The 140,257-nt window shown below is 40.4% G+C and overlaps 11 protein-coding genes and 4 non-coding genes across 16 annotated transcripts in view; 11 read left to right on the forward strand and 4 right to left on the reverse strand.

Moving 5' to 3' along the window:
* Window positions 1–4,024: 4,024 nt before the first annotated feature.
* Window positions 4,025–8,329, forward strand: homezb (homeobox and leucine zipper encoding b). The gene is made up of 3 exons (XM_072687501.1): window positions 4,025–4,078; window positions 4,641–4,979; window positions 5,503–8,329. The coding sequence occupies exons 2-3, from the start codon at window positions 4,647–4,649 to the stop codon at window positions 7,459–7,461; spliced, it is 2,292 nt and encodes a 763-aa protein (XP_072543602.1). The 5' UTR covers window positions 4,025–4,078; window positions 4,641–4,646; the 3' UTR covers window positions 7,462–8,329.
* Window positions 8,082–13,901, reverse strand: cideb (cell death inducing DFFA like effector b). Its single transcript, XM_072687503.1, has 5 exons — window positions 13,599–13,901; window positions 12,596–12,710; window positions 11,996–12,145; window positions 11,341–11,534; window positions 8,082–8,766 (listed from the first exon to the last, which is right to left on the reverse strand). The coding sequence occupies exons 1-5, from the start codon at window positions 13,622–13,624 to the stop codon at window positions 8,616–8,618; spliced, it is 636 nt and encodes a 211-aa protein (XP_072543604.1). The 5' UTR covers window positions 13,625–13,901; the 3' UTR covers window positions 8,082–8,615.
* A 325-nt stretch (window positions 13,902–14,226) lies between these two features.
* tinf2 (TERF1 (TRF1)-interacting nuclear factor 2) lies at window positions 14,227–20,127 on the forward strand. Its single transcript, XM_072688799.1, has 10 exons — window positions 14,227–14,510; window positions 15,169–15,371; window positions 15,657–15,755; window positions 15,859–15,954; window positions 16,051–16,161; window positions 16,894–17,017; window positions 17,195–18,074; window positions 18,303–18,361; window positions 19,181–19,263; window positions 19,611–20,127. The coding sequence occupies exons 1-10, from the start codon at window positions 14,477–14,479 to the stop codon at window positions 19,728–19,730; spliced, it is 1,809 nt and encodes a 602-aa protein (XP_072544900.1). The 5' UTR covers window positions 14,227–14,476; the 3' UTR covers window positions 19,731–20,127.
* A 71-nt stretch (window positions 20,128–20,198) lies between these two features.
* On the reverse strand, window positions 20,199–24,739 carry dhrs4 (dehydrogenase/reductase (SDR family) member 4). Its single transcript, XM_072687504.1, has 9 exons — window positions 24,647–24,739; window positions 23,161–23,276; window positions 22,763–22,940; window positions 22,568–22,669; window positions 21,900–21,970; window positions 21,754–21,805; window positions 21,463–21,597; window positions 20,645–20,700; window positions 20,199–20,483 (listed from the first exon to the last, which is right to left on the reverse strand). The coding sequence occupies exons 2-9, from the start codon at window positions 23,271–23,273 to the stop codon at window positions 20,369–20,371; spliced, it is 822 nt and encodes a 273-aa protein (XP_072543605.1). The 5' UTR covers window positions 23,274–23,276; window positions 24,647–24,739; the 3' UTR covers window positions 20,199–20,368.
* Window positions 24,740–31,325: 6,586 nt separating this feature from the next.
* Window positions 31,326–47,631, forward strand: efs (embryonal Fyn-associated substrate). 2 transcript variants are annotated; one of them, XM_072687490.1, is made up of 8 exons: window positions 31,326–31,495; window positions 32,734–33,002; window positions 36,484–37,872; window positions 39,739–39,861; window positions 40,795–41,706; window positions 43,062–43,136; window positions 43,282–43,539; window positions 44,550–47,631. In XM_072687490.1, exons 2-8 carry the CDS (start codon window positions 32,991–32,993, stop codon window positions 44,730–44,732), a joined length of 2,952 nt encoding a protein of 983 aa, XP_072543591.1. In that variant the 5' UTR covers window positions 31,326–31,495; window positions 32,734–32,990; the 3' UTR covers window positions 44,733–47,631. The 2 variants fall into 2 exon arrangements, with proteins under 2 accessions (XP_072543591.1, XP_072543593.1); XM_072687492.1 differs by lacking the exons at window positions 31,326–31,495; window positions 32,734–33,002 and adding an exon at window positions 35,233–35,259.
* A 1,558-nt stretch (window positions 47,632–49,189) lies between these two features.
* acin1b (apoptotic chromatin condensation inducer 1b) lies at window positions 49,190–73,421 on the forward strand. The gene is made up of 17 exons (XM_072687493.1): window positions 49,190–49,340; window positions 51,803–51,868; window positions 52,342–52,453; window positions 52,998–53,074; window positions 53,946–55,730; window positions 56,091–56,152; window positions 64,036–64,174; window positions 67,711–67,756; window positions 68,508–68,641; window positions 68,905–69,051; window positions 69,191–69,365; window positions 69,689–69,828; window positions 70,009–70,116; window positions 70,275–70,382; window positions 70,719–71,064; window positions 71,481–71,578; window positions 71,953–73,421. The coding sequence occupies exons 1-17, from the start codon at window positions 49,203–49,205 to the stop codon at window positions 72,301–72,303; spliced, it is 4,032 nt and encodes a 1,343-aa protein (XP_072543594.1). The 5' UTR covers window positions 49,190–49,202; the 3' UTR covers window positions 72,304–73,421.
* Window positions 51,565–51,677, forward strand: LOC140563264 (small nucleolar RNA U6-53/MBII-28). Its single transcript, XR_011980483.1, has one exon. It is a non-coding gene; the product is annotated as a small nucleolar RNA U6-53/MBII-28 (small nucleolar RNA).
* Window positions 52,705–52,816, forward strand: LOC140563263 (small nucleolar RNA U6-53/MBII-28). Its single transcript, XR_011980482.1, has one exon. It is a non-coding gene; the product is annotated as a small nucleolar RNA U6-53/MBII-28 (small nucleolar RNA).
* LOC140563260 (small nucleolar RNA U6-53/MBII-28) lies at window positions 53,635–53,745 on the forward strand. The gene has a single exon (XR_011980479.1). It is a non-coding gene; the product is annotated as a small nucleolar RNA U6-53/MBII-28 (small nucleolar RNA).
* On the forward strand, window positions 55,818–55,928 carry LOC140563261 (small nucleolar RNA U6-53/MBII-28). The gene has a single exon (XR_011980480.1). It is a non-coding gene; the product is annotated as a small nucleolar RNA U6-53/MBII-28 (small nucleolar RNA).
* An 841-nt stretch (window positions 73,422–74,262) lies between the features above and the next one.
* On the reverse strand, window positions 74,263–83,223 carry ajuba (ajuba LIM protein). Its single transcript, XM_072687494.1, has 8 exons — window positions 80,546–83,223; window positions 79,106–79,207; window positions 78,248–78,315; window positions 77,982–78,044; window positions 77,588–77,718; window positions 76,365–76,416; window positions 75,646–75,714; window positions 74,263–74,974 (listed from the first exon to the last, which is right to left on the reverse strand). Exons 1-8 carry the CDS (start codon window positions 81,999–82,001, stop codon window positions 74,843–74,845), a joined length of 2,073 nt encoding a protein of 690 aa, XP_072543595.1. The 5' UTR covers window positions 82,002–83,223; the 3' UTR covers window positions 74,263–74,842.
* Window positions 83,224–83,699: 476 nt separating this feature from the next.
* mrpl52 (mitochondrial ribosomal protein L52) lies at window positions 83,700–91,305 on the forward strand. Its single transcript, XM_072688800.1, has 6 exons — window positions 83,700–83,718; window positions 88,086–88,129; window positions 88,408–88,480; window positions 88,903–88,970; window positions 90,789–90,853; window positions 91,118–91,305. The coding sequence occupies exons 2-6, from the start codon at window positions 88,096–88,098 to the stop codon at window positions 91,259–91,261; spliced, it is 384 nt and encodes a 127-aa protein (XP_072544901.1). The 5' UTR covers window positions 83,700–83,718; window positions 88,086–88,095; the 3' UTR covers window positions 91,262–91,305.
* Window positions 91,306–100,932: 9,627 nt separating this feature from the next.
* mmp14a (matrix metallopeptidase 14a (membrane-inserted)) lies at window positions 100,933–120,221 on the reverse strand. The gene is made up of 10 exons (XM_072687495.1): window positions 119,656–120,221; window positions 109,344–109,492; window positions 108,716–108,838; window positions 108,313–108,620; window positions 107,746–107,907; window positions 107,235–107,374; window positions 105,682–105,820; window positions 105,176–105,326; window positions 104,836–104,951; window positions 100,933–103,569 (listed from the first exon to the last, which is right to left on the reverse strand). The coding sequence occupies exons 1-10, from the start codon at window positions 119,740–119,742 to the stop codon at window positions 103,238–103,240; spliced, it is 1,707 nt and encodes a 568-aa protein (XP_072543596.1). The 5' UTR covers window positions 119,743–120,221; the 3' UTR covers window positions 100,933–103,237.
* Window positions 120,222–123,214: 2,993 nt separating this feature from the next.
* Window positions 123,215–132,908, forward strand: lrp10 (low density lipoprotein receptor-related protein 10). The gene is made up of 10 exons (XM_072687496.1): window positions 123,215–123,293; window positions 124,268–124,414; window positions 124,914–124,943; window positions 125,439–125,574; window positions 126,170–126,360; window positions 126,477–126,931; window positions 127,836–128,260; window positions 129,551–129,745; window positions 129,867–129,996; window positions 130,524–132,908. Exons 2-10 carry the CDS (start codon window positions 124,366–124,368, stop codon window positions 131,139–131,141), a joined length of 2,229 nt encoding a protein of 742 aa, XP_072543597.1. The 5' UTR covers window positions 123,215–123,293; window positions 124,268–124,365; the 3' UTR covers window positions 131,142–132,908.
* Window positions 132,909–134,708: 1,800 nt separating this feature from the next.
* LOC140562096 (ciliated left-right organizer metallopeptidase) overlaps window positions 134,709–140,257 on the forward strand; it is a 6,594-nt gene continuing 1,045 nt past the window's right edge. Inside the window, exons 1-12 of the mRNA XM_072687498.1 lie at window positions 134,709–135,151; window positions 135,469–135,562; window positions 135,753–135,804; window positions 136,139–136,288; window positions 136,916–137,041; window positions 137,126–137,216; window positions 137,379–137,524; window positions 137,602–137,785; window positions 138,650–138,716; window positions 138,823–138,919; window positions 139,003–139,110; window positions 139,507–139,635. Of these exons, the coding sequence (XP_072543599.1) occupies window positions 134,710–135,151; window positions 135,469–135,562; window positions 135,753–135,804; window positions 136,139–136,288; window positions 136,916–137,041; window positions 137,126–137,216; window positions 137,379–137,524; window positions 137,602–137,785; window positions 138,650–138,716; window positions 138,823–138,919; window positions 139,003–139,110; window positions 139,507–139,635 (1,686 nt within the window). The 5' untranslated portion in view covers window position 134,709. The remainder of the gene's footprint in view (window positions 135,152–135,468; window positions 135,563–135,752; window positions 135,805–136,138; window positions 136,289–136,915; window positions 137,042–137,125; window positions 137,217–137,378; window positions 137,525–137,601; window positions 137,786–138,649; window positions 138,717–138,822; window positions 138,920–139,002; window positions 139,111–139,506; window positions 139,636–140,257) is intronic.

Here is a 140,257-nt window from a genome sequence, read left to right on the forward strand (position 1 = left end):
TTGCACCATGATAATACACTGGATTTAACAGGCATTTGAAGCTTGTGACTGTTATTTTATGTAAAAAAAAATTTCCCTGGCTAAAAACATTATATTTTTCTGAGGCTCTGAGCTCTTGCTCAGCGTTCTAATGCGCTACCACTACGGTCCAGGGGTATTGAATTTGAATATTAAGGTGAGAGAGCACAATTGGTCGTGCTCTATCCTCTCATCAAACGGAAGCAGTGTTGGCCTGTCAGCTGCCCAGCAATGTGTGTGGGCCGATTAGCAGCTCAAAAAATTCCTGTGATAAAGTGGATGATTCCATATTAGTTTTGAAAATTCACTCTTTCTGTTATCTTCAAAAATCCTGTTTTCCCTTAATATGATTGTATTTGTCTCCACAGAGCTGAGGAGGATAAGGCAGTATAAAGGTACAGTGAAAAATGCCATTGCAAAATATGAGTACTTGGAAGCATCCTTTCAACAATGTCAGTGAAATTATTTGCTAAACTTTTTCATTTTCTTGAACTTCCTGATTCCTAAAGCATATATGACTCTTTCTCAGTGGACGTGACTCTGGATCCTGATACTGCCCATGCCAGTCTGATCCTGTCTGATGATGGAAAACAAGTGAGAAAAGGAATCCGACGGCTACGTCTGATTAGAAGCCAGGATGAATTTCATCCATGTAAAAATGTCTTAGGAAAGCAAGGCTTTTCATCAGGCAGATTTTACTATGAGGTGCAGGTCAAGGGGAAAACCTCATGGGGGTTAGGTGTGGCCAGAGGGCCCATTAACAGTAATGCGAAGATTTCACTGTGCCCTGCAGCCGGATTCTGGACTCTGGCTCAAAGAGAAAATACGTACAAGGCCTATAATAAAGTCCCTGTTGATCTCTCCCTGAGGGAGAAGCTCCAGAAGGTGGGGGTGTTTGTGGATTATGAGGAGGGTGTGGTCTCCTTCTATGATGTGGAGGCCAGGTCTCATATCTACTCTTTCACTGGTGAGTCTTTCACTGGTGTACTTTACCCATATTTCAACCCTGGCCCTAAAGAAGGAGGTAAAAACTCAGCCCCACTCACAGTCACACCCATCAGTGAAAGAATCTAGATTCAGCACAGAAAAGGTGCCTTTTTCTCAGACACTGGTTAATAATATTTTTCAGGTGCATCAGAAGTGCATTAACTAATATATATAATATATAGAATATATAAAATTATATATTCTAAAATATATGGCATACGGTGCTTAAGTGGCACTACATTAAATAACATTACGCAGTTAATTCTTACAGTATTCTAACAGTATGTGTGATTTTAATATAATTTGTCTCAAGTTCTGTACATTTAGATTATTTTGATAAACTGTAATGCACAATAATCCACTACTATGATCCACAAAGTAGCTTTATATCAGCATTATCACTCTGGCTGAGAGAATGATGGGCTACCCCTCTTCAGAAGAGAGTATCTCAAGACATGCCCTTGAGTTTTAATCTTCTTCTGCCATGTCAGATTACTGAAATAACGTATAGTGCATTTTGCCTATAGTGCAAGGTATTCTCCAAAACTATGCCAAGTATAAATACAGACCTTTCTGACTCTCCTGACTATTGCTTTACTACTAATGTCTTCAATGATGTAAAAAAAAAAAAAACACAACCAGCAAACTAAGCGACAGCTAAAGGCGAAAACGGGTAAAACACGATAAGGCAACAACAGTGGCCGCACTCGGTACTAAACTGGACAACAACAGACACACAGGTAACATAAACACACAGACACACACAGGTGAAGTCGATCAGTACTCAGGTGACGAGATCTGGACACTGCGTGGTGATTGGTGGATTCAGTAGCGAGGCATTCTGGATAATGTAGTCCAGACAGGTTACAAAGTTCGTATGAACACAGGCAGGACCGGGAAGCCTGACAGTGCATCCCAGAGAGCCCAGAAGAGTCCCAGAAAGCAGATGAGACCGCAAGGCTGGACCTGCAGTGCACTGGACGTTTGTTTCTTTTCATAAATGATGAGGAGAAAGTGGAAGTGTGAAAAGGGAGAGAAGCCCGAACTGAAATTCAACGAAGTAAACTTTTAACTATTCAATCATTTATTCCCCCCTTTATAAATTAATGTATTTTTTATGTATTAATTAATTAATTAAAATTAATGTAATTTTAATGGGTTCTATCACTACTAGTACTACTACTACTACTACACCTATTATTATTATTATTATTATTATTGATAATAATAATAATAATAATAATAATACATTAGTAATTCAAAATGTACTCTGAAAACATTGAACAATGTTAATTTCAGGCTGTTTAATTGATATGAACATTTAATCAGTATAGTGCAATATATTGTAAAATATATTTAATGTTCAGTCCATAAAAAATAAATGGGTTGTTCCAGAGACTGTGCTTTTGTGCTTTTTGAGAAACACACTTTAGACATTACACAGTGAAGTTGCATTTAACCAATCCATGGCAGTGAACACATAATCACACACACACACACACACACACACACACACACACACACACACACACAGTGAATTGTGACTAGTGAATTACAGAAATCCATATCTGAAACACAGGTAATCTGCTTGTGATGAAAAAAGGAGTGGACCTTTATAAGCTCTTATTAACCTGTTTTGGAGGTGAATGACTCCTCAGTGATGGTAATGCAGATCATTCTGAGTCAAAATCCTAAATGAGATCCAAACTGTAACACCAGGCAGCTCTCCCCCTGGTGTGCTCCAGCCCCTTCCTGCTCTGCAGAGAAAAACACTCCTTCTCTTTCTCCGAAATGATCAGAGCTAAAACTGGTTCCCTGGTATGTGAACATGTTAGTCACTGTTAAAGATGATTTGATAAAAAAGTCTTTTAAGAGAGATTTTAGACACATTTACAACTCATGGCTGAGCTCTGCCAGCTTAATCTTTTATTTTAAATGAGACATAAACATCCATTTACCTGTTAGCTTTTTGGCTACTCAGTAATTAAAAATAAAGTTGCCTAATAATGATTATTACATTACAGCAACATATCAGACTTAAGATTTAAAAGAACAGGAGAACTGAAGTTTTAAATAAAACTGAACATAGACTATACACTATATATATAAACTATATATAACAAATGTTAGTAAATATTACTTAAAATATTAGCCTGAATTTTAGATATATATAGTATATATTAATCATTTTAATAGTTTACATACTTAAAAATAAATGTGTAGCCTTCACATTAAATCAATGTGTTAATTTACCTAGAAAAGGTGAAATAATCGGTTTAAAGCAAGCTCAGTATTTACAAATATTGAGGGTACACATGTATCTGTAGTATGTAAATAACAATAATAATAATAATAATAATAATAATAATAATAATAATAATAATAACAATAATAATGATGATAATAACAATCAACAATAATAACAATAATAATAATAATAATAATAATAATGATGATGATGATAACAATCAATAATAATAATAATAATAATAACAATAATAATGATGATAATAACAATCAATAATAATAATAATAATAATAATAATAATAATGATGATGATGATAACAATCAATAATAATAATAATAATAATAATAATAATAATGATAACAATCAATAATAATAATAATAATAATAATAATAATAATAATAATGATGATGATGATGATAACAATCAATAATAATAATAATAATAATAATAATAATAATAATAATCATAATCATATGTCCACATATCTCATGTGGTTTTGCTGCACGTCAGTGGTAGGAGTAGGTAGGAATTCTGTGGTTCTACAGAGCCCCTAAAGTAACAGTGTAGAAAATGTATATTTAGAGGCTTAAAACATTTTCTAGATTTAAAACTTAAATCTTAAGCTAATTATTATATTCCTACCTTTATGCTTTAGGGGCTCAGGGCGGTTTCAGCACTTCGGACAAGTCAGTTTATTCACGGGAAACAGTGGGCCGTGGTCGGGGACTTTTATTTTGGAGATCATAAACGTTAACCGTTTCTGTTTTCACGGATCGAAGATGCGACAAACCAAACTGTGACAGATTGACAACAGCTATCCGAGGCGAGTGCACCTACCTTGCCAGGGCTGGTTATGGCCTCATTGCCGCCCTCCTTTATCCCGGGGCTGGGACGTGTTCGGCGCTGTGTTAGGCGTGTGAAGGTGTATGTAGCTGTAGGTGACTGGCGACGCTGTTTGATGGCGAGCTCCAGCGGTAAAGCCTTTGTTCCGACTAGCGAGCGGGTCGATAGCTAATGTTGGAGAGAGCCGATTCAACAGAGAAAATCCCGCTCAGGGAGTTTTTAATGAGGTGTTGAGACATCGGCAGCGTCGCCGGCAGTGTCAGCAGGTTTGAGTGGATGGGTAACGTTAGCTGGCCACCATACTTACCACAACACGACGGCCGGGTCGGTGTTAGCTAGCATAGCTGCTGCGTTACCTCGGCTGGGCTGTGGCTGTGGCTGTGGCTGTGGCTGTGGCTGTGGCTCTGGCTCTGGCTCTGGCTGTGGCTCTGGCTCTGGCTGTGGCTCTGGCTCTGGCTCTGGCTGTGGCTCTGGCTCTGGCTGTGGCTCTGGCGAGTGTGATCTTGTTGCTCAGCTAGTTAACTTTGTCTTCATCCCTGTAGGTTGCAATGGAGCAGTGCGAGCCACCACGACTTGCCGAGTCGAAGCGCGGCCCCGTGGAGAGGCGTGAGGATGGAAACAGGAATGGAGTCGGGGGTAAGAGTTTAACGACTCCCGATGGCTACGACTGTCGTATATGTGGCTATAAAGCAGCAGACGTCGGCTCGCTTAGCCAGCATCTCCGCTCTGTCCACCCTGTTACCTCCCTTCCTGGCCCGAGCTCGCTAAGAGGGGAGAAAGGTGGGGGAAAGGAGGAGGAGGATAAGGATGGAGATGTTAAGGCTGCTGGTGGGGATGGTGTGCAATGCCCAGAAAGGAGAAAAAGCCCCCCTGTGGAAAACGTAAGTGTTATTTGTTAGTTTGTGAGTCACTGTAAAAGGTCAGGGTGGTCTCTTGCCCCTTGCTGGTTTCTGGGTTTACTGGTCTACCAGTCAGACGCAGTCTGTCCTTTTTTAAGTTGGACATAAGCATGATTTGTTTAATATGTGAGTTTTTGTTTGATTATAGGTTTTCTAGGATTGCATGCAGTGTATGTAGCAAGTACATTTGTTAATTGTGTGACTCTTCTCCTTTTCGCCGTTCGCCATTTATTTGACCCATAGATATTCCAGTGTCTGTTATGTTGGCTTATGTAGCAGTAGCTTTTGGATTGGATTTCAATCCCTGAAATAACATGGATTAATAAAATCTATACAATTTGGCTAATGCAACCCACAAGCCAAAATACAACTGGGTTACGTTCAGATAAGTGGTATCAGAAGATGGTGGAGGTGGGCATCGAGAGTGTAGCAAGTACTTTCTGCAGTGCATACTCAGTTCCTCATCTGACAGACATTCATATCTCCTTTCCACTGCTCCCCACAGCCTGAGCTTTCTGAGGGGTCCACGTCTTCCTTAGCCAAGGACTCAGCAGAGCAAAGCAGCAGAAGTACATGCACTGTGGAGAACCAGGTACCAGAGGTTGCGCAAACAGAGACTGCGAAAAATGCACCAGCCGACAAGTCCAGCCAAAGCCCGTTTCTCGCCTCCGTTTTGCCTCGGAGGAAAGCCTCATGCTCTTCAGGGTCTAACAAAGGAAACCAAAGTGAGGGCACTGCATCTTCCGGCACGTCCAGCCTCAACCGGACGCACTTGGTGTGTCTGCCTCTGGTGTCTGAGGGGCTGAAGCTGGTGTGGGTGCGCTCTGAGCAGACTCATGAGTTGGATGCAGTTTCTGAGCTTGTGGAGGCTTTTAATGCATTTCCGTATCCCACAGAGCAGGAGGCTAACGCTTTGGCGCGCCGCTGCTCCCTGCCTGCTGAACGGGTCAAAGTCTGGTTCATGATGCAGCGCGTTCGCTATGGAATCAGCTGGGGAGATGACGACATCCGTGAGACGCGGCGCAAGCTGTGGCGGCAACACAAAATGCACCTCGGGGAGGAGTGTGTGGAAGACAAGGAAGATGCATCATCTGATGACTTAGCTCTTGAGAGGAAGACGGCCGAAGGGCAAATGCAAAGTTTTAAACAAGCGTCTGCAGGGAACACCTATGTGGCACAGATGCATCACACACCCAACCACGGTACCGTTTTATCACAGCATAATTCCATCGATTACAACGGCAGTGCTGTCACAAGTTGTAGTGCCATTCCTCAGTACACCAACGGTTTAGAACAGTTTGCTCCACAAGCAGTTGAAGCCCAATCTGCTTTTGAACATACATCCCCGCACAAAGTTAATTCTCAGTCCCACATAAATATAAACGACATACCTCCTCTCGAACATGAGCCCGAAAGTCCAAGTGATTTCAGTTATCCAGCACAACTAGACGGCAGTATCCAACATGGTAGCACAGTGCAGTACCAGTCCCCAACAGATGCACATATACCAGGCAAACCGGAGCCCCGCGCTCCCACTGGACAGCTGCGGAAGAAATCCAAAGCTCAGCTGATGGTGCTCCGCCGCAGTTTCGTTCATAGGAACTGGCCCTCCGAGGCTGAGGTTCAGCGTCTTCAGCGTGTCACCGGACTCGGGCGCCATGAAATTCGAAAGTGGTTTGCAGATAGCCGCTATCAGCTTCGCAGGAGCGGTCGGTCTTGGCTGTCTGAGGACGGCAGGCGCTCACGTCGGGGATCGGGTAGGAATCGAAGAAAATTTGACTCTGATGTGTACCCTAGTGGTGGCTTGTTCGATGGCAGCGAGGCAGTTGGCTCCGAGGGGTTGGATGTCGAGCTGGATGTGGACATGGAAGATGAGCAGGACCCTCTGATGGAGGGAGTTAGTGGGTCAGAAGCGAGAAAAGAGGAAGCGACAGTAGACCCAGAGCCTGAGACTTCTATTAAACAAGAACGTAAGGAGATTGCCATAGCCCCTTCTCCATCTACTTCCTCCTCTTCTCCCTCTCCGTCCTTTATCCAAGGCCGTGTTCTGAGCCTCGGCCCCGAGCCCAACCTCCGGAAGAAGACGCAGCAGCAGCTGGACGTGTTAAGGCAGAGCTTTCTGTGTTGCCAGTGGCCCACCAGTGACGACTACACCATCTTGCAGCGGAAGACAGGTCTGACACGGACAGAGATTGTCCAGTGGTTTGGAGACACACGTTACCATGTCAAACACAACAACATGCGCTGGATGACCCCAGAGGACAGGGAGCGCATCATTGCAGGCATTACCAAGCAGCAGAGGAGAGGTGGGAGGGCCTCGAGGAACAAGTCCTGGTTAGAGGGAGCAGACTCTGGCTTAGGCCTAGAGGAACCTAAACCCAGTAACGGGACAGGAGGGGGTCAAGTGATATGGAATAACGTATATAATGAAAGTCCTTCAGCACTGCCAGGGGGTGAGCTTTGACTCTGGGGTAATTGTAAAGTTACTTGTAATGTTAGAGAGCATTTAGAATAGAAGAAAAGTAGAGTCTGGACTCTACATGGCTGCCAAGTACTGTATATCATAAAGGGTTGCTTTTTTGTTTGTTTTTTGTTTTTTTTAAAGGTTTTTCTGATTTCTCTGTCTCATGTCCATTGTTCATCACCACTGATGCATTGATATAATCCAGTGCCTCGTCAGAATTTTTAATACATGATTTATTTATTTAATTTTGCCAATCCAAGCGATTTCTGCCTACGTTGAAATTATTTATGATAACACTAAATAAGCAGAGAGAGAAGCTGAGAGTAATTTGCAGACCACAGGTTCTGGGTGAAACTACTGTCAGCTTTCATGTGTAGCATTTCGGTGTCTGTCTTCTGTGAGTTCTCATTCTCCTTGGAGTCATTCAGCAGGTTAATAAGTGTCCATAAAATTTGGTTTCATGTTTTTGTTTTATTTTTCATGTACTTCATATGTTTAACAAATGTTGAAATTGAGTTTAAGACCTTTCAGAGCATTGTTTTAAACAGTCAATCAGTGGAAAAAAATATTTATTTTAAAATGGTTTTAAAATAATTATTTAATGTGTTAAAAGATCAGACAATATACATCATGTGCTTACATTTTAATTATTGCTTATTTCAACGGAGTCAGTTTTTTTTAGACCATAGGACCATAATCGAAGAGAAAAGCTTGAATGATACATTTTATATTCTATGCATTTGATTGATATCATGGGGTTGACTAGAGAATTCCTTTTTCACTTGTGAAGATTTTTGTACCTATTTCTAGAAAATGTTTCCCCTTGGTTACAATGGCATTTTAACTCAATAAACTGGTCTTCAAAACATGCTTGTTTCCACTTCCACTCCACTGTATTTTCATTTACATACATAAAAACGGATCAAACAAACATTCAGTGTTTACACTGTGTGTATTTACATTTACATTGTCACATGGGAGAAATTTCCAAGATTGCATTTACAAAGCAAGAGCACTTAGGTTTTGTTTTCACAAACAGGGATTAAGCCTAGGCCTGGATTACACGGAGTCCCCATTAAAAGGACAATGTAGTCCAGGACTAGGCTTAATCCCTGTCTGGAAACTGAACCATAATGTTCTGAATAAAGCTGAAGTCAGTTCCAGTATTCGGTTTGAACGTCATGATTGCCATGCTGCACTTGCAGGAGGTCTGCCCCTTGAATGACTCGGCGAATCACAGTGGCTGATGTGAGCAACATGTGGCCTGCTGCTTGGAGTACAGTGGAGATGATTCTGAGGGCTTCTCTGTGATGGGAAAGTTAGAGAAGAACTGCAAATGTACTGCTTGTATACTTAACATTAGGACTGTCACAATTAGTACTAATTTTTCAAAAATAGTAATAATTTACATAAATGATTTTAAAATTATAAATCATGTTAAGACCATTTTATGCTGCTAATATAATAATAATGAAATAGTATAATGCTATTACACACTTTTTATGAGCATTATTAAGAATATTCAGATATCGGAATATTAGAAAAATGATTAAAAATATTTGAAATAAATAAAAGTTAACATACTGGCAAATTCCTGTCAACATTGAAGTCAGCAAAAATCATTGAGGTCATGTCCATATATTGCACGATACATCAGTAACAATTATTGTGACAGGCAGAATTACCTTCTTAAGGCTCAAATTTCTTAAGAATCATTATTGGGCTACGATGCGTTCAGGAAATTCAGCCCTGTTTGATAATGAAACACTAATCATTTGAATGAACCACATTAATATTTGATCTGTGTGATCTTTGATACCGAAGATAAGAGACACAGAAGTAAAGCCTCTCACTATTTTCCAAACTGACCTTTCGGTAAGGCGAATTGCACCTCATAGAAGGATTTGATTTAATTTGGGTTTTTTTTAAAAGTCAATGTTTGTGTCACCTTTTCTCCTGGATGGTGGATGTTTTAAAAACTGTAGTGGTGCCTTCAAACCACTCAATGCTTTTTTTGCAGCTAAATTGCCCCTACGTCGATTCCATACTGTTCAGTCTATATGCATCAATGCTGCAGGCCAACACTGAAAATTCATGCTGGATTATACTGAAATGGCTAACAGATTCTAGATATGGCATGGGTAATGTTAATGGTATGTGGTGCAAACTCTAAAATGTTGCGTAATTATCTGGACAATGTGTTACGTAAACAGGCAGAATATACACTCAGATTACACCAAAGGGCTTTACAGTTTCTAATAAGCTGGGCAAAAAGTTTGGCTAAAAATACCATAGTAGACCATCTATTACTGGACAATGATTTGAAATAACAAGGTGGTACACATACAAACAGTATTTTACTAAAATGCAAACAAGGCAGTACGAAGAATTCAAGAGTTCAAGAAACCATAAAAGTCTAATACTTGTTTGATGTTTTACAAATTAAGTTAAATCCTGGCTGTAGTAGAAACAACAATTTATACTACTAATTTTACTGGGTCCATGTAAATGTACTTATATTTCCTGTTCAAATTTGTGACATTACAGGGACATATAATGAATGTTTATTTGTACTGACTACTGTTTTACTACAAATAATGTTTGGCATTTCACTGTCAGTTTCATTGTATTGACCCATGGGCCCATGTCCTACGTTTCCAGTTTATATATTTTTACCACCCATTTGTGAGATTTTTTTTTACCAAAGAACAATTGTTATTAATTTTTACAACCTCTCATCCCAACCCTTTTTTCATCCATTCAATGAAAATGGGCTGTTTTTATTATGTCTTTAAGACTGATATATGTAAATGATTTGCCTTGTATTGTGAATAGTAAAAGGCTAAAAAAGCAGGCATACTGTATGTACATACTTGGGTTTTCACGACATCACAAAAACAATGAATTTAAAGCAGACATATTCGTTTCTATTTACGTGTTAGAACTTTAATATTTTAACAACATTAACATTGCAATATTTTAGCCACATTAATTTACACTTGGTAGTCAGTCTTTCAGTCTCTGGACTGTACTTAGTACTTAGTACTAAAGTACTAAGTACTCTGGAAAGTACTTAGTACTTTCTACTTTTTTTTAATTTATCCCCTACCCTATTTATTGTTTAGTGTCATTTTCCTTTAGTTTAAGACTGTGTTCTGTGTTTCTTTGTTACTTGTCATGCGTGTTGCTCTCACCAAGACAAATTCCTTGTATGGGTAACATACTTGGTGAAATAAAGAGATTCTGATTCTGATTCTGAAATCCGATCACTGTTAGGGATGGAATATGCTCATTTACTTGTTGCAGGGCAGGTTTTGCTGGTGTCTCGTTGTACTGGGAGGAGTTTTAGCTGTGGAATATGTCTTGGAGAGCTGGGGAGCGGTTACACTGCTATAATATGTGGCCCACATGCATCTCAGACCACCTTCTGAAGTGGTTTGAGTGATCAGGGATTGGTAATTGGTTTAAATGCACATTGGGTGCGTTTACACCTGCGGTTTTATGTGGCTTGGCCTTATTTTAACCCAATTTAATCCTGATATTTAAAAAGCATGAGGTGACCAGGTGCAAACAAGGTCACACTTTTGGGTCAAACCATTATACAAGCCTTTTAACATCATGTCACCAATCATTCATTCCACAGCACTTTGGAGTTTGTATGGCACACTAACCTAGTTATTAGCTCGAACCTGCTAAGCATCTTGGTGTACATTAGATAAGACTGACTGGAACATCTCATCATATTTGCTCAAAATGTAATTATCACACACCTAACTGGTTAATACCTAGCCCTTAATGGACTATAAATGAAAGTGCTAATATTCAATAATCAATCATATGTAAGTTATACAGGCAGTTATGGACTTCTTGTTCTCTCACCTGAGCACTTTTTTGGGTCCTAGGCATTTGAAGTCTGCGCTCACAGAGTACAGACCCTGGAACGTGGCCTTCACACTCAGAGAGCCAAACACGTCCTTCGGATTTAGGCGGTATAGGTCAAAGGTCACCCGAGCAATGTCACGTCCAGTGCGGGGTTTGCTGTCAGCTGGTTTGGAGCTGCTTCTCTTGGCTAACTGTCAATGATACGCTCGTTTAGGATGGAAAGGACAGGCAACTGATCATGTGATAACATTCAGATACTGGAAAAAATGCATTATTAATGTTTGCATTATTCATGCATTCATTACATCTAATCTAGATTATTGCATTCCAGGTCAAATATTCCAACACCTTCAATATGGTTCAAATGACCCTGCTTATGCTCTAGTTTCCTTCAAAACAAATCTGCATGCATTACCCCAGTTCTCACACAGTTGCATTAGCTCCCTATTTCATTTCCTTTTCAGCTCTGAGCTTTGGTAGACTGACAAATCTGTCTTAAAACCAGTTGTTTTGGTACTGCACTTATAATATTGTGCAAAATATTACATCTCCAAAAATGAGTTGTCCTATCATGTTTAGTGGGAAGTTGTGGAATGGCAGACTATTCAAAAGCAGCAGCAGCAGCAGATCTCATTCCTACACTCATACATACAGGATGGGGTCTCCAGGTCTGCTTTGGCTCCAGTGCCATGAAAACTGTATTGTCTGGCAGAGCCATGAGGAACTCGTCCGAGTCCACTTCAGTCCCATCCTCCTCACACACCAGAGACAGCAGGGTGGGAATCAGCAGAGCATGGGCTGCCTGACACACACACACACACACACACACACACACAAACAAAGCATAATAACATTATAAGAAAGACCTACAGTTCACTTAGGAAATGAGTCCAAAGCTCTGTTGTGTGTTCTGTGTGTCCTCATGTTCTTTAGTGTTTTGTACAGTTGTGTTGTCAGGCTGACCGAGCTGCTTTAAAGACCTTGGTATAAACCTTGGTTTACAGACGATGGTAAATCACTATTGAAAAAACAATTAAGTCCCAGACTAGTCTTAATCTATGTCCAGAAATTTGAGTCAGTAAGTTCGAAAAAATATAGGGTTTTTCAGTCTTTTACATATAAGGGCCTAAACCTAAAGCAGAAAACATCATAAGCTCATGAGAAGCTCAAAGCCTCGACCTTATAAAAGCTGTTCTTTTGATAGTATGTTCCACCTAAAACAGTTAAGTAGTGTTTTATCACTCTCTCTCACCTTCTGTTTCAGTTCCTTTAGAGTCGCTGCAGTGACTCCTTTCCGGCTCTCTCTGTTAAAGGAACACACTCTGAAAGGCCTCTGAGGGGGCGACCACACGCGCCGAGATACTGACCTAAAAGAGGGGTCAGCACACAAAGATGCCAAATCAGAAATATTTTGATAATGACTCTGAAAACATTAGTTCAGAGCTGGACAAAATCAGCGGACATTAAAACAGCATGTCGGCATATCAGCGTAGTAGAGGGGTGTACTAGAGGGGTGTACTAGTGTAAGACCGATCAAGCCTATTCACAAAGCCAAGATTAAGATGAAGTCTAGACTTTCGGTGATGATTTCCAGTGGTGGAATGCATTTGACATTACCATTTAGCCCAATACTAGACCTAATGTGTGTCCAGGAAACCAGATGATAAAGTCAAAACTTATACATTTTTAGTAATGTACAGTTAGATACATTAAATAGAAGGGCTGATAAGTATATATATATATAACCTTGTATGACCAAAACAGCAACTTTTTAGGATAAGAAATACCTTTTTAACTTTAAAGAAGTCAAGATCATATTATCAACAGGCCATATAGGAGAACTTTTATTCCATGCCCATTTGTCATGAAATTGTGACACATTTGCTGCTAGATTATATTAAAGAGCATATATGAAAGTATACAAATACTAAACATTACTACATTTAGTACATTAGTACACACACACACACACACACATATAGACATACATATACATATATATATATATATATATATATATATATATATATATACATACATATATATAATTTTAATGCATTACACATTAAACATTATGTCTCATTACATATTTCATATTATGTGAAAATGTCCATACATATTATTATTATTATTATAACACAGCTCAGACCACTGACGTACATAGAAAATCGGTAGACAACACAGTTCACTAACCGGTTCACTGTATGCTTTATACTAAAGCTCTATATTAACACTGATATTGGGGTCAAACTTACTTTATCAGTGAGGATGTGCTGTCCATCCTGGTGACCTCAGTGCTCCAGTACTAGTCTGCCTTTGCTTGTCTAAATTAATTCCCAGCTCTGCTCCTCTCTAAGTTGGAGGCTGTGTGCTGGATCTGTTGTGGCTGACTGCATGAATTTAGCTTTATCTGCTCTGATGTCTGTTCTGCTTTTCTGGACTTCGGTCTCAACATAATGATTCAGCCGGAGATGTCAAGGGGCAAGGTCCGGTACCTGATAGCGTGCCGAGGGTGTTGGCCTGGACGAGATAAGCTGCATACAAACATGCAGAAACTGCGCGTGGAATAAAATAGACTGAAATGCCCATTTTAGTGAGGACTTTAATTTTGAAAAACGCGAATGGCTCAGTTCCAAATCTAAAACATGTAAAATACAAATAACACCAAGGACCAGTAGATTGGAAAACTGCGCTTGACTTTATCCTTGTATATAAAACTCCACACTTGCATATTAAGAGCATATTTAGAGCCTGCTGGTATGGCAGGTTAATGTAAGCACATGCTAGAATCTATGAAATATCGGATTTCATGTGCGGGCTATGTGCACTCCAAGTGCGGAAGTACCCACAAAAGGTCCCCTGTACCGGAAAGAGACCAAGAAATTTGGCGCGGCGCGAAAAAGTGAACCATTATTGACAATATCCGAATTAATTTTTTAAACGTTGTCTCGATTTGTTTAAAGCTGGGGGTCCTGTGTTTATTAAACCCATAGCACTTATTATCACTGCAGTGTAGAACAGCTGTCATCGCTTTTTTAAGCTACTTTAGCCAGGGCTGTAATGTGACTTGGTGCTAGATCAGCTGAGCTCAGATAAACTTCACATTGCCAATAAATATTTAGCTACATGTTTGATGATGAGGACACCAGGAAAAGCTGGGGACAATGGTAAGGCAGCTCTAACTGTTTAGCAAATCATTTCCAACGTTGTATAAATGTATGAATAAATCTGTATATGTAGCTAAATGTGTGTATGTTTAGCTGTAGGCTGTGAATGCTATGATGCCTTAAGAGTATTTGGCTAACAAGGTTTTATCATCTGGGTTTATATAAAGACACCATATATATATATATATATATGTGTGTGTGTGTGTGTGTGTCTATATATATATATATTGTTCTTAAAGCACAGGTAGTTATCTTCCTGTGTGTGTGTGTGTGTGTGTGTGTATGTATATGACAACAAGATATAAGGCATATAAGGCAACAAGACCCAGATTATAACACCTTGTTAGCCAAGTACCCTGAAGGCATCATCAATTATATTTTTACAAGGAGGATTTTGTTTCTCAGTAAATCATAATAGCCATTGTTGGCAATGGCTACATCTTAAAAAAAATAGTTAGGATTTTCTTAGAAGAATATTTAAGAATATTTCTTTTGGATTTGGATTGTTTAATTTTTTTTTTAAACTTATGAAAGTTCTTGCTTGTCCATCTTTAAAATGTAAGTTATTACAACATACAGAAGTAATAACTGTATGTTGAACAGTTAATGTCTTGACTTGTCTGACTCCTATAATCTCTTTCTCTGTCCAATCAATCAGATGAGTCTTTACCAGTTGCTTCTCTTCGTCTTTTGGCTCCACCACTGAGACTGGTCTCGGCTGCAGTGTGGAAGGTGATGCAGCAGCGTGATGTGACTCATTATGGAAAGCTGGAGGAATTTGTGACCTCTGTCTCGGAAACTGTACCTGGACTGCTGAGTTATAGGCATCAAGCTAAGCTGTCTGTGGGTCTTCGTGCACAAGTGAGTTCTCATGCTGACAGTCGTGATATTTGATTTGTCCTGTGAAGGAATAAAAAAATCACCTTCCTGAAATGCTAAACTACATTCACTTTTATTTTTCTTTCTGCCTTATTTATGTACAGTAGTCAGACACCACCTTTTATTTATTTAATTTCCAGTCAAGTTATTAAGTACAAGTACATGTAGTGAAGTGTTTCGAGTTTTTTTATTATTAGTTGATCCTTTAGTTCTTTTATTAGGGGAAACAACTCTCATCTCAGATGTCCTTTTTTTTGTTTGTTTTAGCTGATTCTGCATCATCTCCGAATATCTCCGTCTTCTGACCCTGAACTCATTCTCCCTCTACTGGAGAAACTGCGTGCTCCCACGCTATCTAAAGGGAAAGTCAGTGGTCTTCTTACTTCCACATCGGCTTGGCTTTGAGTGTCTGTTACATAACCAGTAACATTTTGTTTTCTGAAGCTTCTGTGTGTTTCCACTCACTCAGAGAAAGGATCAGAAAGTGGAGGCCGCTGTGAAGAACTTCCACATCCTTGTGCACACACTGCTTAAGAACCCAGCAGGGAGGAGACAATTCTTCAAGGTGAGAAAATGTTAAGACTGTTTTTACTCCAAATGCACATCTGCTTTTCTCATATGCACATGTTTATGCACATGTTTATTCTTAATCTACTTTCAGGAGGAGTTTGACTCTCAGTATGGTCCACAGTATGACCAGGCTCTAGAGAAATTGCTGTGGGAGTTCCTGTCCAGACTGGACCAACTACTTCCTGTCCCAGACCTTGCTGAGGTCTCACCTTTTACATTTTCCTTTGCATTAAGGACGTTTTCACACTTGTTCCGAATACATGAGTCCACACCCAAGACTCTATTCTAGGCTTTGTTGGAAGAGGGGCTCATTGTTGCCGGATTGCGTGATTTCAGAAGGACCAGTGGTCGGTTCTCTGGGCCGCTTCTGCGCATCAAAAACAGCCTTCACACTTGATCAAACGTACCAAACCCTCAGAGCAAGCGTATCAAACCCCTACTGTGAATATCACCAGTGAATTAACATGAGTATAGCCATATCTTGGAAATGTGAATATTTGAAGTAAGGGAATATCATATAGCGTGTAAACATTGTTAACTCTTAAAAATGTACCATTTACTCTCCAGTATGTACAGTCTACATGGACTATGGACAATAATAAGCAATAGCAGTATGTTTTAAAGTCTGTGTTTCTCCTGTATCTTGAAAAATCGACACATTTACATATACATGTAAGACGCCTATGCTTCACACACATCACAGTTCTATCTGTAAAATGGTTTATCTACTTAAAAGGCTGCTGTTTTTTGGTTTGTTTGATTTGTGCGCTCTGATCGATATCCAAGTAGTTTGGTTTCTCCAATTCCAATAATACAAATGAGCAAGACTGCATAGCCAAAACTCAATACACACATAATGCGCCCTTTCTTTTTACTACTGTAGGTTTAGCATTGAGCTAGCTGGTGACGTCTTGTGTATGTGTGTATGTTTCAGACTGTGTCATGGCTTAGTTCTGCCCCAGCTGTGTTGGAGGAATGTGCACGCTCTGCGTCTCAGCCGCAGCTTCTCAGGACTCTGCTGCAGCACGAGAAATGTCTGGGACATCTTGGCTCTGCAGGTGAGCACGGTGATGAGGTGAATCATTTTGTAGATATTAGAAAGTAATTTATATATATATATATATATATATATATATATATATATATATATATATATATATATATATATATAATACTGATTCTGATTATATTTCTCAATGTTCTTTCTTTTTGCTTGATTTTTTTCCCTTCCCCAGCATCCATTCCTTCTTCCACTGGGGACTCTATCCTATCCTCTCTTTCCCTCCCTCCCTCTGGCAGAGTACGGCACACAGACCAATCAGGATCCACACCCACCCCAAATACTGTCCTGAGTACCGCTCTATCAGCTGCGGGGTCCCGGAGTACTAGGCAAACTAGGAGAACAGCGTCACAAATTGCTCCGGTGATCGGGACGATCTCCAGTAAAGACCTTCCACAGAGGACTTCAGCCAATCAGGATGTGGCATCCTTTATAGAAAGAGACAGTAAAGAAGACCTAGAGGCCTCCAATTACACAACGGTGAAATCGAGGCTTGGTCCGAAGAATGAGAGTTTGGAAAATGTTCCGGAGGAGGAACACAGTGTTGGGAATATACTGGTTACTGTAATCAGTCAAACATCTACAAGCAGTGAAATAGAAGATGATGAGGAAGATGACCTGCAACCAGTGAGAAGAAGCTCAGGGAGGAGGAGAAAGAGTAGTGTAACAGAGAAACGAGAGACGACGAGGAGGAGTACACGAGTTCTGGAGCAGGACAGGAAGCGGAAAAGAGTGGGGCTTAAAAACTCCAGCAAGAATTCACCCGGGACTGTGCCGGACATGACGTCCCAAGAAGACAAACCTCTTCCTGCTGTCCTCACCTCCAGTACGAAGCGTAATCCAAGAGTCATCATCCCAAAACTGGACATCAGTGATTTCACACAATCTGCATTGCTTAACACAACAGCCAGTGAGGAAAAGACTCCAAAATCTCCAAGACAGTCATCAACAGAGCGTGTGTGCAGAGTGAGAAATGGTGACTCTGGAGACCGAAAGAGGAAACTCAGCTGCACGTTGACCCCGGAAAAGAAGCAGACCAGTTCAATTGATACACAGTGAGAGGAACTCCTTAAATATCAATGCATGACTATAGATCTAAAGTATTGAGTTATCTATGCATACTATGAATACTGACTAATTTTCCTCACCTCTTATGGACAAGAATGAACATGTGGCTGATGACTGATTAACCAGTGTGTTCAGGATAGTTTTTAGTGTATCATGATTCTGAACAATCATAATGAGTTGAATTCCAGTAATAGCAATGTTCTCTTTCCATGCAGAATCTGTGCTGGCTCACCCTGCATACCCACCATCATGCCTCTACGGATGGATAGTCCAGGTAGCCATGACCAGTTAAAATCCACAGTTGGGGTTTTTGAGATCAGTAACAATGATTGGCCACCCTACATATGTATATTTCAAAACACTAATGTGCTAATATTGGCCTTCGATACTGCCCTTCAACCTTCCATCCCTGCAAGTCTGTTAATCATTTTCCATGCTCATAATTAATATAGCGTGCCAGTCATTTTCAAAGCAAACATGTTTTTAAAGAGGTAATCTGATCTACAAATGCCTTTAGCAGCCATGTTATTTGTTTAACACTGATTATCCCAGTAGTAAATGTGGGCCTGTGACACTGTAAAGACAGTATATAAACAAATAATCAAGTACTATAAATGTAAAAACGGATGTATTGGCGCATTAATATATTGGATAATAGAACACCAGTTTGGGTGCTGACTTCTTTGTGAACTCCAGACACTGTATGGATTAGTGTAGTTCTACCAGCAGCTCCCCTGATTAACTTTAATGAGGGACTGAATTGATAAACTAGATGTTGGATGGGAACGGTCAACACTAGCCTTCCTAAAGGAGAGCTTTGGAAAGGGTGAAGAGGTCACACACACACACACACGTATTTGTATCTAGATACATCTACTCAGATGTTTACATTATGTTCCGGCAACATTGAAAATCCTACTTTCATCACTTTCCTGCTGCCTTTATAGCTATTTTGTCAGCAAATTGACTACAGCTAATACTGTCAAGCTCAGACCTCTGCTATAGCCATTCACTGTCAGTTACACAAAAATGCAGTTATACATGCTTATTTTACTTTATGTGTACTCTCTGATGAAAGTCTTCCTTTCTTTAGGAAAGGCCTCTCCTGTAACTGAATCCGCTGATGAGGTTATAGTTGACTCTGAAGATGAAGCTACTGAAAAAGTGAAAGGCAGGGTAAGTGTAAACATTTCAAATATATAATAGTATATTATGGTCCAGCAGGCTAAGCCCATGCCACCATGACCCTAGGGTCGCTGGTTTGAATCCTGGCTCATGCTGCCTGCCATCTGCAGTCAGAGCCTGGTGACCTTGCTTTGGTGGTAGTTTGAAAATAGGCAGTGGCTGGTTGCGCATGTGTGGGCTAGGTAATTGAAGAAAAAAAAATGGGAAGAACAAAAATAATGGGAAAATTGCATGACAAAATGATTGTAATATTATATGGGTACATTTTCTAAATAAAATACAGGAATAGAATGGTAATAAAATCCTAAAGAAACTAACTGAGCTGTGTATTTGTGCAGCTGTTCACGTCTCGCTACTGCAAAACCAAGAACAACACTTATGTTCCCACTTTACATGAGTTCTGGACTCCTGCTTTCTTCCGCCGTGACCTTGTGTCTCCAGGAAATGGGTGTAGATGAGGTTTGCTCGGCTGCTGCCTTTGGATTTGAAGTCATAAACGGGTGCACAGACACAGCCTGTTTATTTTTTATTTGGTAAGAAGTAACTGTGTAGCGCTTAAACACGCCAGTAAAATATACTTGTTTTTAGGTTGTGGAGTCAGTTATAATGTCAGTATGTGTTTTTGGAGTATTGTAGATTTGTAGATATATTGTAGATCTGCATTTAGAGGGTTGGATGATTTTTTTTTTGTGAAGTACATGCAATGTATATTACAGCATACCTTTGGTGCATGTGTGTATTATTATGCATGCTGTTTAATATCGCTCACTGCATATTTTTTTAACTTATTTTAGTAAAGCTATTATGTCAAACTACCTATATAAAAGTTGTTTTAATAAATATGCCTTAATAAAATGTCTAAAAATTTCTAACCACAAAAATATTGCACATTCAGTTATTTGTGTAAAAAAAAAAAGGAGGCAGTGTAAAAGTTTATTATACATTTATTTGTCATTGTGTGAATATCAAATACGGCATCTCAATTTCTCATCTGTAGTACATAATGTATCATAATGTGGTGGTTCATTATAATTTTTTTTGGGGCGGGGGGGTTGCATGTTTTTCCTTATGATCAAACACACACACACACACACACCTACAGTCTGCAATTTATACCACCCGTGACAGTAATGGTCTCGCCAGTGATGTATGAAGCATCAGCGGAACACAGGAACGCAATCACTCCCCCAATGTCCTCTGGCACCCCCAGCCTACAATTAATCAGATATTACAAATCAATATTATTTCCGTTCTTTAAAATTTTGAATTTACAAGAAACATGAGTGTGATTACAGTGTCTGTCCAAATTTCACAATTTTGTTTTGAGATTTGCGGCCCATTGCAGTGCTCACAGAAAGTAAAGAACAGATACCTTTTAATGCTCAGCTGCTTCATAAATTCATTTGTCACTTCTTCACTCTGCCATAACTGCAACAGAACAGAGGGGGTTCTCATTAAAGGGTCTTATAATATAGTATAACATGACGTACAGTATTGTGCAATGTAAGAGACCACTCTTCATGCATTGAAATTCCAGTTTAAGCAGCCATGGTAAAGCAGCTTTATGGGGAATTTGTATTTCTTGCTTATGGGCTCCCCCTACAGTTGGAAAAGGCAATTCATGCTTTGAGCCACCACTAAATTACATGTTTATCTAGACAAGCTGAGATATAGAAGCATCACTGAAAGTAAAAGAAGCAGGTGTGCTGACGCAGTAGAGTAATATTACAGGATTTTACACAAATGACAAACAGTGAGTCAGGTGTGTTACACAATGTTCTAGTTCTCATGAGTGTTGTCCTGCCCGCTTCTCCAAAGTAACATAGTGCAGTTAGCAGCGGGCCGAGCCAGAAGTAACAACAACAGAGGACCCCATTTCCATATTACAATGATTTTAAAGCAGCTATTTTAAGTAAAATGCAACATTAGCATAGCTTTAAGAAGCCTTAAAACTAAATATAATTTGTGAGTCATCCTTATCTTCCTTACAGAAATTAAAAACAACAAAAAAAACTAAGACACTTTAGATGTTAGAGCATTTTCTGCTTCTCACTAGAGCAGGGCAATATGACAATATTTGTATTGTATTGTGCTAAATTTTGTTAGCGTGTTACACAATATGCTTTTCTAAGCATATCAAGGATATTGTTAGTTCATAGAATAGAGTTAGAATAATGGAATTATCCTCACAGCAGAACTGAACCGTGTCTTGATGATTCCTGGAGCCACACAGTTGACCCGGATATTACTGTGAGCTAGTTCAGGAGCGAGTGCTCGCGTTAGACCCAGAAGAGCCGTCTTACTCACACTGTATGGACCCAGACCCTAGGAACATAGGAAGACCCCCAGGTCAGCCACAATCATGGATTCAGACAACACAGTAAGCGTACTGTGCAAGAATTGCCTAAGAGTGGTAAATCATTTTGTCAATGTTGTAATATGGTCAGTTTATGATTTTTTACATGTTTAAGTTGCTCTAACCGGCATTGGCTGGTATCCTGCTACTGAGGACACAAACAAGACTGAGCCACCCCTGAAAAAGAGAACAGGTAATACTACGGTAAGAGAAGGATTTCAAAAACAATCTTGTACTCTTTCAGACCTTTTCCCCCTCGTTCTCTTCTTACCCTCTTTTCTCCATGTGAGGCACAACTTGTTTGGTAAGAAGAAACGAAGCTTTCACATTCACATCTAATATCTGTAGATCACAACCACAACAAGACTCAGACCAACATGGAAGTAAATGAGACAAGTGTGAAATACAATCATGAAAAGGTGGCAGGGACACCTAAGGTCTGGGGATAAAGTCTGCTTACCAGTTAAGCTACTACGATTTGGGCTACTATGAAATGGTTTTGCCATCTAAAATTTAATTAGAAGTTGAGTTATTTGTTCTTGTGTAATTACATGTTTAATTACATTGTAAGTGAATTACATTTGAATTACATTTTGTATCCATAGATTCAGCACTAGACATATATATTTCTATTTTTCCGTTGTTCACTTTGTTAAGGAATTCCATTGTACATAAATAATTCCAATCAAATTTATATCACAAAAATATCTCCTATCCTAGATAGATAGACAGATACAAATATGATATCAAAGATTCTGCTCTCTCCATTTACTCACTGAGGAATTAATAATATTGTATTGCATGCATGATAAATGTCTAGGAGACCAATGAATTATTCATTGAATTTCAATTAATGTACTGAATTTATTTATGTATTCTTAATGACTGAATTATGTGTACTGGTATGTATATTAAGTGTATTACAGCACTAAGGTATACCTTGCTCCACACTTCGTCTGTTGAGTCCAAGATGTTTCCAAAGAAAGGGTTTACGGCTGCGTTAGAGACCAGGATGTCAATTCCCCCACACTGCTCCAGTGTCTGGGGAAAGAAATTACGATCCAGATCCTCTAAAATACATGTGGTGGTGATGCATCTGTTTACCGATTCTGGACACAGAAACAGATCGCTCACCAAGTTGATCAGGTTTTTTCGGTCTTCTTCAATCCCCACATTACAGCTGGTGCCGGTCACCTGAATGTTTTCACTGCGCAACAGTGACACAGCCTTGTCCACGTTGGCTTGTCGGCGACTGCTCACGACAACATGAGCTCCTCTCTTACCTAATGCCTGTGCAGCAGCCAAGCCAATTCTGAAAATTGGGTTATCACACTGCTTTAACAACTTTGTCTGCTGTTGTTAGTGAATCATAAAAAGTTCATATCGCACATTTTTCTTGCCTCCCTCCAAACCTAAGGTTAATCATGATTAATCATATGTGTAAATTAAGTTTTCCATCATTTAACTCCAACAACTGCAATGGCCAAAAATCACAATGAGCTTCAAGGTGTCAATAGAAGGAGATCTGATACCCATCTGTGGATGCAGTAATTATGGCGACTTTTCCAGCAAGGCTACTGTGGGACATCATTCTTCCACCAGCGACAGGGTTGCTCCAAAGGCACTTGGTTACTGACCTCAACATTACCTTAAAATGATGGAAGAAAGAAGAACAATGTTAATTTAAATGCTGATGTCAGACTGACCAGTAATAACAACCATGACATATTTGTGGAGAGTAGTTTGAGAGCAGCATTATTAGCTTTATTATATTATTATTAGTAGTATTTTTATTATTTTTATTATTATTATTATTATTCTGCTAATAAAACCAACAATCCTGCCACATCTGAAGAGATCAAACATTTTTACACTAAGCTATGAGACATCTTGCTGTATGATTAGTGTGGAATGCAGTTACAGTGCTCAACAGCCCAGTGGGCTGGGGGCCTTTACAGCCGTATAGACGATGCAGGGCATTTTATGCCAGTGGTTCCGAACCTTGGTCCTGGAGAACCCCCTGCCTTACACGCTTTAGTGATTTCCTGGCTCCCAACACACCCTATCCAACAAACCTCTCCTGATATGAAGAACACTAAGATGTGCAGAAGAGGGGGTAACTGCGGGACCAGGTTTGGGAACTTTTTCTTAGTATGTCTCTTTTGGAGTGGCCCATCATATGGCAATGCTTTTCCTGCATGTGCGCAATTAAGGGCAGTGGTGGCTCAGCGGTTAGAGCGCCGGGATATCGATATTGTTGTGGGTTCGATTCCCGGGCTCGGCAAGCTGCCACTGTTGGGCCCTTGAGCAAGGCCCTTTACCCTCTCTGCTCCCCGGGTGCTGGAGTTGGCTGCCCACCGCTCTGGGTGTGTGTGTGTACTCACTGCCCCTAACACGTGTGTGTGTGTGTGTGTGTTCACTACCAGATGGGTTAAATGCGTAGGACACATTTCGCTGTACAGTGTACACTGTACAGTGACAAATACGTGCACCTTTACCTTTTAAGACACTTTTGTCAACAATGTGTGCATCTTAAAGTAGTCACACTGAATATACTCTTTGTAACGGGTGTCTACAAACATTTGGACATATAGTGTACACAGAACATCAATGGATTTGACGTTTAAGTCTAATTCCTATCATTTCCACGCTAGCTAGTTAAATTCAGTGATCCAGGCCGCTCAGTGGGTGGCAGGTTATCTGGGTCAAAGGTTGCATTAAGGTTTGTAGGAGTCTTTCAACGTCGCTGACATTGTTCTAACAACCTGCAGAAGCTACAACTGTATTTCACTGTATTTCTGCATTCACGCTGGATCAATACTAAGATTGGTTTTTACAGATTTGACCAAAATAAATCATTAAAAAGCATCAGCAGTTTTCTACAACCACAACCCTGTCGTTTATGTCTGACAGAACTTTATACTTACATAAAAGTTAAATGTAAAAGCAATTAACCAACGTAACATTACATATGTCGCTATTTCGCTGTGAAAGTCAAGAGAGAGCTGTAGATGTTACCTCTGTGGCAGCAGGGTCAATAGCTCTGGAGGAGGAGGCTGTTTTATTTAGGAGGGCGCCTTGTCTCAGGCAGCCATGATCGCGGATGTTGTCTTTAATGTCTGACAGCTGATTGGCTGCGCCTCGCTTTGCCCTTTTCTTAGTGTAACGTTCACTTGACTGAATTAAAAATGTTTTATGTTCATTATTATCATCATCATTGTTGTTATTATTATTAATAATAATATTAATATAATAATAATAATAATGATGATGATGATTCGTTATTTCTATATTTTTTCAGTTATGAGTGACGTGCTATCATAAAAAGAAACGAGACAGGACTGATATTTTTCAATTATTCATATTCATTAATTGTATGCTTGATAACTGCTGAAAATTAAAGTGTATATAATCTGTATCTTTAGTAAGTTATGTAGTAAATAGTTCTATTACAATTTAAGTTATATTTATATAAATTACTATATAAATATATTTTTTAAATATTATGATAATATTATTATTATTATATAAATTGTTATATATATTTTAAATAAAACTGATAGATCCTGTTTTAAAATAGGCTAAAATAGGATATGCTTGAACCACACAAGTAAAATAAATAAATAAGCTCTGAGATGCAGTGCATCTACTGTCCAGGTGGTGGCGATATATTACAATACAAAAACCACCACTGTTGTTGTTATTATTATTATTATTATTATTATTATTATTATTTATTACATGTTTTAATACCTTTAATAATAAACAAACAAATAAAAAAACATTTATTCCACTAGATTTAGTTCACTAGATTTTGGTTGCCACAGTAACTGTTAAGGCATCCTGTGAAAAGCACAATAGTTTAAATGGTGCATTAACACGTGGTTCAACTGCTGAACTGTGTGTACAGCGGCATCTCTTGAGGATTTATATCTTTATATGATCATAAGTAAAAGTAAAGTATAATTACACAGAGGAGATCATTGTTAGCACACCCCGCACAGGTTATTACGAGCTATATGTTTGTATATATTTGAAATTAGCATGTTTGGAGGCTAGCTACGTTAGCAAGCGAGGAATCTAGCTAGCTAGCTATAACGTTAGCTACAGAACCACGGCTCTTGTAGGTGCTACTAAACCTGACCAGCTAATAAGCGTCGAGTTTATTCTTAGATAGTTTTCTTTAGTGAAATGTAGAGATGGGATGCAAAACTATCTCAACTAGCTATTTTTAGTAGCTAGCTAGCTACAGCTTTAGCTAGATAAACTGTCGTTTTGCTAGCAGGTAAGCTATTCTTCAGTGTATTCAGGTGTGTGTACAATAATATCTAACACTATAACAGTGTAATGTATTTCAGATAGTATTGCTTTGCTGATTACTGATTTACATGAGCTGACTGTAAGGTATTATACATTATATCAGCTAATATGGAAGCTAGTTTACGTGTCTAGGCAATATAGCACTAGCTAGCTAGCTAACTTTTTATGTGTTCCTGTATCAACACAGCAGGTCAGAGATATTTAGAATAAAGTTTAATGAAGTAAGATATGTTAATCAGTCGTCAATGATCTGAGACGTATTTCTTAAGCCGGATATTGAGCTAAAAGTCCAATCCTTTCTGTGAAATGAAAGATAATTAGCTACATTTCTCTTGTACAATCTTAAACAGTTGGTTAGATAGTCCTGTTTGTACAGTAATAGTTATTTGTGGTAAATGGTTCAGTCATCAATGTGGCACTTTATGTGCAATATCATCACACCAAAGACACATTTAGCATATTTTGTTCTTCAGGCTTTAGTTCAGAGGAATATAGCTATCATAGTTAGCCAGATAACTTAAGCCCAAAGGTGAGGTGTGTCCAATAGGAATGTCTCAGGATTGGACAAGCTAGGCTGTGGGCTAAAGTTATCTGGCTAAAGTTAGAAAGCCTGTTTTGTGAAATACCTCCAGGTGTTTAATGGGGTTAGCCTTCATCTTCATCATGTGAGATTTAGTTTCTTTTGATATTTACAGTGTATATTTTTTTTCTTTAGGGATGCTAAGCAGCTCCAGCACTGTAGAGGAAGGTAAATTGTTATTTAGTAAAACATTCTTTAACATTAAAATATGTTTTAGAAACATGTGATACTCTACCGCAAACTATGAAGGCCTTCTTTCAGTATGTTCAGTGTGTTCAGAAATAGCTCAGTAGATAGGCTGGAGACATGTGGTGTGTGTTTTCTTGTACTGGAAGCCAATGCTGAAGACGATGCAGTCACCCTGGGAAGGAGTAGATTTCTGATTCTCGTCAGCGCTTTCGCTATTCTTGTTTTCCTTTGTGGAGTAGTCATTACAGGTAAGTTGTGTATTTGTGTTTTTGAGAGTATTAAAAGTTGAAAGCAAATGTGAAAATATGAACCATCAGTTTCATGTTGTTTAATTTCAGTTAATTTGTGTCATGCTTCATTTTTGTATTATTTTTGTTTCTGATTTTGACAGCTGCTAAGTTAATACAATCGAAAGATCTGCTTAATCTAGGTAAACATTGTTGTCCAACACCAATTTCTAACTAATAATATTATAATGTTAAAACAATGACAATATGTTGTTGATCGACTGCAAAACCTTATACTTTTATTATATATTTATCTCCCTATAGGTTTGACAGACGCTCAGAAGGGGTTTCCCAGTATGTCAAGTAAGTGATTGCATTGTAGCGATTGCATCTTTGTAGAAATCTTACTAATTCTAGTAGTTGATCATTTAATAATCATCTGTAAACCAACTTTTACTTTTTGTGCATTTATTTGTGTGTTTATTTATGTTATGAGTTTATTTATCTATATTATTTGTTCATACTGTACTGAATGATGTTGTTGACCTCAAATCTTATGTATTCATATACAGGAAAAGCCGGCGTGGTTCCAGATGAAGGTAATCCAGTGGACATTTTTTAGCATTTATTAGTATTTGCTTTGTTCATAGTGTCTCTGGCTTTCGCTTGATTTGTTTATTTGAACGTTATGTGGTGGCTCAAACTCTGAAAGGTATTAATATTAATAAACTTTAGGTTTATTTTTCTTATGTGGTCTCAAGCTGTTGTGCAGTAATTGTCTCTGTTTGTTTACAGTGTGGCATTGGATTGTGGATGCTAAAGGTGAAGCAAAATTCATGACTCACAAGACTCACAGACTTCCTTTAGGGTGTCAGCAAATGCCTTAACCTCTAATTTGAATTGAATCAAAACTCTTTCTAGATTTAGATTAGATGTTACCCTTCAGGATTCAACCGGATTCAACTTCCACATTTAATCCATCCATGGCAGTGTACACACTCACACACTTACAATAGTGAATAGGGCAGTTAGAACACACACCTGGAGTGGTGGGAAGTCACCTTAATCCCCAGGGAGCAATTGGGGTGAAGGCCATGGCCACCCCCTCAAGATGGACAGAGTACCATTAACTTGGAACATTTGACATATGACTGGTTGATTTTGAATGCCTGTTTCTGAATTTCTGCCTCTGTTTGTTTGTTTACACTTTATCAACAGCTGAACTGACTCTTAACCCTAAATCTGCTCACGCCCTCCTCAGAGTGAGCAATGATGGCAAGAGTCTCTATCAAGCCTCTCTCAGCAGTCCTCCTCGAGTCCCGACAGCTGAGACATATCTGAAGTGTATCTGTGTTTCATCAAAGACCCTGCTCAGCACTAGGCTCTATTTTGAACTTCAGGTAACACAGACTGTCCCCTGGACTCTGGGGTTGCGTACAGAATCTTTCGATGCAGATCACATGCATGATTTTTCTCCTGGCGCTGGCATCTGGACGATTGCCTCAGCAAATGGTAACATAGTAATCAATGATGGTAAGGCCACTCTTACACCTTACGCCACGCCGGCGCGGCTGGGACTGTACCTGGATTACGAACATAATCAGCTGTCCTTCTACGACGCTGGGGCTAAACTTCACCTCTATACGTATTTTGCCAGCTTCAAAGAAAAGCTTCTGTTTTATGCAGCTGTTGATGTTGGGGCAGAAGAGACCCACAGTGCATTTATTATCATTTTATAATTTGTTCTTACTCAAATGACAGGTTTAGTGTCAGAGGTTTAATGCTGAAGCTTTTTACTGAATAAAAGCTGTTTTTATTGCTTTCTGTAATATTTCTTTATTCGTTTTGAACGTTGAACGCTTTGGACAATTATTTCATTTTACATCATATGGAAACATCAGCTGCTTTGGACATTGTATAATATATATACAAATAATGCATTGTATTTAGTGATGAATTGAGCAAACTTGTAAAAGCTTTGCCCATTAACTTCCTTTAAAAATTCTGAATGTTTTATTTTCCGCTTCTATAAGGATACTTTAAAATATTGAAACTGTAATGTTTTTATCCAGACAACAAGAATATATTAGGGCATTTCCTAGACAGTGAAGGGCATTTTATTAAATTATCATTGATTTGACAGTGACAGTAACAGTCATCTACAGAAAGATTTCTGTAAATGAGCTAGAGTGCATCCTATAAGCTCATTTTTATATGTAATACCTGGCCAATTCATAAAATGGCAACCTAAACAAGATACCTAAAACAATTTATTAAAAATATTCTATACAGATAATTCATACAGAGACTATACCTAAACCAAGAATGAGCATTAAGGCCTGGAATACCTTAATCCGCTTAATCTGTGTCCTGGAAACTGAGCTATAGTGGCTGTGTGTGTACATCTCATGTACTCTCAATGTTTCTATGCATTCTTACTATTACAATAATAAAAAAATCATTCAGTGGTCCAGGCACATACACACACACACACACACACACAAAGCAGAGGTCCAGAATGAGTGACATGACCAGAAGGACCATGTCAATGATACAAAGGAGCCTCACAAAATGAACAGCAATGACAATCAGACATTTAAAGCTGAAGCAGATGGGAAAACACGCTCTGATTTTAACAGTTAATGTTTTATTAGATCTGAAAAATGTCAAGACCTGCAGAGAATGCCTATTAAATAAATATATAATAATATAATAATAAATCATAAATATAATGTAAAAAAGGCAGGAAGAAAATGCAAAACATTTTTTCTTATCAGTGGAAGTCGTGTCACAGGTAGTGGTGGCTTTCTAAACTGGCTAGTGTTTAATGACAGGATAAGTAATGGTGCAAGCAGTTCGAATGCTGCAGAAATCATCAGAAACCTCCCCATTAAAAACACAGCCTCTAGCCTCGTATTGGCAGTGCTTTACACAGAAAAGGAAATTGTCCAAAAGGCACTGGCAAGGTCGTCAAGGAGTGTTTCAGAGCTACAGAGTGGAAAGATTTAGACTGCCAAGGTCAATTTGACCAGTTTATTCAATTAAATTTCACATGGAGTCACAGAAATATTGTATCAGGTGTGTTAGATGAAGGGAACAGCATGCATAGTGTGGGTGTCCTCAGGGCAGGGATTGTGTACTCCTGTCCTAGCACCTGGCTTATCCACTCTTTTATATCCCAGGAAAGGCTTAATGCCACAAGGCAAGTCCTAAATGGCGGTGGCAGTAGTTTTGAAGCACATTTCACTTGTTTCTGACCCCAAAAATGTTTAATGTTTTTATTATATGTTTGTGTGCATGTCATTTATACCTACAACAATATTTATGAAGTAAGCAAACCCCAAGCCCTGTCCAACAGGAGAAAAGGCCTGGGGCATTCCTAAAGGAGAGTCCTCACTTTTGGACAAAGGGGGATTAGGAGATCCTAAGTGACACTCACCCACTGTGAATGCTTGATTCATCCAAAAAAAAAAAACCTCTTTCAGATGTACACAAGCACCTCTTAAACAAAACACTCTCAGAGCGCTGTGGGAGGAGCTAAACTGCTGCATGTGAAAAGGCTATACTGAGGATATACTGTATGTAAATACACGGTTTATTGTGACTATGAATACAATGACTGCAAAATGTGCTGTACAGCTTCATTTCGATATGGATGTGGGTGGATAGTATGAACTGGGGAGTGAGTGTTTATTTAGATGTTTGCAGTTAAAATTAAAAACCTTTTTCCCTTTTTTTATTAAACTGTACACATCTAGAGTTTCAATAAACACTGAATAATGATGGATTAAATTGAATAATATAAAAATAAAAAACATTTTTAATTTGTTATTGATTTTATTTTATTAAATTTAATTACATTTTATTTACAACAAATGTAGTCACAAAGCAGCTTTACAGAGATCCGGGTCCGAGCCTATTTTGAGTGAGATAGTGGCACCAGTGGCAAGGGAAAACTCCCTCGGATCGAGAGGAAGAAACCATGACAGGAACCAAGACTCATCCTCCTCTGGTCGACACCGGATTTTTATTTAATTAATTAATTTATTTATTTATTCATTTTTTTTTTTTTTTTTTTGTAAAGTAATATTTTAAGACATTATTCTTACAGTCTCGTGACTGACACGAGCGTGTAAAAAAAAGAAAAATAAGGAAAGACCCCTTGTGGCACAAGAAACAGCCCTGGGAATAAACTATCCTGACAAATGCCGGTTAGTTGAGTTCCTCCAGGTGCGCCAGACGTTGGGAAAATGGGGAAATGTGCAGCGCAGGTGGAAAAAGCCTTGGGCCAAAATGTTCAAATGGAAAGAAGCGGTCTTTGTTCTGAGAGATGTCCGCTAGGAGGCGCCCTTACTGTCTTAGTGGGGAAAGGAGGGGGGCATTAGCTGTGGTGAGTGTAATTCAAACCCAAATCCCCGTCCAGGCCCGGGGAGGGCGAAGCTAGAGAAGCTCGACAAACAGCAGCGGGCCCAGACTGTCCGTCTGCAGGAGTATGTGTTAAATGGCTCTGCTGGCGGCTCCTCTCAGTGCAGTGTGAACAGCAATGACACGGTAAGACGTCGTTTTTCTTGTATTTCGGTCTCCTCCTCGCCTCGGTGCTCGGGGCTGAGGATCCCTGGTGGCCTTTGTGTTGGAAATGAAACATATTTACAGCACGAAAAGCATTACCGGGGCCCAAAGCGAACTGAGGGGCTTTCTGATTTTCATTGTTCGAAATTTGAGCTGCAGTTGGGTCTGACCGCTGCGAGCGTGGAGGCTCACAGAGCTGGAATGGGTGCGATTCTGCGATGGAAAACGAAACGTGGCTGAAGCTTTGGCTTTCAGAAATCTGTCCTCAGAATAAGGAGCGTCCAAAGCCTGGGGAGATTCACTCAGTGAACAGACCTGCTAGGAAATAATCTGAGTGGATTCCTCGTTATTAGGAGGATCTCTTGGTCCATAAATAGAAAAGATCTGTGACTGACAAGAGCCCAGTAGCAGACAGAGCAGAAGCTCTGTAGATCTACAGAGGGGTTGTTTAGGAGGGAGCATTAAAAAAAAGCCTACTTTTTAATTAAAACGTGATTAAAATAAAGTCCCATCTGCAAGTGCAGTCACACTATTTATTATCATGTAATTGGTAGCTAATAGGAGACCATTAGAGGGTTTGGGGAGGTCAGGTGGGGGCTGGTAGCTAAATACTTTAATTATGACCAAATTTCTGGTCTGTGTCTGATTTAGTCTTCACTGTGTTCAGTTCATGCTTTTTTGTTCTATAAAGAACCATTTTTATTATAAAAATGTTCTTACATCTTTAAAAGGTTCCTCACACATGCACCTCTGTTACAAACATGGTACCTTATGGATCCAAAAATGGTTCTTCTACTGTAGAACTCTTAAGAACCCTTTGTAGCACCTTTATTTTTTAAGAGCTTACTCACAGTTTTAGTATAACTAATTCATCCAACAGTCCCATAATTACAGGATTTCCCTTAGTGAAGGTTACAGGCCAGCATTAAAACCAATGGAAACCCAAAACAGTGAAGATAAAGCAAGATCTAGACCACAGATCTGCTACAAGGGGTTCTTTGAGTGATGCCATAGCAGAACCAGTTTTGGATCCATAAAGAAACATGTGTGTAAAAGAGATGTGTATGTTTAAAGGTCTAGGTAAGTGAATGTAAAGGTTCCTCGCAGGTTCTCATAGTTCTTCTATGGTATTTCTTAAAGAACCCTTGTTGTAGTAGCTTAAGTGTTTCACAGAGTGTGCTGTGACAAAATAAAAAATACAGCCTGTTTTAATCCACCAGGTTTAAAGTGGGAGAAGACATCATGGAAGACCATATGATTCCCAAACAGATAAGGAGACTGACACTTATTTGGATGTAAAGAAAAGGAGATCTTTGAGGACTGGCCAGCTTACACCATTGGGAGATCCAGCCCAGCGCCTGGTTCTGGCCAACATGCACATGGGTCATACTGTCCACAAGTGACCAGGACAAAGGTTCGACCTGGACCCAGTACAGACCCAGCCTGAGCATTAAAACACGGACCACTGGCAGCAGCCATGTCTCTCTCTGTAAGTGTGTATGTGTGTGTGTGTTTGATTGAAGGACGTTAATGATGTGCCAATCGGACATGCAGGCTTTGGTATTTAACATTCACCACGGTTAAATCCACTGCTGTCCAAACCAATAATTTTAAATCCCTTTGGGAGCATGGAGGCGGAGCAATTGGGGCTCAGCCTGTCCCAGAGTAGTTAGTCCCCTAGGGAGAGAGAGAGGGATAGAGAGAAAATGAGAGAGGTGCAGGCTGAGCGGATGACAAAAGGGCCTAAAACTGAGGGACAGATGTGTAGCCCCTCCCCCGCTCATTTCTCTCATGATCATCTGTTCCCTTTCTCTCTCTGTGTCTCTCTTTTCTTTTGCTTATTTACTCTATTGTGCTATTCTAAAAGGCAGCCAGTAAAGTCCCACTCATTGTATATCCTTTGCTTATATATAGGTTAATAAGTCAACAGTTATCAGCCAGTAAAGAAAACACATCTCTTTCAGTGTTTGCTCGTCCAGTGCAATTAGCTTGTAAACACTTTTATATTTAGCGGTTCTGAACGGTTCTTTTAAAGGGCCCATATTGTGAAAAACACTTTTCCTACCTTTTCTGAAAAATAAATAATAGGGCTGCGCCGATCCAATACTCACAATATGAACAGATACAGTAGTGGCCAAACTCACTTTATTGGATATTAGAAGGAAAAAGTATAATATGATCCACTACCCTAAACTATCATGTACAAATGCATGGTTCAAGTCAACATATGCGATATTCAATATTCTGGGCCTCATAACTCAGAATCAGTGTTACATATAAACATAGTATACCAAGCAGATATACTTTCCCTGTCTAACCATGTTTTTATAGTCTTTACAAGCAGCAACTCTGGATGCAGTCATTAAGGAAATGTATGGTCAAAACCTGGTGAAATTTGTACATATATCTAAATTCTGTTCAATTCATATTTTATTCAGACATATTTAAGTAGTCTAGAATCTCCCAAAAATAACGTGACATGTTTGACTGTCTCGTAAAGTTATGTCAAACTATTAGAAATCACACAAAATTGTTCTAGGGCTCTAAGGGTTAAGAGAGAGAAAATATACTCAAGGTTGTAGTATTGGTATCAGTATTGGACGTAAAAAATAGTGGAATTGTGCCACCCCTAGTAATTACCATTTACTATATATAAACTATACGATTCACTATCTAGTCCATATATGTAAACTTAGCTGCCTTTTTGAATTCTTTTTTTTTGTAATGTCACAAAAAGCAACATACAGCCCCCATTCAGCCTGCAGACATTTAGCCCCACCAACTCAAGTTACAAAGCTAAACTATACAACCTGGGTGACTTTTTAGATAAGAAAAAGTACAGGACAGCCAATCTGAACATAGCTTGTATCAATATGCCAGTCTTAAACGCACAATAACAAGTGGATAAAAAATCAGGATGTACAATGAATTATGATAAATGTAATAAGTTGATGTCAGAGTCTTTCTGAACCGGCTAGACATAATGGAGTCTCACCTGAGCCACCGCCTGGATGATTCAACATCAGACAGTTAGTATCAGTTCACTGAGCGGACACAAGCTATGTGGTAGGAAGGCAGAGCGAGAGAGATTGTTAGTCGATTAGCTAGAGGTTCACTCCGGGCCAGGGTCAGTGGGAGCTACAGTGTTTAGCACGCCATCAGCTCTGTCCCAAAATACCCTGTTTTACAAACCAAAGAATTCGAACACCAGAATCATAGCTGATCTGAAAAACAGCACCGTAATCAGCATATCTTGTTGCTGTAAAGAGTTACCATGAAACTACGAGTTTTGTCTTCTGTCAAATGGCCATACATTATTATTATGCTTCTGTTTTTAATATTTGCTCCTGGCCTCAGTTAGTCTAGAGTTTGCCAAAGTCTCTGTCAGTTCTGTTTGTTAAGCAAACCAGACAACAAGGTCATTTTTTTATCTAGTGGATGCTTGTTTGCGCAATGTGCTGAACTACGGAGAAACTGAAATGGACTGTAATGTCAGTGTATCCTGTCCTGTCTGAATAACAGGTTTCATGATTGGCTGGCCCGTCTGTTTTCCTGTTCAGTTTACTGTCGTTCTAACAGTGGAGTATGTGGCCGTTTAGCTGAAGCAGCCTTTTGGCTCTGAGTTGAATTTCTATTTTGAGCTCTGAAAACACTGTCAGCTGGAAGCTTGACTAAATTGATTTAAGTAATTTAGATGCGAGTGCAATTGGATTTAAACTTCACCAAATGAAGTTATGAGTGGCAAAGTGAGTTTGGTGCTAGTTTCTCTTCTCTCCATGTTTATTCATGTCTGATTCGAAATCTGTACATTCATGCCTGTGTTTTGTTTTTTTATGTTTTCTTATTTTTGATAATACTTATCATCATTATTTAATTTACAGATTTAAGCTCTTAAACTGTAAGGATATGTATGTGGGTCCACACTTCAGTATCATTTATAACTAGTTGCTGAACAGGTTTTAGGATTAATTGTCTAATAACAAGCTCACAATTAGTGCTTATATCATATACACTGGAATACTGGCATTGGTGTGACACAGCAGTGATACTGATAGATGAAAACTAATTGTGCAATGTTTTGTACAAATCTAAATAAATAATGTATATATATAGGGTTCATTTTGATGTGTTTTCTTGTGGGAGGAAAATCAAATATGTTAAATCAATTTCAGGTGTTTAAGACATTCTTCAAGATTATTAAAATTAATATTATTCTAATATTAAGATTACTCTCCATTAATTGTACGAATGCTAACTGAAGTATAATCTGATGTTAGTAATGTATCAATATAAAATATTGTAGTGTGTCAAATAGGGATGTAACAGAACCAATTATGAAGTCACTGGCCCACACCATTATTTGAAAAGCAACAAAAATCCCCAAATTCATAAAGCTAACATTTAATATATATATATATATATTTATTTATTGTATAGTTTAACATAAAGTTCTCCCTGAGGTAACTGGTAGTGTGTAAACTTTAGCTTTTCCTTCATCTGTCGAAGTACGCCAACAGCATCTTCGTCCGATCCACCACTTGCTCTCAATTGCTAGGAACTACAGAATTTCCACAGCTGATTTGAAAAAAACAAAACAAAACAAAAAAAAACAAAAAAAGTGTCTGACTATGGTGAGTGTCCCTTGCACTCACCATAGTCAGACACCAATCAGTTTAGGCTAAGCATAGCATGCCATGTTGCTAACTTGCTAACAACTTACAATGTATGGTCTCCAAGTGGAACTTGCTCTTGTGAAATTCGGTTCTGCATGTTACTCAGGCTTCGTTCACAGGCTACTGTGTATTCTATTAACTGTACTGTAACTTGCAGTTAATCATTCGTTTACCTCTCCTCTCTTTCTGTGTCTTCCCCATGATGATATCTGACCTCTACTGCTGTAGCTGACTTTTACATTTGAAGCCAAAACTTTTCTTCTCTAACTCTGCCTGATTTCTTACTCTCACTTTCAGACAGTGCTAGCAAAAGCATTGTTCGACAATGCTGCAGAGAGTCCGGAGGAGCTGGCCTTTCGCAAGGGTGACATTCTGATGGTTCTGGAGCAGGAGCAGGACGGGGGTCCCGGCTGGTGGCTCTGCTCCCTCCATGGACGGCAGGGTATTGCCCCGGCCAACAGGTTACGCCTCCTACATACCGCCCCGGCTCCAGGTCCTGCCCCGACAGGCACTGACAACCGCCGGGCCCCCAGCGTAGACTCGGTTTATCTCTCACCCGGCCAGCAGACCCGTGCCAATGGCCTGTGCACGGAAGACGCAGATGGAGTGTATCTCTCGCCTCCAAGCCTGGGGGAAGGGGTCTATCAGAGTCCAGGAGGTGCCCCAGGATCGGTCAGGCAGGGTGAGCTTCGTCAGGCTGAAGGCAGGAGACCTCGCTCGCACTCCAGCTCAGGGCCGAGGCCACGGCCAGACTGGAGCGAGATGGGGGCAGAGGGTCGCCCTCGCTCGCCCTCTCTCAGAGGACGGGTTGGAGAGACTGGTTCACTTTACCAAACCCCTGCCTCGCCTGCACCTCTGGCAGCACAATATAGATCTCAGGGTGCCTTGGTGTCAGAGTCAGTGTACCTGACTCCCAGTGTTGTGGCTAGACCTGTTGGGGAAGCAGCCGGAGAGGTCGCCTATTTAACCCCAAGGGAGTCGGGGGCTGCAGGGCATTCGGATGGCTGCTATCTGGTCCCTCGGCCAGCTGTGGCAGCTTTACCCAATGAGGATTTGTATCAAACTCCGATGAGTGGTGCTCCAGTGGCAGGACAGTCTGTTTCAGTGCCTGTTGCTAGGCTTCAAGATGGAGCAACCAGCCAACCCAAAGCAGGTCAGGAAGCTCCAGGGATGTACCAAACCCCAACCCCGCCAGGGGCAGCCATGTCAAGGACTCCACAAACAGAGCGCAAACTACCTTCTGGGTCTACAGTGGTATCGCCCGCCTCAGGACAAAATCTTAAGCAGACACCCCCTACTCCCAGACCTCAGGGTCCGTCTGCCACCCCGCCTGTGGGTCGTGGGAAGCTGTCCCAGGCTGCCATGAGGGGTTCCCCTCTTCTAGTTCGGGCAGGAAAAGCTGGGGTGCCAGGATCTCCAAACTTCGGCAGGAAGCCCCCTCCACCAGCACCGCCAGTGAGAAGTGTAACCAGGAAGGATTTACCTCAATGTGCAACCGTGCCCACCGCCAGTGCTGCACCCCAGGCAAGCCCTGCACTCCTGCAGCCCAGTAAAGAGGAAGAACAAGGACAGATGAGTAGAGATGGAGGGAAACAGGAGAAAGAGAAGAAAAAGACCACACAGATCATGAAGAAAGGAGAAGACAAACAGGGTGGGGTTGCTGCTGATGAAAATCTTGGCGATCAGGTATAAACATAGATGGAACAAGGAAATACTGACACTAATAGCTGTGCTTCTGAGTTTTTACATTAAGTTGAAAAACCATTTCAGCCTGTGTGGGGGTACAGGGTTGTGTAGGGTAGCTGGTTATCTATTAGGCAGACTTGACTCAGCATTAAGCTATTTGGTTAACTAAAAAGTTTTTTTTTATTCAACTTGGCAACATGTATGTCATTTGGTTTTACTTAGTAACTGGGTTCATATTGAACCAAAAAGAGGCCCAGACAGCCCTGCTTCCTTTCAGGTCTCCATAATTCCATTTCAGTATGTTGAATCTCTGCTGAACATGTAGCCAGTTGAGCACGTTTTAATATGATCATAAGATCAAGCAACCAGGTTTGAGCCCATTTTAAATTCATTTCCACTAGGGATGTACCAATATGGGAATTAAGGGTGATGCTGTTGTCTGATATTTGTCATTTGCATATATGCTGATGCTATTACCAATGCTGATCATCTAACATCAGAAATATTGGCCAAATCTGTTGGATTCTGTTGGATCTGCTTGTGTTTTTAAGCAGTTATCTACCAGTACCATATTATGTCATTGTTCATCTCTACTGAAGAAAATGTAGCCGTTAATTGTGCTCATAAGATAAGAATGTGGTTCTTGAATTGAATTAATTTCTGTGTTTAAAGTAGGTGTAGTTGGTTTTCCTGGTGGTACTCAGTAATTACATGGAAAACAATACAAATAGGCTGTTAGGTTTAGGATTAAGGGACGGGCCTTTCGCTGTGACTTACATGATGAATCCTGAAAAGCCTGATTGCAATTATTTAAACTGATGATGTGATTATGTATAATCAGTGCATCAAGGCAAGTGAAAACACATTTGTTGTGAGTCTTAAGAAAATTCTTAAAAACCGTCTTTCTTTTAGGGGGCAGTGGTCAGTCATTTTTGTTTAGCTGCATTCTCTCAGATGGTTATTTAAGCCATACCACAGTGTACCAAAAGTGTGAGATTTGTAAATGTAAAGAACGTTTAAAGTTGTGTAATGTAAAGAACTTAAAGATAGTCCTAAACCAGTTAAGGTTAATTGTGGATTTAGTGGTTTGATTTTGGATCGCCACCTTATCAACAAACATTCAGAATCTGTCTGGACACAAACAAAGTGAGTAAGTTTCATCTTCGTTGCACACAAAGAAAGCCTAGGCTTTGTCTCACAAATTTTGCAACATGCTCGTCTAAACTGGTAAAGCTGCGTTTGGTTTGATGACCAGAGCACCTGCTGCTCCATCTTAACGGTTCGTTTGTTAATAGCGCAATATTGGGAAACTGCGGTTATCGCGACAGCCATATGTTCGAGAATACATTATCTTAAGAGTCTTGTTGTTTTTGTTGTGGTCTGAATGCGAGTGCAATTGCTGTATTCACACCTGGCCAAACAAATTGCACCAGGAGGGAAAACAAACTGGAGTCTGATTTAACCCGACTAAAACATGCAGGCGTGAAAACACGCTATGTGTCAGTTGTTGTCAGTGGAAACCACTATGTTTGAACAAAAAAAGAACACTTGCATAATAATAATAATAATAATAATAATAATAATAACAGCAATAGCAATTATTTATATGACTAGTTAAGTAAAGAGGGGCAATATGATACACAATAAACAAAAAGCATAATCAATGCAATGCAAAATCAGACACTGCTAGTTCATTATATCTGTGTGTCAGTGTGTCATGATACATTTTGTTATATTTTGAAACCCCCACCCCTACAGTCAATCATCATCAGCTACGATTTCATGATGGTGACGGGCCTAGCAGTGAACTGAGGCCTGGGCCTTCTGGACACCTAAAGAATTAAAGAGAATATGTCTTTTCTGCAGGTTTATGATACTCCCCCCACCAATAGATGGCAGCACCCAGTTCCTGCAGTATCTGTTGAAGAGGATGACAGCATCTACAACACCCCTCGCACAGTCCCCCTTCACACTGACCAGGGATCAGAAGTAAGAGAACAGCAACATGACACAGTTTCCCTGCAACTTCTTCCAAACTTATCATCTTTCCTCTTGTCTGTCTGTCTTTTCTTCTCTTCCGCATTCATCAGACCTCTGCTTACAATTCCGGGCCATTTTTTTTTAACCCTCTCACTCTGTATGTGTGTCTCTCTCGCTCTAACCCCCTCTAACGTAGTCCTTCTCTCATTCCTTCGTTCAAGGGCCACACCTGTTTTTGACTGCTGTGAGCTAATCCCATCTGTCTGTCGCCCTTCCCTCGTTCAGCTGGTCACACCCGTCTCTGGAGGACTGGGTGGCCTGACAGCCTCGCGCGTTCTCTCTCTCTCTCCATTTCTCCACCCACACAACCTCTCCTTCCTTTCCCTCTCATCTGTTTTCTGTTCATCATTACAGTTACAGTTGGGGTTACCCCTCCCTGGCCATCAACCTCAGAAGTGTAATTAAATCTATAAATATGTAATTACTGGTTGCAGAATGTTAATAACACATCCGTAGCATATAGTTAATACACAGTCTTTACTCTTTTTCTTTAATAACATGGTGGAAAGAACAGCCCGCTTGCCTGTGCTCTGGTTTTAGATTGCCATTAGGCCGCAAAGGCCCTCAACGAGGTCACTGGAAGCATGCATCATCTCATGGCATGCACACATACAGCTGTGAAAAGGGGCCAAAGCACTATATAGGCTCTCTGTTAAGGGACCACAATGGTAAAGAAATGGAGCACAGTTTAACATTTATGCACAGTCCTCCCACTGTAGAAAGACATTGTGAGTTGAGCTGTAACACAATGGCTTTTAGAGCAGGGCTATTGTTTCACTGAACTGTGGCTGAGAGCTGCATGGGTTGTTAAAAGAACAATTATCTGTTCCCCGTGAATAACACAGTCTCTCTTGCTTCCTCCTCCATGTCGTCTTGTGTTAGATTTACGACGTTCCCACCCTCGCCCTGAATCCAGCCTGCAGTGTCCCAGCATCTTCTGTGGTGTGCAGCGAAGTGGAAGACGATGTGTACAGTGTTCCTAGTCTTCCAGGTCTGCCCTTGGAGTCGATCGAAATACTTGGATCTGTATTGGCAGAAGCGGGAGGCAAATTGGAACTTTACTCTATCCCTAGTCCTGGAAAAACGGAAATAGCCTCCGAGGACATCTCAGAAACTGATGGCGGCATTTACGACATGCCTGCTCTTACGCTGGACATCCCAATCCGGCGACTTTCTGTATCCAGCACCGGCTCAGGCGACATCCAGTGGAAAAACTCCCTCTCTGCTCTCGTTCAATCAGCTTTAAATTCAACCTCGGTCATTACCACACCTTCTAAGGACCTGGCCACCACATTGGCTGAGATTTTGTCTGTGTGGAAGGCAGGTCAGGTCAGTGACATCCCACCTCCCCTTCAGCAGATCTGGTCCCGGCTTGCAGACCTTCTCCCCGCACTCTCTGTGTGTGGCTCTGCCCCTCCAGCAGACAGCTTGCTCGCAATGGTGCGCCGCGCTCTTGAGGACTCTGTCTCCTTCCTGCAGACTCAGACCAGACCCCGCCTTCCTTCCCAGGAGTCACTGTCGCGGAGGCCGCTTCCTGCCCTGCCGGTGGCCGAGGTCAAACCCATGGCGGGTGGTATGGGTTCACGTAAGGGTAGCTGGATCCAGGAACGCCCGCTACCTCCTCCACCACCTGCAGCATTCCCATTGCCCCCGACACCTGCCTCCTCTCTACCGCCTGCTGTAAGGACGAACGAGGATGAGGAACAAGGGAATGAGTATGCCGGGATCGGGCTAACCCCTGCACCCCTACCTTCATATCCTGCAGGCGATAGCGTGGGATATGTCAAACTGCAGGTGAGACACAGAATTATACTGGTTGCTGACACAGATGTGCAAATGCACTCACACAGCTTGTCTAGTCCCTGTAAAGAAGTATTGCCAATGAAACAGGACTTTCTGGAGCAGATAATAATGAACCTACTGGCACCATGCCTAATGCCAGGTGTGGGCTTGAGGGGTATAGAGCTCCCTTTCTGGAATGATGGATGGAGCTTTATCCAATACTTTTGGTTGAGTGGGGAGTTGAGGATGAGGTGGGGTGGTGATCATCAAACATCCTGACCTCACTAATGGTCTCGTTGCTGAATGCAATCAAATCCTCACAGCAATGTTCCAAAATAGTAGAAAATAGTTGAAAGCCTTCCTTGGACAGTAGAGACAGTTACTCCAACAAAAGCAGGATGAACTCTTGATTTCAGAAGAAACAATAAATGAGCAGGTGCACAACAGTAATCCGATCATAATCAGATTTGGGCACATATCTGATTGGTCAGGTGGTCATGTACATAGAATAACCAAATCAGATAAAGACTAGCGTCCCGAAAAACAATAAACATCAAACTTTTATTCTAAAGCTTCAGCTGTGATATAGTGACAATGGAGCCTGCATTTGTACAGATTATGACCAGATTAAAATTAATAAATACTCTGGTGAGTTGATACACAACACAGTTGTCCCAGGCACATATATTTGATATATTTTATTGGTTATTGGTAAGTTAATAAACAACAATAAATGTACACATCGTATACTTAGAATGAAATCTAATCATTGAGTTTCTTACTCGACTCATTTTTTAATGATGTCATTGTCAGTTTATTAAAGTGCTTGAAAAACATTTATCAGTATTTATCCGATTATTATTTTTATGTAAACAAACTAATGTTTGTAAGTGTATGTAAATACACTAAATGTGTGCTATATTTTACTGTAAAATATTTTTTGTTCTGGTCATGTGTTAAATACTTGGTTGTGTCTGTGTTCTTTTACATGGAAAATCTTAGCAAATGGTGCAAAGTGTTAAAAGATTGACTCTCTTAGTAAATCGCCCTGTTGTTTTCATGAAAACTAGATTTTTTAGGAAATATGGAAAATATAATCTATAATGCATTTTACTGAATGAAACTATAATATTAATAAGCTCATATTTGGCTAATGACTTATAGTTCATTATAATCATTCCTAATATTTCAGAAGCAATGCAGTTCATGTTATTTAGATTAATGCATCATTGTTTTTTTACACCAACAGACAGGATAGGGTTGTTAGGTCCATTGTAAAATGTCATTTGAAATTGTATTTTATCCTGTAATTGTCTAGTTTGGACTGCGTGTTCTGATTGAACTCTTTATTTTATGTTCTAATTCAGGGGAAGCCTGAACCAGCTCCGGAATCTCAGATAGATAATGGCACATCACAGGTCATCTCCACAAATGATGCCAGAGTAAGCAATAATACACACACAAAATCTGGTTCTTTACAATCACTGCATATGATCTGTACTGATCCAAAAGCCCAGAACGTAGTTCTTACTAGTTTGTGGTTCCTTCAGAGATTCATTATTATATCACTGTTTTTTTCCCCACCAGTTGAGTCCCTCACCTCCTCTCCAAGGCTCTCTGTCTCTGGAGGATTCCGAGCTTCTCTCCTTCTATTCATCCCAAAGCATGTCTCACCTCTCCTGCCTGGGTGACGCCATTGATGCGTTGTTTAACAGTGTTCAGGAGAACCAGCCGCCGCGGGTCTTTGTTTCCAAGGGAAAGAGTCTAATTGTGACTGCACACAAGCTGGTTTTTATAGGCGATACACTCGCCCGTCTTCTCAGCTCCTCGGACCTCAGGGCAAAGGTAGGAGTTCAACTCTAATCTTCAAACAATTTGGTTTGATTATGATTTAAGGCCAGATACATACTCAGTACATGTAAGCAAACGCCAACGCCTGGCCAACGCTCTGCAAGTGCACAGTCCTACTACACACTTTTTACTGTTATGGTGGCAGATTAAAACACTTAGTACTCAGGGGAGTGATAGAGAAAAAATTATAAATAAATAAATGCCATGACAGTTAAATGGAAAAGCATGTCACAGCTACAAGACACCTTGGCTGACGCTGTTGCTCCTCTTGTGGCAGTGCTCAGAATGCAGCTTGCGGTGCGTTATGAAATTAGTCGTGACACATTTTTTAATGCAACTACACACGAAACGCAGTCTGTGTAGCTCAAATTGCCTTGTGTGAAGTATGTTTCGGGCCTACCGCTGCGTAAGTCATATATGTGCACAATCCTGTAGTATTACAGTTCCACATTAGTCCTCATGATTTTTGTGTATGTGTATTGTGAGGGAGACTCAAAGCATGATATGTATTTACTGCAGTAAAGGTTAACGTAAATTACACTCCCCATCTGTAGGTAAATACATGCATTAAACAATAAACTAAGCACTTGCAAGGCTTTTGAAGTTGGAGTGTAGTCTAATAATTTCATATTGGCCAATAATGATCCTAATTAAAGTGACAAACAAAATGAGTGAACGGTTGATCCATCAGATTAGTAGAATGTGTATATGTCTAGTTGTTGTGGTACCAGAGACCTAAAGTGATAAGGGTCATCCGAATGCACCTCTTGTCTAAAATGTGCAGTTGCAGTGATCATGTTTTGTATTGTTTGAAAACACTTACTGCATAATGAACTAGGGTAAAGCATGACTGATTTCAGCAATCTGTGAATAAATTGTGTGTGTGTGTGTATGTATGTGTGTATGAGTGACTCACTAGAAATGGAGTAAGCCAGATAGTTCTGTTCTTACACCTGCCTGCTCATAACCTTGTCTCACCCACACAATCCTTTCTGCCTTTACAGGTCACCACTTCCAGCGGACGCCTCTGTCAGGCCCTGAAGGCTGTAGTTGTTGCAACCAAAGGTGCCGCTCAGAACTACCCCTCAGTCCCAGCCACGCAGGAAATGGTGGACCGTGTGGCTGACCTGTCCCAGCAAGCCGCCGGCTTCTCTGGGCTCCTTCAGCGGCTAGCAGAAATATCTTGATGTCTTCTTCTTCTTTTGGTTCTTTCGTTACAGAGTTTCATTACAGAATGCCTTATTTGTGGGTGTTTGTATTTTTATTACATTTACTTTGTTGATTGTATTCAGAGAGGTACTCTGATTGTATCACTGATTGATTATACCGGTACCACAGTGATTTGATGTGATGCGTGCTTCAAGATGGTGAGTTTGTGTGTGTGTGTGTGTGTATGCGTGTGTGTATGTGTGTATGGGTGCCAGTTTGTAAGTGTTTGGTTCATTGTTGAATTGTTTGTTTTCGGGGTGCCTAGCACACTTCTGTGCGTCCTAATAACTTATTGATGGAGGTTTGGTTTGGTGTGAGGAACGTGTTCTGCACATTGCAAAAAAGGATATCTTGGCAAGCGAAATCATCTCAAATCTAGCCTATATGTAATATTTCTCAGTTTTACAATGTTGTATGATTATGATAAGACTGTTTCACTGATTTTAGACATTTGTTTTTACTTTAAATTTCACTTCAGAAACGCTGAAACAGCTAAAACATTTAGAAATAATTGAAAAAAATATCCCAACAATTTGTCAGAAATATTAGTATATTGATAAGAAGAATTAAAAGGTTTATACCGTAATACTTGCTATACAAAGTATGTCAGTATGTAGAATATATTACACTCTAAGTTTAATCTAAGATAATCTGAACCTTTAAGTCTGTGTTGCTTGTGCCGAAGCTATTTCTGGGTGTTGTTTCAAGTAATTGCATTTGGTGCAATCAGTAAGTTTCTATCAATTACTGAAGATGCCCTCACTTCCCTGAGGTATCAAGAACAGTATCTAATTTTAACACATTTTACATTTTTGAATCAAAGTTTACAAACAAAACCACTCCTATTACTGAGATATAGGGTTAAATCATGTGCTTTGGTTTTTAAAGCAGTACTGTATGTATCAGCTAGATGTAAGACGATTTCGCTTAGCCAAGATTTCATTTTTGACGTTTTGTTGATTGCGTGCTGCACGTTTTTGCTTTCTTTTGTATTTAGTTGGGTTATTGCAAAGTTAGGTTGGGAAATGATGGTCACAAAATGGAATGGTAGTCTGTGGTAATGTCAGGGACAATTCATTTGTCTTTTACATGTACAAAGTCAGCAGGCAGGTTTTTTTTTTGTTTGTTTCTTTGGATTTGTGGGATTACGTTATATGGACAGTCTAAAATGACACAGCACACAACAGCTTGGGCTGCTGCAGTTTATGCCTTAAAATGAAATGGCACAAGCGCTTATTCATCCACAGAGCGCCGTCTTATCCGGTATTGGCTGGAATGCATATACTGATGGGGAGGCAGAAAGGAACTCATGCTTCATTTTAAAAAAACAAAGTTGGGAGGCCCATTTAGTGGAAGGATTTTTGGTGATCCGTTGGATTTTGTCCTTTCCCACGACGGTGACTGAATCAGAAACCTGTTCGGTGGGTCTCCTCCCTCCTCCTCTCTCGCTCTCTGCTCTGTTTTCCCAGCCTTTCTCTTTTTGTATCTTATCCTTGGTCCCTACTTTATTTTCATCCCTCTGTTTGCACGCATTTCCTCCCTTAGGCTCTGGTTCTGCATTTAAGGGCAAAAGCATGTCAGTTGTGAATGCAGTTCAGGGAAAAAGCTGTTCATTCTATTGACATGAAGTAAAGTTGAAACTGTTAGATAAACCACAAAAAAAGATAAGCAAATATAGGCTACTGTAACCTGTAATCTTTGCGCATAGATATACAGCATTTCTTGCCTTTTACTGGAACACAGCAATATGTATCAACCAATTTATATGTGTATAAAACCATATTCCGAGCAGCTTTGAAATTTCATACGCATGTCAGCAGGTTTAGGGATTACATATCTTACTGTGGTGCATCCACAGGTCCAGGCATGAACCTGTTACCTCTCTCTGTGTTGCAGTCAGGTTAGTAGAGCCCTCATGGTTGTACAGCTCTCCCCCATGGCCTACATTTAGAGACGAGGCTCAAGCACAATACCAGGAAACCTTAATTCCTCACTTTGTCTTCCATTTGTCTTCTTTTCAACCTCCTTATCTTTGTCGTCAGGATTTGCTCCTCTCAGCAGTGTGACAAAAGAACCATATGTATTGTAACCTGCTTCCCTGTAGTGTTATCTGTTATCTGTATGCTCATGCACTGACATGTTGGTTGGTCTGCTAAAGCTAACACAGATATCAAGGCTGACGTCTCCAGTCCTGAACACACATGTTGTGCATACAACTGTGGCAGACTGTTTTTCCCTCTGGCCGCCTTTTGTACTGACAGAAGACCGCCACCATGTGGACCGTATCAGTATTACTGCACATCCTGGCATTGCGGTGTGAAAGGATTATCATCCCAGAAGACTTTGTATTCTCTTATACTGCCTGAAACTGGCAATCTCATAAAATCTCCAGGTTTATGTATTGATAATGACCTGTATCATTCTCTCCTGAGTGACCTGCTTTTTCAAAGACTTCTTTGTGAATCTGAAAAACTCAAATACAATAGAAACCATTGTAATGCTTAGGTTAGTTGGCCTTATAGAAAGCATTGTAATCATATTTATTGTTGTTTGTTTGTTTTTGTTTGTTTTTTAATCAAACATATGCATGGCTTTAAGTTGCTCTTTAAAAATACGTATATATGCACATGTGACCAGGGATGTTTTCCTGCAACAATTTGTCATTAATAATTGCTTTTGAATGTGGAGATTTGTTTCCTTTTTGTACCAGAATGTATTTTTGACACTCATTTTTTTGTTTGTTTTACCTTAAATTTGAATGGGTTTCTTCTGACACCTTGTAATGGGTACTTATATGGACACTTCATCTGTTGCTAGGCCTCCTCCGGTACTTGTCATAAAACCAATTTTTCCAAAATACATTTTTGTTTCAATACAGTGGTCAAGAGTGTGTGTTTTTTTTTCGGCCCATGTGCTTTCATATTACCATGTTTACATGTTTAAAGCAGTGGTCCCCCGTCTTGGCCCTTGAAGCTCACCTTACTGAGTGGAAATGTGTGTGACAAAACGGGGGTCTCCAGGTCTAGCATTGGGGACCACTGGTTTAAAAGGCCAATATCCTACATTTGTTTTTATTTTGTATCTTTAAGTAACAATTTGTTTCAGCCAATTGCTTCCTAGCCTACTACTATGAAGGCAGAGTTTCAAAAGACAGCTTCAAGCCAAAAAGGTTGTATGTTTATTTTGGACTACTACCACTGTACCACAGGCACCAAAAAAGTACACTGCATACAGCAAAAATGACAACGAACCGCTACAAACGGAGGAGAGTGTTTATGTGGTGCATAAGCAAGAGAGCAATGTGAACTCAAGGTGGAGTAAATGTTAGCCAGCTAGTGCAACCAGAGACAAATAAGAATAAACTTAGAAGTCTTAAGAGTTTGTGTAGCCGAGAAAAGTAATGAAAAAGGTGGGGGAGTGAGCAATGTGTGAGCAATGGCTCATTGTCATTCAAAGGGACAGAACCAGCCGTTATGAACAGGGCGTGAGAATGGGTGCTGTTGCTGGATTGTTGTTAAGACCTCATGTTAACTGTGTAAATGGGTCACCTGTAAACGAGTATGGTTGACAGATTTGTAATAGAATATGTACTAAATATACAATCACTTTTACTGCAGAAAAAAATATTTTAGCAATGAGCATGTTCTTATTTTAACTTTCAGTCCCAACTTAAAAAGCCCAGCAGTCACATTCTGGCTTGAAAGTGTAACAGCTACACTCTGTTAGGTGTCAAATAAAATTCAACCGAGGAAAAAAGTATAAAAACCTAAGATTATCACTAGATAGGATTACTCGGTGTGTATGCTTCGGTTATATACGGCTGGGATTGTGCTGTACTGTAATTACAGTAGGCTGCCTTTTGTCAGTAATGGTGTCTATCAACTCTTAACGTTTTCGTTCAGGACCATTTGCAGCACATGATATACTTATATACTGTTTTTATACACATATAGTGTATAAAAGTGTATAAAAGCTATTTAGGTATGAGGTATTGTAATGCGGTAAGCTGGGTTGAACACGTTTAGCTTCAAGGTGTCAAGTTACCTCCGTCCTGGGAGTTATCTAGCTAGCTTTGACGGACAGTATTAATCGTGTGTTTTACCACCCTGAAACCGCAATGTGTAGCACAACAGAAAATAACTGTATATGTTAATAATATAGCTACATCTAATAAATGGTTAAAATTGCATTCCTGTCCCATTGATTTTTTTTTATTTTTTATTTTGATATCAAATCAACTCTCTCCAGTCTCCTTGATTGGATTTAGGCCCTGCTATGTTTATTGTAAACTTATTAGGTTTGTTTTTAATAAATTGACGCATGGATTAGACTCTCTGTTGTTGTTTTTGTTGTCGTCGCGCTCTTCGGCTCTTTCCGGAGAGCTCCGGTCCGTGACGTCAGCGCGTCGCAGGCCGAAGTTCGAGCGATCGAGCTGAGGGGGAGGCAAAATGGCGGAGCTCGAAGATGTTACGCTGGATGGGAAACCGCTTCATTCGCTCCGTGTGGCGGATCTAAAAGCTGCCCTGGAGCAGCGAGGCCTCGCTAAAAGTGGTCAGAAAAATGCGCTTATTAAGCGCCTGAAAGGGGTAAGTTTGCGTCAGCGGGTGAGCTCTAAAAAACCGGGGCACCTTTGCTAATCAAGTTCACTCGGAGCCGAGTGGCAGGCCGAAGTGTTGGTTGGCTTCGGGAGCGGGAATGCTGATTTAGTCCATGTGCGCTGTTTAAATTGCGCACTGCGTGCCCACACCGCCTAGTAGTCCCTCAGTTACCAGTACGGCTCAGCGTATGTCGTTTTTGCGCCGTGCGTGTGTTTTGTGCAGGGGGGTCGGTTGCTCGGCCGTGTGATCCTGAGGTTTGTGAGTTGACTTCGTGCCCGCGCCCTGTGTGTTTGTAGTCCGCGGGGGCGCGCCCGGCTCTGATAGCTCAGACTGACGGCTGACATTTGGGCTGGGAAACAGCCGTCAACTGAGCAGAAAGTCAGTAGCTGAAGTTTGCGATTTGCTTCGGGACAAATTGGCTGGGAAATGTAGATAATTAATTTGGAAGAGAGAAGTTGGCTTAATAGTCTTAAGTCCAGCTTATACTCGTGTTAAGCCACGCAGGCTTATGAGAGTAGTTATCTAGTGCTATCTGTCAGACTCTTTTACACGTAGCTAACTCGGGTTAATTAGTTTAGCTAAAACTCATTTAACTCAACTACTAAGTGTTTATAAATAAATGTGATATTCCTAACTTTAACACAACATTTTAACACATTTTAAAAATGATATGAACGTCGTAGGTTAAGTTTTTGCGCTAGCTAGCTAGTTAGCTAGCTAGCACTAGCATCTAGCTAGCTATTAGCATTGTGCACGTAGCGCCCACTTGTCGTCTTTGCATCTGTTTTGGCATGTAAATCACTATTCAGCGTGGAAAGCAGACATTTGAGCCTGTAATGGCTGGTGGGTTTCTACAATACACGTGTGAATTGTGCACTTTACGCCGATCGTGACTGGAGGGGAGTTTTGGGGGAGTGAAGCTGAACTAACGCGCCTCCCATCTGGAGTAAAACAGCCCTTATAAACAGACCCCATTCAGCAGCGATCTCACTGGATCCACCCAGGACTGAAGACCCCAGGCAGTACCCCGGAGAACTGGTACTTTTTCTCCAAGAAGGGACGAATTCCCAGCGACCGCGCCGTCTGTTTACTCAGTCTGTAGGTACCTGCTGCTCCTGCCGTGGGGACAGAGGTGAAATCATGCTCGGTACTTTGAACAGGCTGGTAGGGACGGTTTTACTCCAGATCAGAGGTGGGTAGAGACGAGCTTAATGATAAACACAAGTGCTGTGCTGTGTGTAGTAAAGTACCAGTGTTAAAGCAGCTGCTAAAACAACCTGGAGAGAAGGAAAAAAGAAAAGGGGCAAAGGATACCAAGTTGAATAAATGTGGTGTTCACAATTTGTAGTAAGTCAGTGTGATCTTGGCCAGTGAGCCAATAAGGGTTTTTTTTATTTACAAAAAAAGATAAGGTACATGTAACTTTTTTTTTACGAATTCAGGAAATATATATGATCACTTCTTAGTATATAAAAGGTGAGCAGTATGACTGTTATCATAGCATGGTGAATTTTGTTACGGTGATCCACAATATGCTTTCATGGATATCACTAGTGCCTGAAGAAATACTGACCATTACAAAGAGAAATAGTTAGTCCTGTTGAAATGGATGGACTGTAGCAAATTTTTAATGAAGTTATTGTAGCATGTGTGGGACAGTTTGGATAACAGTGTCAGAAATCTCCCTCTACTGGTGTGTTTTGTCTGTGTTAAAATATTGGGGTAAATATCAATTGGAAAAAAAAGAGCCCTGTTTATCCCTGTCACTGTACAATGAAAATATGCAAAGCGCAGATGTGTTTTTTTTTTTTACAGGAGAAGGCACAAACATCCTTAATTTAAAATGGAAGTTAATGTAATATAAGTAATGTAGATCACTTGCAGTGTATTGTACAAAACTGAACTGGGTTTAAACCATGGAAAAAACAGACAAAACTGGAGATACATGGTTTTCTTTGGACAGCAGTGATATTATATCAAGAACTGAGGTTTCTGCAGTGGGATTTCTTAATACAGCCATTAACCGTCCACTTTGAATAAGTGTTGAATTAACACTATTAAGTGTTAAAACTAAATGCAAAAGTGACGTGTGTAAAGAAAAAAAAAAAAACAGTAACGGAGGGGGGGTGGGTAGAAATCCTAAAACTTTAGAAATAAAATCTTAATGTTCTGCTCCAGTAAACCAGTTTTTATGAATACCTTTATCATGTGTTTCCTATGATGAGTTTGCCATGCTAATACTGACATGCCAGACGGACTGTGTCTCTCTGGGCGTAAATGAGTTGAAAACTCAAGTTCTCACACTGGCAGTGTGATCTGAGGAAAACACAGTATGTGCTCATAGTTAAGAGCATATGAATGGTTTCACTGAATGTTTACATGTACAATCTTACCTTACAGTATAAGGTAATGTTCTTTCTGCTGAAATGTCTCTTTCTGTTTATTTCCAGGCTCTCATGTTGGAGAACCTACAGAGGACGTCCACTCCCCACACTGGGCTCCAGCCCAACTCACAGGTCAGTAGGTGCAGGGTAGGATTAAGAATGCTTTTAATGATAGGTTTGAATATTTTCTGAATCAACAGTGCAGAGTATGTGGTCAGTGCTGTGGCTGAAAAATCGATTGGGCTAGGTGTCAAATTTTTAATGGCACTCTACAAAACTAAATGTAGCATGAGTTGCTAGGAAACATCGGCACATAAATATTGGATTAAAGAGTTGTATGTACCAGGTACCAGAACAATCAAATTAAAAGCTGCATTTCTGGAGGGTGCACATTCACTTAATGGAAATAGAGATAAGGAATACACACACACTTATGTCTATTACTAGATATTACTAGATACAGTGCATACCGGTCTTTTCTTTACCTGTACAATAGGAAATGCTCTAAAAACAATGTTCCAAGTCAATTTTGTAATGAATGGATATGATTTGGGACTTGGCTGCAAGCTGAAGTGTGCACTTTTTATTTTTTATTTGCACTTCAGATAGGGGAGGAAATGAGCCAGAACAGCTTCATCAAACAGTATCTGGCCAAGCAACAAGAGCTCCTTCGGCAAAGAATGGAAAGAGAAGCACGAGAAGCAGCTGAGGCAGATGGTAAGAACCAGTGGAAAGCACTCACACGTATACAGTTGGGTGCATTAATTGTAGTACCAGAGTTAATTCTGTTTGACCACCGATATCCAGAACATACATTGTATTAGTTGTGTATTAGTGTAATTGTTTGGGCTTGGAATGTGTGCAGTGTGAATACCACAGTGGTACAAACACGCATCTGAGCACAGTGTGACTTGATTCTTCTGATTGTCACTCTCTGTTCATATTGTTGGTATGTGCTTCTAATGTGTTTCCTATGATGAACTTTGCCATGCTAATACTGATGCGCCAGACTGACTCTGTCTCTCTGGGCGTAAATGAGTTCAACTCTGCTTCTCACACTGGCAGTGTGATCTGAGGAAATACAGGACACATCATCACTGTATCAAAAACTTTTAGACCAAACTACAATGGTTACTTTATTTTTTCCTGTAAAAATACTTTTGTTATATATCTGTCAGATCTAGTTTACCATTAATGTTATAATTCTACTCTGTATGTATTTAACCCTGATTGTCTGACCCCTGCCTTTTGTGACATTTAGATACAGACAGCCCTGCAGGCCCTGATGAGGATGACAACACAGAGGCCAATGATGACCCTTCTTATCTGCCTGAAAAGGTTAGTGCACACGATTTTCTAAGTACACACCTGCTGTAAAAAAAATGCACACAAAGTGGATGGAGCCAGACTATGTATTCAGTGCTTGTGTTGTGAGGCCACTGGCTCCAGTCTGCCTAATGGTTAACTAGAGCATGATGTAGCTGTCATAGTAAAAATGGCTGTAAACGGCTAGTGTTCATTTGGGCTGCATGTCAAAGCCTAAATAACACCCCCTCACCCCTTAATTTAATGGGCTTATTGGCTGTACATTTATTGCTCTGTTTTCTAGGCTGCATAATCAGGTTCTTGCTGTTTGATCAGTCCACATTAACAGTTGAGGTGTAACAAAGCACATTTGTAGCTCATTGATGAGGAAAGCTTTTGAAAGTGGGAAAACAGCAGGTGGTGTTCAGTCATGTGGGTTAGCTATTGTTTATAACTGTATAAGTGTCATACTAATACCATATACCAGTACCATAAATGAGAGTACTGTACTAATGGAAGGGGGTACTTGCAGTTTCTGAGAATCAGTGTTTGCTTGGAATGGATTAAATATTTAGTATGTGCTTCTGATGTGTTTCCTATGATGAGTTTGCCATGCTAATACTGATGCGCCAGATAGACTGTGTCTTTCTGGGCGTAAATGAGTTCAACTCTGCTTCTCACACTGATAGTGTGATCTGAGGAAATACTAGGCACACAGCATTTGCATGTCTAAAACAAAATACATAATACCATATCATATTAGCACTAAACAGCTGTAGAATCTATATTGTGTTTTGGGCAAGAGTCATCATCGCTCTTGTGTATGTGCAGTTTGAAGTATGGTAATATGGAAATCACCCTGAAACTCTTGTCTAAACACAGTTCCGGGTTGTCTTTTCTGCAGCGTCACGTTGTAGCATCTCGCCCCCCTCTCTCCCGAGCAGAAGAGGATGAGGGAGGGGATCGTGGGGGAGGGTTGCCACAGGATCCAGGTTTACCAGGGGCTCGTAGGCTGGATGTGGGCTCAGCAGCAGTAGCCCAAGAACCCCCTGCTGCTTCCAGTGGGAGGATCTGGCGGCCCTCCTTCTCTCAAGAGGACGTTGCTACTCCTTCCCCTCCACGAGCAGTTGCCTCCCTCTCGGTCCGTGTGGTTGGTCAGCCAGAGCGACAGGGTCTTGTGCCCCGCCCACAAGAAAGAGAAGGCACTGCCCCTGTTGAAGCAGGTCCCGCCCACTCGATGCCACAACTTAGTCAGTCTGCTCGGATGCAGGAGGAGAGCGACGAAGATGAGGATGACGATGACGACGACAGTGATGAAGATGATGAGTGGGGTCCTTCTTCTCAAAGGAGAAAGAATGTCCGTGCCCCTCCTGTGCATCATCTTCCTGCCACAAATGCACAGCGCTCCAGACGCAAGCTTCAGCCCCCTCAACATATCCCACCTCAACCACAGCCTGCACATCATTCTCCTCTGCAACTCCGCCAGCCCACACCTCCTCCTTCTCCACCCCCAGAACTCTCCTTTCCTTTGCCAGACACCCCCAAGCAAAGCCCCCCAGACCAGGATGAACCAGCAGCTCCAGAAGAAGGTGCTGCAGCTGGATTGGATGATGCTTCTTCTCCCCCGTCCCTCCAGAGGCAGGAGTCCACCTCCAGCTCCAGATCCAGCAGCCCAGAGCCGCCGTCACAACGCAGGCCTGGTCCGCTTAGCCTTCTTGTGCGCAAGATGGAGTCTGAAGGTGCTTTTGACAGGGGGCAGAAGAAGGAGGATGAAGAAGAAGGAGATGGAGCGATGAAGATCACTGAACAGAAGGCTGCAAAGACAGAGGCAGAGGCCGAGACTGGTGTTTCTGTATTCTCCAGGGCTGCTGCTGGTCGTGCAACGAGTGGTCCAGTGGCTTCTCCTGGCCAGCAGGATTTACCCCAGGAGGAGTTGCCCCAAGAGCCTGAGCCAGTACCCACTGTGATTCCTACCACTAAAGGCAGTGCTCAGGAGTCAAAGACAGTGAAGGAGGCTGAGAAGAAGAAGGAGGAAGATAGACCTGCACAACATGAAAAAGAGAAGGAAAGTGAAGAATTTAAGGATGAGAAGGAAAAAGAGAAGGAGCCAGAGAAGGCGGAGGAGAGCACCCGTTTTTCATCAAAACGCCAACGCGAGGTGTCCCCCACTCAGGGCTCCACCCGCTTCAGCCATGCATCACCCACCACATCTCCACCTGCGGTTGCTAAGCGACCTCGGATGTTCTCTGAAGTTCCCCCACCTGAATGCCTCCTGTCCCCTTCCAAACCAGAACAGGTGTCGGTACTCGTATCCGGACCACAACATGCTGACGTAGATGTTGCCATGGAGACCGAGGAGTCTGCAGCGCCTGAGTTGACGCCCGAGAAGGAGAATGACCAAGAAACGAAGCCCCAGGCAGAAACGGACAAACCAGCATCTCCGCGAGCAGCTAAAGCAGCAGAAGACACTGGAAAGACTGCTTCTGTGCTTCCTCCATCCCCACCACCTGAAGAAGGAGAAGCAGAGCGAGCGAAGGGAAAAAACAGGAGAAAAGAAAAATCCTCTGAGCAACGCTCATCTTCCTCCAGTCACTCTTCGTCCTCTGAGTCGGACTCAGAATCCTCATCCTCCTCCAGTTCTTCAGGCTCCTCTTCACGGGACAAATCCAGCCCACCCAGTAAAAAGAAGGTAAGTGGTACACTTGTCCATAGACTGTCCGTTGGGCGGTCACGGTTTCAGTTTCAGTTGTGTTGGGCATATTTTCCTGACGTGTGTTTCCCATGATGAATTTGCCATGCTAATACTGATATGCCAGACTGACTGTGTCTCTCTGGGCATAAGTGAGTTCAACTCAACTTCTCACACTGGCAGTGTGATCTGAGGAAAACACAAATGAGGTTTTATTTAATATTAAAAGTGAGACAAGAGAGGGAGGCAACGCTGCATCTCTTCAGTTTAAATTGTGTGAACCATAAGACTGCATTATCAGGGAGAACTGAGCTGTTTTCATATTACTTCTAATGTGGCTTTCATGTTTGTTTGCATCAGGACGAAGAGGAAAGAACGACAAAACCAGTTGATAAAGAAAAGGAGACAAAAAAACCTTCCAGGTTAGCAGCTGCAGCTTGCTGACACCACATACACGCACACACACTTTATTCGAAAGAAAGTACCTTTATTGTCATTATACTTATACAGTACAACAAAACAAGTTTCGCATTTCCTGGCTTAGAAAGCCAGAGTCAGAGCGCAGGGTCAGCCATGCTATGGTGCCCCTGGTTCAGAAAAGGTTGGGTCCGTTTCTGGAAGACCCAGCAGTTTTAGCTTGGTCTGTTGAACCCTCAGCCTGTCGTCATTAACCCAGCTCTTACCACCGAGGCGCTGTACATAAGCAACACAAGGCAAAACTCTTCACGCTAGAGAGCATAAATGGTGAGTTGTGCTGTAAACTATAGCAGAGCTGGAAAAGATGGAAATTTTTGAAGTTTTGAAGGGGTTCAGTCTCTGCTAAGAACAGATACAACTCCGATATTATACACTGCAAAATCTAAGTTGATCCGTGCAGTTGACTAAGGTTACAATCTACTGACTCTGTTTCCACAGCGTGTTTGCCCCTTGGCTGCGCACGCAAAAAGTACAGTTTGTCAACAGGAAACCCGTCTTATTTGCTAGCTTTTATTTTTCTGACAAGGTTGGGACAACATTGCAGAGCAGATCAATAATGACTAACCTGGAAAGAGGGCTGATGCATGCTCTCTTGGTAGCCAATGACCATGTGCTTGTGGGATAGCTATCCACACAGTGTTCTAGGACAGATCAGTATTACCTGTTCTAACATACCCTCTTGTTCCCAAATACACCTGATTTCACTCTTCTGCTCAGTAACAAGATAAAAACTGAAATGTGCAAGACAGTGGCAATTACTCCATTCTGACATTTAGCCTGGGTACAAATAAAAGTATCAAGCATGCCAAACAACAAGAGCTCCATTGCCAGAAAATGGAGAGGCCACATGCTGCCTTTTCTTTCCTGGATGAAAATAGGCAGTGTGCTGCTACTAGATCCTGTTAACCCTACTGTTGTGTTCATTTTGTGTCAATGTTTAAAATTATGTGTAACAGATGATAAAACAACAGTAGCCACTAGAAAAGTGCTATTGTGCAACTTGGGCAGTTCTCACTTTCAGGCAGTGGTGATTGCTAGGTAGTTGCTGTGGTGTTTGCTTAGGTGTTGCTAAGTGGTTGGTTTAGCTGAAAACTACTATTCTTTTAAAAATAATCACCTCTTGAAGAACTTCCTCTGCTTAAAGCCTGGATTTACCTCCATCCACACCACAAATGGGCTGTACACACATGCATGTGAGTGTATGGGAGAGGAGTAGTGCCATCTGATGTGTGCTCATGTGACTGAACCCAGTATTTTACACTTATTATAGTGTCACTAATTCATTTCTAGTGACTGGGGAACACCAAGGATGTATAAAAGTAAACCTTAATGGAAAATTATCTAAATTTATTTGATGCGTTCGCATGCCCTGGTCAAAGTCAGGTGGTCAAAAGGTGAGAATATACAAAAAGCCCATTTGAAAAGGGGTTGTATTTTTATTCACAGCCCCTGAAGCACATGTTCACATCATTTCTCCCCTCATGGTGCTCATCATATCTGTTCATGTTTGTTATCCAACATGTATCTCAGCAACGATCAACTGATTATATTTGTAATTCTCAGACTAGTACATGAGTACCTCACCCATTTAAACTGGGGAGGGCAGGGGTACCTCTGGACCAGGGTTGGAAACCACAGCATTATATCCAAGCTTCAGGCTGCATAATTGCTAATAAAGATATTAATAAAAGTGTTTGGTTGGCCAGTACAACAAAACCTCCTGTGGAGGTCACAGAATTTGCTTCTACGGTGGTGTAGAGAGCCATGTTTATGCGCCTTCCCTTATTCTAGCATACATGGCTGAGAAAGTGTTGTGGACCCTGTGCTTTGTCAAAGTGTGTTCCCCTTACACTTACCTCACCCACCACATAAGGATCTTGAAGGTTGTGTTGAATCAGGTGTGTTAGAGAAGCACTAAAAATATGGAACTGAACCAGAATGGGCTGTATAATAAAGCCCCAAACAGACCTGCCTCTATAAAAAGAGCTCAGCAGCAACCCACAGCTGAACCATTAGAAAAGATAACTTTTTTGGCTTCTGCTGTTAACCCATCTGTACAGTGAACACAAACATGCACACTAGTGCAGTCAGTGGGCCAGGGTCTTGCTCAGTGGCCCAACACTGGAAGCTTCCTGTGCCCATGTGTCAAACACACAACCCTGTCATCAATAGGCTATTGCTCTAACCGCTGCACCACTCAGTTGTCAAATTGCCAAATGTGAACTGGAAACCATAGCATGTTTTACTTTCATGCTCAGAGCAAATATTATATACACCCTTCAGTTCATACCATATTCATATACTGAAGCAGCAATTGCTCACTTGCTAACTGAGAAAGTTTAACCCATATGTGGTGATAAAGTGTAAATCCAATGGAAGTGAAGCATGGTCACAATGTACTCGTAGAGACTGTAATGGGCCTGGTACATACACACCCCTCATTGTTACATAATCGATTGCTCGTCCCTGGAGCTGTGCATCAGACTATCCAATCTGCACTGTTCGGTTCAGTCTCTAGAACACTGGTCACCAACCCTGCTCCTGGACACTCTTCTTGCACTCTTTGGTCCCATCTAATTATTGCCTTTAGAAGTGCCTGATAATATCAGTGAAGTTAGAAGTATAATCTACATAAATGCTATACAGACTATTTCCAGAAGGATGGCTGTCCTGATCACTACTAAGGAAGGTGAAAATGTTCTGGCTGCTCTGGTCCTGAAACAGACAGATTGTGTTTTTGAGAGTGTACTAGTGTTTAGCTACAGACTGCATGATTGCAAATAAAGATGAATAAATAGAGATTGGTGGGACAGTACAACAAAACCGTCTGTGGAAGTCAGAAGACTTCTGCGGTGGTAGCGAGCCATGTTTGTGTCCCCCCATTATTCTAGTATACAGAGCTGAGAAAGTGTTGTGGACCCTATGCTTTGTCAAAGTGTGTTCCCCCTACACTTACCTCACCCACCACATGAGGATCTTGAAGTTTGTGTTGAATCAGGTGTGTTAGAGAAGCACTAAAAATAGGGAACTGAACCAAGGTGGGCTTTAAAATAAAGCCCCAAATGGACCTGAATCTACATAAAGAGCTCAGCAGCAACCCACAGCTGAACCACATTCACCATTTGTGTTGGACATGCCATTTGTATTTGGCTCTCCCCTTTAACCCATCCGTCCTAGTGAGCTGACACTGGCATCTTGCTGTGCCCACGCATCAAACGCACAACCTTGCCATCGATAGGCAGTTACTCTAACCGCTGCACCACTCAGTTGTCAAATTAATGTGAAGCACGTTTTACTTTCATGCTCAGAACATATATTTTCAATTGAAACTTGAAGCTAGCAGTGTTTTCATTTGATAATGGAGAGGAGGGTGTTGGGGGTTAATATTACATTATTCATTACAGGTTCATTATTCATTACTCTACATTAAGGCTGATGACCAAACGTGAAGTAATAAAGATAAAAAATAACTTATGATTTTGGGTGAACTTTGAAAATCACGTTTTTAACGTCTGTTTTTAACGTGCTCTGTAGTCTGTAATCTTATCATTTACACACATCTGAAACATTTCAGTTCTTCTTATGTTCACCCGTCATCTTAAAGATTAGTCGATTTTTACAGAGATGGTGGGCTCTCACTCTTAATATTCCACTCAGCAGTGGTGTCTGCTCAGATAAACACTCCACCAGTTCTTTCAACCATGAGTGTCCTTTATTTTGAATTAAGAATTTAAATCAAATCAAATCAAATCAAATTTTATTTGTCACATACATAGTCATACACAGTATAACTTGCAGTGAAATGCTTTTTTGACAGTCTGCTCACATCAAGCTATACAATAAAAATCTACATTTAAACTTAACTAAACCTTAACTTAATGAAGTAAAGTGCAAAAGAAAAATAAAATAAAAATGAAGAAAATAAAAATAGAATAAGTTACATTTAAGTTAAAGAATAGAATATAAAAATGAAAATATAGAAACAAGCAGTACAGAATACAATTATACAAATATATATAGAGATTAAATAGTGCGTGTCTGTGTGTGTGTATATATATACATACATATACATATGTACATATTTATCTGTATGTGAGTGTATGTGTGAGTTAAAAGAAATATTATATATATAAAGACTGCCACAGGAGCCTCCTTCCAAGTTGCTTTCATTAAGACCAAATCAGAACTGATGCAGAGCAGCTGAGGTTAAACTGAAGTGTGGCTACTGTACAACATATTACAAACAAGGTACAAAGCCCTAAAATATAAATCTAGCAAATCATTAAAACGGGAAGGAAAGGAAGTTTTATTAAACTGTTTTGACGCAGCCTATGTTTCTTATCTTTTGTATTGGCATGTAGAGGGGTGTTGCTACCTTACAATGACCTTAGAATTAAACCAGCAGACAAACGTCGACATAAGGAATGTACTCCAAAACAGGAGTGACGTAAATCTCCATGTATTTGATCAGTTTGTGGCGATGATGACTTTCAGTCAATTCACAGCGCCTCGCGTAGGCAGTGGCTATAGGCTGGGATTTTTTTTTTTTTTTTTTCTGATCAGGCGTTCAGTGCGGCAGCCTCGAAAAAAGCGGTGTGGCCCTGTATGAGGAAGGCCGTGTCCCAATATGCACACTCATGTTGTAGGACACTTAAAGTAGTGCGTAGAACTCGGGTTCGCCGCCAGCGTCATAATGTGTGAGCTTGTGTTCTGTGATTGACAGTTTGGGGTAGATCAGAGTTATAGAACGTTGAGAAGAATTATAGCGTTCTAGAACCCTCGTTAGAGGCCGCGAGGACACTTAGTAGGGCACGTCTGCCTTTATTGAGACGTGGCCCAAGAGCGGAGCATGGCTCTGGCAGGTCCTCCTCCTCCTCCTCCTCCTCGTTTTCCTCCTCCTCCCATCTGCCCTGTAGCTCTCTCCAACATGGCCGCTAAGTGAGCGCCGCTCCGCATTATCACCGACGCATTGCACAAGGAAAAAAAAGAAAAAAACGAGAGGAGTCTCACCACGTTTCGAGGGCTTTCAGCCGCAGCCGCACAGACATGCTGTCGGACGGCAATAAAGGCGGGTAAGAGAAAGACCGAGCAGAGAAGAAACGAGAGAATGAGAAGGGCTAGTAGATTTGTAGAAATGCCCCACGGCGCCAGGCTGCTCAGGGGAGACAAGGCTGTGCTAACACCGGCCTCGGTGCTAATTTTGGTGGCTGCTTGTACTGGCAGATGCCCCTCTGGGGGAGATGATAGCGGCCGGGTGGCTTTTGTGTTTATCGGCAAGGGTTTCGTTTCGCCTCGTCTTCGTGTCCTGCGTGGTGATGGTGGGGGAAGGGGGCGAGCATGCAGAGCAGTCCGGCTGAGGAGTGCGAACATCTCCGAGGGAAAATGAGGAGGAACTGTTTTAGGAAGGGGCTTGGGGGTGGTTAGGTGTTCCGATTGGAGAGCTCGGTCTTGTCGCGTGTTTTTAGTCTCTTCATAACTTTGTAAGAGGTCGCTATGGTTTACATTATATTCAGGACATTTCTTTAAGTGAAAAAAGCCTCTGGGCCTTGTCTAGCTAGCATTACCTTTTCCCTATTGTTTAAAAAAACAAAGATGGACAGGTAACAGCAGTGGGTTGAGCTGCTGTGTGGTGCAGATGTAGGTTTCTCCAGGGTAAAGTTTCAGTTTTTCTCTCCCCTCAAATGCAGCTCAGCAGCCAAGGCATGTTTCATGTCCTGTCTTGGCTTCTTTGGGTTTGCATTGGAGATAGATTGAGACTGGAATAATAGAAGCTTGCCACCCAGAATATTGGATATGTATTGGATGACAGACCTGCAGTACTTTGCTGCTGCAGTGTAAACCAAGCAAAAGAAATCATGTCTTGGCCCATTGACTACATTTGGGTTAAGCGGGACATGTGTATACGTTTGATTTGGCTGTGAACCATTTCACAGGCTGCATTTTAGCCTGGAGCAGAAGTGCAGTCCTAGAGAAGTCCTCAGAAGACACTGTGTACATGTCCTCCTTAATTTAACACACCTGGATCAGATCATATATTTAGGATTTGATTTTAATCGGCTCTGTTGGAGCAGAGGAGGGTACTAAATTGTGCCACAAAGTATGTGCATTTTTTTGGGTGGTTTGCTTGTGGTTTAGCAGTGCGAGTCTGTTAAGGTTGCTTCAGGGGGGTTTGAGGAGTGTAAGTGTTGTGGATCCTGTTTACTCTTGTGTATGTGTGTGTGTATATATATATATATATATATATATATATATATATATATATATAAAATATATAAAGTGTGTGTGTGTGTGTGTGAGAAATCTGATGTTCTACATCTGAAGTTTTGAGTGTTTTCTTTGTGTGATTTGAGCTCCTCCCCAACACACCCCCCTCCCTGGTTGTTAAGGAAACCGGGTGTGCGGCGCTGTGTTGGGGGAGTTTTGCAGGCAAGCCCACCCCGTGGGAGAGATCAGTTGCTGCCAGTGTTGGAAATTCCAATAAATGTGTTTCAACTTCAGAGACAAACCGTATACACTCTGTATGGTTTGTCTCTCTTTCTCATATATACATCCTCCACTTCTAAGGAAAGGATTGACCCTCAGGAAGGCCAGTTTTTGCAGCGTTGGTCCCCATCAGCTTCATATTGAAGTGTAAATGTTTAACACTTTACTTGATTGACGTCCCCCCCTCCCAGCTATTAGCATGTGCTGATTGGCCTACTTACTCTAGAACTAAGAAGCAGGAGGGAATCCCTGCACTTTACGAATGATCGCTGTTGCTGCTGTTGTGCCCCTGGGGATGAGGGACGCTTCCACATTTGCTCTTGGTATACAGGTGAAAGGCGCAAGTCACTCATGTATGTTGGCGAGGGTGGTCATTGGTACTCCAAGGAAAATAAATCCAGTTGCTGTGGCTCACGGATCTGTCTCCAGCTGATAGGGTGACCTAATGGCTAAATGAGGTTTGATGTTCTTGTCCTAATGGTGTAGGCTGTTTCTTATTGATTTTTTTTGCTCGTCCCTGGCATCCATCTCCCTCTGGCATCTGTTTTCTGACAGTGTCAGATGCTTCCAGATGCTTCTGGTTTATGTGTTGCTATTAGCGTATAGTATAGTGGTGATTATCGCATTGGCCAAATGTGGCTGGTAGCTTGTGTAGTATTTTTTTTCCCCCATAACACAGAGGCCAAGTTTTGGTCTATAGAAAAATGAACACTCCTCACTGTACACCACTGTAACACATCTGAAAAAACTCATTTGAGTTGAACTTGCTTGAGGGGAACATACTCCACCCTGCAGTGCTGTTGTCATGAGAGCTGCGTTTTGTTTTTAAAGTAGGTTTATTTCACTGTGGTGGTCCGTTCTGATCAGTGGACGAAAGTCTCTCAAGTGTGTTTGTGCTCCTGGTTTTAGAGACTATTTGGTGTCTGTGTTCGTGTGTTTTTGACCCTGACGATGGGTGTCATTTGGCTGCTGAGTTATTTATAGTTATAGTGACCCAGATCATCAGTCTGAGCCACCTTACCTCTCTCACATTTGTTATTTTGCTCTCTTTCATTTCCATCTCTTTCTTTCTCTTTTTTTTTTTATTCCATATGGTGCTTACTGAGGTCTCCCGAAGCACAGCTTTTAGTTAGCTTAAGCTACGTGGAATCCACTGCTCCAGTGTCTCCAGTGCTCCAGACCGCCTGTGTTTACTGGTTCCATCGGTCCTACTCTGCTTGTTGGCCTTTTTCCCTCCTCCCACTTTCTCTTCTTTCTCCCCTTCCCCTCGCTTGCTCCTCTTTCCGTCTCTCCCTCCTTGATGATGTAATTCTCAGAGCAGTCTGTCTCTCTCTCTTTCTCTCAGGGATGTGAAGCAGGCTGCAGTTGCTGAGCCCACAGGCCCTGTTGCTATGGAGCTTGAGGAACGCCCCGAGTCACAGAGTGCGCTGGCTCAACCTGCCCCACAGGGGGAGCCAGAGACTGCGGAGTCACGCCCTGATGAGGTAATGAGGCCTTCCTTAAAGAGGCCTGTGGAACATACCATCATAAGGAACAGGGGAGGGATGTAGAATGGAAGTATTGTCGGTGTGTTCACATTAGTTTTTGTAAGCATTGATTAACTGCCTTTATTTAAAGTCGTAGTGCAGTTTGGTGCATCACAAATGTAGCATACATTATATAATGATGCTAGAATTAAATGGTGGATACTCCTAAAACAGTCACTGCATTAGAATTTAAGATGTTACATTACACTATTTCATGTAATATAAATGAAGCATGTGAATAGTTGGGAAATTTAGTCATTCCATTTTATGAAGAAAAGCTAAAATGTCAGCTGGATGTACCTTAAAAAAGTTGAGACATCTGAAAAGAAACCAAATTAATATCTTTTCTTTTTCCCTTTTGAGGTGTTGTAGCTGAAAACGTTTAAGTATCTTTTCTCAGAGCACCCCTCTCTCCTTCTCTTTCTCTCTGAGAGCTGTTATTACAGTGTCAGGGGCTGAGGATGGCTGACGGTGTGTGAAATTAGACAGTCTTCAACTCGCTGGAAATTTGGTGTGTGTGAGAGAGAAAGTGAGAGAATGATGCTGAGGTGTGGATGTGTGCTGTTTATAGCTTGTTATCCTTCAGCATTGTGACCTGTATGTTTATCTAAATCGGTGGTGTCCGTCCAACTCTCAGCATGCCTACTTCAGCCAAGGAAGGGCTTGTTAATTAGCTGGTTAGTTGGATCAGAGCAGGGAATGCACCAGAATCAGCAGGACAGATGTACTTCAGCACCAGGGCTCATTACAGGGCTGTATGTAAATGTGTTTCTGTGTGTGTGTGTGTATATATATATATATATATATATAAGTCTTCACAGTCTATACATTTGAATAGATCAGAAGTTCATCAACACATACAAAACTTGTACAAAGGTGGGCGATCACCATCTGTAGGAACTGTTTCCATGAAGATGGTGTGTGAGTAATGCCTCTATGGAAAAACTCTGGATATCCAGAGGAGTTTAAATTTAGCATGAGGATTAGATCTTCATGCAGTGCTTGTGTATTTATATGGAGATATTTTGGTAACTCTCAAAGCTGTCTTACGTTGTCTTGTTGAGGCTGTTGGGTTAGATTTGTGGTGTTGTTGCACAGAAGCTTCACGTCAAGTATAAAATGATGGACACCTTTGCATGTAGATTCATTAACATAGTTTAACTGGGAACCAAATGAAAAGAGTTTTCTGTTTGCATGTGGCAGTCAGTTTTAATTAGATCTGAATAGTATCGCCTTGAAATGTAGCCTGGTTTTATTATAATTCACAAGCTGTTTTGGAAGACGTTTGACAGCCTGTGTGTATGTGTGGGAGAGTGCGAGAGAGAGAGGGACTAGATTAAATGTAACAGACCCTGACAGAGTGTGGTGAGGGAGATAGCCAGGCTCCTTCACCTCCTTCTCCCATATCTCTCTTATTCTCCACTGTTGCTCTATCACTCGCTCTCAGTTTCTCTCTCTCTCTGTCATCCCTTCCTTTTTTGTTCTCTTGCTTCCTTTGCCTTTTTTCTCTGCTCTCTTGATCTGGTGGTATGACTGTGTTGTGTTTTTATAAAACCCACTGATTGCTTTGTTGTGAAGGTGAACTCCCTTCTTCCATTGCTCATACTGGTACCTGCGTTACTACCTCCACCTCTCCTCCACCTCTCCTCCTCTACCTCCATCACCTGCCGAGCTATGTCCCAGCGGCTCGGCTGCGGCTGAGCTAGGCCCCCAGACAGAGTCTACACTGCACACTTAGCATCACCTGAAGGGATCCTGGCGGACGTTTGGCCACGCTGGTCACCACACAAACTGATGTGGCCCCTGATTGGACTGCTCGGGAGAAGCCCAAAGAGAGACTAGGTGGGGGAGGTGTCAGCTTTTTTGAGAAGACACCACCTCTATCACACCCCTACCTGCCTGCCCTCATGGTTCACCTGCAAAAAGACAGGCACAGTATGGAGTTCTCCATTCAGCATGATAGACATGCAGTGGTTTAAACGCTGTCTGTGCGCCTGTGCCGTCTGTGTGTTTGTCCTGCTAGTTCAGAAGCAAGCTTCACTTTACGGACTTCAATGGACTCGTTCACTTGATAAGCAGCAGCTTTAGTCTGCTTTATCACAGACTGTCTGCAGTGTTTACAAGCAGGGCTTGATCTGCTGTTTTTGGTTGGAATACATGAACAATGCTCAGTCCCTGAGATTTAACCATGGAGTCGTACATTTCCAGTCAAAGTTTGACTTTCCAGCTCCTGTGATTCGTCACTTGGCGAACAATATTTTTTTTATGTGATGGGCTGCACCACAAGTTTTGCTCAAGGAGAAACAAATGGACTTTCCAGAATACTGATAAACATCACCAGCAAGGGTTGTCTGGAGCCTGTCTTTCTCCAGCTGCCAGTTTTAAATACAGACTTTCATATTTTCACAAAGGAAGTACGTGGACAGCCTGTGGTCAGTCCAGCCATCAGCCTTGCTGACCTAATGCCGTGTCGGTGGATAAGTGTCTGCCTGAAGGACCTTAATCAGCAGCAGCTTGGGGATTTAAAAAAAATGCTGTTGTGGTGAACCCTGTCTGCAGTGTGGATTATGGACTTTTGCTTCATCACAGTAATACAGTTATTTTCGACTGGCTTCTCTTCAACATGCTCTCTTTGTCACATTGAACAGGAGTGCTACTTGTTGTAAACACTCAAGCCTTGAGAGACTGTACCATTAGAAATTTGCTTGGATGCTCAAAACATCTCCAAACCATGCCACACATCCATCAGAGACTGTTTCCGTTCATCAGAGACCACGAAAACATCAAAGACTTTGGCAGCTTGAATCCGAGAACCCCCAAATCCTTCATCAAACATTTACTCCATCCCAAAGTGTCCAGCAAAAAAGAGCAGTACCGGTCAGCCGGCCAATCAGCACACTCAAATTGTGACCGTTTCCCGTCCTCACTCCTCCGCCACCTCTGATTGGACCCTTGTTGCCTAGATACAGTGCACACTGCCGTGTGGTTGGGCCATAGCCAAGCCAGTGAGGAATCAGGTGTCAATGGTACCAGGAAATACCCTTTTTTCCCAAGATGAATTTATTTTTCGTAAAGTTATCACAGTGCTTTTTTGTTTGTTTAAAAAGGGGTGATTTTTATTTTAGACATAATTTGCGTGTCAGTCACTGTTTAGAGTAATCTTGGGGTAATGAGGTTTTTTAGTGTTATCTATACATGTGGTGGAATAGACTGTATGGGTCAAGCATGCATTTAATAACATTTAAATTTAGTTTAAGATGCTGTAATGTAGGACAGAGAGACAGGAAGGTAATGGGTTGAGCATTCAGAGCCTCTGTCAGATCATTAGTGTGTCTAATGTGGTTTCATTGATAGCTTTATTTCTTCTGTTTTTCTCTTCTTTTCTATCATCCCCCTTTCCTGCTGTCCCTCCCTGGATGGTGTTTGTCTCTCTCTCATCCCTCCCTGCACCCACTTGGGTCTTTCTTTTTTTGTTGTCCTCTCTGTCTTTTCAGAGCACCACTACAAAAGCATTTGCGGCACGCAAGATTTCTCTGACTAGTAAGTTATTCCTTTTTTTTCCCTTCATGTATCAGGAGATGAAGTCATTTTCCCACCGGTTTTCTGATGTTTGACAGATTAGCGTAGACTGAGAATTAGGACTATAAATTTTCAGAATGAGACTGCTGTTTAATTCATTCATCGCAGTCCCATCGAAAAAAGGTTCTGATAAACAGTACATTTGACAGCTCACTAAACATTTAATTCAGTCAAAATCTCTTTCTGATTTAAAGCTTTTTAGAATTTACAGGCCACATGCAACATGACTATGTTGCCATGGACGGTTACATAGACAATTCATATATACACAATAAAAACCAAAAAACATCTTGTCCACATGACATGATAGAATATTTATAGACACACTCTTTAAAAGTAAAAAGTTTGTAGGAGTGTGAATGTTAAAATTAGTGAAGAACCTCTACATCATGTGAAGATTCTTTAAAAATGTTAAAATGTACTTTATACTCACACAACTACAAACATGGTTCTCTATGGAGCCAGACATGAGCCAAAGTCCAGCATAGTTTGCTGTAACAGACCTTCTAAACTTGCCAATTAACAGGGGAGTTGAATCAGGTGTGCTTGAGCGGAAAAAGCACAAAAGGGATCAAGGGATACAGGAATCTAGCCCTCCAGGTCTAAAATCACCCACCCCTGTTCTATTACTTCGATCAGACAGTTAAAAACACAGTTCTGGTCTGTCTGTATTTGTTTGTATGTATGTGATTTGACTGATTGTTCTCTGCAGGTACTAAGCCAGAAGGAGCATCGCTGACGGAGACAGAGTCTGGTGGTGCAGCCAGTAGGAAGAGGAGGTGGGGCTCCAGCACAGCAGTCACTGCTAAGAAGCCGTCGATTAGTATCACCACTGAATCGCTGAAGGTACGTGGTTACAGAGCTCTCAATCACCATAGAAACTTCTATGGTTGTTCTGTATTGAGTATTTCTTTAGATTCAGAGATGACGGCCTCCTGACACTCCTGCTTGCTTGTCTGTTCTAATGTAAATTTATTCTCCATGTACTTTCTGTACTAAATGTGTTGGTTGATTCATAACTGCATTAAATGGAGCACCACAAAAAATGCCAATATGTACGCTGACCTTGGACATGTATTTGTTCTGCTTCTATTCCTGTCTATTTGCAGTCTCTGATTCCAGACATTAAGCCACTTCAGGAGGCAGTGGTGGAGCTGCACCCAGATGAAGGGCGTTTCTCTGGGGATGAGGATTCCAGCCAGCAGGCCGACCGCGAGGAGGACCAGGGGCTTAAGATTAGACGTACCGTAACACAGGTATACCGCTAATTTGATGCAGGTTCAGACAGACGTTTCTGTTAGAAGGGAGGTGTACATGGGGTCTTTTGGTAAAGCCTTAAATGGCTTTAATAATGCAATTTAAGTGTTTGTTCATGAGATGTGATCTGTGTTGTAGATTGTCCCATCTGAAGGACAGGAGAACGGACAGAAAGAAAAGGAAGAGGATGAAGATGAGGAAGAGGAGCAGCAGCAGGAGCCAGAAGGAGAGAAGGAGAAACCCCACAGGAACCAGAGGAGGGAGAGCTTGTCAGAGGTTGCCATGGAAACACAAGAGGGAGAACCCAAGAAAGGTAATCATTTTCTCTTTGCTGTCCAAAGATAATGATGTTTCTTTGGGATAAAATAGAAACTGATTAGACTCCCGTTCTGTCTCTTTCACACTTTATGTTGCACCCATTGCTGACGCAGATGAATAGAATAGGACTCTCTGAAACAAACGAACATGAACCTGGTTTACCATGCTGAGTGTAAAATAATGAATACTCTTGATTTCAGAAATACAATTATTGAGCAGGCGTCCCAATATTTTTTTTGTGCAAAATGTTTTCTTTGTCTGTATCATTTTGTTTTGATGCATCTCTCACCTTTTTAAATGTTAATATCTAATTTCCAGTGACTCCTAATGATTCTGTGGTGCGGCGCTCAATCAGTCAGCAGAAAGTGTCTGTTACCATCGATGACCCCGTTCGCACAGGCCGGCAGCTCTCTCCTCCTCGTGGCAAAATTTCTAACATCATCCATGTCTGCAACCTGGTGAGGGGGGTGTGTGAGAGTGATGTGGGATCTATGCAGTGTATACGCAGTGTCTTCGCTACTACAAATGCATACATTTCGCAGCATATAATAGTTCTGAAATGTCGAAAATTAAATGAAAGTATTGCCTCTGCATGATGGTCAAATCTGCCCCCACATGTTATGACTGTGTACCTGCAGGTACGCCCTTTCACCTTGGGCCAGCTCAAGGAGCTGCTGAATCGAACTGGTACAGTGGTGGAGGAAGGTTTTTGGATCGATAAGATCAAATCCCACTGCTATGTCACTGTGAGTGTCTCTTCCATGTCTTTCCTGCATCTGTTTCTCATCACTCGTCTTTGCGAGTCTTGTGGTTGAGGTTCAGGATGTTTAAGGAAACTTGATCTTGCTGGTCTGATTTACTGTTTCTGAGCTTTCTGATCTTGTGTTTGATCTTTCTTGTTTAGTACTCCAGTAAGGAGGAAGCGGTAGCAACTCGAGATGCGCTGCATGGCGTGAAATGGCCATCTAGTAATCCCAAAGTGCTCAGAGTGGACTTCTGTGAACAGGATGAGGTATACACATTTTTCAGCATCAGCACTGCTCAAAGCAATGCAAAGAAATACAATTTACCCCTTACCTCAAATATAGTCCGTTAGCTGAGATAATTGTCTTTAGTTATGCTTTAGGACTTATTATTATTATTATATAAATACTATTTAAATGTTTGTCAGTTAAGTAATTTTAAAATGGAAGGGATTGGTGGAGAAACCTTTTCTTACTTACATTACTTGTTCTATTGAAATAAACCACCAGATGTTAAATTCCTAACAGATGTTGGTTAAAAGTTGTTGCTCTCCTGTTTTTTTCACCTCTGCCTTTCTTCTTGTGCCTTATCTGTCGGTCCACAGTTGGACTTCCATAAGGGTCTGCTACCCGGAGATGACCCACGAGTCCCAGCACCAGGACCCCGTCCTGCTGCCCCTCCACCCCTCATGCCTCCAGTTCGGGAGCGGGAGAGAGAACGGGAGCGAGAGCGGGAAGGAGGTGCACCGCCAGTGAGGGACCAGTGGGCTGAGAGAGAGCGTGAGATGGAGCGCAGAGAGAGGACACGGTCTGAGCGGGAGTGGGACAGGGACAAGGTGCGTGACTTTGGCAGAGAAGATCGAGATGCAGGCAAGAGATCACGATCACGTGACCGGGACAGGAGACGTAAGGAGCGTGGGAAGAGCAAAGAGCGGAAGGCAGAGAAAAAAGGTGAGGGGGCAATTGTGTTCTTTTTCCGGAGTGTATCTGTTAACAGCATTTCCATACTCCTGTGTACCCTTGATCTATCCCTATGGATAAAGGCTATATCCACTAGGGATTCGTTTCCTTTCAGATCTCCAGTCTGATGTGCATTCAAATATCAACATGGCTCAGTGCCGCTTTCTGCTTCTAGCTTGGCTAGAATAGGCATTATGCAACACTGATTGGATGCCACCCAGAGATATTTAATTCTCTTTTGCGTAAAGTTCAGAAATGAAGACACCGTCTTCCGTTTATTGCCACCCATCTCCATTAAGATTGAGAATGGGAGGTAGGAGGTGAGATGATAAATGCTTCGGAAATGCTGTCATGAGCTGTTTCTCATTTTCTGTTTGTTGATCTCCATCCTCTGTTGTTTTTCATAGATAAACCAGAGGAGCCTCCTGCCAAACTGCTGGATGACCTATTCCGGAAAACCAAAGCAGCTCCATGTATATACTGGCTGCCACTTACTGAAGAGCAGGTCAGAGACTTGTACCCACACACACACACAATCACACACATCCCTTACACACTTCATACATTTCTCACTTGCACAACCCTTTCCAGTGACCAAAGTAAAGGTCATTCCTAATCCTTATGGTATCACAATACTGAAATGTTCAATATTTGTGACCAGTGCATAAAATAGAGGGTTATTTATAGAGGGCTTTTAAGAAAAAAAGACTCTCTTTGATTTAGAAATATACATTAATATTTCATAACATTGCATTCATAACTGCTCACATTGCAAAGCAGTAATATACAACACAGTTTAAGATGTGACAGTTCAAACTTCAAAAATCTTTCCATCTCCATTTCAGCATGTTCAGTATTGATCACCTCTTCTCTTCACAGGCAGCGCAAAGAAATCTGGAGCGAGCGGAGAGGATGAAGGAGCGAGAGAAAAGAAGAAAAGAGCTGCAGGAAGAGGAAGACAAGAAGCGCGAGGAAGAGAGGAAGGAGAGGGCTCGCGCCCGTGAGAGAGAGGGAGGGAACGCAGGGAGTGGGGGAGGAAGCTCCAGTCGGCCAGCCGACGGAGAAAGGGACAAAGAGAGAGAAAGAGAGAGGGAGCGTGAGAGGGGTAGAGAGAAGGAGGCAGAGAAAAGGAGGGACAGCAATAGAGGCAGAGCCAGTGACTCCAAGCCTGTAGGGGGCAGCAGGCGCTCACGGAGCCGAAGCAACCCCTCAAGGGACAGACGGCGCTGAGTGTGAATGGGAGAAAACCAATGCAAATGTGAGTGTGTGAATGTGTGTGCGGCGGTACTTGGAAGAAATGTGGATGCCCTGCCCTCTCTTGCCCACTGAGGCCCAAGTATGAAGCAAAGGTTCAACCCCTAAAACCTCATTGTTTGAAGGGTTTATGTTCTTTTTTTTTTGTTGCTTTTTTTTTTTTTAAACACATCACACATACGCTTGAAAGCGTCTCACACACTGTTGTATCTGCTGTACATCCTTTTTTTTTTATTTCAGGGTCTTCCATTACTTTCATTTGTGTTTTTTTGTTTGGTTTTGATAGGTTTCCATTTTATTGTTGTAAAAATGTTGTTTTCAGGATAAACATTAGTCACATGCTTCTTTTCCCCTCTTTCCCACTTCCAGCCGGAGAGCGGATTGTGTATGTATTAAAGGCCCTCCAGTATTGGAGGAAATTGTTGGTGATTTAACAAGCAGGGGAAATTAGATTTATTTTATTGTTCCCCACTCCTGAAGATCTTTTTATTTATAAAGTCTAGTTAGAGCCAGCGGGCAGTAAACACAGCCCAATGTAATGGAAGATGATGGTTGTTAAATCTTTAATTATTTGAATTTGAAATTAATTTATTTCTATTTACAAAAAGATTCCCCTGAGCGAATTGCTTTGGCCACTGAGTTGGACTAATTCTAAGGAGTATTTTGGGCCCCAGCCTCCATCAAACAACCCTCCACCCCCCACATTAGATCCTGAAGCACTGAGTGTATGACTACTATTGTGTGTCTGTCCAAAGTCTTGCTACAGAAGGGTGCTATTATGAAGGAAACCAGTTAACCCATCTCATCTCTCGTCCTTTTCCTTTATTGCCTCCATCCCTGTGTCTCCCTTTCCCTCTGTTCTCCTGTTGAAATTTCTAGTCCCCTTAGTTCTTCAGTATTGTCCGCTGTGAATCCGACAAGGGAGAAATCTAACCTTTATAGAGAAGAGAGGATCAATACAAGTTTTAATAACGTTTTAAAGTTTTGTTTTAGTTTGAAAAAGAGAAGATTCCTATTTGCTTTTTGATTGTTTATTTTTCTTCTGAGTATGCAGAATGTATAAAAAAAAAAATAAAGTGACTAAAGGAAGGAAAGCTGTTTGTGAATATTATTTTGGAATGAAGTCTTGGGCTGGTCCACAGAGTGGGTGCTAATTCATATAAGGATTGAGCCGAAAATGAGAACGGGGGGTGGGGAAGAAAAGATGTTTGTTCCCCGCTGGACTCCTTAAGAAATGTCATTAAAAGCAGTACAGTGGATTTTGAGAGAAGGTGTGATTGATCGTAACAGCAAGATCCATCCTTGTGTGTGTATTATGGCTGTTTAAATGGACCAGCTGGGAGAAAACATACATAAACTCCTTATCTAGTCATAATTGAAGCTGCAGAATTATGTTAATGAAAGGCAGTTTGAGACATCAGCACAGAAACACAGAGAGAGGACACTGCTCTGTTAGATGCTGTTAGTCTCTGTAGCTCCACTCAGTAACAGGCTGAGGTTTTTCCTCTCCTGCTCTGTATCTCTGATGCTGGGTGAGTAATAGCTAGAAAAGTATAGCTGCTGCGTGAAACTCACTTTAGTCAAACTTCACTTCTGCCTTTCCTTTTAATTACTACGACTTCAACATTAGTTGTTCTTAGTTACATTACAAACTGAGACATCAGCAATCTTCTAGTGGTCATCCATTATTTTAATATTTATAGTGCTAGGTAGCTGATTAAAAAAGCCTGTCTCAGCAGTTTGTTAGCAAAAGTTTATCTCAAGTATTAATAAAGCCAAGTGATGACTATAATTAAGCTTTAGTCCAAATAAGAATGAAATGTTGAAAGGAATATTTGTTTTTTAACTTCTTGCCTTTTGGAGATCATTTGCATAAGACAAAAACTCTAAAATACAGACAGAAAGAAGTTTATTAATAAAGACAAGATACAGGAATGTTTTTACTCTTTTGCAGAAACATTTTCTTTAAAAAAATCTCTTAAAAGGTAAACATGTTCATTTAAGTGCAAAATCTTTGCTAGTGATATTAAATATTTTTTTATAGTTAAGCAAAAAAATCCCTTGTATTTTCTTTTCTACAGCAGACGTGAGAATATAAACAGTAGCTCAGCGTGGCGTTTCATACTCCCTAATAACTTAGTAATGTTGACAGTGATCATCAACTCAGAACAGTTGCACAGAAATGTTGTCAGCAGGCTTGTGTCGGTGCACTTTCTGACCACAAGGGGGAGGCAAGGTCCCTGTAGCTGCAGGCTATGCACTTGAAATGTATGACCTCAAGTTTGAAGAGAACAAAAAAAAACCTGTCTATGAAATCTCTTCTTTTTTCAGTGTAAGAATCTGTAATCTTTTTTAGGACGTGTGTGAGGTGTGGGAAAGAAAGAGAAAGATCAAAACAAAAGATAGAGACACTGAAAGGGCTTTACAAGACAGAAACGTATAACCTTGGTTGCAAATATGCATATGTCAGTAAAAAGCAGGGCATGTTGGTCCAGCAGGAAAGCTCCCTCCCTTCTCAGTGTTTGTTGTGTTGGGGGAGGTTGTGGGTGGCACACACTCTGCTCATGTGGCAGGAGTGGCAGAGGAGGTGGGAGTCCAGAGGGAAGCACTGCGAGCCGGGCTTATCAGACAGCTGCTTCCCGCACTCCTACATGAATGGGAAAAATGATTAAATCAGGGGAGAAAATGACTATTCAAATGAATATTTCTATATTAATAACATACGGCGATCCCGGCTTGGTTTCATATATTTTTCTGTGTCTCCTCTCCACAGTCGCAGTAAACGTTATTAACTGAAGCCAGTGTAACACGAGAGGGAGTGCGCTACCTTCCCTACCGTGGCTTAGTCATACATGCAGTTTTACAAAGTAAAGAAGAGGTTTCACTGACATGTCGTGATCATTGTTGTTACTTAGTAATGGAATAGAATAATAAAGGTAAAGACTCAGACTGTGTGGAGGGAACAAACTGATATACAATGGTCTAGAAAATACAGCGCAACAATCACTGCACTGGTCCAGCACTTTAGCCACAACAGAAGCCTGCATTACTGTAAACACAACATTAGATCCATTATAATTACTCAATTAAACAAGTATGTATTTACAACATAGGCTCTCTAATTGACCAATTACTCCAATTCCCATAATGAGAATATTTTACAACTTGTCTATCTTATGAAGCAGAGGAAAAAAGCAGAGCCTTACACACACACACACACACACACACACACACACACACACACACACACACACACACACACACACACACACACACACACACACACACACACACACAGTGTGTTAGCAGATGGCTTACCTCACAGTGATAGCACTCAAAGTGATAGTCTTTGTTCATGGACACCACCCTGAGAATCTCCTCACTGCCCTGGAACACAAGACACAACATTGTCAAAACTGATTTACCCGGGTTTGTTACCATGCTGACGAGACAAAGCTAGTCTGTGGAAAATAGGAAACTCTTAAGTTAGGCTGGAATTAAGAGCTGCTTCTATACAGCAATGTAATCACTGGAAACCGGGTAAAAGTAATCAGATGAGTTAACACACTGAATCCTAGCAGAAACCATACAGAGTTCTTCAGTAAACCTTTATTTCAGAACATGGAGAACCCACTGGGTAATGTATGTGAAACTGTTGCATATTGTGGAGGCAAGTAGTTAATGTAGTTAAGAACTGAAGTGTGAGCCAACGCACAGGCTTTAAGGGGTTAACGTAGGGCAAACAAAACATGCACTCCATGGGATCTTAAAAGACTGGGACTGGAAACTGCTGCACTAGAACAGTGGTTCTCAAACAACTCCTCTGGGACCCTCGGACAGTCCACATTCTTCTGTTGCGAGCGCAGTTTGAGAAAAAAAAAATCTGGACCATCTGTGGGGCCCAGAGGACCGGTTTGGGAACCAGTGCTCTGGAATATTCCTGAACATGAGAACAAGAAACGAGTCTTTGCCTCAACCAAACCATGAGTCCTGTTGCCATGAGCAACCAGTCTCGAGCTGAACTGGAGGTCACTTACCTCAGTAGGTAAAATGGGTTGTAAACAGGCAGCACATTTAGGAGCAAATGTCCTGAAACACAAAATGACATTACCAGAGACATCAGAAAGACTGATATCCAATCCAAAAAAGAAAAACTCAAATTTCAAACCAAGCACTTTTTTTTCCATGACAACAAAAGGTATTGGATTTGTTGTAAAGATGGCATTGGACTGGCATGACAATTATGTAAAGTCAATGAAAGGGCTTTTTTTAATACCATTGTGGGGCTTTTTTGGGGTTGTTTTTTTGCACAGAATAGCCTGTTTTCCAGACTTTGAGCTGAACTAGCAATAACGTTTTCCAGATTCTCCTGTTTGGGGTGCTTGTTTAAATGGGAATATCTACCGCTACATGGATACCCAGTACATGGATACATCAAGTCAATAACAGAACGTATTGTTGACCATTTAGGTCATTAACAGTGTTTTAAATAAAGTTCAACAAGGACTGACATTTTAGATGCTTGGCATATTCTTACACAGAAAATGTAAAAAAAAACAAAAACACTGTTTTACCAATCAATTTCTTAGTCAATTAAAATGATCAATAAGGGGTTCAAAACAGTCATTAGTCCTTTCAGAAACACTGCGTCTACGTCTAATTTCTTTGCCCATACCTCAGTGTGCAACACATTGCTAATTAGGGGTGTAAGAAAAAAAAAAAAAAAAAAAGAGAGATATTGAACCATCACAATATTGTGTTTTGCAATACTGTATCAATTCTCAAAACACAGTATTGATTAAATAGTTTCCATGTAAACATTGGTAGCAGACAGTGGTCCATTTGATGTTGTGTTTAAACCCCAGCAGCTCAATAAAAGTGTTGTACAAGAGCTGATCCCGCGGTTCTGATCGGGTTAAAAAAAAAACATTTTCTCAAATTTTATGAATATTAATGGTGTTTTGATACGATAACAGTTTTCCTAAAATTTGATTTAAAAACAATATTGCAAACAAAAAACAAAATTGCCTTGCTTACAGTATTACACATCACTGAATTGTAACCCCTGTATCGTGACATAAAGCACATCATAACACCAAGTTCTTGCCAATACACAGTCCTAGTCAGTCATTATCACAATGTTGCCATTTACTCAAGAGATGCAAGCAGGCTATTGTTTGTAGAGAGGTCATTGGTTTATTAAATGCAGTTACAAACAACAGCATTAAGAACCTATAATCAGTCATGTTCTTGCACTGACCTGTTGTAGTCTGAGACGCAGTAGACATGATTGAGGTAGTCCACTGTGAAAGGCACGCCATCCAGGGTCTTCGAGCAGACTGTACAGCGGAAACAACCTGGATGATACGAGTTTCCCAAGGCCTGCAGAATCTGACACACACACACACACACATTTTTTAGACTAGCATGTGAGGTGTTTTTTTTTTTTGTTTTTTTGTTTTTTTTTAAATGACATGAACCCCAATATTTAGCAATTTTTCCTCTGTAAAGCAAACAAAAAGTACTATGTAAATAATCACCATCCACATGAGGACTACACCAATTATACTATTATAATAAACTGTTTTAAACTGTAATTTAACTTTAATACTTGTCCCTTAAGCCAAGGCTGAGTTGTAAGACAGTAAGAATACCTGCTCCAGGATCAGATGACCACACACACTGCATTTCTCAGCAGCTGCCTGGAACCCTGAAAACTAGTGGTGGACAAGAGGAAAGCGGGATAAAAAGAAAAAAAGAAAAAATGGGGAAGGAATGAGGAAAAAAAAGAGCAGAAGGGAAACAGTGAGTAACCTACCAAATGGTTCCATGACCACTTTTTTTCCCCCCACTTTGGCACACCAACACATGGTCCAGCTCAATACCAAAGAGTATGATCTTTAATTCTGGTCTCCCTTACCATGTAGTCCTCTTTACAGTACACTGATCCACTGACGTTGTAGAAGTCTTTGTTTCTTAATGTGCGACCTGAGAGAGAGAGAGAGAGAGAGAGAGAGAGAGAGAGAGAGAGAGAGAGAGAGAGAGAGAGAGAGAGAGAGAGAGAGAGAGAGAGAGAGAGAGAGAGAGAGAGAGAGAGAGAGAGAGAGAGAGAGAGAGAGAGAGAGAGAGAGAACCAATCATCATTGTGGAGCGGTAGATCTTCAATGGTTTCCTCTCCACTGAACACATGAAAGCAAAGTCAATAAATATGACCCATATTTAAGATTTTCCTGGGCAACCTTAAATCAGGAGCCAAATATAACCACTTTCTGCATCTGTGCATCAAGAAGAAGAAAAAAAAGTTAGCTGCTAATCAGCTATGTTACGAATCTGACACCGAAAAACAAAAACACTGGTTCTTTATTTGATTTTATGCTCAAATACAGAAAAAGAAAAACAATCCCAAAGAAGGTCCCAAAGAATTTTTTTTTAACAGATTTCATTTGTTGAACCAGAATTTACTGTTGTTAACCTCATTCAGTTTTACTAGCTTTGACGATCAACCTTGACAATCAAAGTTTCATAGTTTTGGATGAAGTTGAATGTAGCGTGTTTCATCTCATTGTAATTGCATTGCTGTCAAGAAAGAATACAGGATTTTCCAGCGGTTGTATCAGCATTCTGCAAAATTGCTAATGAAAAATGGCAAGTTTGTGGGAAAAAAAAAGAAAGAAAAAAAAGCATTGGATAATGCATGTCGAGAACTCTGATCCGCCCAAAAAGCGGAACACGTGGAATTATTTGTAGATACTTTGTGACGTGATGGAAGTTTACTTACCACAGGACACACAGGTGAAACAGCGTGTGTGATAGAGACTGTCCAGAGCCTGGCAAGCATTATCTGCCCCATATACCCCTTTGCCACACTTCACACATGTTCCTGAAACAGCATAAACAAGTGTTATTCACCACACACACACAGGTCATATGAGAACCGATCACTGTGATACAGCTCTAAACCCAATTATCCATGATTAATTATGCTCTACGTAATGAAGTGTTTTAGAGGTAAAGAAACACATACTGGAACATATTAGGCCGTAATTAATCACAATAATGATAAATATCGTCATTCTGCCCAGCTCTATACACTGTTCTTTGAATATGTTCCATCAAAGATAACGAAGATGAATGCATGCTTTAAAGTTATTTTAGCCACAATCATACTTGTACACTTATCTAAATTGGAACGGCATCAGTCAGACAATGGAACCCTCAACACAACACAGTCCTGCCAGGGTCCTTATACGTTTCTGTGGGGACGTGAGTCATGCATTCTTTGGGCTGAGTAATGACCAGCATGTTTGTTTAGCGTTTAAACACAGCTCAACAAACAAGGTTTGATCCAAGCTCTACAGTCCTTCCGTTAGGTAACCTACTAACAGGCGGATTGCTAACTTAGAGGAATCTCATCTAAAGCCTGATCAGAACACACAAACACTCAACGTCTGAATTTGCCCGGGCAGTAAAAGACGAGGGGGATTATTTGTCACAACAATAGCAAGGCACTGCATACAGACACACACCCTTTCGATAGTGTGAGAGAGCCTTCCCTCAGGACTCAAATACCTGAACTGCAGGAACACACGCCTGTGCATGCTACTGCATGTATTGTGTGCGAACACACACACACACACACACACACACACACACACACACACACACACACACACACACACACACACACACACCCCTGCCCAATCTACTGTACCTCTCCCTAGCGCTCTCTGGTATGACCCAAGGAACATGCAGCCTGTAATTTATGGGCATGCATAGTCATTATATGCGGTCGGAGGAGATATTTTTTGCCTGTGTGTAGTCTATTCAGAAATGCCTGTGTGTAGCCTTGGGCGGAGGAGCAGTATATTTGCTCACAAGCATATGAGTGAGGTATGGTGGCTGGTTAGGAGGCCTGGGTGGAGGGGTACAGCCATAATGTCTGTTTGCTCTTCGCTGTTTTGCTCTAGACTGTGATCTTTGTTGGGACTGACTCAGTTTTGCGGTTTAGACCTGCCTTGACACTGGCGGTAATTTTTTCGGCTACCTATCACTGTGGAGGCCTGTGCAAGTCACTGCAGGCCCGTCTAGGATTTTCATAGACTGGAGTGTCTTGTGCACTCACACCTTTAACCTATACTAGTCATAACTAAACTTGGACATGTCAGAAGGTTGTAAAGGGGTGAAGGGAAGGGGGCTGAACTTATTCTACATTTCTCACCAAAGAACTCTTGCCGATCCAAGGCTGATGGTGGCGGCTCCCTCACTGCCGGGTGCTCCTCTGGCTGGGGTTTCCCTGCTAGTACGCCAGGGGCCAAAGGAGGTGCAGATGTGGATACTGGCTGCTCTTTCAGGGTCAGACCTCCTAAAAGCTCCTCTCCCTCCAGTGCCATGTCCCTCAGCAAGAGCCTGGTCAGCTCCTGCTGGTAGTGAGTGCCTGGCAGGTCCGAGTGGCGCATCCGCTCGCCTGCTCTTTCCCCTCGTTGCTCCGTGCCACTCCACCACTCAGGCTCCGCTCTGTTGCCTGCTGTCGCCGGGACGCTGACTGCTGGTGGGTATGAGTGGCGCCCATCTTGAAAGCCTCTCTCCAGATAGTCGGTCCACACCTCCATTGGAGGCACTCCAGCTTTCCCGAGATTGGAGGCTGAATACACCGGTCCGGAGGTGGTGCCCCCTAGTTGCGTGGAAGAAAACTGCAGCTGTTGGGCAGCAGGGCCAGGCGTAGCATGCCGGGTGTCGTAGCCTAAGCTGATGCCACTGGTCCGGTTGCTGCTGCAAGGGCTTCCCATTGGACTCCCGCTGCCACCTCCTCCACCTCCGCTGGCCGTGCTGCTAGCAAAGCTGGAGCGCGGGCTGGCCAACACAGACTCCTGCAGGCTGAAGGATGAGCAGGGGCTCAGCGTGGGGCCTGGAGGGAAGATGTAGCCACCCCCTGGGCTGTCGTGGGTCCTCTGCGGAGGGTGGGACAATGAGGCTGGCCTGCCACTGTCCCAGGGCTCTCCTCCAGAGCTCCAACGCTTGTAGAACAAGGCCTCCTGCAAAGAGAGGCGCTTGTGGCGCTCTGGCTCAGGAAGGAAGCTGGGTTCCGCGGAGCCGGAGCGGGCCACCGGGCCATGGGTGGGGTAAGGAGGGGGCATGGAGGACAGTGGAGGCTGAGAGAGGAGCTGCTGCCTCCGAACCAGCTGCTGAAGCTCCAGGGAGTAGCGTCGCTGATTCAGGGCAGCCCGAGAATTCGGGCTGTATGCCCCTTGAGGGTCAGCATGCTCGCCTTGGGGCAACTCTCCACGTCTCACCTCGGACTCAGGTAGGTAACAGGATGCCCGTTGCTGTGGCGACCTGCGCCGCACAGGGGCGACCGAAGGCCCCAATTCCTCAGGCACTGGAGCCGAAGCAGCAGAGGCAACGCAAGGCGACACTCTCTGAGAGTTGACCACCTTGCTAGGCCTTCCGCTCAGGGTGGACCCACACGCCTCCACCGAGCTGAATGACGCTGGACTGGGAGGCGGCGGGTTGTTTGATGGGCTCAAGTGAGCCACAACTGGTGTTCCACTACTGGCAGGGTTACTGTTACTGTTGTTATTGGTGTTGGCAAGTTCATTTTTCTTCTTATTAAACTTGACACTACCAGAGTCAGGCAGCTTAAACTTCTGCTTCAGCTTGGTGCCAATCCGGTCCATCGCTTAACGTAGGACCCTACAAGACACCCTGTACAAATATCAAAGTAACAAAGACCCTCTCTAAAATATCCTGAAGGACTACAGCTTAAATACAGTACCATAAATACAGTGTGATACAAACTCAAGTCTACTTTCCAAATCTACAGCAGGTGAAATGACAATGAGAACCGTGATTAAGAAAATAAAACCCCATAAGAGTCTAAAAAACACAGACCTGTCTGGTGTCTTCAGATAATAAATAGATCACATACAAATAGAGATAAATTAAAAAGTGTTATGGCATGTTCTGCAGGCTACATTTCGCACTCTTCAAACTTGAAAAGGCGCTGGATGAATCCTGAACGTTTCCAGGTTGGGAATCTGGGCTGGGGAGCATGCATGTGTGAGGAGAAACCTGTCCATCCATCTGTTAGTACACTAAAAAGGTCCTCAGCAGCTACTCGTACAAGATTACACACACCAAAAAACAGTCATTTACAAACCACGTCCAGGGTTTCGGAGCCTGTAAATCTCATCAGTCCATACAAAAATAGACACACAGCTGGATTAAACGGTCCGTTCACATTACTGAAGACTGGTGTTGATCCTTCTGCCTTTTACTGGAGGCAGCTGAAAAAAAGGAGTCTTGTAAATGCCACTCAGTGCTTTTGTTTCAGAGTATTTTCCCGGAGAGCAGTTGCTGGCACATACAATACAGTCAAACAACTTTTGTTTTTTTTGTAAAGTAAGAGTCCAGAGTAGTTAAGCTCCTCACGTCTTTCGTGAGGCAAGCAGGTTTCCCCCAACTAGCCTAAGCCCTGCCTCAGCTAGCGGCTCCAGAAGAAGGTGGAAAGGAGAATAACGCCTTTTTCGTTGCTTTCACATAAAGTGTTCGTCCTGTCCCGTTAAAGACAGTAAACTCCACAGCGTGAAGCAGGAAAACAGAGAAACCGACCAAAAAGCAAAATAGTTCAGGAGGCTAATGAACGCCGCACGTTTCCTCAAAGCTCTCCCACTATTTCCAGTCCCGTTTCAAAGAAAATGAACATCATGCCAGAAAAGGAGTGTAAACCAATTAAAGCAGAGCAGAAATGAACTACAAAAAATAAACTGCATGAACGTCTCATACTCATCCAGGCGTCCTCGCAGGAAGAACCACGTAAAAGCGTCTTTTGAAGTCGGAAAATTAAACGACATCCATTAACTTTGCGTTTCTTTCTTTCTTTCGTGCACTTTTCTGCCTCCCCCTTCTTTCTCTTTTTTCCTGACCGGAACGCCTTTCTTCTGGGCAGCGCGGATGAATCCCACAAATTTCGTCACGCATCCAAACTTCTCGCATTGATGTTTCCTCGCCTTTAGAGTCCGACCCGGGATGAGTGGAAATGTGGAAAAACGGAAAACCGCCGTGTTTATTTTAAGTGAACAGTGACGGAAACTCGGAGTCAATAAACGGGCAGTTTTCAGAGATAAAAGCCAGCGGCGGTGCAGCCTCGTTGCTAAAACGACTGCGAACCTAGCTGCAGCAGCTTCGCTAATGCCTTAATGCCGGGGTTGCGAGTTTAACGAGCAGAGTAAAGCATTAAAACGCAAGAGACACGAAAACACGTCCACTTGTTAGTTGAATGGCACGGACTAGTTGGTCGTGCCTCTCGTCTGTGGAATGCGCGGAGGGATAGCGCCAAGGTCCCTGGCACGGCGTGCTTCGGTCGCGTGTGTGCTTTCTCGAGCTTGTAACAATGTGAGTGTTTTTTTCTGGAAATGCCAGACTGCGCTCCATAGAGACCGGTGGCATAAATTCCGGTGGCAGTTAACCTGCTACTGCCGTGTTTTTATACATTCACTCTCTGCACTCGCAGAAAGGCGGTGTTGTTGTGTAGTTTTAACCCGGGTCGTTTTCCCTACCCCGAAGCCCCTTCTTGTCTCTTCTCCTGCGGTTAGCAGAAGCGCGTGTGTGTCGGCGTGCCTCTCCCTCCACAGGAGCGTTATCAGCGAGTGGGGACTTGTTGGAGAACACACACACACACACACACACACAGAGGGGATATTTCAGCGCTAAGTCAGCACTGCACGGGTAGATACACAGCAAGAATGTGAGAGGAAGGTTACACACTGAAAACAAGTCTCTGCTCTTCCAGAGTGAAATCCTGCAAACCGCGCTCAGCTCTAATGGAGCCCTTTATTAAGAGAGAGAGAGAGAGAGAGAGAGAGAGAGAGAGAGAGAGAGAGAGAGTCAGAAAAACACGTGGCATTGCATATCTTACATATATGCACGGACGAAGAACCACAATCACGTGCAGAACAAGTGTTTACCAAACTCTCAGGCACAGTTTAGTTGTAGTCCTGAGCCAAAATTTTATGATTAAACTTTTTTTTTTTTTTTTGCATATATTAGTTAAAAAGGCGAGTGAGGATCAGTGAAAATGACGTAGGCAGTTCAGAGTGAGTGAGAGCACTGTGGCTAGAGACCCATCTAGTGGTGCATCATTACATAAGCGTGACTTCTCTGTGATCACAGCAATGTTTGTATAATGTAGAGCCTATATATATATATATATATATATATATATATATATATATATATATCCAAGATTAATTAATGAAGAGTAAGTGGGATTTAAACTGAGAAAAGTATTTAAGAAAGTATATAAAAAAGTATTTAAGAAAGTATTTAAGAAAGTATATAAAAAAGTATTTAAGAAAGTATATAAAAAAGTATTTAAGAAAGTATTTAAGAAAGTATATTAAAAAGTATTTAAGAAAGTATATAAAAAAGTATTTAAGAAAGTATTTAAGAAAGTATATTAAAAAGTATTTAAGAAAGTATATAAAAAGTATTTAAGAAAGTATTTAAGAAAGTATATTAAAAAGTATTTAAGAAAGTATATTAAAAAGTATTTAAGAAAGTATATAAAAAAGTATTTAAGAAAGTATATTAAAAAGTATTTAAGAAAGTATTTAAGAAAGTATTTAAGAAAGTATATTAAAAAGTATTTAAGAAAGTATATAAAAAAGTATTTAAGAAAGTATATTAAAAAGTATTTAAGAAAGTATTTAAGAAAGTATTTAAGAAAGTATTTAAGAAAGTATATAAAAAAGTATTTAAGAAAGTATTTAAGAAAGTATATTAAAAAGTATTTAAGAAAGTATTTAAGAAAGTATATTAAAAAGTATTTAAGAAAGTATATTAAAAAGTATATTAAAAAGTATTTAAGAAAGTATTTAAGAAAGTATATTAAAAAGTATTTAAGAAAGTATTTAAGAAAGTATTTAAGAAAGTATATTAAAAAGTATTTAAGAAAGTATATAAAAAAGTATTTAAGAAAGTATTTAAGAAAGTATATTAAAAAGTATTTAAAAAAGTATTTAAGAAAGTATATAAAAAAGTATTTAAGAAAGTATTTAAGAAATTATATAAAAAAGTATTTAAGAAAGTATTTAAGAAAGTATATTAAAAAGTATTTAAGAAAGTATTTAAGAAAGTATATTAAAAAGTATTTAAGAAAGTATTTAAGAAAGTATTTAAGAAAGTATATTAAAAAGTATTTAAGAAATTATATAAAAAAGTATTTAAGAAAGTATTTAAGAAAGTATATTAAAAAGTATTTAAAAAAGTATATTAAAAAGTATTTAAGAAAGTATATTAAAAAGTATTTAAGAAAGTATATAAAAAAGTATTTAAGAAAGTATATTAAAAAGTATTTAAGAAAGTATTTAAGAAAGTATATTAAAAAGTATTTAAAAAAGTATTTAAGAAAGTATATAAAAAAGTATTTAAGAAAGTATATAAAAAAGTATTTAAGAAAGTATTTAAGAAAGTATTTAAGAAAGTATTTAAGAAAGTATATTAAAAAGTATTTAAAAAAGTATATTAAAAAGTATTTAAGAAAGTATATAAAAAAGTATTTAAGAAAGTATATTAAAAAGTATTTAAGAAAGTATATAAAAAAGTATTTAAGAAAGTATATTAAAAAGTATTTAAGAAAGTATTTAAGAAAGTATATTAAAAAGTATTTAAAAAAGTATTTAAGAAAGTATATAAAAAAGTATTTAAGAAAGTATATAAAAAAGTATTTAAGAAAGTATTTAAGAAAGTATTTAAGAAAGTATATTAAAAAGTATTTAAGAAAGTATTTAAGAAAGTATATTAAAAAGTATTTAAGAAAGTATTTAAGAAAGTATATAAAAAAGTATTTAAGAAAGTATATTAAAAAGTATTTAAGAAAGTATATAAAAAAGTATTTAAGAAAGTATATTAAAAAGTATTTAAGAAAGTATATAAAAAAGTATTTAAAAAAAGTATTTAAGAAAGTATTTAAGAAAGTATATAAAAAAGTATTTAAGAAAGTATTTAAGAAAGTATATAAAAAAGTATTTAAGAAAGTATATTAAAAAGTATTTAAGAAAGTATATAAAAAAGTATTTAAGAAAGTATATTAAAAAGTATTTAAAAAAGTATTTAAGAAAGTATATAAAAAAGTATTTAAGAAAGTATTTAAGAAAGTATATAAAAAAGTATTTAAGAAAGTATATTAAAAAGTATTTAAGAAAGTATTTAAGAAAGTATATTAAAAAGTATTTTAAAAAGTATTTAAGAAAGTATATTAAAAAGTATTTAAAAAAGTATTTAAGAAAGTATATAAAAAAGTATTTAAGAAAGTATATTAAAAAGTATTTAAGAAAGTATATTAAAAAGTATTTAAAAAAGTATTTAAGAAAGTATTTAAGAAAGTATATAAAAAAGTATTTAAGAAAGTATATAAAAAAGTATTTAAGAAAGTATATTAAAAAGTATTTAAGAAAGTATATTAAAAAGTATTTAAAAAAGTATTTAAGAAAGTATTTAAGAAAGTATATTAAAAAGTATTTAAGAAAGTATATAAAAAAGTATTTAAAAAAGTATTTAAGAAAGTATATTAAAAAGTATTTAAGAAAGTATATTAAAAAGTATTTAAGAAAGTATATAAAAAGTATTTAAAAAAGTATTTAAGAAAGTATTTAAAAAAGTATTTAAGAAAGTATTTTAAAAGTATTTAAAAAAGTATATTAAAAAGTATTTAAGAAAGTATATTAAAAAGTATTTAAGAAAGTATTTAAGAAAGTATTTAAGAAAGTATATTTAAAAGTATAAATAATTGTAATAACAGCTTTTTTTGTTAAGGACGGGAGGAGTAAAGTATGTGTAAATCTTATTAAAGTTGAGGTAAATCTAAATAGACGATAATACATTTCCTGAGAGAAAAGCAGAATGGCTGTGCAGCTTAACTGTTTTACTACATGGTTGCTATGGTATTTCACGTGATAGCAGTGGTGTTGTCAGGTGGTTGCTAAGTGGCTGCTGTGCAATCCCATATAGTTGTTATGGGTTTGGTAGGTGGTTGCTACAGTGTTTCAAGTGGTTGCTGTGGTGTCTCGGGTGATAATAATAAATAAATCGAGTGATAAACAACTAATTATTAATATTATTATTATTTGATATTATATATGTAATTGTTCTGCAAATATTATTTAAGAATTCACTTCTTCCATCTGTAGAAAGGAACTACAAAGATGATTCAGATGATCTTATTAGTCAGAAAAAACGGGAACGATAGTCCCATCACACTGTAACCTATCAGATTTATTTATTGAGCACTATGTAATAATATGGCAAATGGTTTTAACACAAGATCAGCTTTGTTTTTCCGTCCAAATCATGTCCAACATAAATCAGATGAATCTTACGGACCTTTTTGTTACATATTCCATTACTGCAACTTTTCAGGTGGCCTATTAAAAGTCTATGTTAGCATTAAAAGGTGAATTCATGTGTAATTAAAGGATACTCTCTAATGCGGGATAGTTACAGGTTCAAATCTATGGAAAATCCTCATTAAAAAGGGAGAGAGATTTCTGGAGTCCCCTTCTTGTGTCCTGAGCTGTAGCTCATCGTCTCTTTAATATTAGCTAGCTGTGCTGACTAATCAAGTACAGCATGAAGGAAAGGAGGTTTCATTCATGTACTACTCACAAGGTGTGTGTGTGTGTGTGTGTGTGTGTGTGTGTGTGTGTGTGTGTGTGTGTGTGTGTATCTATCAACCTTCGCTTGGTCCTTCCTGCTTGCCGTAGATGTTTTAAAATGGCAGCGCCCTTGAAGATAATCAGCGCTTCAGGTGAGGACAGTGTTGTGTGGCTGTTTTGGTCACTTTTTTATCGCGTAGTCTTTAAATATGTGTATGATCTGGAGCTGTATTACATCTGGACTCAGACTCTGAACTAAGATCCATCCTGGATCAGTCGGTGTGATGTTAGATGGGGGACCCAGGGGTACCCAGCTCTGCTGTGTGTTCGCCAGGCTGAAGCTCGATGGCTGCAGGTTTCTGGTGTGAATGTGTTTATTCATTTTCTGACCCCTGAAGTTAATCCTGTCTGTCTTTCTTTCATATGTAAGCGTTAAGACTGAATGCTGTCCGCCCGTTTTCATCTACGTGTGTGACCCACGCCGGGAAGAAGTGGAGACTGGAGTACGTCTTTCCTGTGGTTTCGCTCATATTCAATCAATCCAGCAGTTCATAGCTAGTTACTCATTCTGTGAGCTAACATTTTATTTTTAACATGAGGAAATTATGATTATTAAATTATTACATGTTCAAATTGATTTACGGATGGTTTAAACAATACTACTAATAATAAAAATTGCACGTTTACACTTATTATAGCTAATAAATTAATTCTCTCTCACACAGGTGCACACACTGTGTTTTAATGCACTGAATTTTGGTTGTTGTAGATTAGCGCATACCAGCACTAATACAATAATAGTCCTTGTGCATGACAGCTAATGCTATATTCACCTACCTGTGTAACATAATAGAAGTGTACGTCCTTCTGGATAACAGTGGCAGCCCAATCTAAATGAACTTCTTCACCTGTCTTGTATCTGCAGAAATGGACTGGCCTGGACGGGATCAGAATATGGTCCATTAACAGACTTGCCAGACTGGTCGTTTGCAGGTAAGTCAGAGAGGTTACCCCTGCGAAGATCTGTACACTACAGTGGAGCTTTTGGCCACAGTATGTTGCTTATTAATCCCTGCAGCAATAGCAGTTATATATCAGTGTTTTAATAAAGCACACATCACTCATTATTATTATTATTATTATTATTATTATTAGCTCTGTATTTGGTGTTTATTGTTCTTGACAAATGTTCTGTAATCAAATTGCAGATACATTTGGTTGCACACTATATATTATTTGTTACTACCAAACACCATGTGAACAGTACCTTGCACAAGCAGTCAAACATCCCTTTAAAAGCCATCAGTTTAGTCTGGGTTACAAATGACTTTTTATTGCAAAATAATCTGCTTTTTTTAGTTTGTGACAATGTAGCATTTGTCAAAAAAGGAAAATGCTGCTTACATAAGTATTTAGACTAATACTTGAAAGAACCCCCTTTGATTTCCTGGCAGATTTGTCCTAGCTTCATTGCTATTCAATGCTTGCAAAACCGCCTTTTTATATAGATCCACAGTTTCTTTGTTGTATTGAGGTCTGCACTTTGACCTTGTGTTTGGGATGATTATCTTGCTGAAAGGTGAAAAGCTGAAGGTTCAGTATTTTAACAGACTTGGGCGGATTGCTTTGGAGTATCTTTCCGCATTGTGCACTGTCCATCCATCCTTTCATTTTTTAGTATAGCCAATCATGCTTAAGAAAGGCTTCTCCATACCCCATATGAGTCTGCCACCCCATTCTTCACCATGAAGGACTGCAGAATCTCACCTCACATTTTGAACCAGTCCTCATGCTTTCTCACAAACTTTATTATTATTTTTTTTTTATTTCAGCCACATTGCAAAAAAGGGCAGTCTTTACTTTACTTTTCGGTCTCGGCTCTTTCTAAATGAATGCTAGCCTTTCTCCGCTACCCTCACAAGTCTCCTTACTCACAGTGTAAGGTGCAGTGTTAAGAGGGATGGGTTTGTCTAGGTAGTGTTTTGGTGGTATGATTGGGTCCTATTTCTTCCAACAGTGCTCAATATGATGATGATCCTATAAAGTCTTATTTTATGGTGAGAAAATAGCCTTTACTGTCATGTCAGCATGTCCTTAACTTTTGTCTCTGATTTACCTGGCTTTCAAGTTCACAGCTATTCTTTAAATTTATATTCTGATCAGTGGAACTATGACATGATTTAGGCCAGTTGTGTCCTTGTTGGGGCGGTGTCTTTAGGTTTGGTGCATTGGTTGAGCCTTTATGGCCCTGGGGTTGTATACTTTTTTGGAGCATTTTCAGGTAGTAATTGTAATGTAGAAATATTGACATGTCTGTTATAATCCTGGTGAATTTGATCTTTAAAATAGTAACTTTCCAGGGAAAAACATGGTAACACTTAATGTCATTTTCTGTGGGTCAGTATATCATGAAATATCCACACAACTTAAAGTGCAGCTACTAAAATGATTACTTTGGACAGAGCTGATATGTAGAGTGTATCGTATTTAAATAGCATGTATTCGTTGACATTATCCTGACATTTCAGCCAGTAGGATTGTAATTGCAGTGGAATATTTTGTCTGCGTTATCTAGCCAAAACACAATGTATTACCTGATCAAATCTGCTCAAAATCAGTCATTTTGTCATCCTTTGTGAGAAGAGCAGATGATGAAGGGTATGCTGAGTAACTGCAGTCATTGGATGCTTTGGATCTGGTTGATTCATATGCAGAATATTTTATTATTATTTTATTTATTTTATTTATTATTATTTTTTTTTCATAAATGGTTTTATCTGTGTGTTTATTTATTTATTTATTTTTTTACAGATGGCAGGCCTGCACCTCCATTAAAAGGACAAGTCAGGAGGCAAAAAGAGAGAGCAGAGTTTGCAGTATGTTTTTTTGCAGTAAATTATGTTTTCAAAAACTAATTAGTAAAGACCATAATGAAAGATGTTGGAGTTCTAAACAGATTATCACTTTAAATGTGATCTCCCCAACATTTTATATAAATAAGGGTTAAAATAGTGAAAAAACAAAATACAGAAAGAAAAAAGCTTGATGTATTAATGCTTATAATTGATCCATTTAAGCTGAAAGAGCTCCTTCAGAGTCACAGTGTGAATATAACCTTGTTATGTGTCTGTTACAAACAGAGGAGAGCAGTGGATCTGAATGCAGAGGTGGACCAAGGGATAGACACATGGAAGGCAAAAAAGGAGCAGGAAGAAAGAGCGAAAGAACATTTAAAATCTACCATGTTTAAACCAAAAGGAAAAATGTTAATAAAGAACAAATAATAATAGTAATAATAATAATAATAATAAAAACAACCAGAAGTGAACTTTGTGCTTTAGTGTTTTTTTTTTAATTTTTTTAATTCTTATTTTTTTTATCAAAATCAAATAATGTTTTTCACATTACACGGGTGTGAAGGTGAGTGGAAAAATGTAGTAGTAGAAACACAGGTATTTACAAACTAGAAATACTGAATATATACACACATTAACTTATACTATACACACTCTCTATGTGCATTATTGCACTGTGTGTATCTGTGTCTGTGTGTGCACCAAGACGTTCACAGCAGATCCTTTAAGTCCTGAAAGTTGTGAGATGGGACCGCCATGGATAGCATCAATGAGTCTAGTTCTTTCTTGGACCACTTTTGGTAGGTACTGATCACTGCATACGAGGACAAAACCCACCTGCCTGATGTTTTCGAAGATGTCTGTTTACTTGTTGACTAATGAGAGATGAGAGATTAATCTTTGTGGTAGATGGGGAAAGTCTTTTTATTTATTTTTTGGGTGAGCCCCAACTTTCTGAGTTTGAATGTCAATAAAAACGCTGATAACTGTAAATTGATTGTGTTGTTATTTTTAGCAGCAATACACAAACACTAGTTTTAACCAATAAGCACATGCTGATTTTTTTTTTTTTACTTTTTTTTTTCCATTGCTAAAATACCCAGCATGTCATGGAAATCTTTGTGGCACTCCTGACGGCTAGCCTAGCCACAGAACTATATACTGATAAATACAGCCAAACTAGTAGCTTACTACTAACAGTGTGGCTCTGACCTCAGCTGTCCACATGCTTGCAGAGTGCAGAGAAAAGAGCAAAAGGAGGTCAACCATTTCTGTAGCTAGTTTAAGGAGTCTTTTCCCTCCCTTTTTAATGAGGATTTTCCCCAAATTTGAAACTGTAACTATCCCGCATTAGAGAGTATCCTTTAATTACACATGAATTCACCTTTTAATGCTAAGAAAGACTTTTAATAGGCCACCTGAAAAGTTGCAGTAATGGAATATGTAACAAAAAGGTCCGTAAGATTCATCTGATTTATGTTGGACATGATTTGGACGGAAAAACAAAGCTGATCTTGTGTTAAACCAATTGCCATATTATTACATAGTGCTCAATAAATAAATCTGATAGGTTACAGTGTGATGGGACTATCGTTCCTGTTTTTTCTGACTAATAAGATCATCTGAATCATCTTTGTAGTTCCTTTCTACAGATGTAATGTAGCACAGGAATAAGCCAAACCTGACTACTAGCCATAGAGAGCAGCTTTACAGTGCGTTTACCAGATTTCAGTGTGATGTAGGTTCTCCTCTGGTTTCCTTTACACTCTGCACTGCTGTCCACAGCCCTCTTCTAGTGGTTTATGCACTGTAGGAAGAATTAGTAGTGCAGGAAAAAAAAACTTCACTTGTCTGGTTATGTTGTTGATTGATGCACATTTGTCTGTATCGAACAAAGTATAAGGCCTTTGTAAATTCACATGTTGGTTCACATTTTGACATGAACCCCAACAGGACAGGGAATGGCATTTTGCATGCATGTCCCAAACATCTACAGGTTAGAACCATCCCAGTGTTAAAAGGATGCTGTCCCATTCCACTCAAACACTTCTTCCAGATGAGCCACTCTTGAAGTGTACATGTTCATGTGGGACCTGCTGCTCTGCATGGAGGAGAGCAGTGGCCAGACTTCAGGACAGAAATGGGACCTGTGTTAAATTACATACCCAGAGCCCTTAATAGTCATTTTTATGAGGCCTTTGGCAAGTCGAATGGAAAATGTTACAGGTTTAGTACTATAGCCCACCAGGCTGTGATTGTGAGACAAAAATCTGCAGCTGAGAAGTGTGTGTGTTATCCAGCAGGCTGCAGTGTTTCACCAGCCTACAGCTCTGCCTCTTACAGCCGCCATTTTACTCTCTGGCCCTCTCTCTCTCTCTCTCTCTCTCTCTCTCTCTCTCTCTCTCTCTCTCTCTCTTCTCTCTCTCTCTCTCTCTCTCTTCTCTCTCTCTCTCTCTCTCTCTCTCTCTCTCTCTCTCTCTCTCAGAGGATCCAGTGGAGTGGAGAAAGACCTCCTTCATCTGCTCTTTTTCTCCAAGAACTCTTTCCACTGGTTGTGAGCGAGCTACACAAACAGCAGGCCAACATTTATATTGTATATTGCAGATTTTTCATGTCAAGGTTTAAAACCTCCAAAGGTTAGACAAACAAAAGAATGTGTTTTTAGAGTAAACAGGATTACGTAAATGGTAAAACATTAAAAAAGAAGATAAACCTCAGCCCATCATTTACAGAACATCTGTCACAGTTTGCATTACAGCCCTGTACTTTCTCAGAAAAGAAAAGAAAACCCACAGTAGAATTACAAAGGAAGCAGATTAGTCATCTCTGAGTGGCTTAGTGTGTGCGGCCATTCATGGTCTGAATACACCGAACTTGCTTTTCAGTTTTTTTCCTTTGGAACATACAAAATATCTACCAAAATTCAACACCACAGTCCAGTAAACGTCTTACTCTACTACTTATTCACATCGTCAGAGTAGCATTGCCTTTAGTTCCACTAATACTGGAATGTATTTGGACTAGAGAGTCTAAGGTTGAGTCATGTGTTGGACCAGCTCTGTCACACACTGTGCAGTGACCCATTTAAGGGAAGGTACTCCAGTAAAGGACTTGCTCCCCATTCAGGCATGAAATTATATATGCTGAACCTTTCCTTTAAACAGTGAAAAATGGAATCTAATCTAATTTCCTTTAGACAAATACAGTTGTGGGTTTAGCCACTGACTGCTTAGTGTGTTCTCCCCCTGTCTGCACAGGTGTCTGCTGGACATACCAGCTCCCTCCCCCGAAAAAAGGCATATGGTAGATGAATTGGCCATGTTAAATTGCCCCTAGGTGTGAATGTCCCAGGAAGAAGTGGATGAGAAGATGGATGGATGGATGTAAAATAGTTGTGTACTCAAAGTTTACTATCATTACACCTGAACTAATGCTATAATAAAAATAAGCAGGGGGCTAGAAGCATATACCTACCACTTATATGTTCACTTATAGTGTGGTTTAAAGTGTAGTACAAAACAAAAAGTAGATGTAAACTAGTTGTGTACTTAAAGTTTACTGCTCTTACACCTAAAGCACTAAAAATGGTACACTTCCAAATATTCTACTATTACATTTACAATAGTATTCTTATTGCATAAAGTATACTTCAGAAATATACTTCAACTTTACTAAACTTTACCTAATAATATGAACTTTAATAATACTGTTTGTTTTTTGTAAGGGAGAGAGAAAGGCTTGCCATACTATCTTGGACTCTCAGGCACGGATGGCTGTGGCATCTCCAAGGATCGAATTGACAATCTCCACATGATAGAGGCAACACTTAGATGGTTGCGCCACTCAAGAGACCCTTTTCCTTACATTTGACAGCATATGATACACTGGAAATGTGAGCAGTAACTTGCCTCAAACCTCACTGAGACTTTTAGGGCCTATTCACACCTGGCATTTAGTAATTTAGTATCCAGATACTATTCCAGAAAGGATTCTGTTTACACCTGTCATTACAATCCATCCCCAGTGTGACCAGATGAGATCCGATTTTACTTTCCTGGGTAAAAGGCTCACCAACACAAACATGATTTCTGCTTTACTTCCTGTAAACAATGCTTTTTCATCAAAATTGTCCTGTTCCGGGAGACTGTGAACAGATTAGAGGAATGGTGGGGGTTCTACACTGCAGTGGAGCAACCGATGGTTCTCGCAGTCCTGAAACTGTGAGACTATTTAAAGAGAAACTCTGTAACACTACTCTCATCTACTGGTAAATAAGCATGAGCGTGAGCGAACACACATACTCACAAGAGAGAGAGAGAGAGAAGCCAAGATCCACAGTAATTAATACTCATATTAATGTTTTTTTTTTTTTTTTTGACAGATGTATTTCTGCTTGCTTGACTGTATGTATCTGATCACAGAAAGTGGCTTCTGTTTACACTGGTGTTAAATGTGGACGAGATCTGTCTCTGACCACCGATCATAATCTGATCTCAATGCATCAGAATGAAATCAGAATGTGATCCAGTCACCAAAACCACATATTAATACCAGGTATGCAACAAAGGTATGGTACAATTGCAACTGCTAATGGTTTTTTTTGTATGAGTTTAAAAACAGGTGGTTTTTAAGAACTTCAAGTGTTCTCCTCAGGATTTGCAAGTTTACTTTGTTACCCTGCTCAAGAGTTATGTGAGCGATCACATTACTGTGTGATGAGTTTTGGGCTCATGTGCTCTCCAAGGAAAGAAGAGTTTTGAGAGTCTGCCATGTTGACTCTCGCCTGAGAAAGTAATTAGGACTCTGCTGTGGTGGTGGAGTTTTTTATCATCAGCGAATGCACACACAGAGTCACGGTGCAGCCAAGTGCCCTCACTCTAGAAGCCCTAAATCGTGAACAAACTGTAATATAGTATCTTTTATTATTAAACGGAAAAAGACTGTACTGTTAGAATGACTTTCTGAAGAGAAACCTCATTCATGGACAGAGTATTCTGGATGTGTGTAGTCTTCAGAGCGTTGGGGTTTATGTGCAGAGGAGTCCTAATCTGCATAGAGATCACAGAAACATACAGTTCTTCTCAGATGTACGGTTTATCACTGTCTGTGATTGTCTGGCCTACTTCTCCTTCTCTCTTTCTCTCTGTCTCACATACTTAACGCACACACACACACACACACACACACACACTCTCCCACGTCTTCCTGCTGATTTCAGCAGCCTCTCTCCATAATTATGGCTCTAGTCGCTGAATCGAGGAATTCTTTCTCTATTTTTTTTCTCTCCGGTCTGTTTTACTGGACTGGGGATTGGGCTCCACCGCTTTGTGTCAGCACTATGGCACTGTTTACTTTTTCTTTCAGCTGGGGGGAAGTGGAGAGGGGGGTCACAAATATAACAGAACTTTTCCCCCACCAATCGACACATACCTAACGCTCAGCAGACCTACATGCAAACCTTTACACACATGTAAGAAATGTGTTTTCACACCTGCTCAGATGTCTTCAGTGCAAAAGAGAAGCTGAACTGACAACCCCAACAGATTTAACCCCTTTAATGACTGAACCACACTTTCAGACTCACATAGCGCTCAGTGGGTGGACGTGAGGTCTTTCTGTTACCACATAAAGATATTAAGACTCAGAATCAGCAAAAATGCAGTGGATGCAGCTTTAAAACTGTGTTTTTTCTCTTTGTGTTTTCAGACTAAAACCTCTGGGCTGTTGTAATCATCCTTCTCCTCCCCATTCCTCCTCCTTTTGCCCCCTCTGTTCATGTTGTTTTGGTTTTTGCTCAGAACTGGACCCAGATGTTGCTTATTGTGCAGAAGGGGGGTGAGGAAAGAGAGCAGTCCATTAGCACACATGTGCAAAAGGGACGGGGCAGGAAACAAGAGAAAGGAAAACAGGAGGGGAGAGAGAGACAAAGAGGGAGCGAAGCAGCTATAGCCAGACAGACAAAAAGAGAGATAGAGAAAAAGACAGAGGCAGATATACACAATATGGACAAAAGTATTGGGACATCTGCTGATTGTTGATCTTTGTGGGGTTTTTTTCAAGGGTATTCAAAAATAGTTTATCCTGTTTTTACTGGAGTCACTGTCTCTGTTGTCCTTGGAAGGCTTTCTACTAGATTTTGGAGCATTGCTTTGCAGATTTGATTGCAGTTAGCAACAAGGGCATTAGTGAGGATAGGTGTGATGTTTAATGATCATCACCTCACATCATCCCCAATTCCCAACTCCCCCCAAAAGTATTGGATGTAGCACCGTCAGTCCAAAGAACACAGGTCCACTGCACCAGTTTGTCCGTCCACAAACATTTGGACATATAGTGTAGCTCAACAAAAAAAGAAAAAGAGAGGGAGATAGCCAGGCAGATAAAAGTAAAAGAGAAAGAGAGAGAGGGAGGAATAGAAAGACAGACAGTGAGAAAGAGAGAGAGAGAGCGAGAGAGAGAGAATGGGAAAGAGACAGATATAGCCAGTCAAAGAGGGAGGGAGAGAGAAAGAAAGAGAAGCAGATGTGGCCAGACAGACAGAAAGAGAGACAAGGAAAGACTCATCGCCGAGAGAGAGAGAGAGAGAGAGAGAGAGAGAGAGAGAGAGACAAAATGTGAGAAAGAGGGAGACAGGCAACCGGAAAGATGGAAAAGGAAAAGGGAGAGAGAGAGAGACAGAGAGAGCAAGAAAGAGGGTAAGACAGATTAAAAAAGAGAAAGAGCTGGGGGGGGGGGGGGGTGTAGTAGGGGGAGGAGAGACCCCTGTGATGTGGTAGTGTATCTGTTTAGTTAAGGGAACGGCAGCCTCTGTAGTCTTTGAGGGGCTATGGGAGGATATGACTCGGCTAAGGTTATGGGACCACAGCATTGGGTTTTGGGCTGGACGTTCTGATTCAGCAAAGTACTTCCTGCCGTGGGTGTGTGCATGTGCCAGCTAAGGTTAATGGGGCACACTCTGAGTTCGACTCAACAGACATAACTGTAAACGTCTGATTGTGGATTGAGTGTGAGTGATGAAGAGTGAATGACCTACTTTAATTTCAGTTTACTGCTGACTTACACCTTACACTACACCAACACAGCAATAACAAACAGCTGTGAAAGAAAAGGCCTGTAAGTGCTGTAGTCACAGAACACAGAACTAAGAGGAGATTAATAAAGGGATTACGCACAAAAATCAAACGTTAGCAAGTAAAACCATGTTATATGTAGTCAATATATACATTATATGTCCAAATGTTTGTGGACACCCCTTCTACTGAATACCTTCAGCTACTATAAGCTGCACCCATTGCTGATACAGATGTGCAGATGCATACACACACAGCTTGTCTAGTCCCTGTAGAGAAATATTGCCAATAGAATAGTACATAAATCTATTGGCAGTAGGCCTAATGCCAGTCATGGGCTAAAGAGATATAAAGCCCCCCAAGCATTGAGCTGTAGAGCATTGGCACTCTGATCTCTGGAATGGTGGTGCTCCATCTAATGAGTTTCTGTGAAGTTTCTGTGTCTCTTGGCTTGTCCAGAAATACAGGAAAGCGTGTCCTTTAGGGCTGACTCAAAGCAGGAATTACACCTATCAGCTGTAGGGGGAGCCCAGGAGCAAGAAATACCACATTTCACATAATACTGCTTTAAAGTAGCTATTACTGAATACTTTTGGACAACATGTACATTTGCTCCTTTCAAGCTATATTTCTAGAATCAGGCTGAATAATATTTTAATATTTCTGCTTTTCATAATAAAAGTGAAATGTCCCATAATAAAAAAAATCTCTTAATCACTCATCTTTGCAGTGAGTGCAGTTCAGAGCAGTTCAGTGGTGAGTGTGATATTTTATCATGTTATTTCTAATCACACTTGCATGCAACAGTGGACCAACCTTCCACCAACACACTCAAAACATTCCCCATGCTCACACGCCCTTTGAAACTCTAAGAGATTCTTTGGTATGTAAGTATGTGATAAGACATATTATAACATAGGTTACCCAAACACACACACACCTAGACTCAATTGCAAGCAGCTGTGTAGGCCACAGTCTGCTTACCAGCTGTAGATATGTGTGTGTGTGTGTGTGTGTGTGTGTGTGTGTGTGTGTGTGTGTGTGTGTAGTGTTGTTGTACATTTTTAATGTCCAGACTTTGTAGGAGAAAAGTAGGGATACCACACTGGAACAGAAAGAGCTAAATGCACAAACACACAGCTAGTCTCTGTAGAGAAGTACTGCCAATAGAATAGGACACTCTGGAGCAGATAAACACGAACCTATGGGCCAGTTGTGGGCTAGAAGCATACAATGCTGTGTAACCGTATTCTCTGGAATAACAGTGCTGTATTTAATACTTCTAGGATGAGTTGGGAGTTGGGAATGAGGTGGGGTGGTGATAATCCAACATCCTGGCCTCACTAATGCCCTAGTGCTCTTTTCACAGCAATGCTCAAGAATCTAGTAGAAAGCCTTCCCTGGACAGTAAAGACAGTTACTCCAACAAAAGCAGGATAGTCTTTTTAATACCACAATTTTAGAAGAAACAGTGAATGACCAGGTGTCCCAATACTTAGTCCATGTAGTTTATATACATACAGTTATAACATACATATTATATAAGGGACTTTTGCCACAGTTTTCCTATATTGCCACCATCTGAGCCAGTCTTCAGCTCATCACACTCAAACACAATAGAATTAAATATGCAACACATAAATAAACATTTAAATATACACATATATTTACTAAACTGTGAGTAATTATTAAGATGTGGGAATGTGCCGGAAACACTAAAGTAAACAGCGGAAAAGGAATTTAGCTTGATTATAGAACATATAGAACTTCAAAAGTCAACAGAGAGAGGAAATAAAGTAAATCAACAGATGGAGCTGAGGAGAAGGAGTGTGTGTGTGTGTGTGTGTGTGTGTGTGTGTGTGTGTGGAGGGGGTGACAGAAAAGAGGAAGAGAGAAAAAGAGAGAGGGAGAAAGGGTGAGAGGGGGAGTGGAAGAGAGAAGGAGAGAGAAAGAGAGAGAGGGAGAAAGGGTGAGAGGGGGAGTGGAAGAGAGAAGGCGAGAGAAAGAGAGAGAGGGAGAAAGGGTGAGAGGGGGAGTGGAGGAGAGAGGGAGAGAGAAAGAGAGAGGGAAGGGGGGGGGTCCTTAAGGGAGGGCAGGAAGGAGAAAGAGAGGAAAAACAGATAGATATTTGTGGTGAGGGAAGGAGTGGTTTCAGTTAAGAGTCCCATAAAAGAGCATAATTTTGCAGCAAGAGGAGAAACAACACAGAGGAAGAGAAAGAATGAGAGCGAGAGAGAGAGAGAGAGAGAGAGAGAGAGAGAGAGAAGAGGGAGAGAGAGAGAGAGAAGAGGGAGAGAGAGAGAGAGACAGAAGAGGGAGAGAGAGAGAGAGAAGAGGGAGAGAGAGAGAGAGAGAGAGTGAGAGAGAGAGAGAGAGAGAGGGAGAGAGAGAGAGAGAGTGAGAGAGAGAAGAGGGGAAAAATTAAGAGAAGCCCAAAAGGAAATGTTTGAAAAGACAGTTTGGGAGTATTGAGGGCACCAGGACTTTCAGTACATTCCCTCTGTTTTTTTTCCAGAGGACAGTTCAGTGTAGCTGCATGTCTTTCTTCTCTGAGCCTGAGCACCCACGCAAACACACACACACACTCACATGAGCCATCAAATGTGCAACCTTTCTGAAAACCACAGGCTGCTTCGCCTCGTTCTGTTCTTTGCTGGAACATGTGGAAAACAACATGAAGCACGCACACACACACACAAGCACAAGCACAAAGCTATTTTAGCATAATTAGCATTCCTGATAACACTTTGAAGCCAAGAATAGGAGAACAACACATGAAGCTTGCGAACATACTGGAACAAAGAGTACATAACACAAGTGTTTTCACAAAACTTTTATTTTATTGTTCATTCCTGAAATACAAAAAAAAAAAAAAATCAAATCATTGAAAAAGCAAGACTCACATTCATTCCCTTACATTTACACCATATCATTATCATTATAAATATTCTTATCATTATCATTGTTTAAGGCTACGTTAACTACATTTCTGTGTGGATGTGTGTGCACTCAAGAAAATCCATAGCACCATTTTATTTTTCCAGGATCAGGTTTATTCCATTCCAAAGTGTTTGCTCTTCCCAACAGAAGGAGACAGATTGCCACAAAGAACCATCCCAAAACAACAAGCCTAATAACAAATGTATTTCTAATAAAGATCCACATTTATTTACGTGTTTTGGAATTGTTTACACTAATGCTTTGTGAGTGTGTGTGTGGAAGAACCTGACTTTTTCATTTTTAACATAAAAAAACAAAACTGGAAATCGTTTTGATACCAGTCACATTCTGCCTCTGTCCAGCAGGACTTAAAATGACAACAAATAATCCAAAAATGCACAAGACTACATGTGGAAAACAATAATAACAATAACCATAGTTATAATAACAACAATATCATTAATAATAACATTAGTACATGGTAACAAACACTTTAAAACATTAATATCTGGAGTTGTACCTGCAAGCCAGCTCTGCTCTGTTCTGTTGGTGTAAATGTAGATGGGCCTCCCCTCCGGAGCTGAGCCACGCTCCCACCCTGGCCTCCCTGGCCACCCTCTCACTGTTAACCTTTCACATACAGCAATCTCTACTGCTGAGACATACTGTACCAATTAAAAAGCCACTTAATATTAAGTGAATTTTATGGCAAAAGGAATCTCAAACATGAATTTTATAAAACGCTTATCTATTATCAGATTTGTATATCTGCAAGCATTGACTAGAAACCTGAGTGCAGTCCTCATATTACAGCTGACAACGCTAATTTATCTCTTTGGTAAGTGGACAACACCTCTGCCTTTACGCTCTACTCTACATTCATCAACGTCTGTAACGCGATCAACAACTGCCATGAGTGTATGATGCTGATGCTGATGCTTATTCGTATTACTGATCACAATGTCAGAATTAACAACATCCACACTACAGTCGAAGTGGGCCTTGGCTTTGGGAAACAGTTCTTGGGGAAACTTTCATTTGCATTAAGTTTTTACAAAACATAACATTCGTCACTCTTGCATATTAAAAAAAATGTCTCTTTAAACCATCAAACATCACTAGATATTTTAGGGCACAAAAAGAAACGTCTCACGAGTGGAATTGGAGCGGATACTGGATGAAGGTGCTATGAAGCGAGATGTAAACTCTGAACTGAAATAAGTATTCTCAAACATCTAATGAGACTCCTATGTGCACAGTTTACATTACAGATTTGACAAAGCTAATGATCGATTTGCGGCTTATAAAATTCCAATTTCCTTGTTCTATTCCCATCAATTCCCTTTCAAACACAGTATACATTTAGGAGGGTCAACATGTTTTGTCCAAATGCATGAACATCTACGGAAAATGGTGGCTCTGGACAATACAACCAACTTTGGCCCCAACATTTTTTGGTCCCAGAAGACAAATTTTGGTCCCAGATTTCCCTGGTAAATGTAGGCACTTGTGTTACCTCAAAGGAGAAAGGCACTGCTTAAGGAAGGGTATGTTTCTGAAGGGAAATTGTGGAGCACTGCTGAATTTAAGAGGTAAAACCCAAAGATGAGATGAAAAATTTCCAGAAAAAAACAACAAAAACAAAACAAACAAACAAGTCAATCGTGCAGCGTTGTGGCTGGAGTCGTTGGATTTTGGAGAAAGAGAGTATAAGAGAGGAAGAGGGAGAGAAGATCATATAAAAAGTGCTTTATTTTCATTCAATATAAAAGAGGGAACAAAAGTAAGGCAATGGGACATTCCCTCTTCTCCTCTGGATCTCTCTCTCCTTCACGGGTCTATTCATATCGGCAGAGCTGTACAAGTAACTACTGAGACAATATGCATTGTTCCCTTTTCTATCATTGTTCCCTCCTTTCTTTTCTCATCTCTGTGGTTCTGTAAACATTCTCAAACTCAAGTCCTCATCTCCATCCATCTCCACCTTTTCTCTCCATCCCCTTCCATACCTTCTACACCCTTTCACTGCAAAACTGGTACTTTGGCAAGTGAAAACAGCTAAAATGTAGTCAATATGTGGGATGATTATGAGACTGTTCTAGGAATATTATAAGATTGTTCAATCCGATTCTATGTATATTAAATCATTTAATTCCATAGATGGATAATGTTTCTAGCTTGAAGAAAATGTATCTACCAGTACCAGATAAAGTAACCTACAATACATAAACATATCTATAAATACTCATATAAGCATAATCTTATAATACTTGTACAACAATCTCATATCGTAGAATTCTAAACTGAATCTAAACTGACTACACTGAATGTGTTTTCACTTGTCAAAATATCACCGGTTGCAGTTTTCCTTTTTCATGTACCCGTCCCTCCGTCTCTAAACCTTGTCCAGTAGGGAGCGCTGGCAGTAGAGAAGGCGTCGTGGAGTACCGTAGCGGCGGAAGAACAGCAGCGCTCCCAGAGTGATGAGCACGCAAGCCAAAAGGAAAAGCGGGATCACTATGGCCGCCGCCCCTCCAGCAAAGCCCCCCGACGTCTCGTCCACCTCGATGATGATCACCTCCTCGTCTGTGCTGGCCCTCTTTTTAGGCTCCTCTCCGTCACAGCCCATCCAGGCAGTGAGGACGGACTTGGGGTAGCCTGCCTCCACCTTGGTCTGCTGGTTGTTGAACTTCCAGTATTTGTTAGCTTTGTAGAAGTAGGTGTAGGCTAAGGATCAGAGGAAGAGAAGAAAATGAGATACAGTGAGTTCTAGATCAGACTCACACTCTAACACTCTTAAAAAAAGGGTGCTACAAATTAGGCCTTGTCCTAGACTACACAGAAGTCTGAATGCAGATTTTCCATTCACAGAAAATGTAGTCCATGGTTGTGTCCCAATTGCATACTTACTAATAATGACTAGTTTTTGAGTATGGGTACTCAAAAATGTACTATAGATACAATGTCAAAGTTGAGAAGAATATTCAAGATACATTCTCAGAACCGGGCGTTTTTTAAGTGTGGTTAAGATGGACACTATTATCCGATAATGAAATGCGAAACGGAAAGGAAAAAGCTACTCATGGCTGGAACAATTATTAGAAAAAATGGCAGATAACAACGCAAGTGCAGTGGCTAGTGGCAGGAAAGTGTCTAGTGGCAGGAGTGATACAGGTGATGTATGTTGGCCCAGCAAGGCCTCATCATGTCCTGTTAGTACAAATGGGCTAGTACATTAGTACTGCACTATTAACATTAGTATATGGTCTATACCTTATAGTATTAGTGTGTAGGCTTAAACCTTGTTCAGAAACAGGATTGTAAATGTATGTGATTAAAATGGGTCAATGGTTACACAAAAAATAGACCCACAAAAAAGGAAATTCTAGACAGGAAATTCAATGTAAAGGTAGCAACTATGCAACATTTTAAAAATTCAGTGTATTCACATTTCAGTAATACATAATAAATAAATAAAGAACGCTTCTGATCTACACAAATCCCAACCCTACACTTAACACTAGTAAAGAAAATAAAATCTTGCACTTTCAGTGTTTCCCACAGGTCAGACACAATCCTGGATGAACACTGAAGGTAAATATATAGATTCTATAGATCTAAATCCATTTAGTATTTGTTTACTAATACGCTTCTACAAATAAAGGTTCAATAAAGGGTTCTTTGTGTGAAACCATCTAAAACCACTTTTAGTTCCCTGAAAAATTTCTGAAGAAATTACAGTATAGCAAAAAAAAAAGAATGAAAAGGAGCTACATCAGCATATTTTACATCATCGTGGTACATCTGGCCCAGACATGCAGTTAATGACCACACACAGAAGAGCAAACATACACGCACACTGGCAGGAAGTACTCTGCTGAATCAGAACCTCCGGCTCTAACTAAAACACCATTACACCTACTCATATCCTTCCTATACCCCCTAAAGGCATCGCAACCTGAGGTATCACTCCCAGTGCTCCTGCTCTTTTACCTCCATCGTCGCTCATAATGGCCCCCTTCACATTTTCAGGCACCCCCTGCCACATGCTGATGGGTTTGGGGTAGTCAGAGTTCACAGAGCGGGTGTTCTCATTGAAGCGGTAATATCTGCAAGCAGGACCAGAGAAGAGGAATAAGATATGGGGAATTGGAAAGAAAAGAAGAAAAGACAGTATACAGACATAAATAGAAGAGGAAACAGCATCATTTCACAGAAGCTCAATACAGAACAGTACAGCCACACTCTTGCTATAATTACTTCTCTGTGGCTTCCTTAGACCCCTTAAACATGATGCCACTTCCTCAGTGTGGAGGAAGACCAGATCACTCACTTGTTGCCTCTGAAGAAGTACGTGTTTCCAGTGGGGGTGTAGTAGAGGGCAGCGTCCAGCCTGTCTTTAGGAAGGCCTGTTCCTAGCTCCTTAAAGGTTTTAGGATATCCCTGATCCATGGTAGCCTCGCTGAACACCCAGTACTTATCACCTACGGAAATTGAGAAAGAGGAATCAGGGTATTCTCATGGGACACTTCATTAGACAGACATACCTTGTCTGTACATCCCGTCGATCTACAGTTTGAACTAGAGAGTGTAGCTCATATTTTTCATGTGCAATTTGTTAGTCATCAGCAGCCAGACCATAGAATCAGCACTGACTGGATATTAAGGTGGTGGACCACCTTTAACTCAGACACCGAGATGTGTAAAAACCACAGCAAATGACGTTGTGCCTGGTACACTCATACTATATCCACAATATTTAGTCAGTGGTGGTCTTAGGTAGTTAACTAAGGGCTATTTTATAAACACAGTGAACACATCAGTGTAAACAAAGTGTACCTTTAAAGAAGACAAATTTGCCATCTGAACGCTCATAGGCAGCGTTGATAGAGGGTGGCAGGCCCTTCCAGAAGTGTCCGATGGGCATGGGGTAACCCACTTGAGGCTTACCATCACGCATTCGCCAGAACCATTTCTCCTACAGGAGTGAGAGAGACAAAGAAAGGGCAAATTACACATACATACACAAACTGTGTCACTATCAGTGATACAGTGTGTTCTGGGTAAATACTACAGACCCTCGCTTTCAGGCACAAAAACGTGTATCTCCAAAACAGCAAATTATATATATATATATATATATATATATATTACAATAATTAATTTGAAAAAATACACAATTTAAACAATTAACAACCTAACATTTGTTGTCAGGACAACAAGTTACTTTGCTATTATTATAACTGTTACTATAATTATTTAGTATTATTTCAGTACCCTAAAATAATAATATATTATGTTAAAATATCATCATTTTAATAAAAAAAACAACTAATATATAAGCACAAGTATTTAACAAAAACAATAGTACGAGTTTAGACACCAAGAACCAAGAATCCAGTATTCAATTCTGTTTACTACAGAACTACATTAGAACATCTTAGTATACTTAGCATCTATCAGCATTCCAGCTAAAGGCTTAAAAACATAGGAATTAGGAACAAAATGTCACTGTCTAAAGTATAAGTGAGTAAAATGTGGATATTGTTCCTCACAAATACACATAAGTGAGTATAAGTTTTATATTTTTTAAATAATATTGCATCTCAAATTGTAGGCTTATTTCACCAATGGTTGTTTTTTACCAACAGGAAGGATATACATGTAAACTAAATTAGCTATTCTTCAGTATACGTAAGAGTGAATAATAGAAGTCTGACCTCAGGCAGGCCCTGACCATGTAAGAGGTTACATTTTGTTGGAAATACCCAGAAAAGTGTGGAAATGAAACTAGTTGCGGCAGTCAGTCTCAGTCTTGCAAAAACACCAGATAGTCTATGCGTCTTTATATATAACAATGGTGATCTAGCCCAGACCACAGTCACAACAAGCATTTAGGCCCACATAGACTTATCTCATGGTGATTGCCTGGAAATAGGCCAAATGCAGTCGGTGGAAATTCTAAACTAAATATATTGGACATGATAGTGGTGGTTTAAACCTGGCTTCTCACAGCTGTAACTGACAGCTATACTATTAATGTTTCATAATACTGTGTTATATGAATAGTTATAGTAATAATAATAATAATAATAATAATAGTAACAATAATACATTTCATATTTCTTAGTAAATGTTTATAACTTTTATTTAATTCATTCATTCATTTACAATCTATTTAATTAATGTTTAAGTATCTATTTTTTCCATTCGGCAACATTTGTGTTTTGCAACCACATCTGGTCCACTTCTGGGCCATCATTCTATACAGTATGTGGGCCACACGTTAACGCCGGATGAGCCCCATGTTCAGGCCACATTAACACTGCTATCAACGTCTGCCCACTGTTGATGTTTCATGGACTCTCTAAAAGCACAGAATCTCTGTTTACCTTAAAGACAAACATCTCTCCACGCAGGATGGCAATGGTGTCAAAGTGGCCTTCACAGATATCAGGTCCAAAAGAGGGCCGGTCGGGTCTGCGTGTGGGTCGGGGAGCGGGTGGCTTGGGCACCTCTCCTGATCCAGCACCTACAGGTGGTTTGGAAATGTTTATTTGATTTTGCATCTTATTCCAAAAGCCCCTCAATTGAAACCAAGAAAATGTATGTGAAACATTAATCAACTTGATATTGTCACAGTGCACAGTGTTACATTTTCATTCCAAATTCAGTGGACACTTTAAACACGAGTGATATTTGCTACTTAGCATCTTATTTTTTCTTAAGCAACATTCCAAAAATCCTAGCCATCTTAGCACAAGCAATAACACAGACTTTGAGCTTTTATTATCAACAGTAGTGATGGCCTGGAAGCAGAAAGAATGTTTCTTTATTTATTCCTGCTAAGCACAGCTGTGATTTAAAGCAACAGTGGTGGGACCATTAGAGAAGCAGACCTACCGTAAATCTGCTGAATTCCTCGCCTGTCATCGTCGGGCAGCACAAAGTTCTCAGTGTCCATCCATTGGTAGAACGGAGCCATGATGGCAGAGGGATCGCCCGAGTGCTCCAGACCCAGAGCATGGCCTAATTCATGCACCGCCACCAGAAACACATCATTACCTAAGAGGGAGAGAAGAGAGAGGTGGGTTAGAAAAAGCAAGGAGGCTAAGAGAGGGGTTGGGGGGAGAGAACCATTTGATATTTTCACTAGATGTCTGGTTATATTTTCCACAAACTACACAACAGTCAGTGGAACAACTCAGCATTTGATGACCCAACCTGTAGCTTGTTCTGAACATAACCGAACACCAAACTCACTCTAAAACACTGCACTCCATTACTGCTCAGAACAAAAACATGGGCATACTGTCGTGTGTCCTAACGAGCAGCTTCCATATATACTCTAAACATGATACAGCACCAGGTCTGACAGAAAATCCCCAAACTCTGGTGGCACCTTGGTGTAATTATTAATCTCTATAATATATTCATCTCTACAATGCAGCCTCTCCTCTCCTGTTTTACCTCCTTGATCGACACTGCCAGTGGTCCACGGCTCTGCAGCGTCGAAGTGCGTGTCCCCTCCGATTCCTTGACCAGGGAAGTAGGCGTGGGCCAGGAACCCGCCTTCCCCGTCAAATGGCGTACTGTCACCATGAAAACCCTCAGCGAAGACCAGCATTATGTCGGCAAACTTCTCAGGCCTGTCTCTGATTTGATTGAATGGAATTTCACGGAATTTCAGAGGGGTGACCGCCTCCCACACCTTAAAGGCCTTCCGGATGGCCTCCTGAGTGGCGTACTCACCCACTTTAGGAGTGTAGTTTTGAATACTGAGAAGAACAGAAGAACAAAAATCAAAGCCTCAATAAAAAAGACATACTACGTGTTTTGTGAATGCTAGTATTCTTGGCTTTGAATCTCCCACCTGAATGTGATCTCTCTCTTGTCCCATTTTAACCCTTGAACTGCGTAGCGCTTTCTCCTTAGATTGCTCTTCAGCTCTGAGCCAAACTTATCTGGAACTCCACAGCGCGGTCGCTGCATCGCCCTGGGAACAGAGGAGCAAGTTTATACACCCTGTTCATTTTTATCATAAAAATACATTTTTTAAATCAATTTTATAAAAAACATTTTATCTCCATTTTTGCAGTTTTTAGGTTGTTGACATAATCTGGCAAATAGTCTTTACATATTATCACAATTTCATGATGAATAGACCAATAGAAATGCTCCAAAATGACTTTTATGTGTTTATGTGTTCTGTAACCATCCTTTTAACACTGCCTTGTGGCACTTTGTTTTGCCTGTGTGTGGAAGTTGTTCATATTTTTAGATCTAGTCAGGGACAGGCGGTGAAAATGAGCCATTTGTCTACATATGATATTTTGACATGTTAAAACAATAATGCTGATGATTATTACGTATCGTCCCTGTTAAATAAATAAACCAATGAAGTTAATTGCTTTGTGGAAATGGCATTCATTTCCCTCATTGATTGCACTGGAAATTAACCATCTGTATCCGGTTTTGTGATGGGCTGGCTAGGGACTCACTTGAGCGTGGCAGGGTCCATAGTTCCTGTGACGGTGAGACCATAGAACTTCTGCATGGCCGAGATGGCAGAGGTGATGGACTTCGGGGAGCGGATGGCCTGCGCTCTGACATCACCGGGAGGGAGGTAACCATACTGCTGTAGCCATACCTGGGAAAGAGACAGAGAGAGAGAAAGAGAGGAAGAGAGAGAGAAGAAAGAGGAAGAGACTCAGATGTGACCTCATGTAATAACATAGTCATCAAATATAATTAGCACACAACTTGCTGTTTGCCCATATATGGTTTTCTTGGTCCCACACGTCTGATTCATCAACACCTCTGAACTGTCTGATGTAAATATAAACCTCACAGCTGCCAGACAGACAGACAGTACTGCGCAAGCGGCAAAAGCTTTAGGCGGTAACAGAAACATTGTTTATGTCATCTGTAAATGTGCTCTTGGAAACATCATAAAAACACTATACAGCATTAGTCCAGTAGTCAGAATGTGTGGGTCAGTAAAGTTATTGAGATGTCAGTGAGAAGAACACAGGGTTGGTTGCTGACTCTCTGTGATCTCCAGACACTGTATAAATGAGCTCAGTTTCTCCAGCAGCTCACCTGATTTACTTTATTGAAGGACTGATCAGATAAACTAGGTGTTGGATGGGATACGTAAACACTGGTCTTCCTCAAGAAGAGCCCTGGAGAAGAGCTAACACACATCAAATGGAAATGTAATTTTGATTCATTTGTATTCATTCTTACAAATAAACAAAATCTTGAATGCCTACATTAACAGTGTTATGCATTGTGTGCATATGGCCTCACTGTCATGTATGTCTTCTTATGACCCTGAATGAACCTGAGTGTGAGTGTATGTGTCGGCCCCCATTTGTGTGTGGGCTTCATTGAGCTTGAGGATGCGTAGGTGGTGTGCTGAGTTTGTGTAGGGTGACGCCAAGCTGACTTTGTACCTGAAACGGCCTGTTTTAGCAAGTACAGCCTTACAAAAATACACATTCATACACACACATATACAGAAAAAGGGCGAGAGAGAGAGAGAGAGAGAGAGAGGAAAAAGAAGGAACAAAGAAAACTAAAAGAACAAAACACATAAAATGTAATTACAGCTTCTGGCTAGTCTGTCTGTAGCCTCAAAGTATCACATCCTCATAAACCTCCTTTATTTGTGTGTGAAATGTCACTTGGCTTGAAGACGTCACTGAAAGAAAAGCTAAATAAAGCTCTTTCCTCAAACAGACACTCACGCTAATGGCCTACTAGACACACACACACACACACACACACACACACAGAAACACACAGTTTTTCTGTCATTAAAACTGAGGAAGTCTTCTAATCTAGCTACTCTATCAGTACCCCTGATTATGGTTCCTCTCAGCATTGTGTTCTTTTTACCAAAGTAAAACAATCTTAGTAAATGTTTCTCCAAAAATGAAGAGGTCTGGCTAGCGTCAGCAGCCTGCTTAGACACACTATACTCTATATACACACTGCGCTGTCATTGGGTCATAAAGGGGAATTTTTCAAAAATCAGAGTGGTTTAGGTGTAAAATGGTTCACTTTGGAGAAACGTACACACTCTGGAAGAAGAGGCTGCGATGGGTAAAAGAAAATTGTAGATGTTTTACTTACTATCAAAAATGACCCCTAAACATAGTGCTCTTCAAAATGCTGCTGATGCAGCATCTCCGGGGAAAGCAGGGCTCCCAAGCTCCACTACAACAGCTAACAGACACCTGTGCTGACCAACATCACACTAGGAGTGATGTGGGGAGGAAGTGCCATCGACCCACCAATTGTGCTCCCTCGGACTCTGGCTGCCGATGGCAGACCTTTGTGTACATCTTAACCATGGTATAATTCAGAAATTCAGAAAGACTGATGAAATTCCCCTTTAAATTTGGCTAAAACACAAGCCCCCCCCCCCCAATCAAAAACAAAGTCTGTAAACCCGGTGTCAAATCAAGGTCAAGCAAAGACCACTTCTCAGTTCTTGGCAAATGGCTCTGACGAGAGTAAGATGCTTTGCAGCAGAATTTCCATTAAGCAGGAAACGGATGTGTGTGTGAGAGAGGGAGTGAGTGAGTGAGTGAGCTGGACTGCATATGTGGACGCACCAGTTTATGGTTCAGACAGCCTCTGTCTCCATTTTGACCACAAACTCAGTCAGAGATATTACAAAGAATTCTTCAGTAATCCTTCAGACCCCAAACCTCACAACTGCTCTCCCTCTCTCTCTCTCTTTCTCTCCCTCTCCTTCTCTTTCTCCCTTTTCCTTGCATCCCCACCCTGTTTCTACAGAGGTATAAATGCTAGTGAGTTCACTGGGGACGGACTCAGATAACACCAATGTGTCAATGAAACTGGTTTCTCTTTGTATTTTGGCCCCAGGCTACAACAGCTCCCTGAAAAGGACTCCCGACACGCAAGTCTTTGCATGAAGCCGGGATATTTGTGGAATATACTGCGCAAGGGAGCAGTGGGCCTAAAGACAAACATTACCAGTCGAGACGTCCAGGAGGTTAAGAAAGTCATGAGCTCAATGCTAACTGGCTAGAAAACATCATTCACTGCTTCATTTGGCTCAAACATTGAGTACATACAAAACGTCAGCTCAAATCCACTCAAGTAATCAACACTTAACAGGGCCTGCATAAGCACTTCTAAACTGACTCATGAAGAATAAAAGTGCTTTGTTACTGGTTTGTCTTATGAGTTATGTTAAACAATAAAACCACCAGAGGCTGAGTGGTCCAGTCCTTTTACCACAGTTAAGGCAAGCTGTTATGAACAACTAAAATTAGCAATAAACAACAGTTCCGCTGAGCACTGCTGTTCTATTAAGCAGCGGATGGCAAACTGTGGGAGTTAAGGGGGCTGCCGAAAGATCTCGACTCTAGTCTAATGTCTGCTCGGTCATTCTGAATTTTGTCCTTTTATTACATCTGTTCTAACCACATGTAAAAAGTGGTGCTTGTTTTAAATGGTATGCAATGCATTGTGAAATGCCATTCAAATAAAACAAGAGTCGACCAATCACAATCCAGGACGAGCCACGCTGCTCCCACATGTTGTAGAACACTGCCACGTCTGTGGGGAAAGTTAGCAAAATGGACAAGTGTCTGGTAAGAGAAGCTCCTGGTCTGTCAAATGAAAGTGCTTTACAGAACAGTTTTAGCACAACATCTAATTTTAACTTTTTAAGACATGTTTGGCATCCAAAGTTTGCTTCTCTAGTTTTAGCCTTAAGTAACGCAAAACTATAAAAATAAACAAACAGACCCCCAAACTGCCAAACCGCCAACTACCGACAAAATCAAATCCAAAAAAATCGACTTTTCTACAAACTATTGCTAAGCAATTAGCCATAACATTAATACCACCTGTCGAGTAAATCCTACTACTGCCACCACAACAGACCTGACTGTTCGAGGCATTGACTCCAGAAGACCTCAGAAGACGTCCTGTGATATCTGACACCAAGCCACTAGCAGCAGATCCTTTCTGTACATTGTGTAAGTTCTGTACGTTGTGAGGTGGGGCCTCCATTGATTGCATCAATGAGTCCTACGTGCCCATAACCCTATTTGCTGGTTCACCGGTTATCCTTTCTTGGTAGGTACTGACCACGGCATAGCAGAAAAGCTCCACAAGACCTGTCTGATGTTTCAGAGGTGTGTTCCGATTCACAATTTAGCCCTTGTCAAAGGGCTCATATCTTTATGCTTGTCCATTTTTCCTGCATCTAGCACATCAAGAACTTCAAGAACTGACTGTTCAGTTGCTGCCTAATATATCCACCCACTGACCCATGTTTTTCACTTCACCCGTCAGTGGTGCTTTGTATCTCCATTTTCACTGTTTTTCATGTTGACATAAAATTCATAAAATTGACAAGATTCTATAAAGAGATAGAAATTATATAAAAAAAACCTAGGATAAATATTTTCTTTATATAACTTTCATCAAAAGTTAAGAAGGTGCTGTAAAGTTGCTATTTTGGAGATACAAAATTTTTTGTAACAGCAACAATATATAAATGAATATATGTAAGTTTTGGTTAGAAGCACTGTGTGGTCAGTCAGACTGCAGGACTTTCCCTCTTGTGAAGGTTGGTGAAGGCCATATCAATGCACACACTATGCTGCTGATTCTGTGATATTCAAACTTTTCCGATGGGAAAATGCTTTATGGACGGTGTTGCATAAGTGAATACAGAGTACTGTACTATGCTGCAGTGTTCATTTCGTTTTTCTTTCTCTCTCTCGCTCCATCCCTCCCTCCCTCTCTCTGACTGCTCTCTGTGTGTGTCGTGGCTGCACTGTGGTCGCTCTCCCTATGCTGGGAAAACACTCTTCCAGTTCAGAGGGTTGAAAAACTTCCCCCCTCGTGCTCTCTCTCCTTCTCTCTCTCCTCTTTCTTATCTTTCTTTCCTGCTCTTTATCCTTCTTTTCTTTGCCTAATTTTATTTTCTTCCCTGTTGTCTTGCATCCTGCCCTTGCTTTTTCTACCCTTACTCTTTCCTTCCATTCCTCTTATATCCTCCCTTTTCTTCCCATCTCTTCCTTTCTTTTTGCCTTCTCTTCCTTTCCAGGTGTTTCTTATGACCTTCAAGTTCTCTCTCCTTCCTTCTACCCCTGTAGTTTCTTCTTTCTCGTTTCCTATATCCCTCTATCTTGCTCTCATCCGGCTCAGCAAAGCTTCAGGTCTCCTCTCACTTCAGCCAGCACTCCCAGCATGCATTAGACCTGAGTAACTCCCAGCGGTGAGCGTCAAAGGTTCTATTTAGAAGCCCTCGCCGGCTCCACCGACTGCAGAAGAGCGAATCACTGTGTGGTCAGTGTGTCAGCGAGTGCCCTGCACAGACAGGTAGCCTTTATTGAGCTTCAGTCAGTCTAGGGAGCCTTTATTTCTGGCTGGATTTGCTATTTAGGTGCTGCACTCAGATCAGGCTTAGAGCTGTGCTCAAATATGAAGGTGTTGTCCTTGCTACTGTAAAAAATTAGTATCTGAACAGCAGAGAGACTTTCTATACTACCTTACAACTGTACAGCTGTACCACAAAAGTATTTGCTGATCCAGTACTGTAGATCCACACAAATACATTAACTTGATGCAACTTCAGATGACTTAAGCACAAGCATCACTGGTTAAAAAATAAAAAGTATACAAAAGGCATAGTTTGACATTTTTACCTTTTTACCTTTAATATACATTTCTTTTTTCACTTAATATTCAGTTATAATAAGTTATCCAGTTTACCTCACCATGCTTCACCCACAAATGCATTCTGAAGTAGCATCTAGTGTGAAGTTATGTTGTATTTTGATGCTGAATTTCCTACTTTAAAATGCTTTGCTAGCAAACTTGGCTGTATTATTGTAGATAAACAAAAAAACAGGCATGTTAGCACAAATGCTAACAAAAACTATACTAGAGGTGTAATGGTACACAAAAGACATGAACTTGGTTCACACCCCGGTTTGACCTAACATGTCATCCATGTCCAGTTTCCCTTTAACCTATTTAGACCCTGCGTCCTCATATGGGGACATTGGATTTCTGCTTCTCTGCACCACAATACTTAATTTTTTAAAACTTTGACCCTTTGGCCTCATATGAAGTCATTGTTGTAAAAATGACTTCCTGTATAAAGACTACGTTTATAATGTATTCTTGTTAGCACACCAAGCAAAAGTCAGGATCTCAGGAGGTTCATTAGTGAATTGAAATAAGATGTTAAAAGCTAGAATTTTAATGAAATACTTGTTTATTTACAGTCGTTCCAATCTTGCACCAGTAGCTACACAGATGTTGCTATTGCTAAGGGCCTCTATTCAATAATTAATATAAAATAAATAACACGTCTACGGATTAACGGTATATATGGTTACTAACTGTTATAAAATAATAACAAAAAGGAGGAGCTGGGGTTGCTTCTAACTAAAAGGGCAATAATACTGTAAACGCCAACCCTGACTCTAAGCATAACCATATGCTATGACCTCACCTATGTGCCAGTGAGATAAACATCTGCTTCCTGCAAGAAAACTGAAGATGGCATCAAGACCTCCTTCTACTTTCTTCAGTTCTGAGATTTCTGAGATCCAGTGATGAATCACTGTGTTAAGGGGAATAAACAGCTGTGTGCATTGAGCACTTTGTTTTTCAGAAGAAGACAGTTTTGCACTGTTGCAACATCTTGGAATTGTCCGTACTGACCACATGATGCAGAAACGAGCCAACAAAGCGACTCGGCCTTGAACATAACAAAGTGACGATGGACTTTCAGTATTCGCTGTAAAAGTTTCCAGCCTAAAGCGGTCTTTGTGGTTTTCAGGGGTAATCTGATTTCTTTTCTTTAGGCAGTTTAATGCCTGGTATGGATGGACGGCGGGGGATTAAGAAGTCAGAGCCTTGTGCAGATAAGAAGAACAAAGGCTAAAAAAGATGGAAGACCAAAGATTAAGAAGAGGGTTAGAAAGCAAGAGAGAAAAAGGGAGGCGAAGGAGAAGTGTGCTTAATTTGAACTGGAGGGAGACAGACTGACTCAGTTGTTCCCTTCAGATTTGTGCCAGCGGAAAAAACTGAGAATTGTGGTCATCAGCGCCCGGGTCTCGGTCTCACACAGCCTGGGTGCGTGGCGGCACACATTACTGACCTATTTACACTCACTCACACACCTGATGACCAGATGATGCCAACAGCTATTCACCTAAACTGACACTAGCAGGCTCAGAGGGGATGTGTCTCTTTGATCGGTTGGATCCCATGTTTGAATGAAGAGAAATCATGTGACCACATAATGCCCACACTAGGGTACTAAACTCGCTCGTCCTGAGGTGATTTTATTGCCGCATGGACACGTGAGGTGCATCAATGGGGAGACATGTACAATTTCTATTACAGACGACCCCATGAAAAAATTAATCCAATCCCCAAAGTGCTTTGGAGAGGAATCTAGTACAGTTAGAACATCTGTAATACTACTTGGGCTAAATACATCATCTTTTTGTGGGCTGTGGGGGAGAGAGAGAAAAAGAAGGACACAGCAAGAGAATCATCCAGCTGTTTTCCATAAGTCCTGTGGCTTTTTTTCCCTTTAGAAAATCTCAACAACAGCACCTGTACCAACAGCAGAAAGTCTATACAGTCGTATCTTGGGATTGCTTAAATCTGAAAGTGGAACTTTACAGATTTCTGTTTAAAAGTGATGGACAGAGCAGTTACTAAATGCACAAATGCATGCCACAATATTAATGACACGCTAAGACAAAACTTGTTAAAACAAATATGGTTCTTTATGGAACCAAAAGTGTTTTTATGGCATTGCTCTGAGAACCCTTTGAAGCAGTTTTAATATGTAAGACTGTAGTTTAAGTACTAGTAGCTCACAAGTGAATAACAGAGATCAGAGAGCATCTATACTGGACCTCTGCTCAGATCTGCTCTGCTGTGCTCTCTTAAAAAAGGGTTTTAAATGATTCTACTGTTGTTAAAAGAGGCCAGAGGACCTGTGCATGTCTAGCTAATGCTGATATATATTATAGAGCATTACAGAGTAATAGAACATTTAGTAGGACTGCAAATGGTGTCAAATTAGGATATTTATTTATACTATTTAGTCCAGAGGTGCCTAAATATTCTGCTCTTCTAGAGTGATAAAGAATAAGCCTAGAATTATTGCGGTTAATAACGGAACTGTTCAACACATGCTTCTTTTATCCTAAAAAGATTTAGAGCCAGGTTAGCTAGCATGTGCTTACATGTGTGTCTGGGGGTTGACCTCGGGTGTGACCTTTCTTTCAGATCACATGATTCCCGCATCAGAGTCAGAGAGACTGTTATCGTCTGCGAAAAACCTGGATGAGCAGAGTGTATGCCAATGGGGCTGGATTTTCCAATCTTAGCCTTGGCTGCCTTTTGCAGTGGGTTCAGAAATGTGAAGGATGGAAAGAGGAGGAGCCAGATAAAGAGAAGCTCAGGCAGTCAGTCTTCTCATGCACTATTTTCTTTTTGTGAGGGTTTATGTTACCTAGATTAATGTCTTTCGGTTCTTCCAACTGCTGTGTGTCTCTAGCAGACAGTCATCTCTGGGTCAGACATTAGCAGCTTGATCACAGGTTGTGTGTAACACAGGGAGATGATGTCAGCTTGAGACGCTCTATTACTGTCAGGGCTGATTTCCCAGGCACAGACTGGTGCCGGACTAAAAAAGGATCTTCAGAGGTGAATCCGTAAAGTCTGTGTAATTTAGTTCAGCTCTAGACCTAATCTCTGTCTGAGAAACTGGCCTTATGCAAAGGTCAGTTGTTAAAATCTCTCACACCTGAAGGGGGCACACTTCTCTGTGGTAACATTACATACAGTCTTGGTATGCACGTTTAGGTGTCCCAGGTCAAATGACACATTTGAATTTTCTTAGTGTAAATACGTTTTTACAGGAAGCAAACTTAAAAAAAGTTTTCAGCATGTTTTAGGCACAATTCCAATTTTTTTATTTTCTGAATTTAACAGAATGGAAAAAATTAATTAAACACAATGTAATGAATATTAATTTAATTGAATATTAATGTTTTTGTTATTTGTCAAATTATGAAAATAAACAATAATTATGCTTTAGAATGTGCAGGAGAGTGTCTTTGTAGAGGACATGAACTTATTTACACTTTCTTTTTTTATTTACAACAACACCTAACTTGACCGGGGGGCCCAAACTTCTGGATAAGACTGTAAATGTAAACATCATGGGAGAACTGTAAAATATAAATTGAATGGAGAGGATGTCTTGTCTTATGTTATGATTGGATTGTAAATTGGATTGTTAATATTTTATGCAGGTTTAACCTGTCGCTCCCAACAGACCTGATACTAGGCCCAAATGAAACCCAAAAAAACCCTGCAACAAAATGGTGCTACACAAATGTCTACATTAGCCATGGTAAAAATGCTTTTCCTTGATGGACCAACTTGCTGTCTCTGCAAATTCTAAGCAGTTCTGTGTTTTCCATCACTACATAACAGACACAGCAGGATGACTGTGTTGGTTGAGCGCAGATTCTGTCCAGGCCCGCATTCTGATCACAGGATGTATCAGTAAACACTTCCTATTGTTCTGTTAATGAAACAGCGTGATTGACGTTTAAAGCAAACCACCCATCATGTATTATTGTCCACAAAAGCAGTTCAAAGCACAAATACTACAAAATGTTTTTTGGTCTTTGTTTGCTGTAAATCAATAACAATGAAAACATTAAAGCTAAGAAATCAGGTTATTAACATGAAGCGGAGAATATAAAGCTACATTTTTACATCAGGCCTAAGTGGCTACACTCTCTGTAATTATAGTGTATATTAGACAGCACATGCAGAATGTTTCAACCCCAGATTTCGATTTAGACAAACTCCATTTAGTATCAGTGTCACTTACATCCCCTTTCAGATTATGCTAACGGAAATTCTAATAACTAATGTAGCAATCTTTCACCTTAGGAAAACCAGATTTATTCCTTCCAATTGTAATTTGTTCTGAAATGAAAATGATAATAAATCTTTAAATCTGTAAATGTGTGTAAAGCTCATCTAAATAATCCATTTTTATGTTTAAAATAAAATCTGTAATAATAAATATGATTAAATCACTCACTCACTGTGTGTTTACCCATTTTCTAGCCTTTGTATAGACATTTGATCTGTGGTCCTCAAAAGCATATAAAACAAACACTCACTCACACACACACACACACACACACACACACACACACACACACACACACACTCACACATACATATATACATATATATGTACGAGAATGTCTAGCTGACTAAGAAGGCCAGGCATATGTTGTCATTCACTCACGCAAATGCTTTTACTGTATTTCACAATTTTGAGAATGCCCTGGACCTTGCTCATACCGTTTGCCATGACTCACACAGAGTCTACATGTAGTTCATACAGTTTATGCAGGAGTCTATATAATAAAGCCCCTAAACATGCCACAAAATCAGAAAACGGATTAAGCTTAAATACTTGAATGCACTTGTATTATCTGGTTGAGGTGTTTTCACTGGTTCTGTACTGCTAGCCAAATACTCAGTCACCTCAGTAACCAAAGGGAATGTCTTTCTAAAGCTTTTGTCCTGCCAGATGTCCCCACAATGCCTCAACTTTCCATCATGAGGACATTTGGTCAACACAAAGGGTTCTTGGCCACATACACACCTTCTCAAACAGAGCCACTGATGTGTGCTGGCTCTGCTCTGGTTGCTGCAAGTGTGTGTCCAAATGAATAGTAGAGCACTAACCTCTGCTCTGACTTCTTTCTCGCCGTTTGTCCCCTCAGCCATCAGGAGGATGGTGGTCAGCAGCCACAGCAGCACCGGCCTTAACATTCCTGCAAGCCTCCAAAAACACACACAAGACACACACAAAAATACAACTTCTTCTGCCTCTGCTTCTTCTTTTCTGCTGCTTCTTTTGGCTTCTTCCCAAAGTCAGATCATTCCAGAAGAAAGTGAAAAATCCTGAAATTTGTCCTTTTTTTTTTTTTTTGTCCAGACAAAAAAAAATGTGCAAATTGTGAAAAAATGCCCGAGGGAGGCTGAGAACTGAACACTTAAATAATGTATAACATATATATAAAAACAACTATTTAGGCTAAAGTTCTGTGCAAATGTGAAACCCAGGTAGAAACTTGAGGGAAGAAAAGTGTCAGAGAGCAGCAGAGCCAGGCATGAACATGGTTGAGGAACTGCTCTACAGCTCGTCGTGTCTCATCTTGTCTGCGCTTTTCTCTTTGTCCTCTCTGCTCGTGATCTCTCCGCACTCGGGTTGGTTTATGAGGAGCTGCAGACGTGGTTGATCTCGCTATTCTTCCTAACAGTGCGGAAAAGCGAGGAAGAGAGGCGAGGAAAAAAAAAGAAGTTTCTCCTCCCCCTGCCCAGACAGCCTGCCTCCTTCCAGAGAGCATCAGCTGAACCCACAAGAGGGGACTTCGGTCCAAAAGCTTCCAAACGCTTCCAAACAACCACCAGAACATACCATACCAACCACACCACCATGCCTTATTCTCACGTTTATCCACACATAGGACTGAGAAGACCCTAATCTGAAGAGTCCTATGTGTACCTCTGACTGCTGGTGCTGTGCCAGACAGCAGCGGTGAATGCAGGTAGTATAGTGTACATGGATTAAACGATTCATTTGTTGAAAACTGGACTAAAAAAATTAAATATCGACACTAAACTTAATCCCTTTAAGACAGAATCACAAGCTGAACTGACTATGGAGATTTAATAGTTTGCAGGATGTTCCCAGCAGTGATTTAATAAGTGCGCATTGTAATTCACTAATTATAAATACTAATTATAACTATTATAATTCATGATTATTAAATAGTCGTGGATGTATTATATTTATCTTATAATTGACCTTTATTTAGCTTTCGACATGTTTATACAAACTGATTTTAGGTGGTTTTAAAAAAGACCACGCGTTCACAGCACTGTAACGGCGCCCCCTAGTGTTTAAATAAATGTGTTACATATAAACTTTTATTATAGTTGCAATTATGGCTGTGATACCACTTACAGAAATAACAAAAGCAATGTGAGTGTTATGAATCCGTGTCTGTGTGCTACAATATAAAGGATGTTTCTATCTTAAGTAACCTTGAATATTATTAACTGAACATACAGGCAAATGCAACAGTACTAATGGTCAACTGAGACATTTTGTTGGTTTTCCAAATTGTACATAACTAAAAAAATCCTCTACGGGAAACAAACCTAAACATAAGCATTGGCTACATGTTTTAGATGTGTATTTAATTATATGTATTGTGCCATTATTTTTACCCATGCCACATTTTGTATTTTTTTTGTGCAATAGAACAATTACATAAATAATCAGTAACCATACTGTATGGTGTAACCAGACAGTACCATCTCTTATGAGTATGTGAACTTATATACACTTGAAAAATGACAAACACATTTAATTTGAGCAAGGCTGCACAAGCTCAAGGATCTGGAGACCCAGAGTTCAGTGAGCATTGCATAGGTGCAGGGGTCTGAGGACAGACAACATTGTTTTTGTTTATTTAGTCATTTGCACATATATTAAACCGTTTAGTTACTTCAAGGGTGTCCAAGGGCCAGTGTGTCTGCAGGTTTTTATTCCAAACAAGCTGGAGCTCACTTAATCCCGCACATTTAGCTGAGATTGGACACTCCTGATGGACCTCCAGTGGATTGTTTTGAGACTATGACCTTGATTAAAAGCAGTGCTTGAGTTCCAGTTTGCATTGCATATCTGCATTAATATGTATGTAATATTTCATTATATATGAATATATACATGGATATGCATTCTAATACAGATTATAATCAAAATAAAGTAGTATGGGATAGCCAATCACTAACTAATACAGGTTAAATGAAAAAAGGGTCCATCCCAAGTAAAACGTACTTTTGGTCATCTTCTCAGAGCAATGTCTTCTGTGAATTCTGACCATATTCAGAGTGACAGCTAACCAGGCCAAAGTACAGCCTCCTTACACTAGGGTTAGTTTTAACACAGTGTTACAATTAAAACCTCAGCAGGTAAACAATAGTTGAAACCCATGTCGTCTATATCCATTCATAAAAGATTTTTAGGCATAAATAAAACATTTAAAAAATGTATTGTGCTGATGCTTGTGGCCAAAATAGTGCTCCCATCTCAGTAATCATATTTATTTATATTTAGATATTTTATGTATTGAGCTGAGAAAGCTCATTTGGCTCAGGCAACACTGGAGGGGACTGAATGAACTGTGCTTGTACCAGTGAAGCGACTGTTTAAGGTTCTCCATCTGTTAGAATTAACCCTCTATGCAGTAAAAGTCACTGTGTTTGGACACACTTCACATTCTCACGAATCGTTGGAGCTAGAAACACAGTTAAATTCAATTCAATGTTATTTATACAGCACTTTTTACAACAAATGTTGGTCCAAGCCTATTTTGAGAAAACCAATGGCAAGAGTGGCACTACGGACACTACGGACAATAATGAAAATATTTCTTTTTAACTCACACATACACTCACATACAGATAAATATGTACATATGTATATATATATATATATATACACACACACACACAGACACGCACTATTTCATCTCTGTATATATATTTGTATATTTGTATTCTGTATTTTTTTTTGCTTATATTTCTATATTTTCATATTTTTATATTTTATTCTTTAACTTAAATGTAACTTATTCTATTTTTATTTTCTTCATTTTTATTTTATTTTTCTTTTGCACTTTTGCACTTTACTTCATTAAGTTAAGGTTTAGTTAAGTTTAAATGTAGATTTTTATTGTATAGCTTGATGTGAGCAGACTGTCATAAAAGCATTTCACTGCAAGTTATACTGTGTATGACTGTATGTGATGAATAAAATTTGATTTGATTTGATTTGATTTGGCAAGGACAAACTCCCTCGAGCAGAGAGGAAGAAACCTTGAGAGGAACCAAGACTCAAAGGAGGAACCCATCCTCCTCTGGTCGAAACCAGATAATAATAAAAACCAGGAATTAAAAACAACAATGAATCAAAATTGAATTAAAAAAATAAAAAGGTAAATGGGGGGTCAAGCCAAACAAGATGGAAATGTGAGTGAGATGAGATGAGCAGGACAGCGGGCAGCAGGTAGTGGAGAGTTTAATATAATTAATCGTGACTTAAATGACTTTTAAAATAATGTGGCGAAAACAAAGAGCCGGCTGTTCACGTTGCTCCCTCTGAAGCTAAGCTAGCTCTGCTCTCACACCCAGTCAATGCGCTTGCGCAATGACGTCACCAGGACGTCCGTGGGCGGCCGCTTGATCTCCAGCGGACTGACACGGAAGTGGCGGAGAGAGCGAATGTCAACAACAGAAAAGACGGAGGAAAGGTAGGAAAACGGACTTGTCTCCCACCACAGCACACGGGGACGAAATAATCATTGATGGGGTTGCCGAACGGAGAGGTAATCGGGGTACGGCTGAAGTGTCGGTGGCGGAAAAAGTGAAAAACGGGAGCAGCTGCTGGCTAGCGTTAGCTTAGCTCAGCTAACAAAGTCAGAGGAGTTTCCGAGAGAGCGCAGCTGAAAGCGAAACTTTCAGTGGGATTGTTATCGTTAAGATTATCTTTCAAGGGGGCTCCTCTCATAGACAAGGGCTTTAACTGTGTCTTGTCTAGGCTGTTTGATATTTGTCGAAGTGCCTTCGTGTCGGTTCACGGTTAATGTTGATGCGGTATCGAAACCAAACACGAGCCTGCGTCACTGCTGAGAGGAGAAACGGGGCGAGACGAGACGGGAAATCCTCTACAAGTGTTTTTGTGCGGCTATTTTTGAGCACTTTCTGTCATAATCTGCCTTCTCAATACTCCGTTTAGTTTCTGGAGTAGGCTTATGAGGTGACGGTAAGGTGGCTACAACAGCTCAGCAAGTTGCTCTGGTGGTTTAACGAGACTAACGTTATTTGTTTTTGTCTGGAGGTGCTCTGCAGAGCTCGGTTTCTTCATAGCTAGCTAGGTAACATTAACCACTAATCCAGCCTGACTATATGTCTAGTACAATTACAAGGTCCAGTACTCGCTTATGTCCCTAAAGTATCACTGAATGCATTAAAAATTGGCCTCTGAGTTTAACAGTTCGTTCCCCAACTAAATGTGAGGATTTAGTCAACTTAAGGGAGCAATTTATCATAGTAAGGACATGTTTTAAGTCTTTAAATATTATTATTTCTTATTATTATTTCTTCATGGTCTCCATACTTTGGCAACCCGTATACACCCACTGAATAACCCTGCTCTGTGAAATAACCCCTTTTCCTGTCAGTTTTCCACGTTTGATCCGTGTTATTTTGTGTTTCTCTTTTACAGCAAAGTTTGACGGCGGTGATGTCCTGTGCTGTGAGGAACTGATGGATTACTTGGTCTTATTATTTTAAATGACATTGTAGGTCTTTGTACAAAACAGCATGGCTGCCCCCTACAGCCTTTGCATCTGCAGTATTTTACTTTTGACAGGTGAGACTTCCTCTAAAGATGAGGCAACAACAGAATATGGTGTGATTTGCTTTGTTTGTAGTGCTAGTTAATGTGCGCAGGCTGTGCACAGTTTGCCTTTTCACATGTGAAGTTACATGTTAAATAGTTCCATTAAGTAGTAACGAGGTCAGGGTTAAATTTAGCCCATGTTGAATTTTCTTTATATTAATCTAAATGTGTAGGAGAATAACAAATAAATGTAAGGTTTACATGCAATGGCCAGTATAATATTTCAGATTAGATTTAGCCATCACTAAATAAATGCAAATACCAAGTGGGATAGCTGATATAGATATATAGTCTTAGACATGAACCAGTCATAACCACATAAGTACTTGTTCAGATGGAGCTGCTGCAGCTGATTCTTAATGGTCTGTTCATGTGGGATATTAGCCTAACTGCATTAGAGTGATGGCAATGGCCCTTCTGATTTCCAAGCTGACATTTGGACCATTTTCCTTTTATCTCCTTTTCACAGCCTGCAAACTGGAGCGGGCCTCCGGTTTAAGTGAGTGATAATTTTGTTGATTTGGGGGAAAAAAATATATATATTGAAAGGCTTTGAAGAACCTCTTAAATGTATTATATCTGCTGCTAAGCAGTATCTCTGTTTTCCCTTCTGATATACAAGAATTGGTTGGTCTGTGTGTGTAATAAGATCTAAGCCCTGTAATCATCCTCTTTCTATTTCTTTAATCATGTGATCCCTTTATCTCATGTGGGACTAGCTGACATTTAAATGGGTGTGGAACCTAAACACTGCCTTGGTGCAGTTTCTGTGCTTAAAGTTTTCCCTGTTCTCCACAACTCTTCATGTATAAATGCAAACAAGAAGTCATTGTGATCTCGTTTAGTTTGGTTACAGTTTTGCATACAGCATATGTTTTGTTATTTATTACTTTCTTTTATTGTAGTTATAAATGAAGTGTCCTATTGCAGAATTTGGAGGTATATAAAGGCTATTTTTGATACTTATAATCAGATGTTCCTCTTTTTCTTGCAGTGTATTGTGGGAAGTCTCCTAAGGTTCTACAGGACAGGCAAGGGGAAATTTATAGTTCAACCCTTCATGGCCCTCCTGGCCCAATTAACTGCAGCTGGACAATCACCTCAGCAGTAGGAGAGCGTGTAATTATCAGGTACTGTACCCTCATGCAGTAATCACAGAGCATGGAGTGTTTATGTCTTGTTCAAAAGGTGTGGTGGAATTAAAACCTTTTATACAAACAGAGATTGAGAAGAAATGAAGAAAATATGTATTACAGTAACAAGTTCTAAAACTGAAATGATTCAGGATATATAATAACATAGATTCTGCTAGTTTCAGTTGATGTGTTGTTAGTAGTACTGGAACCAATCCAATCTAGAGACATTCAAAGAGCCCAGAAGTTATAAAAGCTCTTAAAAATGGGCCTGTATTAAAATTTTCTTGTTATGAATCTGAGGTATGCCAAGAAAGTTGAAACTGACAAGGTGCTGTTATGAAATATCCACATTATGTGTGGTCAAGCAGTGATGTATAGAGATTATAGAGCTACTTAAAATAGTAGTTAGCCAGTGTTTATATGTTCAGGCAGTGATTAAATTAGTTACGCCATTTAAGAAGTGCTCTTATGTCTTATTACAGACATTTCCACTAAACCTGGTCATGTCTCTCTTATGTCACATTTAATGTGCATGCATCTATGCAAAACTCTGACTTCTCATCCCTGTCTTTTGTCTTGTCTTTTGAAGTTTCTCAGAGTTTACAGTGAGATGTGGGAGAGAATGGGTAAATTTGGCAACAGGAAGTGATGCTCCCATCTCACTCTGTGGTTACCAGCTGCCTAAGCCATTGGAGTTATATGGGGGAAACATTACAGTGACGCACCGCTACTACCCACACTTCTATTCTAGCGCAGGATTCCGCCTGGCATACATTAAAGGTAGATAGAGTGCTATGGCATTGTGCAGATATTGCTGTTCACAACCTGTCAAATTTTCTAATACTCATATACTAAACAGGAACATTAAAACCTCTGTCTCTTTTGTCTGTGTCCAGATTCTGGTCCCTGTTACCCAGGTGAGTTTGAATGCTACAGTGAACGGTGTCTTCCTGCATCCTGGCACTGTAATGGCCAAGTGGAGTGCCTCGGTGAAGGGGATGAACTTGGCTCTGATGAGGATGGCTGTGACCTCCACAACACCTCACCCTTCCTAACTCAGACCCCCACCGGTGCTGCCGTGGGCTCTCAAGCAGAGAAAGGCCGTCTGCCACACAGAGAACCTAACCTGCCCCCTGTTTCTCAAGGAGGGCCATGTGGAGGCCATCTTCAGGCATTTTATGGCTCTTTCGTGCCCCCTGTACGGACCGGAGCCCAAATGGAGTGCGTGTGGACAGTTGACCCACAGGACCCACGCCCCCTTAAGCTGGAGCTGCAGCAGCTAGAACTAGGGTCTGGAGATACCCTCATGATCACAGACCAGTCAAACGGGACCGGCAATGTCATTAAAATTGTGAGTGTGTTAGCCTGGTGAAAGTGTGTGAAATTTATCAAAGATGTAATGCATTTGCAGTTTTTTCCTTCCTCATTGTTTATTAAGTACACACATGTTGTACCCACAATTATTGGACATTTTTCCAGGTACAGTAGCCATATAGACTTGTCGTTGTCATGCAAAAACTTTACAGGAAAAAGAAAACCCTTCTTAACTTTTAATAGAAGTCAGTGGAGCATTTCTATTGGGTCATTTAGTTGATTTATGAAGTTTTGACTTAATGTAAATAATAACTGCCAGATTCATATTATTTCAGAAATGGAGATGGAGAGGTTTGTGCTATATGCTATTACTATATGTAATTAGTGACTGGAACCAGTGTGGCTGGGAATTTACTACACCTCAGTGTTATTGCGAGTTTGGGAGTAGTTACCTAAGCAGAAATGGTGAGAAAATGGCTGATGATTAAGTGCTAACACAAATGACACACAGAAAAGGATGAGCTGTAGTCTTTAACTACTTTTACACGCGCACAATAGTCTGACAAAGAACTTGTCCGAAAACCTGGACTAAGTCAAAACAGGCGCTTGCCTGATACTCTTATCCTAAATGACTTACATTTTTAATCATGTTCTAGGGGTAGGTAAATGCAGTCTTCTGAGTCTTGCCCATGGACTCTTGGTATAGTGTGGTGCACTTTCAGTTTATTGCCACCAGCAATAAACTAGGCTTTTGTGGTTCTGTGTTGCTATGTTGTAAAAGAGAGCAGACAAAAGGTGAGGCAACAAATAGGCTATAGTCAGTGCTTATATACCCATACAGTTGGTGAAACCCACAGTTGGAAGCCAAAGAAATACATAGTTTAGATGCATTTGTATCTTGCAGGAAACCTTTATCTGTCTCTCTTCTCTCTTTGTGGTAGATCACATATACGTCCAACTACAAAGCCGTGGAGGTGGAGTCCCAGACTGGCCTACTCTCTCTAACCTACCACACACCAGCTGGCTCTGAGGGCCGGGGGTTTAATGCCACTTATCGCATCGCTGACTATTGCCTGCCGTGGGAAGGTCTCTGTAAAGGGTCAGAGGGGGGCTGCTACACACAGAAGCAACGGTGTGATGGCCATTGGGACTGTGCAGAGACTGGCCTAGATGAGGAGGGCTGTGGCGGGTGCCCAGCTGGTCACTTCTCCTGTGGGGCAGTACAGAGAACAGGTCACGTCATCGGCCGGCCCTTCTGCTATTCCCTGACTGACAGGTGCAACTACCAGCTGAACTGTGCTGATGGCAGCGACGAGAGAGAATGCACTGTGTGCCAACCTGGGACCTTCCACTGTGACAGTGACCGGTAAGTGTAGGACTGTGATGTTTGTGCTGTTCTATTTTAATGTTGGATGTTTATACAAACCGTTATTGTGTGCCACACAGGTGAGTTTGATTTTTATGTAATATGGTAGAAGAACATTTAGTCAAAACAAGTAAGTTTAGACATGTTAACATATAGGACAAACAGTTCAAATGTTTTATTACAGTTCAGACAAATACAGATACATAAATTCTAAGCATGGGTGATGTACATTTTGTCAAACAGTTATTGTGTGCAGAATTATTGCAGTAATTGATAATATTATGATGAAAATTCAGTTATGAATCATAATGTTTTTAATTATAATGTAATTATCAACTAGACTAGCTTTTAATTATTCATTTTAGTTGCTGCTTAACTTTAATGCTTTACATTTTATTTATTCATTCATTCATTCATTTATTTATTTTCTCTGTTTTTAAGTTTGTCCCTGTTTGACCTATGTTTTTTTCTTATTTTTGCTGTTTGTATGGTTACAATATTGATATAAATATATATTTATATCAATATATAAATATATAAAATATATATTTATATGGGAAAAATATTGATATTAAATAAATGGTTGGTATATATTGTATGGTATAAATTCAGTTTTACTCTTAAATTCAACTATTATGATTGATCTTATTTATATATTATAAAACACTATAGATAGGGTCACCCTCAGTGTTAGTTCAAATACAGATTGAGTAAATGCTTAGTCATTAAAAAAGAACAACTGAATTCTGCAGAGAATGCTTGAAACACTGTCAAAATCCAGTGATTCTTTGCATCCCCTACCCCCACTGTTATAATTCAGCCAGGTTGCATTGCTTTTATGTCATTACTGATTATTAATAAGTTACTGATCATCAACAAGTTACTGAAGTCACAGATCATGAGAGATTAAACTTTGTTGATTAACCCATGATTTACGTGTGTCCCAAACCGTGGGGATGATCTCTATTTTATCTGACTGTATTTGTCAAAATGTACTATATAATCTTTCCAAGTGTAGTTCAGAGTACGAGCATAGCTAACAAGTAGATGGTCTGTTTGTATACTCTACAGTTATGTGCAATCGTTTCTATTGTACACATTTTACCTGAGTGATTGTGTAAAGGGAGTGGTTACATTAAGGCAGAGCAGTGATCAGTAATAATAATTAACAAAGTTCAGTGAGCACAGTTAAGACATTAGTGTAGTAACCTGAGCTTATTATTATGGGACACCAGAAGACATATTTGTGTGAATGTGAAACGTGAATCCCTGTGTGTTGTCCCTACCCAGGTGTGTGTTTGAGAGTTGGCGCTGTGATGGACAAGTGGACTGTAAAGATGGCACTGATGAGATGAACTGCACTGTGACCCTTCCTCGAAAGGTCATCACTGCAGCAACAGTGGGCAGCCTGGTGTGTGGCTTACTGCTGGTCATTGCTATGGGTTGCACCTGTAAGCTGTACTCACTTCGTACTCGTGAATACAGGTACGTTCGTCGCATACGTAGATTCATGAAAGATGAACATGTTTCTACAATGTTGGTATTTTAGGATCTAGCATTTATGGCTGTTTTAAGAACTGGGTTTGATGTTTCTCTTTTGCTCTAGCTTGTTTGCCCCAATCAGCCGCCAAGAAGCGGAGTTTATCCAGCAACAGGCCCCACCCTCCTATGGTCAGCTGATTGCTCAGGGAATCATTCCTCCAGTGGAGGACTTTCCTACTGAGAACCCTAATGAGGTAAAAGGAAAACTTGGGTTGTCTTTCTCAGTTTATGTTCTGGTTGTAGCACTGTCTTGGATGTGGCTGTAGGTAATGCAAAAGATTGTAGAGCATGTCTAAATGATACAGTAATAGTATATGAAATAATTCTGTCTATTTTCACTATGTGTCTTGATAGTTTAATGGCTCATTCATGGATAAGATTAAGCTAGTGGAAATTCCTTGCTGCTGCTGTTTCAAAGCTGCCCAAGTATCAGGTTTGGCTTTGGCCTCATCTGCAGATGCTTGGCATTCCTTTGGAATGAATGAATCCATTATTATCCTGAGGCAAAGCAAAGCCAGTAGCACAAGTTCTTACAATGCCCTGCAATGAGGAACAATAACAAGACTTGCTCTTTCGAGATTAACCATGAACTATTGTTTGCTTTTTGGTTTTTGAATTGCGTTTTTGTTTTTTTGTTTTTTTTGTTTTTTTATTTTAACCTGTGATTTGGAGTAGCTATTTGATCTTGTGTTTTCTGTTCCTCCCACCCCCTCTCGCTCAGCCCACCTCTCTGTCTCTGAGAGGAATACTTCAGCTCCTCAGACAGGACAACATTGCCTCTCCTCGGCGAAGGCGCAGGCCAAGATTCGTCCGTCGCGCGATTCGACGCTTGCGGCGGTGGGGCATAATTTCCAGGCCTCCGTCTAGGTCCACGCAGACCACCAGTTCCACTGCTCAACAGACAGAGGCTGCTCCTTCTGGCCAGGAGTCGAGTCAGTCAGGCCCTGGAGGCTCCTCGTCAGCCAGTGAAGCAGCCAGTCAACCCTTGCCTCAAAAATTGGGCTTGCCCCAACAGACAGAGCAGGAACAGCAAGCAGAGGCTCAGGCTCAGCCTCCCCCTCTTCCTTCTCCTCCACCTCCTCCCTCCATCCAGCCTGCTGACCTTCCAGAAAGACAGCAGCCCCTTCCTGTAGCCATTCCACCCAGCAGCCCCTCGCTGGCCTCTCTCTTCCATTCTCTGGGGCTGAGTATCTCCCTTTTTAGACCTACTTCCTCCCCGACCGCTCTTCCTCTCTCAGCCTCCCCATCTTTTTCCTCCTCTTCTTCAGACGACGAGGTGCTGCTGATCCCTCTTTCCGATGACACGACCTCTGAGGACGACGTGCCCATGCTGACCTGAGCTAAACCTGCTGCTTTCTCCCCGTCTTGCCAATCTCTGTTGCCTTTATCTGTTTTTTGTTTCCCCTGTCGCACACTTCATTTTTTCATGTTTTTCTTTCTCACCACTAAATTATGATCTAAGCAGCACGTAAGTGGCAAAATAGTCTGTGTAGTCTGTGCTGGCAAGGTGCCTTAACTCAAAGGAACGGATTCATTTTCCTGACTCAAGATTGAGAGTTGTATGAATGCGTCAGAGACTTCAGTGTGTATGAATGTATGGATGTATGCTTGTGTTGGACATGCACTTACTCAGAGATTGTGTGTGACGGAGGACCACTTTGCACAGAGATTCTTCCCTTGCCTATCTTAATGAAACTGTATTATGTCTTACCCTTCGCTAAGTATACAGCACCACGCTACACATATCCAGTCTGGCATCTTGGGGTTTATTTTTTTTTTACAGAACATTTCTTCTACAGGGTTAGCTTTTGTTAGATTGTGTATGTCACACAAAAACCTTCAATCTCCAAAATAACTTTACAGAAGAAGAAAAACCTTTCTTCAAAGGGTTCTTTGCGTGAAAAAACACTTTTGGTTGCCTAAAGAACATTTTTTAATGGAGATGTTTGAGTGTGAAGAACATTTCAATTGGCAAAGAACCTTTACATCAGGTAAAGGCTCTTTAAACCTTTGACAGGTTCTTCACACACCCACATCTTTATTACCAAAAAGGTTCTTCAGGAAACCAAAAGCAGATCCCCATCATTAAATCTGGACCTTGAATCCAGTTTCCAGTTCTAAATACGTTTTAGTAATCAGTTCACTTATTCAATCATAAAATTATCAATAATGAAAAAATTTATGGATTATAAAAAATGAACAGATTCAAGATCCGGATTTGAGGACCTCTGTTTTATGGCATAGAACCCTTTAAAGCATCTTTATTTTTAAGAGTGTAAGTGACAAGTGGCACAAGTGCTACAGGAGAGACAGGGTTTTTGCATGACAGTGTCTATGTATGTCTGTGTATAGGTGTTTGTGTACTTCACACTGCTACACATTTAGCTGTGTATATTCCTCAGAAGTGCCTTGGAATGAGCTTCCTGTAGATCACTAGACACCATGTGACGGTGTATGTACTTGCACATAAAAGGCCACACACACATGCACACCCTCGTGCACAGACGTTTACACTTTTGGTTTTTCAGTTCACCCAGACTATGTCTATGGTAGTGCATGGCAATAGTGGCAATAATTTTCCAAAGTGTGTGTGTGTGTGTGTGTGTGTGTGTGTGTGTGTGTGTACGTGTGCGTGCACCTGGTTGATTGTGTATAGTGCAGTATGTATGTGTGTGTGTGTTTGTGTGTGAAAGCAGTCACTCAGATGAGACAATCCCTCGGTGCCTGAGGCAGTTGTGCGCACCACCAAGCTGACCAACACCGTGGTTGCTCTGGTGATGACTTCTCTTTTGGTTTTAGCTTTTGGCTCAGTGAACAATGAATGATACATGTTAGTGCCATAAATATGATAAATATCACCCGATCTTGCCTGCTCTTACAGATATCTTTTCTTTTCTCTTGTTTTTCTGTTGCCCTGTCAATATTGTTTTTAATATTGAATGTATTTCAAATGCCTAGCTGTGTAATGTGTTTCTGGTCATTGGTGATTGCAATAGAACGACGTGTTTGGGAATGAAAAAGAAAGTGATTTTATTAGGAAGTGTTTCACTGTATATATGCTCAAAAAACTAGAAGATTCACAATGAATAAATGATTTGCACTTTTACTACCAGTGTTTTTATTTTTATTATTATTATTATTATTGTTGCATTTTCACTGCGTTCAGCTGAGCCTTCCCACTTGTTCCTGATGCTGGCTGAAGAGGTGTGAAGATAGACAGGTATTTACAGGGCAGTCAGTAAGACTGAAACTAGCGGAAAGGTGTTACATGGGTGACTGTAAACTTCAAAGCGTAAACTGTACACTTCAAAGGCTTCATTGTCCTGACAGTTTCATCTCTCACACCATGATAAACAGAAGTCCAGTGCAGACAGGTCTTTTAATCTAAAGAGAGAGGGATGGAAAGAAGAGGCTGTACATATGGTGAATGTTTCTTTTAAATTTCAGAGAAGGAGTCTTTGGAGTCATGAACTTCTGGAACAAGTAAGTAAAACCATTGGTTATTAGGACCTTTAATCTACTTCCACATCATTTTGCTGTCTTCCCACAATACAGTGTAGAGGAACAGCTTATGTAAGAGGAAGGGAACTTCTAGTGGGAGAAGTAGGTAGCTAGTTTCAGTGCGCTGTATTCTGCAGTAGCATAGACATTAATGCGATTAATTGTATGTTGTGTGGACTTACTGGTGTGGGGATGTCTTAATCTTAAACTTTTATACAACAGTTAAGAGTTAAAACTGAGTCGGGATCGTAGCATATAGTATATTTTACTGTTCGCATTAAAACGTTCCGCCAAAGTGTAGTTCCTCAACAAGCAGCTTGTTGCTGCATCACTGAAACGAACTCCATTCACTAATCGCAGCTTCTCACACAGACCAACACATTCAGCTCCGTCCCCCACTCACAGCTTTTATTATTAATAATGTAAATACTGTCTTAATCCTTTCTCTTTAGGTCGTCCTCGCTCAGGGCATGCTAGGTTATAGCAACGGCGTTCAGCGGAGTGATACAGTGCACAGCACGGTTAGAGCGCCTGCGTGGCCGGAACTAACTGTGTACGTGTGTATGGAGGTGTGTATGTGTGTAATATATGTACTGTGTGTGTGTGTGTGTATATATATATATATATATATATATATATATATATATATATATATATATATATATATATATATATAAGAAATAGCTTTAGACAGTCACAGTATATATTGGTTTGTTTTACATAAATTAATATGTACATGGTGTGTTTGTCATTTGCTCAGTGTCAGGATATTCATGCATTCAATAATATTAGTAATATTTCATTTAATAGTTGCTTGTGGTGAGGCTTAGATAGTCACAGTACAGCAGGATAGCACTTATATACAGACCTAAATATGCCAGATACACAGAAACAATGGGTATGGAACTCTTTACTCATATATCATTTGTGCAATGATATTAGACAAAAAGATAATCTGAGAAAATACAGAACTGTGCAGATGTTTTAGGCTCCTAAGCGCATATAAACAATTGATTTCTGCTGTTTCTACTAATAAAAAACATCATATCAAATTAAAACAAAGGGAAATACAATGAATTTTATTAAGAAAGTAGCTGAAGAACAAAGCTTGGATCCAGATTTCTCTTTGATGCCCTCAACTAGAGCATGGATTTGTTCAATTCTATCACCAGCTCTCCTGATTTACATCATTAAGCACTGATTTACCAAACCAGGTAAAAATAAGGGGAGGTTTGGAGATGTTTTAATGAACACAGTGATGTAAAAGCACTACATTTTGTATGCATGTATGCAATATAATATATAATATATCATCTGCTTGCTAAAATCTGGTACTTTAGTCTTTAGCTAAACTTTCTAGTCTTTCATGAACAGTTTAATGATGTGTACATTTCACAGGTTAACAGATGAAAGCTGTTCAACCCCCCATTTCTTCACCCCTGCTGCTGCTGCTCCTGCACTTGTGGCCTCTGTGTATTTGGGGAAGGTGTATCTTTGATCAGGTGCAAAGCTCTGTTAGAGTGGTGTCTTCACCCATCCTTCAGCCAAACCCTTATGATTGGCCCTTGAACGAAGCTATGGTCAAACAACAAGTGCCCGTTATTTCTGTTGGACGTGATGACTTGACTCTCCAGACCACCCAGAGATCCCAGGATGCCACGTCACGCCATCCTCAGTCACTTAGAATTAGAAGAATGGAAAAGGGCTGGATTAAAGCTCTTCAGCCACAGCCAATCAGAATCAAGACCTGGACTTCTAGAGAAAGCCCTGTTCTCTCACACTGGGAGAGAGAGAGAGTAGAAGCAGCAGTTAGTGAAGCAATTAGTACTGTGTCCAAACTTCTCTCAGGTGATGTGTGTGTGTGTGTGTGTGTGTGTGTGTGTGTGTGTGTGTGTGGATACTCTGTCATTCAAATGTTTAACCCTTAAATACAAGAATGCTTTATAAACACTATGTGCAAGAATAACCATAAAAATGGTTTAAAGGTAAATAAAAGTGCAGTAAAAGAAGGGAGAAGAATGTACGGGTTAGAGGTGGCTGATGTCTCTGTGACATTTCTCTGATGTTTTTATTTATCAAGCAAGTTATAAACCTTTAAACATAAGCCTGTATTAATATGATGAAAAGCATTTCCAGTTGCACTTAAATTCTTGATGTTTCCAAAGTAAGGAGGGTTCCTGACAGGCTACTTCTGAACAGAGACATCAACAAGTACTGCAGGTTCATCTGGAGGAACAGCAGCACTTATAACTACAACAGGTCGTTCTTCCTCTTAATTACTTACTGTAATTAACTTAATTAACTTTAAGTCACTGTTTGGCTGTTGATGAAACTCATCAAGGTCCCTGGACTGACTTTGGCTTCGTGTTTCATCATTTATTCTTTTCTAATGTTGTTCAACAACAAGATGAACAAATGTTGCTTACCCCAATGTCCAACTGATTCTCAGGTGTGGGAGAGCCAATGAAAAGTACAGAGCTGAGAGTTGTCTGGGCGTGACTGTAAGTCAACAATTCTCACAAATACTGTTCAGAAGTTTAGAATATTTTACCACACATGATTTATTTGTGTTACTATACAGTGTGAGTTCAAATATTATAACCTGATATAGACACCAGAAAGGTATAAAATGATTCATTTATTTCAGGTCATGCTACTCAAAATATTGTTTGAATGTTTTTAGCATAAATTAGGTCTTGATGGTAGCTAAATTTAGGATCCCCTGAACCTCTTTCATCATTATTTTGTTTTCATAATATGATAATGTCAGTTATTCGGGGCAAATATTGTCTAATATAAGCAAGTCTTGAGTCTTGGCTGCTGTTTTTTTGACAGATCCCAGATGACCATTTGAGTGGCTATATTGTCTATCCACATCCTGACCAGCCAAACTCTCAAGTACTAAAGCCAGACGGGCTTGGGGTCCCAGACACTGACTTCCTGCTCTACATGCACACTCAGAGCACTGCTAAATGTAGAGCTGATGTAAGCATTGCCTCTTTGTAGTAGAATGTTTCTGGAGATTTACGATTTATCATTTTTCCATTTCCAGCCATAACATTAACGCCACTGACACTGGCACTATAGTGGCATCATTTGTCAAAGGTTGGGATGTATTAGGCAGCAATTGTACAGTAAGCTTTTAAGGGTAAAAGTGGGAAAAATGTGCAAGCATAAGAATCTGAGCCACTTTGACAGGGGTCAGATTGTGATGGCTTGACGACTGGGTCAGAACACCTCCAAAACATCAGGCAGGTCTTGTGGGGGTTTTCTGGTATGCAGTAGTCAGTACCTACCAAAAGTGGTCAACCGGTGAACAAGTGACAGAGTCATGGGCATCTAAGGCTCATTGATGTGATCCATGGAGGCCTCACCTCACAACCTACAGGACTTAAAGGATCTGCTGCTTACGACTTGGAATATTTTGTAGATGGCACAAGGGGGACCTACTCAATATTAATGTTATGGCTGATTGATGTGTATATAGCTGTTCTAATAACAATCCAATATTCAAATATATCCCAATCCACTGGATCAGATTGGGACATTCCTAAAATATACAGTATCTGGTCAATTTTGGGTCAGTCCATTCTGTTGTAATGTCTCTCCAAGTCTAGTGTGCTGGCGTATTCTGTGCACTGTCAGACCGATGCAGATGGACGACCTATTGTGGGGGTCGTGGTCATTTGCAGAGAGTCACTGCGTGTGGACGGGTTCAGTCATGAACGCATGGTGCAGGTAACTGTAGTAAATAACTGCATAAAATGAAAGTGAATGAGTGTATTTTTTAGTTGTAAGTTTGCACTTTTTGCTGTTTGATAGACGGTGATCCACGAGTTGTTCCACATGTTGGGGTTCAGTAAAGATCTCTATGGCACGTGGAGAGACTGCTCTCTCTCCTCACAGAGTCAGTGTGAGTCAGTGTGGGACTTCTCTTTTACTAACACATTTTTAACTGAATATTACTGTAGGGGTAATTCTAGTAAATGTATTAGGGTGGATACTATGGTGTTACAGTAGTGTGTGCTGTGTGTAGTAGTAATTGTGTTGTGTGTGTGTGTGTGTGTGTATGTAGTAGGTGTGGGCTGCTCCTCCCGTGGTCATGTGACTAACACAGATGAGACAGGACAGATGAGGATCTACTCTCCGAATGTTATAAAAACTTTACATACACACCTCAACTCCACACACACTGAACTGGGAGCTCCGCTGGAGAACCAGGTACACACACAGGATAGAACATGCAATAAACAGAAATTTCCACTGTTTTGTGTGACTGTCAAATCTCTCTCTCACAGGATGTTGGTTCAGGTGGTGTTTCCTCTCACTGGGAGGCTCGCGTTCTGCAAGGTTCCATCATGATGGCCGCACTGGGAGAACCCTCTCTGTTTCAGATTGACCGGGTTACTCTCTCCGCCCTACAGGATACTGGCTGGTACACAGTCAACTTTAGTCAGGCCCAGAGTCTGCTGTGGGGAGAAGGTAAGACATCTATAGAGGATGCTCTAATATTAAGATCCTCCCCAGCAGTATGTACACAATTGAAAAGTGACATAGGGTGCTGAGCTTCTTCTATTTTTGTGTACAGTATATGGACAGAAGTATTGGGACAACTGCTCATTCATTGTTTCTTATGAAATCAAGGATATTTAAAAGTGTTTTTCTGCTTCTGTTGGAGTCTCAACTGTACAGGAAATGCTCTCTACTAGATTTAATTGCATTCAGCAACAAGAGTGTTAGTGAAGTCAGTATATTGGATAATCACCACCCCATCTCATTCCAAAAGTATTGGATGGAGCACCATCATTCCAGAGAACCCATGCCTGGCAATAGGCAGGGTTCCAATAGGCTCATGTTTATCTGTTCCAAAGAGTCCTATTCTATTGGCTATACACCTCTACAGGGACTAGGCAAGCTGTGTATGTGCTTTTGGATGCATTAATTGGATGGGGTGTCCACAAACTTTTAGAATTATTGCGTATCTAGATTTTCCAGACTTCTAGGCCTTGAATACCATTTTTGTTCATCAAGGAAATTATCCCTACCATTTTAAATCAGACTGTGATTGGTTAATTCCTCATTCAGTTCCTTATTATCTTGGTGGTTAATCTAATCTACAAGGCCTTCAGTCCTGCTTCTGAAGGCCTAACCAGTGGGAGTGCATGCTTAGCTATATCTAGCCACACACCACAGGTATAAAATACAATTTTAACAGTTTTTTTAACAGTAATTACACAGTTCAAATACAACAGACATGATAATTCTCAGAAATACATTGTTTTCTCAGTACAAGTTCTCAGTAAGCCTTCATAGGAAGTGTGTGTCTAAATGTTTGATTGAACATAGGTGAAGGTGATCTTTTTGGATCTCTCGCCACCTGCAACGAGTCCTCATCTTTCTTCTGCACAGGCAGGTATGTCATCATTTGTTAGCACTAATATATGAGTGTATCTAAAGAGAAATGATTGGATTATAATTTGTAGATGATTTGATATTTAATGACTTTTTCGTCGCATTAGCGGACTAGGCTGCCACTATCTTCATCTCCACAAGGGGGAGTGTCAGAGTGATGAGTATCTGGAGGGCTGTCGCATTTACAAACCTTTGGCCAACAGAGTATGTCTTCTTACCCTTGTGACTGTTTTTTTTTCTCATTTTATCTCCTATTCATTCCTCGTCACAATGCTGTCTTTGTTTAGAGTGAGTGTTGGAAAGAAGAAAATGAAAGAAAGAGTGAACTGGAGAACTGGAGTGGAGAGATCTATCACACAGATAGCCGCTGTTTTCTCTCCAGCCTCATCAGAGAGGTACAGAATGTCCTCTATGCAAATACACTTGTACTAATGATAACTCCTAATGGTCCCTGGCATGGATCCATGGTTCTGAAAAAAAAAAACTTGGACTGTTCTCAGAAAGTGATTAGGCGTAGTCCTGGACTATGAAGTATTTTTAAATGTAGAGATTTTCCAGTAACAGGAATATATATATATATGATACCTTGTATCAAAAAAGCCACATCATGTAAAGGTTATGAGTTCTTTACATTAAAGGTTTTATATATATATATATATATATATATATATATATATATATATATATATATATATATATATAACCATGACATGATGTGAAGGTTCCTCATTTACAAAAACACTGGAAATCTTGCTTTGCACTTTTCGGTCAACCCTTGTCCCGTTTTACAGGATCATTCCTCTCACAGTGTTTCTGTGGTAGGGCACTGTTATAGACACAGATGCACTGGCAGGAATATGTATCAGATCCAGGTTGGCGGTTCTGATTGGCTCGACTGTCCAGCAGGGAAAAGTATTGAGGTATGTTTGAAGAAAAAAACAAGCCAGACATAACCTCACAATTCACCATAAACGCATTTGTGTTTGGGGCTACACTATATAAAATAATTGCGCTACAGTATTCTTTGAGTGATACCATTGAAGACAAATCGTGCTTGTCATAGAGATGTGAGTGTGACAAACCTGTACATTCGTAAAGAACATTTATATGAATGGAACCAAAAATGGCTCATTGCTCAAAGAACCATTTGTAACACCATTATTTGGTAACTTAGTTTAAGTCAGGATAGTTTATTTTAATTCTGATGTACTTCATTTTGCCTGATCTGTATTCCATGGACTCATTGACTGCTCTAGCAGAGCATATTAGGTTATGGACCACATGCTTTCCAGATTAGGCAAAATCTTGGAACAGTGTTTCAGGAATGTATTCGGACCCAGCTGGCTCTCAGCAGTTTGCTCCAGTAACTTGGCCTAAACACTACCTCACTGAACTCCAAAGTAAAACCATACCACTCATTCATTTGTATTCAAACTGATGCCAATACACAAGAGATAAAAATGTTTTCATATTTTTTTAAAGCCCACTTTAGGTTTTTATTGGTAATTTCATTGGACAAATTTTTTACATTAACATTTGGCT

Source organism: Salminus brasiliensis, chromosome 9, assembly GCF_030463535.1.
Source record: "Salminus brasiliensis chromosome 9, fSalBra1.hap2, whole genome shotgun sequence".
Lineage (NCBI taxonomy): Eukaryota > Metazoa > Chordata > Actinopteri > Characiformes > Bryconidae > Salminus > Salminus brasiliensis.

What these genes read in the sequence shown, in the direction of transcription:
- tinf2 (XM_072688799.1), top strand. Translation starts at nt 14,477, where the DNA reads ATGATGAGGACACCAGGAAAAGCTGGGGACAATG. An exon ending in CCACGCTATCTAAAGGGAAA is followed by an intron (nt 15,756 to 15,858) that starts GTCAGTGGTCTT and finishes CCACTCACTCAG; the next exon opens with AGAAAGGATCAGAAAGTGGA. An exon ending in ACCAGTTCAATTGATACACA is followed by an intron (nt 18,075 to 18,302) that starts GTGAGAGGAACT and finishes CTTTCCATGCAG; the next exon opens with AATCTGTGCTGGCTCACCCT.
- efs (XM_072687490.1), top strand. An exon ending in ACACTGACCAGGGATCAGAA is followed by an intron (nt 39,862 to 40,794) that starts GTAAGAGAACAG and finishes GTCTTGTGTTAG; the next exon opens with ATTTACGACGTTCCCACCCT. An exon ending in CCTCGGACCTCAGGGCAAAG is followed by an intron (nt 43,540 to 44,549) that starts GTAGGAGTTCAA and finishes CTGCCTTTACAG; the next exon opens with GTCACCACTTCCAGCGGACG.
- homezb (XM_072687501.1), top strand. Translation starts at nt 4,647, where the DNA reads ATGGAGCAGTGCGAGCCACCACGACTTGCCGAGTCGAAGCGCGGCCCC. An exon ending in AAAGCCCCCCTGTGGAAAAC is followed by an intron (nt 4,980 to 5,502) that starts GTAAGTGTTATT and finishes TGCTCCCCACAG; the next exon opens with CCTGAGCTTTCTGAGGGGTC.
- acin1b (XM_072687493.1), top strand. Translation starts at nt 49,203, where the DNA reads ATGGCGGAGCTCGAAGATGTTACGCTGGATGGGAAACCGCTTCATTCG. An exon ending in TTATTAAGCGCCTGAAAGGG is followed by an intron (nt 49,341 to 51,802) that starts GTAAGTTTGCGT and finishes GTTTATTTCCAG; the next exon opens with GCTCTCATGTTGGAGAACCT. An exon ending in GCCCACCCAGTAAAAAGAAG is followed by an intron (nt 55,731 to 56,090) that starts GTAAGTGGTACA and finishes TGTTTGCATCAG; the next exon opens with GACGAAGAGGAAAGAACGAC.
- dhrs4 (XM_072687504.1), bottom strand. Translation starts at nt 23,273, where the DNA reads ATGTTGAGGTCAGTAACCAAGTGCCTTTGGAGCAACCCTGTCGCTGGT. An exon ending in CAGGATACCAGCCAATGCCG is followed by an intron (nt 21,598 to 21,753) that starts GTTAGAGCAACT and finishes CTATGTTCCTAG; the next exon opens with GGTCTGGGTCCATACAGTGT. An exon ending in AAGCAGCTGAGCATTAAAAG is followed by an intron (nt 20,484 to 20,644) that starts GTATCTGTTCTT and finishes GATTAATTGTAG; the next exon opens with GCTGGGGGTGCCAGAGGACA.
- mmp14a (XM_072687495.1), bottom strand. Translation starts at nt 119,742, where the DNA reads ATGTTAAGGCCGGTGCTGCTGTGGCTGCTGACCACCATCCTCCTGATG. An exon ending in AGAAAGAAGTCAGAGCAGAG is followed by an intron (nt 109,493 to 119,655) that starts GTTAGTGCTCTA and finishes TCTCTTTCCCAG; the next exon opens with GTATGGCTACAGCAGTATGG. An exon ending in AAGAGAGAGATCACATTCAG is followed by an intron (nt 108,621 to 108,715) that starts GTGGGAGATTCA and finishes TGTTCTTCTCAG; the next exon opens with TATTCAAAACTACACTCCTA.
- ajuba (XM_072687494.1), bottom strand. Translation starts at nt 82,001, where the DNA reads ATGGACCGGATTGGCACCAAGCTGAAGCAGAAGTTTAAGCTGCCTGAC. An exon ending in TGCGTCTCAGACTACAACAG is followed by an intron (nt 76,417 to 77,587) that starts GTCAGTGCAAGA and finishes TTTGTGTTTCAG; the next exon opens with GACATTTGCTCCTAAATGTG. An exon ending in AACCCATTTTACCTACTGAG is followed by an intron (nt 75,715 to 76,364) that starts GTAAGTGACCTC and finishes CTTGTGTTCCAG; the next exon opens with GGCAGTGAGGAGATTCTCAG.
- mrpl52 (XM_072688800.1), top strand. Translation starts at nt 88,096, where the DNA reads ATGGCAGCGCCCTTGAAGATAATCAGCGCTTCAG. An exon ending in GCCAGACTGGTCGTTTGCAG is followed by an intron (nt 88,971 to 90,788) that starts GTAAGTCAGAGA and finishes ATTTTTTTACAG; the next exon opens with ATGGCAGGCCTGCACCTCCA. An exon ending in AAGAGAGAGCAGAGTTTGCA is followed by an intron (nt 90,854 to 91,117) that starts GTATGTTTTTTT and finishes TGTTACAAACAG; the next exon opens with AGGAGAGCAGTGGATCTGAA.
- cideb (XM_072687503.1), bottom strand. Translation starts at nt 13,624, where the DNA reads ATGGACAGCACATCCTCACTGATAAA. An exon ending in AGCACATCCTCACTGATAAA is followed by an intron (nt 12,711 to 13,598) that starts GTAAGTTTGACC and finishes CCCCTCTTTTAG; the next exon opens with GTCAGTATCTCGGCGCGTGT. An exon ending in GGACCCAAAAAAGTGCTCAG is followed by an intron (nt 8,767 to 11,340) that starts GTGAGAGAACAA and finishes TTCCCATCACAG; the next exon opens with AGAAGCCCTCAGAATCATCT.
- lrp10 (XM_072687496.1), top strand. Translation starts at nt 124,366, where the DNA reads ATGGCTGCCCCCTACAGCCTTTGCATCTGCAGTATTTTACTTTTGACA. An exon ending in CCGCCTGGCATACATTAAAG is followed by an intron (nt 126,361 to 126,476) that starts GTAGATAGAGTG and finishes GTCTGTGTCCAG; the next exon opens with ATTCTGGTCCCTGTTACCCA. An exon ending in CCGGCAATGTCATTAAAATT is followed by an intron (nt 126,932 to 127,835) that starts GTGAGTGTGTTA and finishes TCTTTGTGGTAG; the next exon opens with ATCACATATACGTCCAACTA.